This window comes from Schistocerca piceifrons, chromosome 3 (assembly GCF_021461385.2).
Source record: "Schistocerca piceifrons isolate TAMUIC-IGC-003096 chromosome 3, iqSchPice1.1, whole genome shotgun sequence".
NCBI classification, from domain to species: Eukaryota; Metazoa; Arthropoda; class Insecta; order Orthoptera; family Acrididae; genus Schistocerca; species Schistocerca piceifrons.
This window is the reverse complement of record NC_060140.1, coordinates 357,749,488-357,893,666: the sequence shown is the minus strand read 5'-3', so window position 1 is coordinate 357,893,666 and position 144,179 is coordinate 357,749,488. Positions and strand designations below refer to the sequence as shown.

The 144,179-nt window shown below is 43.0% G+C and overlaps 1 protein-coding gene across 1 annotated transcript; it reads left to right on the top strand.

Annotated features, from left to right (window-relative positions):
- Positions 1-75,408: 75,408 nt before the first annotated feature.
- Positions 75,409-130,634, top strand: LOC124788658. Its single transcript, XM_047255933.1, has 2 exons — positions 75,409-76,062; positions 130,467-130,634. Exons 1-2 carry the CDS (start codon positions 75,409-75,411, stop codon positions 130,632-130,634), a joined length of 822 nt encoding a protein of 273 aa, XP_047111889.1.
- Positions 130,635-144,179: the final 13,545 nt, after the last annotated feature.

Below are 144,179 nucleotides of genomic sequence, written 5' to 3'. Positions count from 1 at the left end.
CATTGGCGGCCGAAGACTTCCGGCATAAGAAGTCAGCCTCATTTTGCCAACGGCCTTGTCAAAGAGGGCGGAGGAGCGGATAGAGGTTCAGGGCACTCTCTTGTCCTAGGGGTGGGAAATTGCCCCTAAAGGCGAAGGAATCAGCAATGATCAACGACATGAGGATGCAGAAGGCAATGGAAACCACTGCATTAAAGACACGTAACGTGTATCCACAGGACATGTGGCCTGTAATTGAAGAAGTGTCATGATGATCTCTCCATTGGCAAAAGATTCCGGAATAGCCCCCCATTCGGATCTCCGGGAGGGGACTGCCAAGGGGGAGGTTACCATGAGAAAAAGAAAGGATAACATTCTACGAGTCGGGGCGTGGAATGTCAGAAGCTTGAACGTGGTAGGGAAACTAGAAAATCTGAAAAGGGAAATGCAAAGGCTCAATCTAGATATAGTAGGGGTCAGTGAAGTGAAGTGGAAGGAGACAAGGATTTCTGGTCAGATGAGTATCGGGTAATATCAACACAGCAGAAAATGGTATAACAGGTGTAGGATTCGTTATGAATAGGAAGGTAGGGCAGAGGGTGTCTGACTGTGAACAGTTCAGTGACGGGGTTGTTCTAATCAGAATCGACAGTAGACCAACACCAACAACGATAGTTCAGGTATACATGCCGACGTCGCAAGCTGAAGATGAACAGATAGAGAAAGTGTATGAGGATATTGAAAGGGTAATGCAGTATGTAGAGGGGGACGAAAATCTAATAGTCATGGGCGACTGGAATGCAGTTGTAGGGGAAGGAGTAGAAGAAAAGGCTACAGGAGAATATGGGCTTGGGACAAGGAATGAAAGAGGAGAAAGACTAATTGAGTTCTGTAACAAGTTTCAGCTAGTAACAGCGAATACCCCGTTCAAGAATCACAAGAGGAGGAGGTATACTTGGAAAAGGCCGGGAGATCCGGGAAGATTTCAATTAGATTACATCATGGTCAGACAGAGATTCCGAAATCAGATACTGGATTGTAAGGCGTACCCAGGAGCAGATATAGACTCAGATCACAATATAGTAATGATGAAGAGTAGGCTGAAGTTCAAGACATTAGTCAGGAAGAATCAATACGCAAAGAAGTGGGATAAGGAAGTGCTAAGGAATGACGAGATACGTTTGAAGTTCTCTAACGCTATAGATACAGCAATAAGGAATAGCGCAGTAGGCAGTACAGTTGAAGAGGAATGGACATCTCTAAAAAGGGCCATCACAGAAGTTGGGAAGGAAAACATATGTACAAAGAAGGTAGCTGCGAACAAACCATGGGCAACATAAGAAATACTTCAGTTGATTGATGAAAGGAGGAAGTACAAACATGTTACGGGAAAATCAGGAATACAGAAATACAAGTCGCTGAGGAATGAAATAAATAGGAAGTGCAGGGAAGCTAAGACGAAATGGCTGCAGGAAAAATGTGAAGACATCGAAAAAGATATGATTGTCGGAAGGACAGACTCAGCATACAGGAAACTCAAAACAACCTTTGGTGACATTAAAAGCAACGGTGGTAATATTAAGAGTGCAACGGGAATTCCACTGTTAAATGCAGAGGAGAGAGCAGATAGGTGGAAAGAATACATTGAAAGCCTCTATGAGGGTGAAGACTTGTCTGATATGATAGAAGAAGAAACAGTAGTCGATTTAGAAGAGATAGGGGATCCAGTATTAGAATCGGAATTTAAAAGAGCTTTGGAGGACTTATGGTCAAATAAGGAAGAAGGGATACATAACATTCCATCAGAATTTCTAAAATCATTGGGGGAAGTGGCAACAAAACGACTATTCACGTTGGTGTGTAGAATATATGAGTCTGGCGATATACCATCTGACTTTCGGAAAAGCATCATCCACACAATTCAGAAGACAGCAAGAGCTGACAAGTGCGAGAATTATCGCACAATCAGCTTAACAGCTCATGCATCGAAGCTGCTTACAAGATTAATATACAGAAGAATGGAAAAGAAAATTGAGATCAGTTTGGCTTTAGGAAAAGTAAAGGGACAAGAGAGGCAATTCTGACGTTACGGCTAATAATGGAAGCAAGGCTAAAGAAAAATCAAGACACTTTCATAGAATTTGTCGACCTGGAAAAAGCGTTCGACAATATAAAATGGTGCAAGCTGTTCGAGATTCAGAAAAAATTAGGGGTAAGCTATAGGGAGAGACGGGTCATATACAATATGTACAACAACCAAGAGGGAATAATAAGAGTGGACGATCAAGCACGAAGTGCTCGTATTAAGAAGGGTGTAAGACAAGACTGTAGCCTTTCGCCCCTACTCTTCAATCATTACATCGAGGAAGCAATGATGGATATAAAAGAAAGGTTCAGGAGTGGAATTAAAATACAAGGTGAAAGGATATCAATGATACGATTCGCTGATGACATTGCTACTCTGAATGAAAGTGAAGAAGAATTAAATGATCTGCTCAACGGAATGAACAGTCTAATGAGTACACAATATGGTTTGAGAGTAAATCGGAGAAAGACGAAGGTAATGAGAAGTAGTAGAAATGAGAACAGGGAGAAACTTAACATCAGGATTGATGGTCACGAAGTCAATGAAGTTAAGGAATTCTGCTACCTAGGCAGTAAAATAACCAATGACGGACGGAGCAAGGAGGACATCAAAAGCAGACTTGCTATGGCAAAAAAGGAATTTCTGGCCAAGAGAAGTGTACTAATATCAAATACCGGCCTTAATTTGAGGAAGAAATTTCTGAGGATGTACGTCTGGAGTACAGCACTGTATGGTAGTGAAACATGGACTGTGGGAAAACCGGAACAGAAGAGAGTCGGAGCATTTGAGATGTGGTGCTATAGACGAATGTTGAAAATTAGGTGGATTAATAAGGTAAGGAATGAGGAGGTTCTACGCAGAATCGGAGAGGAAAGGAATATGTGGAAACCACTGATAAGGAGAAGGGACAGGATGATAGGACATCTGCTAAGACATGAGGGAATGACTTCCATGGTACTAGAGGGAGCTGTAGAGGGCAAAAACTGTAGAGGAAGACAGAGATTGGAATACGTCAAGCAAATAATTGAGGACGTAGGTTGCAAGTGCTACTCTGAGATGATGAGGTTAGCACAGGAAAGGAATTTGTGGCGGGCCTCATCAAACCAGTCAGTAGACTGATGACCAAAAAAGTCTATAACGACAGCGATAAGCGTCTTCCAACTAAGATGATGTATGCTCCGAAATATTTTATTTGTATCAGTTTGCCTCCCTGGGTTCCACTGCACTTTAAATACATATTTGTAAATTCTGTAGCTAGTAACTTTCCATCTTGGCCAAGCAGTCATAAACTGTGAGCAGTGGTTAACTTCACCGTGGAAACGTCACAGGCGTTGGTGTGTTGTTTTTCAAGGTAGTGCCACTACAGACGATGCGGCAGGCATTTGCTATATATGAAACGCAAGCAGTTTGTAAACTGGTGAATAGCATACATAGCTCTTTCAAGTACTTCTACCGCCAGGAGAGTTCATGTCCGTCTAGTAGTTTCTTAGTGTAAATGCTGCGAGACAAATTTATTTGTCAGATAATACATGTTTAAATGTAAATTGTGCCGGCAGTTTTTATCTATCAGTGAAACAGACGGATAATAAATAGGGATTTATTTTAAAAGTTATTTATCCACGTTTCCAATACTGTCATACAGGATCCTTTCTTTCCGTTTTTCAAGCGAAAGTGGTATTCCTGCTTTTATGAAGTTCACGACTTCAGCTTCGCCACAGCATATAATGCCCCATTATATCTTGCAAGTGTCGTTATATTTGAAATTATTATGAGTCTAAAAGTAATGTTCACGAATTCAAATTTTTAGTAATTATTTGTAGCCTCTACCTGTAAAAACTATGAGACTAATAAATGCAAGATGAAACAAGTCTTCGCTAATACGTAACTTAAACACAACAGTATTTAACGTACATGTTTTTTATTGTATATAATAAATATATGTAAAGCAGTGATGCGCATTAACAGCAATGTTCGCGGACTGTTGAAACGCAATTAGAGCTTTCAGAGTGAAATTTAGACGCTGTCCAGATGTAAGGGCCTCCTGCTGAAGCAAATAAAGCTGTGATATATGGCACAATATTCACCTTTGAAGCCGCGTGTTTGATACATTTTATGGGTTCTTTTATTGAGAACTATCGTAAAATGTTTCACATCCCTCACCTCACGTGTTAGAAACTGCGTGATGCTGCATGTTTATTCCTGTTAGGTTACCACTAAGTGATTCTGTTAGTAGTGAATGCAAGGTACAGTGGAACATATTATTTAAGATCAAATTCATTTACGGTAACCAAATTCAGTTTCACCATTTCTGTAATTTCTTATTAGTGCTTAACTGCCTACATTGCATTAATCTGTGTAAATGGCGCAGCAGCAGCTGTAGAGACCAAACGTGAAGGATTGGCCACTACTACACAGTTTTAAAGGCAAGTTATTTACATCAACTGTAGTTAAGTTCGAAAAGTCTCATTTATTACTTGGTTCAAATGGTTCAAATGGCTCTGAGCACTTCTGAGGTCATCAGTCCCCTAGAACGTAGAACTACTTAAACCTAACTAAGCTCAGGACACATCCATGGCCAGGTAGGATTCGAACCTGCGACCGTAGCGGTCACGCGGTTCCAGACTGTAGCGCCTAGAACCGCTCGGCCACCCCGGCCGGCATTTCTTGTTGAAGATATGTCTGAATTATAACGTAGATCTATTATTTTTCGCCAACTGTATCTATATATTCGTCACATTATAAAGGCAACAGAGTAACAACACGAAATTTATTGAAATTTGTCGACGAGTTTCGAGGAATCACACCTAGCATTGGGATAAACTTTCTCTACACCATCTCTATTGGTGTCCGATTGGGCAATGTTAAAGCGTTTTGACAGAATGCAATATTTTTATGTTAATAACCAATCCCAGACAGCCAATAATATCGCTGAGAACATCTACTCTCTCGTAATCCCATACCCTACGCCCGCACAGACATTCAATAGCTTCAGTTCTCGTCTGTTGTTTCTAAATTTGGTAATACGTAAAGCATCTGTTCATTGCTTTACTTCATTTAATAAACGTTTCACTAACGGTTAATTTCATACACAGCTTAAAAGCTAAACAAAAAATGACTGTGAGCGCGTAAAAAAAATATGTATGTCAACGATGCCAACTTCTGTCAAACATTTTCATCAGAAACTCAAATATGTCACAGACAGCTCTCTCTCTCTCTCTCTCTCTCTCTCTCTCTCTCTCTCTCTCTCTCTCTGTGTGTGTGTGTGTATGTGTGTGTGTGTGTGTGTGTGTGTGTGTGTGTGTGTGTGTCGTACAGTCAAACGCGCCCACGTTTTCGATTCGTTCAAATTCCCACAAATGCAGAAATGTTAATTTGAATGTCTGTCTGATGTGCAATTAAAGAAAAGCCTTTACATCGTATCATCAAATGGTCATGTACAAGAACACTATGGACACAGCGAGATTATTGGATCATATACAGGAAAAATGATTATGCAATAATGTACGTCAAACCCAGAAATTTAAAAGCCATAATCTCACGTTGGTAGTCGATATATGCGAGATAAATTGGACGCCATGGCCACACACCGATCAGTCATTTCAAAAAAGCATGTGTCTCACTCACTTTAATCCATAGATAACTTGTTAAGTCTTTTCAGATATTTCTAGTGTTTCTATAGCGATGAATCAAGGACAATAAGAACTGAAGAAAAATTCAGTGGAAATTCCACCTTTTTTTTGTCCATTAATGTGTCGATGACACTAGTCCACAAACGTTGTTCAACAGTTTCGATCTAGAAAAAGTACTGGCATTTGCGAATGAATCGTGAAGGTTGGCCGAAGTAAAAAACAACTTACATGTAAACATTTTTTGTTTTAGAAAATGCTTTTGGCAGTATTGACTGCAATACACCCTTTAAAATGCTGAAGTTCTCTGTAATAAAATAAAGGAATAAAAGATTACTTACAACTTGTAAAGTGAGGCTGTTGTCAGTATTTCCAACTATTTAAAGTGCAGTCTACAAGTGATTTTATAGAGGACACCACGTATGAATCATCATTACATGCTTTTGCGTAACAATTTTTTTCTCAGTGAGTTATTTCGGCAGCTGAGAAGGAACCTTCACCAGTCTGTAATATATCTCCCATAATATTCAATCAGTTCATTACGACGACGTTGTTATTCTATGAAAGGCTTAAAGGATTTGGATGATGAGTTGAACGATATCTGATCGCCAGACCGTCTATGGCACGGTACTAGTAGCTCCCGGGGTCATTTTCCGTAGGTCGCGGTAACGCTCAGTTTGGCCAACCGAGGTTACTGCAGTAGCTTCAGGCCGTGCTCATGGTAATAACTGCTTGTTTCTCCAGCGCAACTGCAGTTGCAAGTCAAGAATACTAGACTGTCAACATAGTAGCTGATAGTATGCCCGTCAGGTAGCGCACGTTATGTTTTGTTTTTAGTGTGTATATTAGTCATTCGCTAACATTGTGAGTTCGATTTACGCAGTAAAGTTAAGCTAAGTTTGCTCTAATAAAAGCGTTTTCAAGCAAAAGGAAAAACTTATCACTTTCATTCGAATGAGAAACCGATTACTTCTTTAGCCAGGTAAAGGACACAAATATGTGTGTTTACTGCACTACGCCATTTTTTTATTTTGTATTTATATACTAGTTTTCGGGATGTGACTATACACTAATATAAACAGTGTAATGTCAGTCATGACACTACAAGCGTAAGGGCAACACAACACCCAGTTCCGGAGAAGACGAAACCTCTGACCCGGCCGGAAATCGAACCTGAGCCCCTTCTATTAGCAATCCGCCGCGCTGACGGCGCAGCTGCCGAGGCGGAAGTTGGGAAGAGAGGGAACTTCGATTATTACCTCAAAACCGTTCACTCGGGGCCTGAAAAGGATTTCCCACTGCGGCCTAAGGAAAGAAGAACTTAACTCCCAATAGTCAACTTTTTTAAAAACATTAGACAAGAACAGAGTAGAAACTGAGACGTCACTGCAAGTTTCAAGAACTATTGCACAGAATAAGAGACCATACGAAGACATTGAATGGATTAAGTGTGTTTTTTAGACCCTGCAGTTTCGTTATTTGATGATTTCAAAAAAAAAAAAAATTAACTAAAATCCATTTCATATTTACCAGAAATGTAAGTTTGTAGGCAATAAACAAATGTAAGATTTTTTTTACAATGTTTCCATTTCTGTCCTGTTTCTTTTGTTGTGTTTTGAGCTCACAAAAGGATTTTAAACCGATTCGGTAGCTTCACAAGTTTGGCAACCGTTACGGATGCTGTCGGGAAAAAGAGATTATTAAAAGTACATAAATAAGAGCTAGTTGATAGAATCTTGCGGATGCTATGGGAATCATATTATAAAGTCATATCCTGAATTTAATAGATGAATTTTGTTTCGGGAGCAAAATAATTAACGCTAGAAACGAAGATCATATAAACTATAGAATGAGAATAGCAAGAAAGAGCTTTTCTGATAAACTGCAGTTACGCTGCATTGAATTTAAATTTTAGTGTTAGAAAGTATTTCCTCATTGAAGAAGTGTGCAGTGTAGCCTTATATGGAAGAATTCTAAGGATCATAAACAGCATAGACGAAAAGAGAACAGACTTTTTGAATGTAGTGTTCAGAATAATGCTTAAAATTAAATCTCTATTGTTCCATTGTCGATAGGAGACAGCAGCCTATCAGATATTTACCAAATAAAAATAAGAGTAGCCAAACAGCGGTATTTTGTCAGAAGTTATTTTACTTAGAGGAGCAGTTTCGGCATCTCATTAATGCCATCTTCAAGCCCCTATGCACTCCATGTACAGAGCATCAGATACATCTATGCAAGCATAACTGGAACCATCAACATCTGGATTCCGTGAATTTTTGGTGGAGTGTGTACTTCGACGATTTGGCAGCAACTCAGTTCTTCAAAGTACACACTCCACAACAATTTCAAGGAATCCAGATATTGATGGCTCCAGTTATGCATGCATGCTCTTACAATTAACGAGGAGAACAGAGCAAGTGCGGTCACGCGATTTCCCACTAACTTCACTCAGAAGAAAAGTCAAAATAAGCAAACACATGTCTCGCCTTGTCAATAGACACAGCTTCTGATAAAATGGTGGTCAAAGTTTTTGCTGTAACTGATATGCCTTTTAGGACGCTGAGCGTTGGATTGAAGCGGTGGCACAGTGGGTAGAGTCGCAGCTTCGCACATTCGCGCCCAGTGTTCGAAACCCAATTCTTTTTTGTTAAATTTTATTTTATCTATCTTACCATGGTCATATAAAGTTAACACACAAATGTTTCATATCAAATTAGGGGATACAAGGACCTCATATTAACTGTAAAATTACAATTGGCTTTCACAATAAGTGTCATATATTTGTTATATAATAAATGACTGTATGATAGTTTCACGGGTTACAATCTTTTTAAATCCTTATTCTCTTATATTTTAATCTTATAATAACTCTTGCATTTCATTCTTATGTGCTTTCTTCAGGCAGATATAGTGCATTCCCTTGGATGATACTGGTCGCAGAAACATTCGCAACATAGAAATTTCGAACAGCATGAGCATTGGGCGAAGGCAGGTTCACATTTCTTCGTATGAATCTCACTTGGCAAAAAGACGTCGTTAACGCTGCTAAACATTCCACACGTTAGCACTTGTTTTGCGGGAAACGGATCATTTTTAATTTTTTAGTTGATGATGAATCAAGATAAATACAGTAATTTCATCGAAATCAGTTTCAAATAATTTTGTCATTGTTTAATTTTTTATTAATTCACTAAACAGACAATTAGTTGACGAATAAGGACAACGTTATTTAAAAATACACTGGAAAACATTCGGGTAGTAATCTACGGACATGGGTGGATAAAAAGAAATCGAACATTGAATCAAACTGTGAAGCTGTAGCACTAGCAACTGTGCAACCTTTTTGCTGGAAGAGATGGGGCCAAAGTGGGTAGGGTTGCAAGCCAAAGCCTGGCCACAATGTCCCTTTCCCTCACCCAGGAACCAAGGAAAGCATAGGGCACGTGGAGTCAATGAGACAAGTTTTATTTATATTTATTTGTTAATTTATTTTTTAATTTTTTTTATCACCGAGTATAGCAGGAAATCGATGCCGCTAAAAAGAATATTTCAATGATCAGAGAATAAACAGCACCAAAGGTGGAAAATGCGTGGATTAACTCCTCATTACAGTGACACACCAACTCCTGAACACTACAAACAAAATTAAGGAAAAACTGCTTGTTTTTGGGATTGTTTTGTTCATTAAGGAAGTGCCAAAGATTGAGGAAATTTTTCTCACCGTCAGAAAACAAACAGTGAACTGCTTGTCTACATATCACTTCTAGGACTTCGTCCTTGTTTGTGGGAAGTGTCCCGAGTCCGAAAAGAGGTGCAGGCGAAGAGGTATCTGATGTGCCGTAAGGGTAATTAAATGGCTCTGAGCACTATGGAACTTAACATCTGAGGTCATCAGTCCCATAGAACTTAGAACTACTTAAACCTAACGAACCTAAGGACATCACACACATCCATGCCCGAGGCAGGATTCGAACCTGCGACCGTAGCGGCAGCGCGATTCCAGATTGAAGCGCCTAGAACCGCTCGGCCACACCAACCGGCAAAGGTAATTAAAACGAGCATCTGTCACGCGAAGGACCAGACACATACCGCCGATACGCGCACCAAGCGATGCTCGCCTATGTCCTGAACATCACAGGCTGTGGGATGTCTGCAAGGTGAATCCCGTGAAGGCGTGAGAGGCACACTAGCTTCTCAATGACCGTAAGGTACCAAGCAGACTGGACGTCAGTGGCAAAATAAGGTGTGTATACCAATCGCCAGACGGCACCCCAGTCGACGTGGGGATATTTCCTTTCAACCATATTCGGTGACCTGGGCGGCTAAAGGAAGCCATAGATTGCCTTCGTCGACATCAAGGGCGTTGGTAGTATCGCTGTACGAATATAGCTCAGTTCGAGGACAAAATGGCGGAAGTAAAAGAAGGGCGCCGGGACGTCCGAAAACTGGATATGGCCGAGATAGAGGGTGGAGTAAGGGCCTCCAGCAACAGGCGGGTGAGGTTCATGGGACAATGACGCCGCAACACTGAGGGCTGACGGAGAGGGCTCTATCTTTGTCAACATGAACCGCTCCTGCACGGCGGGAGAGTGAGGGTCTCGTAACGAACTTTGAATAGCATGTCTTAGGTCGAATTATCACGCGCTAAAGGCACCCAGTTTTACTCGAAAACTTTGATCATCTTTGCTCAGAAACGATAGAGTATTTACGGCGAAGCCGAAATACGTGTTCAGTTATTTCGGTCGCTCTCCCACTGATCGAGGTTTCTGGAAAACAGGGTTATGCAATTTGCCGTGTTCTCCTTGTAAGTCGAATATGGGTGAAAAGACGTTTATGGCAAAACCCAGGAAATATCCAGAGTTGTAGTCAGACACTTAATTTTATAATAATTGGAAGTATGGGGTTATAAACTTGAAGAGGATGTACGTTTGAATTCAGTGAGCCAGATCGAATGGGTATTCTTTATAGCAGTCACACAGAGATGAAACGCCTTGCAAACGATAGGGTAGCTTGGAGAACTGTCCCAAATCAGTCTTCCGTCTGTGATCATGCAGCTACCGTTAATCCCGTCTAGTACGGGGTCTGCTGTAATTCCCATTTGACAATTTTATTTTATTTAACTTTGTAGCCGGATGTCCTACAGGTAATCGCAAGGAATTCGTGTGCGACACCTGTCCGTGAATTGTGTAAACTATGTTCTATGTATCAACGTCTTTTAACTGTCTGTGAATCGTATTTTCTGGAGTAGAAACTGGGGATCAGCCCAGCATTAGCCTAAACGAGAGAGGAAATCCACCTAATAACCACAACCAGGCTCGTCTGTGCATCAGCCACGGTCGTTTATCCGATACACGGCGAATTCGATACGGGTCTACACTATACGTAAAGATTTTTGAGTTAACACAAAAATAACAAAACACTTATGTTCATAAAAGATAAGAAGCACAGATAGAGGAAGGATGATGTAGTTTAGAGGAGTTAGTTATGTAAAGGTTATATTTCAAAACTCTTTAGATACATGCTAGTAAACGGACGATTACTTCACCATGCGTGTCCGTTAATTGGCAACACGAAATAACGTATGTATAGCTTGTCATATTCGACAAAAACGGTTGCAACGGTGTTCCCCCTATGAACAACTACAAAGATAAGCTATGATTATGTTCCACCGTCGAACATCTTTAACGTAATCGATAGATTCCAGCATCTGCCGTGTCTTTGACCCTAGTGCGAGCCACGTTCGTAGCATTCGAACTGATTGGGTATATTGTACACCAGAGTCGACTGCATTGACACCGCTCACGTAGAAAGCAAAATGTAGAACGGGTTTACAAAACGTCCTGTACATCATTTATCAAGCGCATGACATTAAAATCTGTTAATTAGTCTAAAGCTGAAATCACAGCTCTCATATTTTTTGCGATAATGAAATATGAAATAAAAGCTGTTAGCTATATAACAGGCTTACGCATACAGAAATTTGATAACCTTAATGAAAGCTGGACGGAGTGAAGATTTTGTTTCAAACCTGCAGGCGGTGACCGCTGACGAATAACAATTTCATTAGGCATGAAAGCTTTCATTATGCACTGCAGTTTTTGTAATTAATTCTTTTTGCACGTTCCTGTTCAGTTCATTTGATACAGTTGTATAGCTTATTCGGAAATGGCTAAATTTTGTTTGTTCTTTGTAACGCTTTGTGAAATAATGGCGACAGCAGACCCTCGTATCGGGGCTAAGTATGTCATTGATTCCTGCTCTCATATGATTATTTTCTTTATGATCTCCAGAGGAAACAGTAAAGTATGATTTACCATTTCAACTCGACGCTTAAAATATTCAAAAAATAAACGTTTTGAATGACAGAGAGTGAAGAATTTTCCTATATCTTCGTTCCCAATAGCAATACAAACCATTTCAATTCTTATTACTCAGCTAGTGGCGTTACAAGTAAATTCTTTAGTATGTCTCTCGGTATGCATGCATTAGAAGTATCTGCAGAACTCGTTAATCTTGTCAATATTTACTGAATTTTAGTATTATTTAATGAGGAACTTCGTTCATTGTTGAAATTAGCTGGCTAATATTTGGCACTGTAACCACAGTAGTCATAAATACTAAACCTCATTCGTCTTTTGATAGATAATACATTCAACGTCAGGTCTTGAAATTTTCTGGCTCTTTTTCTTTTTAATTTTTCTGTTATCTTTGCTACCTTCTCACAGCCGTTACTTCGATACAGAAGCGTTAAATTTTTATCTCTGTTTTCTTAGGTAGGCTTCCTCCTGGTAATTAGCTTCGGTTACTGAATCTCTCACTGTAATCAAATGCACATTATTACCAGACCAACTGATGTAGCGCAGGGATTGATCAATGAGAGGATACGGAACAAAAAGGTCTATTGAATTTATGTTTGAAAATGCTTGGTTTCCATGCTACAGACAGTTTATTCAATTATACTTTGTTACAGAGACTGCGGTCTAATACGCGTTGTAACATGCAGCCACAGTTACAGCTACTATCCTATTCGCACACTTTCCAAGAGAATGGTATTGTTCCCCATGTGTCATGCCCTAGCGCCCTCTCCTGTCATAATAATTGTTACTGTTGAGTCCGATTTACTTCTCTTGCCGACTAACCTTGTAGTGAATGTGATCCAGCATTGTACGCAATGGTTCTGCATCCGAAACGAGAGATTGCCGACATGGTGTTTACTTACGGAAAGGCAAATGGCAACGGGCGGCGGGCAACCAGATGTATCAGGAGACCTATCTCCGCCGGGAACAACCACAGAATTCAATGTTTACAACAGTATTTAGCTGTTTGTCTGCGACAGGGTTGTTTCGGGAAGCAGGAAATCATGAACGACGTACCCGAAATGTTCTGACTCCAGGCTTGGAGGAAAATGCGATTAACACTGCGGAAGGCGACCGGCGTGGCAGTGACAGACACTTGGCCCGTCAGTACTGGGCAAGCTACTCGAATACAGCGTGTGGAGGGCTTACTAGCGACAGACTTTCCACATGGGAGTAGTTTTGTCACTGGGTTCTTCACCAGGCACCCTCGATTCCGGTATTTGTGTCATCTATCCTATTCGCACACGAGGCTACCTTTACGCAGAGTAGTATCTTCAACTTTTATAACAGTCATCTGTGGGACAGTATGCAGAATTCCCGTGGTATGGTGAAAGCGAATCATCAGCACTGGTGCAGCTGGAATGTGTGGGCCGGGAAAGTTGGCGACCGTATTTTGGGACCATTCTTCCTTCCACATCGCCTAACAGACCAGACCTACGGCATTTTTTGCTGTTAACTTTGGCTCCCCTGCTGGAAGAAGTGCCTTTGGTGATTGGAAGGGTTAGGTGGCTGCTGCATGATGGCGCTCTAGTCCACTTCGCCGTAAACGTCGGGACACATCTCAGTCATGTCTTCCCTGGTCGACGGACCGGACGAGTGGATCCAGTTCACTCCCTACTCGTTCACTGGATCTCAACCCTTGCGATTTCTGGTTATGTGGTTCAAATGGTTCAAATGGCTCTGAGCACTATGCGACTTAACTTCTGAGGTCATCAGTCGCCTAGAACCTGAGAACTAATTAAACCTAACTAACCTAAGGACATCACACACATCCATGCCCGAGGCAGGATTCGAACCTGCGGCCGTGGCGGTCGCTCGTTTCCAGACTGTAGCGCCTAGAACCGCTCGGCCACTCCGGCCGTCTCTGGTCATGTGGCCATCTCAGAGGCATCGTGTGTGCAGAGTTCATTCTAGACGTGGGGACACTGGAACAGCGCATTCATTCTGCCTTCAACACTGTTCGGATGCAGCCTGGCCGATGTGAATGTGTGTGACAGAGCACGCTAAGGCGCGTGCACGCATGCGTCGAGCCAATTGGGAACCATTTTCAACACATACTGTAAATATGGCTGCATGGTACAGCTCGTATTAGACCGCAGTCTGTGTAACAATGTACGACTGAATAAATGGTCTCTAGCACGGAAACCATGCATTTCCGAACATGAAATCATTGGACCTTTTTCGTTCGTATCCTCTGATCGATCAATCCCTAGAGTTTGTACACGGTGGAAAAAAATCATTCTCTAGCTGTTATGAAAATCTAAGCCTGTACCACTTTATAATGAATGTCATGCTGTTGGATGAATTAACATTTACAAAAAAGAATCACATGACTGAGGACGTATCAGTCACAATACAATGTTGTTTTTTACAAACTGACTTAATTCGTGGTTGAAGTAACTATTGTTGTAAATGCGGAAGTCTCTACGTATATAGAAAGTAAGGGTTGTTGCATCAGAAATATGTCATATTATTATTTACGCATACTGAGACTAGCTTCTGCGTTGCAGAAGGCAACATTCATCTTAAGCCGTCGGCACGCGGGCCATACACTCTAACGTTGAGGGTTGAGCATGCCGGGTTTCCTGGAACAGCACGTTGGAAAGTCTTCCCAAACGTTCAGAGCAGTATCTAGCACGTCTGTTATTCTGAACGAGCGTTTTAACGTTGACCAATGAGACTGAAGAAGCCACCTCTGTCACAAGCGTGCCATTTGTGGACCTCGCACGCCATGTCTCTTCAATACAGAGTTGCAAGGAGCCACATTGGCTTTCAGGTGAAGTTCATACGTATATATGCCGTTTCTGAGCACCAGAAAATTTCGGATCTCTCGAAAATCCGTCGATAAACATATGATTCGTTGTAATAAATGACGGGAACATCATCTTGTGGTTGAAGAATTATTGTAACTTACGTATTACGAAGATATGCGGTTTCAAGGCAACGGAACATTGAGAATCCACCAAAAATCCATTATTCTTGGTACAATTTATTATTACTAAATGTAAGTTAGTACTATACCTACGATAAAACTTTCAGGAGGTAGTAACGTGTAAAGTAAAGACGTAAATCTTTCATGGTCGCTATAGCATCACGAGTAGTGTTATGTCCGGTAACTACTGATGTTGCGTCTCACTAGATCCAAATACCTTTTTTACAAACCTTCACGTTTTCTAATAGATTCTGATAATTTAATAAAAGTATGTTCTTTAATATTCGATGTTATATAAATATGAGTGGGCTCTTTCTGAGGCGTGACTTCGTTCAATCCGCTGCATCTGCGAGACAGCTTGCATTACTTCAGGAAGATATTTTGAAATTTGTTGTCTTAAATTTTGTTTTTGATACGTTGTAAAGAATCTACTTGTAAATAAGAACAGTGATAAAGTAAGAACGACCTGAGACTTCTACCAAAAATTGAATATGATGAAATTAAAACTTCCTGGCAGATCAAAACTGTGTGCCAGAACGAGACTCAAACTCGGGACCTTTGCCTTTCGCGGGTAAGGGTTCTACCAAATGAGCTACCCAAGCACGACTCACGCCCCGTCCTCACAGATTTACTTCTGCCAGTACCTTGCCCGCGAAAGGCAAAGGTCCCGAGTTCGAGTCTCGATCCGGCACACAGTTTTGATCTGCCAGGAAGTTTCATATCGGCGCACACTCCGCTGCAGAGTGAAAAATCTCATTCTGGATGATGAAATTATTTTGTTCTTAGGTGGAGAACTACTGTAAATTTGGATCGCGCTACTTGTAATGGAACCGAAGTATTTATTGACTGGACATAGTATTGTACTTTCGTTTTTACTTTATAACATGTTCATGGATATATAATCTTAAGTTTATACATACTCGAACAGAAAAAGTAGACTGGGATATGGAGAAGGGAGAAAAAATGCGTTTTAATACTGCTAACACAGGAATTTTACGTCTGTCCATTTCGTAAACAGTGTTAATTGCGATCCAGATACAGAAGACATCTGTCGCTGGAGTGTGGTGCGGTCGCGCATAGCACATTGAGGCACACGTACTGCATGAACACGTCGCATGAACATTCATGTAATTATCCAATGATTATGTTACCATGACAATCATAATTATGTTAATAGTTAACAATCACATCCGCTCATACTAAACACTATACGCTGCAGATAGGCATAAGTGTATTCTAAGAGGTACGTCTTCTGTAATGCCAATATCCTTGACGACTGGCATTTGCCCGATAGTAGTCACGCAGTGGGACATAAAACAGTAAACATCGTATTGGGCAGCATATTCCCATGCAGAGTGACGCATTCTAGGGTGACCCAGAAATCCTGTAACATTTGAAAATTTGATACGGAATGATGTAGACAGAGAGGTAAAATTTGACACACAGATTTGAAATAACACGGGGTTTTACTGAAACAAAAAAGGTGCACAGAATGATTAACAGATGGCGCTTCATATAACACAAAAGCATTAATTAGTGTAACAACTGATTTTTAGAAAAGACGATGATCTTAAGAACACTGTTCAATCCATCGACCGTTATTCCTCTACAATACCTGTAGTCGAGCACTGTAGAGTACGTCAGTGTATATGGTGAAGAATTCCCGTCGGACGCTGTCTTTTAGCACCCCAATGAGGTCGGGCATTGCAGCAGACTTGCCACGTCAGGTAACCTCATAACCAAAAATCACTCGGTTTGAAGTCTGGAGACTGGAGAGACCAAGCGTCACGGAAGTGGTGGCTCAGCACGCGATCCTGACCAAAAGATTTGCGCAAGAGATCTTTCAAACGTGTAGCAATATTGAGTGGAGCGCCATCTTGCATAAATGTTGTACTTTCCAGAAGGTGTTTATCAGGCAGGCTAGGGAAGATGCGTTTCCGTAACGTATCAGCGTACTCCGCACCCATCACGCTGACATTTGTAAAAGCAGCAACCCACAGGATCAGACCACGAATGATGGTAACTCCACACCACACCGTGACGTTTTCATAATGCAGAGCGGTTTCCATGACAGTTCTAGCATTTTCGATATCCAAGGTGTGCAGTGGTGGGTGTTGACAGCCGCTCGGCGTGTGAAGTAGGCTTCGTCGGTGCACAACACGTTAGACAACCGTTCATCATCTTTCCCTATTTTTTTGAAGTTCCCACACTGCAGATGGTGTCCGTGTCACAAAGTCAGTGGCTAACAGTGTATGATAGCGCTGGATTTTGTACGGATAGCATTGAAGGACACGCCTTAGCGCTCTCCAAACTGTAGTACGTACAATGCCGCTGCGATGTGCGACTTCACGAGCGCCGACTTCGATGTATGGAGATGAAGCCGATAAAGTCTGAGTTTCTTCCTGAACTGTCCAAGCAGACGTAGCACTTGTGTTTGGTCGCTCTGTACATGACCGATCGTCTAAAGTACCCTTGGCTTCGAACTTCGAGGTCGCGCGTGGTAGCTGCGCGGTCTAGGCGCCTTGTTACTGTTCGCGCGGCTCCCCCCCGTCGGAGGTTCGAGTGCCCCCTCGGGCATGGACGTGGGTGTTGTCCTTAGCGTAAGTTAGTTTAAGTTAAATTAAGTAGTGTGTAAGCCTAGGGACCGATGACCTCGGCAGTTTGGTCCCATAGGAACTTACCACAAATTTCCAAAATTTCGAACTTCGTGATCATGTTCCCACTTGTCAGAGGACCTTTCTCCGTTCGAATACCTTTCTTAGACGATGGGATCATAAAACTGCAGTAACGGATTCACCATTCCCGTAATAAAGCTTCATTAAAAGTATATTTTCTGGTAAAGTCAACATACCGTGATTGCTGGCGCTCCTGTCTCCCTCTGTCACTACAATTCATTTTATATATGATTCTGCAACGTGACTGACGTTTAGCTGTTCAGAGCCCTCTGTTGGCCGGTTTTTGGCTCTCGTTTGTGGTTTCAATAAAAATCCATGTGATATGAGGCATGTATGACAAGTTTTACCTCTCTGCCTATATTATTCCTTGAATTAGTGCACTTTCAAATGTTAACGGACATGCCATACGAGTACTAGCAAGCTGTAGAGCATCACATATTCAATAATTAATTTCTGCGTGACGTCCTTCTGTGTGTTTTAAGACAGAGAAACGCAAAGAGGCACCGGAGTCTCACAGGGGTATTTTCACGGGGGCAAGTATAAAATATATGGGTTTAATTTAAGAGGAATGTACACAGCCCTCCAGAACGTCTCTCTCTCATTGGCCTCTTCTCTGGAAGTCTCCGGTGACTACGAGACACCCGCCAACGACCGGTTCTCTGCGACAAAGACGCTCCGGGCATACAACATCGCGTGCTCCACTGCACTTCTGCTTGATTTAAAATGTTTTGATCTGACTTTAAGCGCCCACCACTGCCGACCGGAGCAATTTCGGTCTAAATAAACTTCTTAAACTCACGCGCTTCCAATCTAATTTTCCCTTCCGTGGTGTAAAAATAACGCTTTTCATATTAATAAGGTAGCCTGAGTGATTTCACTGTACAGTTAGACGCCGCTACGTGCTGTGATAAGGAGTTACGGAAGAAAGGTCCCCAGCTGTCAGCCGACACGCTACTAATGAGCAGGTTCTTTGCCGCCTAACCAGTATATTGTATTATCTGCCTGAACGTTCATTATTTTTCAGAAGTGGTCATTGTTTTTAATATTCTTTGAGTTGTTTATTAGACATAATATCACACTACGTAACAGTGATCTAGTAAAATATCATTATAAACAACGAACTGTGTGGTCGAAAAAAGGAAAGCTGCTTTAATCTGATTTCAAAGCAGAGCAGAACAAAAGGGAACGATAGATCAGAAAAATGTAACAGTGCATTTGGGATGTGTCTCATTTATGAAGGATACTATTGTTACAACTGAGAGGCTCAAACCGTCAATATTTGATCATTATGACTGATACCAGCAAAGTTTCTTCTAATATGTGAGAGACGTGACCACCGAATTCTGTGGCGTTCTTTTAAGTAAAGAACTGGTCAGTAACTGAAGGATGTCACCTACGAGCAACTCTAGTCGAAAGAAAGCTCAGAAATACGGCGAACTGTGTGACCGAATGAAACTCAACTGCAGTAATCATGGCAAACAGCAACAGGGCAAAGAATCTCAGAGCATGAGGTGCACACTATTGTAATAACAATCCCCGAGAGCTGCTTTTTATATTTTATTTGCTATGTCGGTTTCGACTGATGGCTCACTCCACAACGGTACCTAGATACAATCAAGCTACTGTCATCACATACATCTGTATTTATTATATGTAACAAGTTTACGCTCTTCTTTGATTCATATTCGATGGTAAATTTGGTGTAGTTGCGGATTTTATTCATTTGCTGGTAAAATTCGTTGTATATGAAAGTAGTTAATGATAATATTGTATATAATTTATCATATCACCCACTACCACATAAAACAGTGTATTTTCATGCTACGATGGGTCGTGGAGTTTCCTTTACTAAAGAAAATATGGGGAAAGAATTGGTTACAATTAAAATTCTACCGTTCTTTCTTCCACGACTAAAAGTCGAGCAAGTTAATGAAGGGGAACTTTTGCGGGATTTTGGAAAGTGCAAAAGAGATACTAGCAGAAGCTTAGAAGCGAAGTGACATAGAGGGAGGTGGGTGGGTGGGGGCTGTATGCTGTTCCTGGACAGCTTGGTTGATAAGAGCAACGCCTTCGTGAAAGCCAAGGTACTGGGCTCTAATTCCGATGCGAGAGAAGTTCTAATCTTCCCGTAAGAGTAAAAACAGCGTACACTCCTTTTCGGAGTGAAAGAGTCGTCCTCGTAATCAACTACGATAGGCGTTCAATAAGTAACGCAACACATATTTTGTTCTTCATAGATAGGTTGCTTTCATTTAGGATTCCTGTACAATATATTATTCCCTACACTTCTGGCTACAAAACCCTGTTTTTCAACGTAATCTCTGTTCAGTGAGACGGCCTTACGCCATCTTATCGGAAGGCCCTGTTTGCCGGCCTCGTATCACTCTAACGACCCGCATTCGGAAGGACGACGGTTCAATCCCGCGTCCGGCCATCCTGATTTAGGTTTTCCGTGATTTCCCTAAATCACTCCAGGCAAATGCCCGGATGGTTCCTCTGAAAGGGCACGGCCGACTTCCTTCCCCATCCTTCCCTAATCCGATGAGACCGATGACCACGCTGTCTGGTCTCCTTCCCCAAACCAACCAACCAACCAACTCTAACGACCGACGTCGGACCCAACGTCTTATTGCATCAACAACCTCCCCACCATCCATGTACTGCTTCCCATGGAATGCTTCCTTCATTGGGCCAAACAAATGGAAGTTGGAAGGTTTGAGATCCAGACTGAAGGGTGGACGAGGAAGGACAGTCCATTGAAGTTTTGTAGTCACCTCTCGGGTGCGCAGATTTGTGCGAGGCTCTACGTTATCATGGAGAAGGGGAACTTGGTTCGCATTTTTGTGGCTACGAACACGCTGAAGTCGTTTCTTCAATTTCCTGAGGGTAGTATAATACACTTTAGAGTTGATAGTTGCACCATACGGGAGTACATCAAACAGAAAAACCCCTTCAGTGTCCCAGAAGATCGTCGCCATGACTTTATCAGCTGAGAGCGCGACTTCGAACTTTTTCTTCGGAGGAGAGTTGGTGTGGCGCAACGCCAAGGATTGTTGTTTTGTATCCGGTCCGAAGTTATGAACCCATATTACATCGCCTGTGACCATGTTCGACTAAAAAGATTGTCTCGATCAGCCTCGTAACGCGCAAGCAATTCCGCAGAGATAGTCCTTCGTTGGTCTTTATGGTCTTCTGTTACCCAGCGAGGAACCCTGCAGGTACACTCCTTTGAACAAGCCAACTAGTGGACGAATGTCAGATCTACCAACAGAGACGTCCAGTTGTGTCGCACGCTGTTGGAGTCGTCTCTCACCTCGAATGTGAGTATCCACACGTTCCACCATTGCAGGAGTCACAGCTGTATGCGGTCAGCCGACACGCGAGAGATCAGACAGGTTGTTGCGCAACCTTGTTGCGGTGATGACACACGCCTCGCCCAACGACTCATCGTGCTTTTGTTCACTACCACGCCTCCGTAGACATCAGCAACAGCCTCTGAATATCAGCGATGCCCTGGTGTTCCGCTGAAAGAAACTTAATGGCAGCTCTCTACTTGGAACACATCTCCGTCACAGACAACACTTTGAAGGCTAATTACAGCGCCGCCATCTATTGGAAGTTCATGAAACTATAAGGTCTGAAGCAGAAATATTCCACCATATCCCACAACAAATTCCATATTTTTTCTGCCCAATTTGGAAATGAAAAAAAATTGTGTTTTAGAACTTAACGAACACCCCTCTTACACGTACCTATACATGTCTAATACCATTGACTGGATTATTTAGTTTACGGACGAGCGGAAACGTCAGGTGGCGTAAGAGGACGAAGAAGTTGGCGTGACGTTATCGACCTGTGTCTAAAGCGGGTCCGCAGCAGCTATAAGCAAGCAGTTGGTGTGTGTCTGGAGGAAACACGGGACTTGAGCCGGGCCCTCCGCCTGCGGCATGCAAGTCTGGGAATAATTAGACACGGTGCGGTGCGGTACGGCATGCGGCTGTGAGCTGGGGGACATTTAGTGGGGCGCGGCACGCACCGCGGGAGATGTAGCAGCGCTCAGCTGGCCCCCGCCTCGCATAGCATCGCGTGCCCTGCGGCTGCTAGGCTCTACAACCTTTTATGGCGCCGACCGGCGCGCCAGCCGAGCGGGCATTTTTTTAATTTAGCCGGCCGTGTAATCGTTAGCCCGACACGGCGCTCGCTATCCCTCTGCTACGCTTCAAACCATCCGCTGTCCTGCTCCCTCTCCCTCTACTTTGGCGTCTCGTTTCTTGTGGTCTGCGCTCCTGTTCTGCCTCTCCCACAATGTGCCGCGACATGGGTCCCTCATTTGGGTGCGTTCGTCAGTGTACGTCTCTCTCTCTGCCTGTCTGTCTTTGTGTGTGTGTGTGTGTGTGTGTGTGTGTGTGTGAGAGAGAGAGAGAGAGAGAGAGAGAGAGAGAGAGAGAGAGAGACAGCGCGAGTGAAAGAGAGAGTGAGAGTGAAAGAGAGAGAGTGAGTGTGAGAGAGAGAGAGAGAGAGAGAGAGAGAGAGAGAGAGAGAGAGAGAGAGGAGACGCAGAGGGAACAGAAACAAAGAGCGGGTATAATAAAGTACACGTTGTGCAAGCCAGTATGGCCGCAGACCACTGGCAGGGCTCTCTGAGTACATTTCCAGTTTTGTTACGCGTGTTGTGGGAGAACCGAGGACACAATCTTCTTCATACCTCTCTCCGTGAATATGAAAAAGTCATTTCAGAGCTGGAAATTATTGTTATTTGGGTTAATCCATATTAACTAATGGTTTAGATCAAATAACCATCATCTGAATATCATAAAATTATTAACAGCCCCAATGGGAATGTTTTTCTGCGCCGTCAAATAAAATACGGACCATCCTGCGTCACTGCCATCGTAGTAAAACGTATAGGTACCAGTGTTGGCACTACAAAATTGTTAAGGCTTTCGTGGCCACTTGTTGACAAACTGCCTATTGGCTTCTGTCTCGGGTTCTTCGGCTTACGTTCATCTGATGACCGAATCCTGGCTTGCCACACTGCAGCGAACGACCGTCGCAGGTAGCAAGAGGAGACCGCACCGGAAATGACCGCGAGGAAGCCCTCGGACGTTGGCGCGCCAGGTACATATAGTCTGCGGCTGCGAGCTCGGCTCCATTTCACCACCGGCAAAGGAGGGTGAAGCTTTGTCAATCCCAGCCACTCGTGCTGGCGAAACGTCAGTAAATTCATCAGATGAATGTCGGCCGAAGAAACGCGAAACAGAAGGCAATAGGCAGTTTGTCAGTGTTGGCACTGTATATAGACGTTGGCAGGACCTCCGCCTTCTCGGCTCGTGATATCGCTGATGATGATGACGTTCGGTTTGTGGAGTGGTCAACTTCGCGGTCATCAGCGCCCGTACAAAGTCCAAATTTTTACACAGTCCAATTTTAACACAGTCCAATCTAGCCTCTGTCACGAATGATGATGATATGATGACAACAACTCAAACACCAGTCCCCGAGCAGAGAAAGTCCCCAACCCGGCCGAGAATCGAACCCGGGACCCCGTGATCCAGAGTCAGCAACGCTAGCCACTAGATCACGAGCTGTGGACTATCGCTGGTGAGGGAGGTTGTTTAGCTGAGAATGACAAGGCGGAAGGGGGAGTCAGGAATTGTTGGTAGCTGATATAGCGTTGGAAGCGCGGTGAGCAGCTGGTTAGACATGTGATGCTAGAGCTGTGGGTTGCCTGTGTGTGGTGTGGCGGCCACTACTCCAGCGGGTCATGAAGAAGGAAGAGCATGAATGTAGATGATGTGGATCTGGCTGTGTTCTTACTACGTAACATCCTGAGAGGAGTAGTAATTAGCTATATCGAATTCACTGGGGAGAGTTTGGGCTGCGTGGAGTTCTGTCAGCTTTGCCTGCAGGAGGCATTATTTGCTAACTACTTTCGTAACTCAACTTAACTCGTGTTGTCTGACTGTTCAGTAAAACGCTGTTTGTAATTATCATAAGTTGTAGAAAAACTGAACTCATCTGACAATAACATACGTCATTTCAGTGAATTAATAACAGTCTGTTCCAGGTTATTGCAGTTGTGCGTTTAATTTTGAAGTTGCCATGTACTAAAGATCTGGGAAGCAGCGTGGCGTGACACAGTTTGCACTTAACCAAAGGAGCTACAGCTGGCAAATGCTTCAGTACCTGAAGAGTCTGGAACAGACCTGTATATTACAAAAGGCTCTGAGCATCTAAGAGCTAATACGATCATGATACTTGGCGAAGTTGGAATTTCATCTGTTGATCGGAAAAGGTAATTTGCTTTAATTTAGTTTTAGCTTCTGCGTTTTAAGTTGTGGCTATAATGATGTATAATATAAACAATTTGTTTTCTTAGTAAGCTACAATTAAAGATTACTGGCCACTTTTCTGCTTAGAATATGAGTATAATTGTGTTCTCTGTTAGTATCACGTTTGCTGGCGTTAACTGAACGAACATTTTGGGGAAGCTGTGTTAGTGGGAATTTACTACATACCGATAGAACCTTTTTGATTGGCAATTATAATCTTGAGCTCAGATTCTCATATAACCTTAACCCGTTTCAGAAAATTCATTACAACAGTGTGATGCAGTATTACGCACGGAATCGTAGACAAATATAACTGTCACTGGTAGCTGCACTTGGAAACCGAAGGCTGTAAAAGTAATTGTCTCATTAAAGTATTTCTGGTTACGGTGTCTGCATGGTATATTGTGTTTGAGTACATTTTCTTATTTCTGGTATAGCTGGACGCACTAGGGTAGTAATGATTTACTGTGCATCTTTTTAATTAAGTTTGCTTTCTTTTCTCTTAATATGACTCAGTGCTAAAAGTTTCTTTTAACTTGGACATCAAGTTTTTCTTTAGCGGGACTGAGCGCATGAAACTGATTGTGAACCAGAAATTTATGTCAATCTTAAAATTGGGAATTATTGTAATAAATGCTTTGTTAAAGGTGTAGTCCCAAGCTCAATCAGTTGCTCTAACCATTATCTTAACGGTCCAGTTATACTGCTACTTACGAGGGTTCTCCACAAAGTAATACACCTCATTTTTTTCTTCAACAATTCTTTGTTGAACGTAATGAGAATTACACAGACAAAGAATGGTGTTTTCCCAACACAGCATATTTTTCCACTTAATCTCCATCCCGTTCTATGGCCTTCCTCCAGCATGAAACAGCTGGTCCTGATGCGGAGCCAGTGCTTCACTGTGTGAACTTCCTTTGCTGATTGACCATTGTAGAGCCAACTACCGAGTCGTAGTGCGTCAGTCCTCGTGAATGACAACATACGCTCGATGCAACATGTCAGGTGTGACAGCCGTGGATGGTCTCCCCGACCGCTGCAAATCGTGGAGCTAAGCCGAACAGCGTTTTGATGACCTCACCCTCCGTGCCCATCCACTAACTGTTCTCTCCGCCACGCCACAGACTGCGCGGTCCCTCCCGCCGGAGGTTCGAGTCCTCCCTCGGGCATGGGTGTGGGTGTTGTTATTAGCATAGGTTAGTTTCAGTAGTGTGTAAGTCTAGGGATCGATGACCCCTGCAGTATGGTCCCTTAAGAACTCACACACATTTTTTTTTTTTTTTTTGTTCTTCTCTCGACAGCAGATGTTCCATGGACTTCGCACAAGCGTTTGTGAATATTCCGCACAGTTTCTTCCTCTTCAGTGAGAAATTCAATGACGGTACGTTATTTTTAACGTACACCACCTACAGACGCCATTTAGAAATTGTCCTACAGGTACGCTATCTGTCGGAAGTGATGGAAACTTGGCGAGCTCACTCAGGAGACTTCAAATAATACATACGCAACGTTTCGCATTCGTAGCATTGTTTTCGGGCGAGAAAAAAAAATGCGGTGCATGACTTTCTGGACAACCCTCGTATGATGCAGTCAACAGTAAAATGCATTGACGTAGTGCGCCGTGAAACTTAATTTGGCATCGTGGTTGCCGTTGCCATCGTTGCCGCCCAGCCGACCACGGCAGTGCTGCTCTGGAGCTCATGGTTTGGCCGAAGGACGTGGTTGTCGGTGTGTTACTGCAGCAGCGTCGCTGATGAGATTAGGCGTAGTGACGCGATATGGACGAGGTGAGTCAGCTGCATTGAATAATAACGACGTTATCAGGAGGACAACGCCACCTTCGTGGCGGCGGCAGACAAGCCTGCAGCACAATGTGGGGACAAGGAACGGCGCAGAGGCCAAGGTGGTCCGGATGTTGTGGTCAGTGAAGCGGGAAGATGCGGCGACTACAGCCTATGAAACTTCCAGAAACCACAGAGGCTATCGGGGTCCGAGCCACGGAGCGCCCATCCAATGGGACACTGTCCGGACTTATTACGGATGTAGCGTGGTGGTTTTAAGTTGTTGTCATGGATCACAATTGAACTTCCTTTGACCGAATCCTAGACCCTTGCGAAAAGGCAACCCCTTCGACATCCCTCGGATTCCACGTGCACAAAAGCAAGCGTTAGAGTATCAGAGTTGTGCCACTCTGGGGCTGCTCTATGACGACGTCCTTAGGGAAGGTTTGAATCGCCACACGGTGTCGGCAGTGTCAGAGGTGTCAAGAACGCCATCCTGTTGCCCATCAAACTGCGAACTGTCGTTATCGACAGCGAAATGTGGGTAAATGAACACCCTAAGGGAAGGGTGTGGTTTCATTGACGCCATTTATACAACCTACTGAGGCCTTTTCTTGTCGATTCTCAGCTGTGGTGAGTGTGAAATCTATTCCTCAGCCACCCGTAAGACGACCGTGTGATTACAACGCTGGGCGTCGCAGCTCTGACCTCCGTCCTACAGTCAACGTGAGAAGGTTTAAGATGTGATTAAGGGAGATGTGACAATCTTCTCAGCGTGAGGCGTCAACGGTGATGTTAGGCAGAACTGTGGCAAAATTTTGAGCCATCTTAACCGTGACATGAACTTATGAGCTCTCTCTTTCGTTCCGCATGTGCCATCACCTCAGTATTTCAAGCTCAGCCGAATCCGAGTATGGAGCCCGACGGCATCACGCTTTTGTACCATTACAGACGAACATTGAAGCTGTAGTTCAAGCTTCTGCATCGCAATGGGGAAAAACGATTATGTTTCGAGAAAGTGACTTTTTAATTCTTTTGTACAGTGTATTTGCTTAGCATTAGCTTTCTCATTCTTTTACTGTCTATCCGATGCCCATTTTTATATCATAAACATTTCTGGGCAAAACACTGCTGATTTCTTATTAAGTGCCTACCTTTCCTTTTGATGACCTTGTTCGTTTATTGCTATTTATGTTGTAAAATAAATGCTACTGTAAGCTTAATAAACATTTTACCCGTAAGGACTCCTGCCACAGTCTACGACATACATTACCAAATCCAATAATTAACATGCAGATTCCATGAAGATAAGAGGTAGTTGTTGTTGTCGTGGTCATCAGTCCAAAGGCTGCTTTGATGCAGCTCTTCACGCTTCTCTGTTGTTGTTGTTGTTGTGGTCTTCAGTCCTGAGACTGGTTTGATGCAGCTCTCCATGCTACTCTATCCTGTGCAAGCTTTTTCATCTCCCAGTACCTACTGCAACCTACATCCTTCTGAATCTGCTTAGTGTATTCATCTCTTGGTCTCCCTCTACGATTTTTACCCTCCACGCTGCCCTCCAATACTAAATTGGTGATCCCTTGATGCCTCAGAACATGTCCTACCAACCGATCCCTTCTTCTGGTCAAGTTGTGCCACAAACGTCTCTTCTCCCCAATCCTATTCAATACTTCCTCATTAGTTATGTGATCTACCCATCTAATCTTCAGCATTCTTCTGTAGCACCACATTTCGAAAGCTTCTATTCTCTTCTTGTCCAAACTATTTATCGTCCATGTTTCACTTCCATACATGGCTACACTCCATACGAATACTTTCAGAAATGACTTCCTGACACTTAAATCTATACTGGATGTTAACAAATTTCTCTTCTTCAGAAACGCTTTCCTTGCCATTGCCAGCCTACATTTTATATCCTCTCTACTTCGACCATCATCAGTTATTTTGCTCCCCAAATAGCAAAACTCCTTTACTACTTTAAGTGCCTCATTTCCTAATCTAATTCCCTCAGCATCACCCGAATTAATTAGACTACATTCCATTATCCTTGTTTTGCTTTTGTTGATGTTCATCTTATATCCTCCTTTCAAGACACTGTCCATTCCATTCAACTGCTCTTCCAAGTCCTTTGCTGTCTCTGACAGAATTACAATGTCATCGGCGAACCTCAAAGTTTTTATTTCTTCTCCATGAATTTTAATACCTACTCCGAATTTTTCTTTTGTTTCCTTTACTGCTTGCTCAATATACAGATTGAACAACATCGGGGAGAGGCTACAACCCTGTCTAACTCCCTTCCCAACCACTGCTTCCCTTTCATGTCCCTCGACTCTTATAACTGCCATCTGGTTTCTGTACAAATTGTAAATAGCCTTTCGCTCCCTGTATTTTACCCCTGCCACCTTTAGAATTTGAAAGAGAGTATTCCAGTCAACATTGTCAAAAGCTTTCTCTAAGTCTACAAATGCTAGAAACGTAGGTTTGCCTTTCCTTAATCTTTCTTCTAAGATAAGTCGTAAGGTCAGTATTGCCTCACGTGTTCCAGTGTTTCTACGGAATCCAAACTGATCTTCCCCGAGGTTGGCTTCTACTAGTTTTTCCATTCGTCTGTAAAGAATTCGTGTTAGTATTTTGCAGCTGTGACTTATTAAGCTGATAGTTCGGTAATTTTCACATCTGTCAACACCTGCTTTCTTTGGGATTGGAATTATTATATTCTTCTTGAAGTCTGAGGGTATTTCGCCTGTTTCATACATCTTGCTCACCAGATGGTAGAGTTTTGTCAGGACTGGCTCTCCCACGGCCGTCAGTAGTTCCAATGGAATATTGTCTACTCCGGGAGCCTTGTTTCGACTCAGGTCTTTCAGTGCTCTGTCAAACTCTTCACGCAGTATCATATCTCCCATTTCATCTTCATCTACATCCTCTTCCATTTCCATAATATTGTCCTCAAGTACATCGCCCTTGTATAGACCCTCTATATACTCCTTCCACCTTTCTGCTTTCCCTTCTTTGCTTAGAACTGGGTTTCCATCTGAGCTCTTGATATTCATACAAGTCGTTCTCTTATCTCCAAAGGTCTCTTTAATTTTCCTGTAGGCGGTATCTATCTTACCCCTAGTGAGATAGGCCTCTACATCCTTACATTTGTCCTCTAGCCATCCCTGCTTAGCCATTTTGCACTTCCTGTCGATCTCATTTTTGAGACGTTTGTATTCCTTTTTGCCTGTTTCACTTACTGCATTTTTATATTTTCTCCTTTCATCAATTAAATTCAATATTTCTTCTGTTACCCAAGGATTTCTACTAGCCCTCGTCTTTTTAGCTACTTGATTCTCTGCTGCCTTCACTACTTCATCCCTCAAAGCTCCCCATTCTTCTTCTACTGTATTTATTTCCCCCATTCCTGTCAATTGCTCCCTTATGCTCTCCCTGAATCTCTGTACAACCTCTGGTTCTTTTAGTTTATCCAGGTCCCATCTCCTTAAATTCCCACCTTTTTGCAGTTTCTTCAGTTTTAATCTACAGGTCATAACCAATAGATTGTGGTCAGAGTCCACATCTGCCCCTGGAAATGTCTTACAATTTAAAACCTGGTTCCTAAATCTCTGTCTTACCATTATATAATCTATCTGATACCTGTGCAAACCTCTTCGCCTCCGAATGACTACTGCAGCCCACATCCTTCTAAATCTGCTTACTGTATTCACCTCTTAGTCTCTCTCTCCACGATTTTTACCACCCACACTTCGCTCCAACACTAAACTGGTGATCACATGATGTCTCAGAATGTGTCCTACCAATAGAACCCTTTTCCTAGTCAGGTTGTGGCACAAATTTCTCTTCTCCCCAACTCTAATCAGTACTTCCTCATTAGTTACGTGATCTATCCATCTAATCTTGAGCATTCTTCTGTAGCACCACATTTCAAAAGCTTCTATTCTTTTCTTGTCTAAAGTGTTTATCGTCCATGTTTCACTCCATACAAATACATAAAGAAAGGACTTCCTGACTCTTAAATCTATACTCTATGTTAACCAGTTTCTCTTCTTCAGTAATTCTTTTCTTGCCATTATCAGTTTACATTTTATATCATCCCTACTTCGACCATAATCAGTTCCCAAATAGCAAAACTCATCTACTACTTTAAGTGTCGTTTCCTAATCTAATTCCCTCAGCATCACCTGATTTAATTCGACTACATTCCATTATCGTCAGTTTGCTTTTGTTGATATTCATCTTATATGCTCCGTTTAACTTGTCTTCCAAGTCCTTTGCTGTCCATGAATAATTACAATGTCATCAGCAAACCTCAAAGTTTTCATTTCTTCTCGCTGGAATTCAATTCCTACGCCAAATTATTCTTCTGTTTCCTTTAATGCTTATTCAATATACCGATTAAATAACATCGGGGATAGGCTACAACCCCGTTTCACTCCATTTTCAACCACTGCTTTCCTTACGTGGCCATCGACCCTGGTTTCTGTACTAATTGTAAATAGCCTTTTGCTCTCTGTATTTTACCTCTGCCACCTGAAAGAGAATGCCGGGATGGCCGAGCGGTTCTAGGCACTACAGTCTGGCACCTCACGAACGCTACGGTTGCAGGTTCGAATCCTGCCTCGGGCATGGATGTGTGTGATGTCCTTAGGTTGGTTACGTTTAAGTAGTTCTAAGTTTTAGGGGACTGATGACCTCAGAAGTTAAGTCCCATAGTGCTCAGAGCCATTTTTTTGAAGAGAATATTTCAGTCAACATTGTCAAAAGCTTCCTCTAAGTCTACAAATGCTACAAACGTAGGTTTGCCTTCTCTTAACCTATCTTCTATGAGAAGTAGTAGAGTCTCCACTGCGTCGCGTGTTCCTACATTTCTCCAGAATCCAAACTGATCTTCCTCAAGGTCACCATCTACCAGTTTTTCCATTCTTCTGCAAAGGATTCGTGCTGGTATTTTGCAACAGTGACTTATTAAACTGAGAGTTCGGAAATTTTCACATCTGTCAGCGCCTGCTTTCTTTGACACTGGAATTACTGTATTCTTCTTTATATCTGAAGGTATCACCAGCTGGAAGAGTTTTGTCATTGCTGGCTCTCCCAAGGCTATCAGTAGCTCTAAGGGAATGTTGTCTACTCCCTGGGCCTTGTTTTGAATTTCATTGCTCTGTCAAATACCATATCTCCCTTCTCACCTTCATCTACACCCTCTTCCATTTCCATGAAACTGCCCTCAAGTACATCTACCTCGTACAGACCCTCTATATTACTCCGTCCACCTTTCTTCTTTCCCTTCTTTGCTGAGGACTGGTTTTCCATCTGAGCTCTTGATATTCATACATGTGGCTCTCTTTTCCCGTAAGGTCTCTTTAAATTTCCTGTAGGCAGCATCTATCTTACCCTTATTTTCTTGTCGTCTTAGAATAAAATTGTTCATATCAGACGTAGGAGAGTGTTGTGTTTAGTGTAGAGTGGCCAGCCTAAATCCGCGTGCATATTTATTTACAGCATTTCTGGCAAGCCAGCAGCAGAAACCCGGTTCCGAAGTCTCTGTCTTACCATTATGTAATCAATCTGAAACCTTCCGCTGTGTCCATGTCTCTTCCTCGTATATCCGGTAAAGGCCAGCAAGAAGATAATGATTTACAATATCAAACGGTGTAAGAATATGAAGACGTCTTCGTAATTTATTTTAAATATGTGAAAGTAATAAAGGGTAGCTGAGAGCGCTAATGCGCTGCTTCCTGGACTCGGGTAGGCGCGCCGGCCCCGGATCGAATCTGCTAGGCGGATTGACGACGAAATCCGGTATGCCGGATAGGCTGGATCTTGTTTTTACTCGGTTTTCCACATCCCGATAGGTGAATACCGGGCTGTTCCCCACGTTCCGCCTCAGTTCCACGACTCGCAGACATTTGAAACACGTTCGCACTATTTCATGGCTTACACTAGGCGCAGAGAGCTGGGGTACACTAATTCCGTCCCGTGGGAGCGGGGGGGGGGGGGGGGGGGAGGGGGGGGAAATCGGGGTGGCGACAGAAGGGGCATCCGGTCGCCCTCTGCCACTAACATTACAAAATCTGCAGTAACAAGGCCGACCCAGCGCTGAAGCGGGACCAAGGCCCAGAGGAAATGAAATGATGTAAAAGGAATAAAGAACAAAAATATTATCGCTTACACATGCGTGCTAGAAGTTTTCATGACATGTTAAAACGAAAATCATCGATCTAGCACTTTCAACCAGGTTTCTATTCGTAATACAGACGAGTAATAAAGATAGTTTCAAGCTCTTGTGCGCATGCGCTGGGAGAAAGTGCGCTGATAGCTAGCCTAGCGTCGTTTGCTAGAGTGCGAGGAATACGGGAGGAAATCAGTGGGCCCGCTCGGGTAATTAAGAACGAAGTCAGTGCATGGTGCTGTGCGTCGCGTGCCACGGGGTCCTACAGGAGCGCGCGCCGCTCTCGTGCCTCCTTGCGCTTTCTTTCCCAATTTAGGGGCCGCAGCGTCTAATCGTTAACCCTACGCCTACGCGGTGCCCTGCCACCCCCCTGCCCTCACCCAGGCCTCTGCAGCAACGCACCTTGCGTCAGTAACACTGTCCTCCTCCTCCCGCCACAGTGGAGGCTTCTGTCGCTACCGTGCATTATTCACAGAGCTGTGAACCAGCCTTCTTCGTCCAGAGGCAAGCTCTCCATTTTAGCAGCTCCTTTTGTGTCACCTGTTTTCGGACTGGTATGATATATCCCGCCATGACTTCCTCTCCAGTGGCAACGTCTTCATCTAAGAAATGGTTCAAGGACATCACACACATCCATGCCTGAGGAGCCGGCCGGAGTGGCCGTGCGGTTCTAGGCGCTACAGTCGCAGGTTCGAATCCTGCCTCGGGCATGGATGTGTGTGATGTCATTAGGTTAGTTAGGTTTAATTAGTTCTAAGTTCTAGGCGACTGATGACCTCAGCAGTTAAGTCGCATAGTGCTCAGAGCCATTTAAACCATTTTTTGAAGTAATTGTTCTGCAAAAAATTTCTGCCAGTAACAGCAAATACGCTATTCAGGAAACACAGGATGATGACGGAGAATGTACAGAACGGCTCCGGATAAAGGAGAGGATTTTATTTGTATTAAAAATCATGGTCAGAATTTCCGAAATCAGGTACTACAGCCTCAGACTTACGCAGAAGCAGATATGGATTCGAATCCTAGTTTAGTAACGATGAAGAGTAGACTGAAGTTTAAGACAGTCGTCTAGAATTATCAACATGAGACATGTTGAAGCACTGAGGAACGATGAGATGGACTTGAGGTATTCTAAGACTGTAGATACTGCGATAATGAATATCACGACTGGCAGTTCAGTTGAAACGGAATGGACATCTCTTCGAAGGGCATTCACAGGCCTATAAGGGGCATTCAAATGAAACCCGGTCACTAGTGTAAAGCAACGTTAACGATTTTCTTAACTCAAAAATGTAGTTATACACAGTACACATACTCAAAAATAGTCTCCAAAACTGTTGACACATTTATCCCATTGCGACACTAGCTTTCGATTCAATCCTTGAAGAAGCTCGTACGCTGGTGTCGAATCCAGGCCTGGACCCAGTCACTTGCTTCGTCGTCCGTTGCGAATCGATGTCCGCGAATAGCTTGTTTTAACTAAAGCAAGCTTTAGCTGTTGCAAGAATAAAGCATTCACTTCCGCAACCATTTCCGGTGTGATGACACGATGGCCCTGTCCATACGAGCATCGTCTTCCAGACTCGCGCCCCTCAAGAAATCGTTTGCGCCATTCCACAACACTTGGACGTCTCTGATTGTACTCACAGAACACAGCCTTCGTCCATCGACACATTTCACGGCCCCTAACTCCCTCCACCGCCAAAAATCCAATCACTCCTCGTTGTTCCTGCTTACTCACCTGCATGTTCAGTAGTGGACGATAACTTGTGTGACCACCTTCTTTCCGGCGTGAAACCACACTGACGCTATGCAGCATCAAACGGTGCACACGCGTCAGTCTCTCTACCAATAGATGGCGCCACCATACCCGCAGTTACGTGGTGCACCTTACGTGTAAGGCAAAGGTAGACGCACTGACTAGGTTTCATTTGAATGAACCTCATACAAGGAACGTAACTGATAAGAGACGATGAGCGAGGGAAGATATACTGCAGTTATTGCTAGGCGGAAGCTGGAAGTACAAAAATGTTCTGAGGAGGACAGAAATACAGCAATATAAGTCACTGAGGAATGAAATAAATAGAAATTGCAGGGAAGACAAAGCAAAATAGCTGCAGGATAAATGTGAGGAAATCGAAAAAGAAATGATCATCGGAATGACTGATTCGGCATAGAGAAAAGTCAGAATAGCCTTCGGTAAAATTAAATGGCAGGGTGGCAACATTAATAGTATAATTGAAAGACGGGGGAAGGGGGGGGGGTTCCTTTGATAACCTGATAAAAGAAGAAGTGGGAGTCAATATCGAAGAAGTACGTGATCCAGCACTTGAGTCAGTTTAACGCAGATTTAGAAAACTTGGCATTAAATAAGGAAGAAGGCACACATGATATTCCTTAGGAATTTCCAGACTAGTTGAGGGAAATGGAAACCGAATGATTATTCAAAACGATATCTATGAGACTGACGACGTAGCATAGACTTCCTCAAGGATATCATCCACACAGTCCCTAATTTAGGATGAAAGTCAGGGATGCAGTCTTTCTCCCCTTACTGTTTAATCTACACATCGAGGAAGCAAATTGATGAGTGCGATTAAAATTTTGGGTGAAAAGAGATCAGTGATACGATTCGCTGTTAACGTGCGATCATCAGTGAAAGTGAAGATGAATTACGGGACGTGTTGATTGAATTGGACAATCAAATGAGCACTGAAGGTGGATTGAGAGTAAAACAAAGAAAGACGAAAGTAGTAGTAACACAAATGGGATTAGCTATAAACTTGAAAGACTTCTACTTCTTTTTGAGCTAAACTGAGCACATAATTAACAAGACTTGTTGAAATTGCCTAGAAAATATTCCTCTTTTTACATAAACTATTGACCCAAGTGTGGGTATTAATACGATCTGACTTCGATTTAATTGATACGTACAGGAGTTGGAAGTGCTTTCACAGTTCAACGAAAAGTATAAGTAGTGCTTGACATATATTTAACTGAATGCAACATTATAATCTCACTTAATTTTCTGGAAAATTCTGAAAGTGTCTTCGTGTCCTCCGCTATAGAAAGGAAAGAAATAATTTAACGTCTCGTCGACGATCCGGGCACTGGAGACAAAGCACAGGGTTGGAAAGTATGGGCAAGCATTCGGCCGTGCCTTTTGCAAAGGAACCACCCCGGCGTTTGCCAGGAACAATTTATTGAAATCATATTGTTTATGTGAAAAATGCCGTTACACAACGGTTCGGCGTCCAGGCTGAAATTGACGTCCGCCTATAGCTCCCTGGTTAAGTAAGTTCAGACACCAGACCTCTATAGAAGCTTGCCAAGTACAGTACTGTGATATTCAAACAAAACTTCACGATGTGGATAGCATTGCTTGCTTATTTATAAACGTTAAAGATTAATAGTGCATTTCAAATTGAATCCACAACCCGTACAAAACTGCCCAGTGAGGACTTTTTTGCCTGAATTGGTTGTACTAATTAGACAAAAGTCGTGGGGAAGCAAGCTCTTACCGGACTGTCTAATGTAACGATTTCTGTCCTTCGGCCAAGGTGAAGACAGCGGAGCATGGCGGTAGCCACAAATAGAGCGCAAAAAGAGGTTGTATTAATTATCTAAAATTAAATACTGTTGCAAAAATTGACAGGATTATGTATATTTCGTGTCTCAGCATGATCTGGTAAATAATTTATTAAAAAATCCCGTTTTTCCGAAATTATAATAGTGCTTAATATTAAACTTAGAAAATTGTACTTTTGGAATGAGATTCAGTTGGTTATAAAAACATCCTGTAGAGGTTTACATGAAGCTACCTGTTTTATTTCTTGAAATATTCTACAATTTTCGAAATCTCAAAGCCGCAAAATATTGAAGTTAAAAACATATGGTAGAATTTTCAAGATGCGACTTCTTTATCTATTGAATTATTAAGTAAAAACCAGTTTTCGTGCTAAAAACTGGAAACACGAGTTAGATAAATTACTTTACTAAATAAGATACAGAGCTAAAATGACAGGACTGTATTTGCTTTAAGTAATAATGAAACTGTACCAATTTTCACCATTATATTGTAATTCAACAAAGCCACAGAATATAGAAATGGGACAGTTCAGAGGCCACTATCTCGGTTCTATTTGAATAATTCTGGAGGTTAAACCTTAAAGTTGTTAACTTTATATAAAAAAGAGTGTAGATTTACTTAGAGAAAAATTAGAATCGTTGTAGGCCTTCAGTTACAAACGATGTAAATAATTGTGTAGTCAAGAAGGGTGCGAGGTGAGCGCTGCTGTCGATACTGCAAGCAATTTTGGAGCGTTCCCTTCGCCATCCGCACCAAAATTATATAAAGACTGGGGTGTCTGCACTTCAGAAACTATTCCATCGTCATTAGTCATACAGAATATTTTCGTTCTGCTACAGAATATGCAGTACTTCTTCCAGTGCCCATATCCGCTCAAGGCATGGACAGCGTTAATGACTACTGACATGAGTGTTTATTTTTTTTTATCAGATGTTACACATGTATATCTTGTGAAACTATGTAAAATTAAACTTACATTAATAATTTAAGTGGACAGCCCGTGTTTCGTTTTCGATTTTCTGTTTCGTGTGCGGGCCATTATATTATACAAAATCGCGTGGCAAGTGTCAAGATTATTCTCCACTTTCATGGAGACCTATGAACTTCACGTAATTAGGAACAAAAAGTAGAAATCGTCTCTGAACTGTGTCAAGTGCTGAGAACGATAGAACGACGTTTAATGATTTTACAAACTAATTCTTGCACGTGTGAAGTTTTGTTTGAATATACTGCTACGTTAAACGGCAGTAGACTTTTGTTATCGTCGTGGTTCCTGAAATCATCTGCCTTATTCTTAGAGATAGCATTTTATGTCAGTTTCAGCGAGCTGAAGGACGGACCTGTGGTCTGAATGCTGTGGACTGTACATTATCCATCACTTTCTGGCTGTTCGCACAAATAGTTTTCAGGTCATTGTAAATTGCTATGTATTCGAAAATCTCACAAGTACGCCAAACACAAAATTAATAACTAAGTATAACTTTTACCCGACACCTCGCAACGTCTACGTGTCATAAGGTATCAGGCTGATTTCAGCCACAGAAGGCCATTCTCAGATGACCAGTACAAGTACATTTATAAAGACTACACACATAATGTCCTCATTTAAAGTGCATCTGCATGTAAAGAAACAGTTCAGAAATAATTTTCGGTCATATTAATGACTTTCATAAGTTATTATCTTGATCGGTAGTCTTAAACTAGAGGAAGTTGTTAGATGCAGTTTAGTAGAGACAGCTGTCTCCAATCGCGTACGGGATAACGCGGATTGCTAATACTGTATGTCTATGTCCCTTGGATGATTGGTCGGTTGATTTGGGGGGAGGGGACCAAACAGCGACGTCTTCGGTCCCATCGGATCAAGGAAGGATGGAGAAGAAATTCGGACGTGCCCTGAAGCAATTTAGGGAAATCACGGAAAACCTAAATCAGAATGGCCGGACGCGGGATTGAACCGTCGTCCTCCAGAATGCAAGTCCAGTGTGCTAACCACTGCCCTACCTTGCTCGGTCCTTCGATGATTATTTCAAGTTTAATCAGTAGGCACATTTTCATTTTGCGGCAAGAAGTTGTCAACGCGGAAAGTTACCAGACTGAATTGGAGTACACAGCGGTGATTTCATCAAACAACCGCTATCATGAAAAAAATCTTAAATATCTGCCATAGGCTCTCTATCCCGAGAATCGCGGGAGTTGTCTGATGCGTGATGACCATCGTAGAAGAGTCCGGAGGCGGGCAGGCGCCAGTGCACGACTGAGCCAATGATAACATGAAATTCCAAATCCACTCACTACAGGGCTACGTTTATTCAGCAAAAACGAATGCTGGATAAAATTTCTCAAGAAAAAAATGAATTAAGTATTTATGTAAAATGTTACAGTGTACCACAGTACGGAGCAGAGTTTAACACATACCAGTGTTCAGTATAACAAACATGAAGAACTACATTCATGTTGGCTTGATTTGTATTATATAACATATTTTCAAAACAAGCTCGAATTAAATTCTATACAATGTTAATATTTGAAACTTTCGAAATTCATAATTTCAATATTTTTAATGCTATTTGTCGAACATTAAAACTTTTCGTACTGACATCAAATTTAAGGCATCCAAGGTGCCTTTAGGTTTTTCCAGTTCATACAGGTTTTGGTGAAACTATTACCACATATCTTCTGAGAGGAATGTTGTATCAGTTGTATGAGATTCATATAGATCTTAAGGCAATGAAACTCATCCGCGAAGAAAGTAGCATACAACGCGTTTGCTCTACCGATTATTAGGTATTGTTCATGTATATGAGTTGTGCTGTACACCAAATTAAACTGTTACACTATGCCCCATAGGAAGTTTTATGAGACTTCATAAGTTTCCAGAATAGTCCATAACGATTAGTAATTATCAGACGGTCGTGCCCCTCGTAAATATTTGAAGAACGTCGTGGTTGCCAACAAGAGCTGCTGGAAAAAGATTTTTTGTTTAACAATCAGTTTTGGTTCACGGAACGTCAACAGGTTCATAAAAGCATTTAAAAACCATATTTGGCGATATAAAACCATTGTCCTCAGATAACAAAATCCATGAATTCGTCACTGTTGTCATATAGTAATACAAACTAAGTCTCCAGTCATAAACTATACTAGACAGTTTACTCGTTTGTGCTGCATCAACCAATCCTTTCGATTTGGTTAATTTCTGATGGCATGCACACCCACCTGCGAATCAAGGTCCAGACGTCAAACCGGTAATCAGTATTCCAAAATGAGGAGGTCGTTTGCGAATGCCATTGCTGTACATGCAGGCCTCTGTCGAGCATCGCAGGATATTTCAAACTGACGGTCATGGATGCCACCATACCATCTGTTTTGGAAATGAAATGCTTTTATTATTTTCACGTAGTTATAAGGCTATAGACAATTGCAAATCGTACGTTTCCAAGTTCTTTTCCCACGTTTGAGTAAGAAATAATACACTGCGCGGTGTTGGACTACACAAGGTGCTCAGAAAACAATCTGAAAAGTTTTTAAGGGTAGTGCATTGTAGACGTGTAGACTGTGGTGAGAAGAAGGAAAAAAATTGATTACTTGCGTCGTTTTCGAATTATTTGGCATTGAAGTTGGTCAATCAGGACGTTGCAAATACTAATTCAAGAAAAGAGAAACAAATTTGCGTGGAAACCGTTTTCTGGCATACCGTGTATCTACAATTTAATGAAATATCAGTTTCAGTGGGAGGATGGGAACATTAGAGTGGAATGAATGCGTAGCAGGAAGGTTTCAGGTGCGGTAAACAACATGTATCCTTTGCCTAGCAGCAGTGCGGACAGCGTTAATGCTGTTGGCTTCACCGACAGCCCCCTACGTGGGCAGCTCTCGTCATTCTCCATTAATTATCTGCACATACGAGGCGTGTCCGCGAGCCATGTTTGGCGTAATGAGCGCTCACGGGCGCCGCGGTGTGTCCGCTTGCTTTCTACCTCCACACGCGTAGCCTGTGTGCTAATTTTGTACGTGTACATGTACCAGACGACCGGACGTCCAGTATATAGGTTTCGTACATTTCGCTGGCAGGCATTCACTAGATAAAACGTTAATACAGCTAAATAGATGGCGTTCGCGTCGATGGTACCTGCTGAAGTATACAAGCTCTGCAAACCGGTATTAAATTAGTAATAGTGGAAACTTTTCAGTGCACGTTACGTTTAAATCCATCCGTGGATGGAACGTGTAGCAGATGATTGCTTCTATACCTCCATGAAGCAGCTAAAATACCTCTTTACCACCTTTACTAGATCGTTGTATGCAGGTAGAGCTTGCAAAATCTCCTCGCTGTACTAAACGAATGCACAATTTTCTCAGTTTAGCTGCGATTCCGTAGAAAGTGGTACAGATGATGTATAGGCGATGCAACTGGTCACGTCTTCTCATCTGAGACGGTGCTAGTTAGGCTAACTCTTTCGTGAATTATCTTACTGAATCGGCGCGAAGAATTTCGTTCTACCTGTTTCTCCTGAATCTCTTGTAGATGTTGTCCCTCGAAGCAGCTCTTGTATGTATTTAATTCTTCAGAAGATGGAAGCGTGCTACGTGTGGTCATAAGTGGACATGCAGACAGATAATTTATTTGAAATAAGTTCGCCGGCCGTTGTGGCCGAGCGGTTCTAGGCACTTCAGTCTGGGGGACTGATGACCTCAGATGTTAAGTCCCACAGCGCTTAGAGCCATTTTTTTAAGTAAGTTCCGCAATGATTTCACAAAAGATTAAGAAGTAACTGCATTCAAAGAGCATGGTTAAGCCGACTATCACATAAGAGGAGTCTCCGACTACATCCTATCGCCAACAGGCTATCGGCACGCGATCGAAATCTCTTGCTTACATCGTAAAACTATGTAGCACTTAACTGGTGTAATGAGTAGTGTTACTGTAGTATTAAAACTTTAATTGCTTGTGGTCTCCTCCCAGTATCTGCCACGTCAAAAATGGATTTTAATAATTAGCATTTAATAAAGAAAATTCTGATTTTTGTGGTTCCCCTAAGTATTGACTGCCAAACAAGATACCCTGTCAGGGCTCGCGTACTCCTCCCCACTCCCATGATTCAATGCCACCCCATATGGACCACTCGTCCAAATTACCTTCGTTGGTTACCATCTTCCTATTCGCTGCCATCGTAATATGTAGTGCGGAATAGTTCAGCGCATAGCTTCTGCTATCTGCCGATATCTAGTAAATGTGAAATTAATAAAACAAAATACACTCCAAAACAGGAAGAAATTCACAAGATTCGGTCTTATTCTGAAGTGAAATACCTGGGCCTTACAACTCGCCCTTGAGGAAGTGAGGGGTTTCTTCGTGTCTTTGGAAGTGATATGAAGTGCAGCACGATGACGTAATGTTAATCAGTCTCGGTTGCAACGACTGTGCCACCATGTTGTCAACTCGCAGAAATTTGTTGAGACACTCGAGAGAGTGTCATTCAGTGTACCGGAAACCAACACACAGTGGTCGGTACTTGAACGCCAATAGTTTCCACCACCCTGTACACAAGAAAGCGGTCCTGAACACGTTGATTCATAGAGCCAAGATTATCTCTGACGACAACCACCTACAGTCTGAATTGCAGAACTTAAAACGTGTTTTCGGGGATAATGGATACAGCAAAAGAGACATCGTTAACGCTTTCAAGGGCCGCCGACGAAAGACACCTGGTGTATCAATGAATATGCCAAACGGAGTGCATTCCTGCCATACTGTGGAGCAATTAGCAGGGCAGAAACATGGACTAAGACCAGTGTTCCGGCCCGCCCCCAAGATAAAAGGTATGTTGCGCCCTGTTAAAGACGACATTGCTCATCGAGTGTCCCCTGTGAATGTGGCAGCATGTATATCGGACAAACAATTCACGCGGTTGTGGAACGTTGTACTGAGCATAAGCGCCTTATAAAACAAAGGGAGCTTGACAAGTCGGTCATAGCGGAGCATTGCCTAGAAAACGGACATAAAATAAAGTTCGAAAATACAAAAGCGTTGGATCATGCATCTTCACATTGGCACTCCGTTATAGAGGAAGCGGTGAAGATTCGTTTGAACAACAACATTTTCAACAGAGACCAGGGGTACACACTCAGCAGGGCATGGGGGCGGGCGTTGGACATCGAAAGAAAGCAGAGACTGATGCACGATGCGGGAGCGGCAGTTTCAAACGTGGCGCCTGCCCCTGGCGCCACCTGACGTCACCGGTGCTGCCACGAGCAACAGCTCCGCTAGCTGCCCGGGTCGATTTACGCCCGCGCCACACATTGGGTTTATCTGATTGGCTGCTGATGATGTCATCATGCCTATATAAGCGAGAAACCGTAGCAGAACCGGCAGTCAGTGAACTCCTGACGGCGATGCCGGAGATGGTTATCGAAAGGTCGGGGATTTTATTCGAATTGATGCGGCTTGAACACCAAGAACGTTTTATTCAGACCTCATCTGCCAGAATCCCCGTTCCCGACTTCAATTCCTGTTTCTGTAACAAGTGGCACCCAAAGAACCTATACTATTACCGTACCATGTTGCTTTGGAACACCAGGACTCAGTCTTCGCTTTTGCTGGTGTCCTGGGGCAGACAACACACAGCGTTAACGTACTCATTATCCCATACAGAGGGGGTAAAATAATTTCCGGGAGAATCACATACATTTCCCAAAAGAAATTACAGGTTGTGGTTTTCACCGGTCATCTTCAGATCATAACAAGGAGGCAGCTGTCCACTCCCAGACACTGAGTAAACCCAATAGTGAATCCCTGCGACGAACTCCGGAGTAGTACAGTGAAATGGGAACCGACCCGTTACGTTCGGATTATCGGTAAGATAATGAGCCTACAACATAGCGAAGAATCTTCTGTGGTGACTAGAAGAGCTCGATCAAGGATTCAAATAGAGTTACCGTCATATGAAGAGCTGCATCCAGAAGGACCCGACTGATCCACTACCGGCCGCTGTGGCCGAGCGGTTTTAGGCGCTTCAGTCCGGAACCGCGCTGCTGCTACACTCGCAGCTTCGAATCCGGCATCGGGCATGGATGTGTGTGGTGTACTTAGGTCAGTTAGATTTGAGTAGTTTCTAAGTGTAGGGGACTGATGACCTCAGATGTTATGTCCCATAGTGCTCAGAGTCATTTGAACCATTTGAACTGATCCGCTGCATACTGGGTGCATATGTTGCACATATTCAGTTGTGACAATGACTACTTGTGCATGGTGGCCATGGTGGCTACGTGCGCGGGGAGTGTGAGTGGGGTCACGACGTCATGCCCATTGATTGATGGCAGAGCGTTCCAAACGGCCACCCCCGGTCAGTGTAACAACACTTGCACTACGCCCGGACGACACGTTCCACATCTGGTTGATCTGCGAGGAGATCGGCTTCAAAATGCTACGTGGTCCTGTCGTCATATTCCGTGCCCACTCAATGTTCTATTTTAACATATTTAAACAGGACAACGCTCGTCCAAATACCATTTCCGCCTCCTCAGAGTGCGGCTATGGACACTTGCCATGGACATCCGCATTCCCCGATCTCTCCGCGATCGAGATTGTGTGATATTAAGTATTCCATCAGGACTTCACCTCCACCCATAAATCTGTGGGAACTGTGCATTCAGATGCAAATGGTATGAGATGGAGTATCATAGAACTACATTGAGGCCTGTAAAATTACATGCCGCGACGTCTGGACGATTGTATTCAAGACCGTAGGGGCCCGACGGAAAGTTAGGTCCGATAGAACGCGAAATGGAAACAACCTTTAAAATATTTTTTTTTTTATTTGCAACAGTTAGCAACACCATCCAGCTACTTCTCTACATAGTCGCCTCTCCGACAGTGACATTTGTCATAACCGTCTACTACCTTTTCACTATCCTCGTCATAGAAGGCAGCCGCCTGTACTTTCCTCTAATTCTCTAAGCTATTCTACAGCTCGTTGTCTGTGCCAAAATGTTGTCTTCATAGCCAACGGTTCATGCAAGCAGAGATTGTACTCAGGAGAGTAAATTATGGGCCGTATTGTGGGTGATCACTTCCTATCGAAAACGCTGCTGGAGCATCTTCATTGCCCCTGTTGAGTGCGGCCGAGAATTGACATGAAGGGCACTCATGATAATTATATTATGTGGGCTGCATGACATCAGGCCAGATGTCTCACCAGGTCCTCATACTTGGTGGAAGACACAATTTTCTAGGCGTCTTTACGTGGTCATTGTGTGCTCAGAACCGAAAAGAGCGGCATGATGCGATCGACGAGTGTACAGAGACACTGCCCAACAGATCTGTTCAAAGCTTCATCGGATTTTCACTGTGGTTTCCATTTCGCGCCCTATTGGGCGTTACGTTCCTAACATCCCTCGCTATGATGTACGTTTTGTGGCTGTATAGTGAAATAATTGTTGGCCCTTCACGGCTTATAGTGTAATCTTTTACTATGTGTGTCTGCCTGTTTTCCAACAATGATCGCAGTCCGCCTTGTCCTGGGTAGCTATCTTTTATGACAATCAGTGTATAGCCCCTCGACTGGAATTAAGTGGGCTCTTACTCTTACTTTTGCCGACAGCTGTCCTTCTCAAAGCAGCTCCCAAGAACCACTGAAATCTTGTGCATAAAACTACACCAGATCTGCAGGCCGTGTAAAAGGGAGAAGGTCTCGCCACAGATTTGCTTGACGCAACGCATGAATGTTGGCAAACCTGAGCGGGAACGACTGGCCCGCATCCTGCAGCTTTCACGTGGTGTAAGGTCTTAGGAAATTTGTTGTTTGGCTATGTCTGTATAAAGTGCAGACAGTCTTTAAGCTTCATCAGTGTGTAGTATGATGAGCCAGATCATTATGACCTCATGCTGGTCCACCTTTTGAAGGAAATACAGCAGCGATTCTGAGCTGCATGTGTTCTGCAAGTCCTTGATATATTTCCAGATGTTTATGGTACCAGAGCTTTGGTAGCATGGCGCTGGTGCCCAATAGCATTACATATGTGTCCCATCGCGCTCATAGAGGGTGAACTGGTTGGCCAAGATATCAATGTGAGTTTACTATCAGGCATTTCAAATCACTGTAGTACGATTTTACCCTGTGACGCGGCATGTTATCCCGTTGGGAAATGTAATTGCCTTTGGGGAAAATGTCAAGCATAACGGGATGCTGCTGGTTTGCAATAATGTTCACGTGGGCCACAGCTGTAATGATGCCTTCGCTTAGTACCATATGTACCACAGAAAAACAGGTGAACGTCTCTCATGGTATAATACTGCTCCCACTGGTTTGTGTCACTGGCGCGGTGCAAATTTAGTCATTCACGTGGATGACAGCATATCCGGTAGACCTGGTTTAAAAAGGTCCATCTGACGAGACAAAATGTTTTATTCGAGCCACAGTCAAATCTCGATGACCCTGCTACAGCAGCCATAATTGACGATGTCGTTGGATCAACATAGGAACACGTAGATTTGAACTAAAGACCTCTCGGTCCGCAGCTGTTCACGCTATCCACGAGACCACGGCGCTCCTCGCCTCAGATTGCCCTTAATATTGCCTATCTTACACATGGACGACCCAGTTTGTATATTTTGCTTATTTTTTCATAGTTCCACACAATTTCTTCCTGTTTTCTCGATTGATCTGTGTTCAGTTTTTCAAGGCCTATCCACTGTGCCAACTTATAACTAAATCTGAGGGGGGTGCGATGGGGATGTTCCCTTGTAAGTAGGAGTAAGTCTTGCGTTGGGTTGTGACTCAGCGTAAGCGCGACTAATCTCGCTTGCATAAATTAAAGCAATAATGCCCTCTTTCCATCACTGTGCAGACGTCCACATTATTTAATAGGGATTTTGACGTTAAGTTCCAGTTGGGTGCCTCCTTAATGAGTGCATGCAAACAGTACTCTTGATTGACAGTCACCGGTAGTATTCGGAGAATTTTACAAGGAAAGTAGCACCGAAGCCATCACCCAGAAAATATGCGAAGCTCCATGGAGGCAAAGAGCCTATCAGTCAGTGGCGCCTGGTTGGAATCCGTCGCGCGAGCCATCAAGTAGACTTACTGTGTCATGATGGACACGACTCCATTCCGCGGCTGCTACCTACGTAACTCTGAATTTCCCTGCGGTCACGCCGAGTGCCGTCTCGGTGCTAGAGGGCGCACGACAACTGCACCGTGGGGGAGCGAGACTTTCAGAAATGGAACGTTTGTTGGCATCGAGCTGAAACGATCAACAGTGCATAGGCAGCCCGCCGTGGTCGTTGCTGGCAGGGAACAACGGCTTCACCCCTACTGACACTTGAAAGTCTTATCGGATGTTGAAGGGCCCTTCTGTGCAGGGCATCAAAAGGGCTCCTGATGCAACTGCCAGCAACCAAGGAGGAACCTGAAGAAGGCTACATTTTCCTTTCAAATAAGTGCTGAAGGAAGCCTCCATGTCAATAATTTTATGAATTGAGATTCAGCCTCTGAAGAATGAAATTATCGGAACCAAATATTCGACATCTTGCTATTTTTAAGTATATGCTATACTTGCTTATTTAAATTCAACTTTTAGAGTGTTTTTCGGTAAACTGGCCATTCTGCGTAATTACTGAATTGTTCTTGCTCTAGTGCCTGTTGTGTCTCAAACAAATTCAGATTTTAAAATTTTTTGATAAAGTGGTCATTCGGCCTTATCATTAAGTTAAATTTCTAAATTCCTTGTTAAGGTGGCTGCTGGGCCTAAACATTGAAGTCAAACTGCTTTTTGTGACAGTGCCTGTCGCGTGTGCTTAGAAATTAAATTTTTAAAATTTTTGGTAAGTTGCTACTTTTGATGTGTTTTTTCACAGTGATCATGGGAGGTGATTAAGTTTTGTCCTAATTTATTTGTTTTAAAGTTGTTAAGAAAATAACCCACTTAATGAATCAGACCTTTCACTCTCCTGTCACTCTGTTGTTCTTGTCACTCATACACTCCTGGAAATGGAAAAAAGAACACATTGACACCGGTGTGTCAGACCCACCATACTTGCTCCGGACACTGCGAGAGGGCTGTACAAGCAATGATCACACGCACGGCACAGCGGACACACCAGGAACCGCGGTGTTGGCCGTCGAATGGCGCTAGCTGCGCAGCATTTGTGCACCGCCGCCGTCAGTGTCAGCCAGTTTGCCGTGGCATACGGAGCTCCATCGCAGTCTTTAACACTGGTAGCATGCCGCGACAGCGTGGACGTGAGCCGTATGTGCAGTTGACGGACTTTGAGCGAGGGCGTATAGTGGGCATGCGGGAGGCCGGGTGGACGTACCGCCGAATTGCTCAACACGTGGGGCGTGAGGTCTCCACAGTACATCGATGTGGTCGCCAGTGGTCGGCGGAAGGTGCACGTGCCCGTCGACCTGGGACCGGACCGCAGCGACGCACGGATGCACGCCAAGTCCGTAGGATACTACGCAGTGGCGTAGGGGACCGCACCGCCACTTCCCAGCAAATTAGGGACACTGTTGCTCCTGGGGTATCGGCGAGGACCATTCGCAACCGTCTCCATGAAGCTGGGCTACGGTCCCGCACACCGTTAGGCCGTCTTCCGCTCACGCCCCAACATCGTGCAGCCCGCCTCCAGTGGTGCCGCGACAGGCGTGAATGGAGGGACGAATGGAGACGTGTCGTCTTCAGCGATGAGAGTCGCTTCTGCCTTGGTGCCAATGATGGTCGTATGCGTGTTTGGCGCCGTGCAGGTGAGCGCCACAATCAGGACTGCATACGACCGAGGCACACAGAGCCAACACCCGGCATCATGGTGTGGGGAGCGATCTCCTACACTGGCCGTACACCACTGGTGATCGTCGAGGGGACACTGAATAGTGCACGGTACATCCAAACCGTCATCGAACCCATCGTTCTACCATTCCTAGACCGGCAAGGGAACCTGCTGTTCCAACAGGACAATGCACGTCCGCATGTATCCCGTGCCACCCAACGTGCTCTAGAAGGTGTAAGTCAGCTACCCTGGCCAGCAAAATCTCCGGATCTGTCCCCCATTGAGCATGTTTGGGACTGGATGAAGCGTCGTCTCACGCGGTCTGCACGTCCACCACGAACGCTGGTCCAACTGAGGCGCCAGGTGGAAATGGCATGGCAAGCCGTTCCACAGGACTACATCCAGCATCTCTACGATCGTCTCCATGGGAGAATAGCAGCCTGCATTGCTGCGAAAGGTGGATATACACTGTACTAGTGCCGACATTGTGTATGCTCTGTTGCCTGTGTCTATGTGCCTGTGGTTCTGTCAGTGTGATCATGTGATGTATCTGACCCCAGGAATGTGTCAATAAAGTTTCCCCTTCCTGGGACAATGAATTCACGGTGTTCTTATTTCAATTTCCAGGAGTGTATTATACTGGCTTCGCCATGACTTATCAGCACCACACTGAGTTATGTCTAGCTAGTCTACTTTGTAGTGTGGGTTGGAAATGACGATTTCTCTCATTTTAGCAGGCATTTGATGTTGACACGCCGTCAATACGGCGTCAGAAAACATCGTTCTCGTGAAACCCAATTAGCTCCTTACTCTCATGAAGCAATGAGTGGTATCGACAGGCAAACTCAAATTGAATCCGTATTTCCAGATTTTCGAAATGCTTTTGACGCCGTTCCTCGCAAACGGCATTCAATCAAATTGTATGCTTACGAACTACTGTCTCAGTTGTGCGACTGAATTAATGATTTCCTGTTTGAAAGGTCGCTGTTCATAATAACTGACGTAAAGATGCCGAGTAAAACAGAAATGACATCTAGCGTTCCCAAGGAAGTGTTACAGGAACTCTGCTGTTTCTAATCGGTTCAAACGAGCTAGAAGAAAATCTGACCAGCCATCTTACAGTGTTCGCAGGTTATGCTATGATTTACCGCCTTGTTATGTCAACATATGACCAATAGGAACTGCATAATGACTTACACGCGACATCTGTATAGTGCGAGGACTGGCATCTATCTGTATATAAAGAAAAGTTTGAGGTCATCGACATGCGTACTAAAAAAATCTGTTAAATTTTGGTTACCCATATAAATCATAGCCGGCCGTTGTGGCCGAGCGGTTCTAGGCGCTACAGTCTGGAACCGAGCGACCGCTACGGTCGCAAGTTCGAATCCTGCCTCGGGCATGGATGTGTGTGACGTCCTTAGGTTAGTTAGGTTTAAGTAGTTCTAGGTCTAGGGGACTGATGACCTCAGAAATTAAGTCCATAGTGCTCAGAGCCATTTGAACCATTCTTTTATAAATCATAAAAATTTGAAGGCCTTCAGTTCAATTAAATATCTATGAATTACAATTCCAAAAACTTAAATCGGAAAGTTCACATAGATAGTGTTGTGGGAAAGGCGAACCGGAGAGTGTCTCTTATTGGCAGATCTCATAGAAGAAGCAACAGGTCTACTAAAGAGACTGCCTACATTGTGTTTATTCGTCCTCTGCTAGAGTATGGCCTACTTACCAAGTTGGTCTGACAGAGTATACCGAAAAAGTTCCGAGAAGCACAGCTCGTTTCGTACTATTACGGAATAGAGGAGAACGTGTCACGAATATGATACGAGAGCTGGGATCACAATCATTAAAACACAGGCGTTTTTCATTGTGGAGAGATCTTTTCATTAAATTTCAATCTCCAGCATTCTCCTCTGAATGCGAAAATATTTTGTTGAAGGCCACCTGCAAAGCGTGAAATGATCATTGTAGAGAAAAGGGGGAAATCAGAGTTCTCACTGAAAGATTAAAGTGTTCGTTCTTCCCGCGAGCTGTTCGAGATTGGGACTGTTTGGAAATAAAGTGAAAGTGTTTCGATGAAATCTCCGCCATGAACTTAAATGTGAACTGCAGAATAGTTGTGTAGATGCAGCTGTAGATGCAGATGTTGTAATAACGTGACCTGAATGTGAAGATTCTGATACTCTGGAACACAGTAATACACATTTGACTTACAACAGGCGTATAAGAGTTGTACCTTAGTACAAAGAAATGTAGCGTTTACTGTGTACGGTCCACTAGCAACGTTTGGCGGAAACAGCGCCTGGGTAATAACTGGGAGGCTGGCAATGCGTCCTCCCCGGTCTGTGCGGATGGTGGCTGCAGAGAGAGGAGGGGGCGGCGACGTCGCTTCGTGACAGCAGCGTCGCCGTGCCGCTGTTATCTCTCACGCTCCACCAATCAGCAGCGAAGCGCCTGCTAATACCGCCCCGGGGGGGGCTGCCTGTTCCACTCAGAAGTGTCGTCGCGCTCCCGCAGACGTCCGTAAAGCGCGACCTCGTTCCCCAAGCTGACACTCTCTTCCTACGAGACCGTATTATGAATGCGACTAGAAGAACTCCCGGTAATGCGATCTGTCGAAGAACATAAATCACAGAAACGCTTTGAGCAGCAATGGCATTATCAGACTCCCGACGACTCTGCTTCGATTTCCAGCAGTAGATGTGTTTTGGGGAAAGCAAACAATGCTACGTGTGACGTATAATTCTATATATATATATATATATATATATATATATACATTTTCGGTGCCTACAGGGTCACGTTCTTTCAGTGTCACACAAATTTTTATTTTTAAAGGGGATCACTTAAGACTATTTCCATGGGTTCGCCCCTCAAATTTCTCCCTCATATCACAAAATTGTCGTCTGATGTAGTACAAACTGAAAAAATAAATTCCTTTTAAAGCACAGTTTCGTATATAATTTATATTCAAAACCTTACACCTGTGCCACAGAACAAATCCTACATCGAGAATACTTTACACAAGTTTAAGGGAAAAAATGCTTCCGATGATAATTACAGTAGTTAAAGAACATCAAAATATGAACAGGCTGAAATGAACAAACAGTACATGAGACAATGTTAATCAATTCAACTGTAGAAAGCTAAGGAGCACATTATTAGCAAAATGAGAAATATGCAAAAGTGAAATGCCAAAATGAGACTTCTCAATTGGGAGTAAATCAAAACAGAATGCCTGAAAGAGAGCACAATAACATGAGCAATAAACGAATAAGAGCTAAGCAACTAAGCAAATAAGAGATAAGGCAAAAATGAGATGCCAACAAAATGAGAGCTGGCCGAACTCCGTCGGCACTTATATACGGTTGCGCTCGTGGCGGCACCTCGCGGCCCGTATGCAACACGCGCGCCTGCGATCGCAATGCACTCTTAGCGCTCGCGGCGGCGTCTAGCGGCCCGTACGCAAGTTGAGCGATTGCTGTCGCAGGTCAACCCTTAATCTATGATGTTACAGACGGTAATACGTCGCTCATAAATAAGCCTAATGCACATTCTTAATCGGGTGGGGGGGGGGCGGCCAGGAATTCGGCTCACAAACCGTGCCCTAGCTCGCGTGCCAGAGCATTCAGCATGGTTGCATACTTCTCCACCACCACAGCACACTGTTTGAGTGGTAGGAGGAGGAAAGGTGGAAGCTGCAGACACGCCATATTTAGATGACAGTGCAGTTGCACTGCGTTTACTTTGTATCATATTTCGCATTTCTCAACCACATAGATCACAAACGAAATACATTTTGAGCGTTATTTAACAACTTTGGCAAGTTGGAGATGCACTGAAGAGACAATAAAATTCTTATCTGGTACAGTCTGTTGGCGCACGTACAGGAGCAGACAATTTCACAGATTTTCGCACTTTGTTTGTCACATCATCATTATATTTCGTAATCGAACAAAGGTCTTTTGCACACATGTGTTGATCGAAAAATAGTAGCACTTTTGGGACCACTGCGATATGGAAACTCCACCTGATGGGAACAATGTAGATGTCCTGCACAATTCTAACGTAAATGGTTTTGTCTCTAAAATGGGAATTACACAGTATATCAGTCAGGTACATCTGCACATGCAGTGAAGCGCGTTCAGCCGGAATGTCAGATGGTCTTGGAAACAGCTCACAAAACAGATGTAAGATGCAGTGTCCTCAAATCGTTTAGAAAACTATGCTTGTAATTCTTTCAAGGCTACTATTAATTCTTCACAGCTCCCATTTTCTTTAAAGCCAGTAAGTTTAGGGAACTGGACTCACGTTTCCAGAACATTTTCACTCTGAAGCGGAGTTTACGCTTATATGAAACTTCCTGGTAGATTAAAACTGTGTGCCGGACCGACACTCGAACTCGGGACCTTTGCCTTTCGCAGGCAAGTGCTCTACCATCTGAGTTACGCAAGCACGACTCATGCCTCGTCCTCACAGCTTTACTCCCGCCATTACCCTATCTCCTACCTTTCAAACTTCACGGAATCTCTCCTACGAATCTTGCAGAACTCGCACTCCTGGAAGAAAGGGTACTGCTGTGACCTGGCTTAGCCACAGCCTGGGGGTTGTTTCCAGAATGAGATTTTCACTCTGCAGCGTAGTGCTAGTTCTGCAAGGTTCGCAGGAGAGCTTCTGTGAAGTTTGGAAGGTAGGAGACAGGGTACTGGCGGAAGTAAAGCTGTGAGGACGGGGCGTGAGTCGTGCTTGGGTACTCAGATGTTAGAGCACTTGCCCGCGAAAGGCAAAGGTCTTGAGTTAGAGTCTCGGTTCGGCACACAGTTTTAATCTGCCAGGGAGTTTCGTTTGAACTCACGTTGTTTCTCACCTTGCAATGTGGGCGGTGTACAGTCAAGTCTATTTAAAATACGAGGTCTAGAATCTATTCGGGGTTAATTTTTCGTTTCTACTTTCCTTTTTCCTTCATAAACTCGACAACAGCGGGTTTCAAATCGAAAAATCGTTCCAGGGGTACCCCTTGACTTAAACAGCTTACTTCGCAGTAATATGTAAAGGCTGCATCGAAAACTATTGCAACTGACATTGGATAGTGCATTTGACTTATGAAATTTTACTATTTGTTCACCAATTGCTTCATGTGCTCCGTGCTTGCAAAGTTAGCTCCATGTACTTCTTGATGCACAGAACCATGAATCCTGTCTGTCGATCGTTTTAATATTTTGTTCTTTCATTGTCAACTAACCCTTTAAATTCTTCCTGAATGGTATTCTGATGCCATTTCATACCAAATCTGCAGTACCTATCGCTATGAAACTGTGTAGCAGATGTCTAGGATTCTCATTCCTCTTTTCTGTCATTCCCATTCGATTTTCAAGTCTTGTGACGATAGAAAGCTACGCTGCCTCCTTATCTGCAAACGGCCACTGGACCTGTGAATCTCCTTCATGCAATGAACAAACAGCGGAGAGTAAACAATGCTGACACCAAGACTCTGCCGAAGGGAAGAGAGTTGTGCTGACCGAAAAATTTCACACTGCAATACGCAATGAAATATTACACTTTTACGGGTACTTCCGAGGAGGACAGAGTAAAGCCGAATTATAGGTCAGGCCTTAGTCTGCACGCGGCCCGCATGCCCTGCATGCGTGCAGTCTGGCACACCATGTCTGGCACACCATCGCCAGTCCTGACCTAGGCGGAGCGGCCTGGTGACAGGTAGAGGTTATAGCACGGCACGCATTGTAAGCTAGGTACCAACTGATCGCCAGTGGGAATCCCCAATAGCGCTGGAACACAGACTACATGCCCACTGAGCGAGTTAAGATAGCCCCAGTGACTTATAACAAAGTGTAAAAATTGTAATATTCGCTAAAAATACTTAAGATAGTTTACATACTTGCTACGAGAAAACTAAAGGCAGCTTATGATTTGTATCAGGGAGACGAGCTAATTATGAGCACGTGAAATGCACATATGACATGTTGTTTGAAAGCTCTTGGCATGAGCAATGAGGATAGCAAGTCACTTTTATTATTGAACAAATTAGTAAATAAATATTTTTTGAATAATATGCGTGAATTTCCCTAAACCAATATTGCCCCACAAGAAGAAAATCCATTAATACTAGTATGATAATCCTAGTCTATGACCCCATTGATTACTATATTTAGCTATAATTCCACATTATATTGTTTTTAAAGTTGATGTATTAAGTAGCGTAAAGCTGTACTACCAATGTATGTAAAGTTGATGTTTTGACTGCTTAGGCTGTAGTGCCGGATGTGGCGAATAAATCTCTTAAAGTTCCTTATTATTATGAGATGGTTCAATATTTTATGATGAGGTCGCAAACTGGTCGACAAATTAGCTATGTGATGTAAAATGTATTCATGTGAAGTTCAACTTTCTCGAAGAATGGTGATGTTGTAAGACATTATATTGAATAACAGGGCAGTCACGTGTCCATGGCTTTAAATAAACGTGCAGAGCAATGTCCTTTGCCGGACTTTTGTCGTGTAGTTTCCAGTTTGGTTAGATCTCGTGTCTGGTTGTGCGGCCAGATCGCTGCTGGAGATTCAGACTGAGTTAGCGGGGTAGAGGATATTTGTTGAATGAGAGTTGAATTCAGTAGGGACTTATAAATTTAAAGTTGATTTTCAGTAACTCATTCGTTGCACCAACGTGACTTTATCGTGATTTAACTGTTTGTAAGAATCTGTGAACTTCAGTTATTTGGCCGCATTATTACAATTTGATTTAATTGTGTGACAAACGTATATGATCCTTCTACTTGTTTTTCGTAAATTAAAGCACAGAGTCATGCATGTATTCTGCACACGCTATAGTCTGTAAATGCTATGCTTACACTGTGGAGCTAGAGTGAAACTGTTATTTAGTTAATTTATCAGTTTGATATGAGGCCACCATTCACATATATAAGTGTGCTTATTATCAACAAACGTATCGTCAACTCATTATCCTATGGGACCATTCTCATATATATATATATATATATATATATATATATATATATATATACACTTTATTTTTATTATTTAATTCTGTTTTCTGTCGGCATTGTCGACAATAGTAAAGCGCTTCAGGATTGTTTAATACAGGCACTTAGATGTAAGCTTAAATGTGAAAGTATAAAACTAACCTCTATTGATTCAGCAAGCCGTTCTGGAACATTTGGTTCTACATTGCCCGCAGTAAGCTATTCCTCCAGGTGCTATTGCGTTGTGTCATTCTGCCAAACAGCCATTCGCAATAAAAACAGACCTCGCCAGTCAAATAACAACGCCTATCAAATGGTTCAAATGGCTCTGAGCACTATGGGACTTAACATCTGAGGTCATCAGTCCCCTAGAACTTAGAACTACTTAAACCTAACTCACCTAAGGACATCACACACACCCATGCCTGAGGCAGGATTCGAACCTGCGACCGTAGCCGTCGCTCGGTTCCAGACTGCAGCGCCTAGAACCGCACAGCCATCCCGGCCGGCAACGCCTATCCATTTTAAGATTTCAATTCTATTGAATTACTGCGTTGGGCTTGAAATAATGAAAAAACACGGGTCAGCTAATGCTTCTAATTTTGACACTACAACATATTTAAGAATTGTAAGCATATTTAACAATCACGCATATTACAGTAGACATAATTACTAAATTATGGTTAAATTCGGTGGGATAAGTAATGCTGAGCAATTGAAACAATCAGTAAAAGCAGATGATTAATCAAATGGGGAAAACTGAGTCTTACAGATACAACACTGCAGGATGATGGAAAAGTTCAGAGAGCATATCAAGTCGATGACAGTCGTAAATTATTTGTAGATGATACTGTAGTTGCTTCGAGATCGATACCAAGCAAATTAAAACAATGAGCACAGATAAGACAGATAATTCACAGTTGATTTACCCAATTGCCAACTCTATGAGAGAAACAATATAAAGTGGAGTTTACCGATCTCTCAGAGGATCATCATACGTGAGCGTAAAACATGACACGCAGTTCTACAGCAAAAGTGTCAGCAACATAGCTTTGTAGTTCTGCGCATGTAAAGTGCGACTCCCATAAAGTATGGAAGAACCTGTGCTGTTTTCCAGTCAAGCAGAATGTTCAGTTTTCCCTGCGACCTATGTGACCCTTGCTTTCCACATATTCGATGTACTGTAATAAGCCGTAACATTAGCACCACCTATATAATAGTTCGTTGGTCCACCTCTGGAATGCAGTACAGCAGCAATGGCCTGTTTGGACATGTCTGTGTAAAGTTTTTTATACAAGATGTCTACACAGGTCAAGTAAGTCCCTTACATTTCGGGCAGGCAATTCGTGTGCGCTGGTCTGACAACCAGTAGCGACCCAGATCTGTGCCATCAGGTTCAGATCTGCCGATCTGGCGGCCAAGACATCACATAAAGTCATTGCCACGCTCCTCAAACCACTGAAGCATATTTCTGGCCTTACGAACCGAATATGTTGCTGTAAGTGGCCACTGCCATCTGTGAAGACTTCAAGAATGAAGTAACGTAGGCGCTCATCTAGTCCACAGTTATGGTACCTTTGACCAGTACCACAGGTACAGTGGAGGCTCACGTGCATGTCATCCGTAGCACAACATGTGACGTTACGCGTTTCTAGACGAGCTAATCGGCAGCCTAAAGTTACTGCTACAAGGTAAGATGAATTTGATGTATGGCTCAACGCTGGCGGGACAGGGGCTAAGAGTGGGCTGCAGCAGCTGCTCCAGGTCATCCCAGGATGACGACTGGATATGGGTAAATCCCATAAGAAGGATGCTGGAAAAGATCGCTGGATTAGCAGAATGCGGAATGACCAGCAATGGCGGACTCTGAGACAAGTTGAAAAATTGCGTCTTACTGCTCTGTGAGAGTCTATAATAGTTTACAGTAAAGTATTAAATACAAATCTGAATACATTAGCGATTCCAGAAAAATAAAGTGTATCCAATGACACAGCAGCAGTATCAGTATCTTTTAAACAACAACAATTAATGAAACTACCTTGCAGATTAAAACTGTGCGCCGGACCGAGACTCGAACTCGGGACATTTGCCTTTCGCGGGCAGTTCTCTACCAACTTTTTTTTTTTTTTTTTCTATTTGCTTCCGGAAGCACCTGTTACCGCTGGCGTGCAGAATGTCAAGCGAACCATCCTCGATGTTCAATCCGACCCACAACCTTTGACCGAGATGTGGTAGATAAAAAGAAAAAAAAAAGGATGCAGTTGGACGCGAACAGGCGACTATAAGTCTAGAATGCATGACGATTACCACCTTTTTCTTTTTTTTCTTTTTTTTTTAGCTTCTTACAGGCGTTGACATACGTCATCGGGGACAGATGAAAATGTGTGCCCCAACCGGGACTCGAACCCGGGATCTCCTGCTTACATGGCAGACGCTCTATCCAGCTTTTTGTTTTTTTTAAATGCTCTACCAACTTTTTTCTGTTTTTTTCGTTTTTTTTGTTTTTTTTCTTTTTTTGTTTGTATCCAATGTCAGGCTTACCACCTTTGCTGACATACATGTTGTTGTACTATCGCATGAATAGTGTCTACAAAGTCCATATGTTGACAAATAGTGGCTAATTAGAAAATTAATTAATTAAGGAAATGAATAAAACTGAAAATGCCCAAATGAAAGGCATGAAGACATTGCGGATAGTACAAATACAAAAGAAACATGCTCCTGTAGCAATGAAATGAAATTCGTGTCGGGGGCGACACCTGCTCACGACCCGACGTTCGATAGAGCAAGAGAGCCATCTATCGACTCGTTCTCCAGACGTTGGTGTAAGACTGGGTCGTCTTCTCGAAATTAACTAAGGGTCCGTAAGTGTGATCGATGTCTATCTCGGCTTCTTCGTCTATCTCATCTCTCACCCGTCACACCCCATCTGGCCGGCGGGTCGGTAAATGTAAGTCGCAAGTAATTAGCGAAGTCTTGCCTATATTTCTTATGCTGTTGCAGCTTCGTGTGTCCATCCAGGAGAAAATGCCAAAAATCAATTTTGTCCTTTACCGATTCGTTATACACGTAGCCCACCGCCATTCCCCGCACCCATGTCACTGCATTGGTTTTTTGGACCGGGAAATAAGATTCTTGGGGGGAAAAAAAGTGTGTCTGATGAAATTGTGTGAGGGGCGGAGCGTAACAGGAACGCCAATATCTGTTGTGCCAAGTGCCACACTGGAGCCGTCCCACTACATGCTAAACGATGTTCATCAGTGTCCACTGTTGCGCAGCCTAAACATAGTGGAGTGTCTGCCAAATGAATCGCGTGCCGCCGTTGATTTGTTGCGAACTTCCTATTTATCACCACATACCATGTTGAGCGTACCGACGTTGGGAGGTATACGTTCCGTATAACGCGCCATATCTGTCGCCAGTTCTTGTCTGGGTACTTCTTTTCCAGGTTATTCCTGGGGCACCGGCGCAGTAAGAGTTGGTATACGTCTCGCGTCGTCGGTAGTCGTGTTGTTGGGAAGGAATCTCTGACATAGCTAAGCTCCAAAAAAAAAGACTTGAAATGTGACAGCTTCGGTGAAATATGGCCCACATCGACTGGGGGCAGCATTGAAGTGGGCGCTAGTACATCGGCCAACGCACCCGAGATATTGCGAAATTGACCGCGCCACTGTTGGAAAATCGTACTGACGAATAACGCCCGTGCCTTTTCATATACGTTCACAAGACCAAGTCCACCCTCTCCAGGTGGTAGCGTAAGCGTTGTGTATCGGATCTTAAACAGGTGTCCCACACTCACGTAGGTTCCGAAAGTTGCTTGTATCCGTGATGCTATTGTGCGCGTTAAAGGCAGGACATGCGCTACGTGAGTGAGTCTCGGTGCTAGGTATACGTTAACATAGGTCACCCTCTGAATCATATCCAACGCTCTTAATTTCTGTAACAGCACCATTGTCCGCATCAGCTTCAATATGCGTCGGTAGTTATCCGCCTCTGTCCGCTGCACATCCGTGTGGAACGTAATACCTAGGCATTTTATGGTCTTAACGAAGATGAGCGGGCCTTCCTCCCCCGGTTGTAATCCTCGACCGACATACACGCAGCGTGATTTTTGTAGATTAAGAACGCTTCCTGCCGCCATCCCGTATCGCTGTATCCATGCCAACGCCGTACGTACTTCTTCGCCTGTCCGTGCCACCAGCATCACACCGTCAGCATAAGCGCGGCAATGAAAGGTCAGTTGTGGCAACGGCACTCCCTCCAACCGTCTTTGGAGACCATATAGACAGGGTTCCAAAGCCATTGCATACAAAAATATCGAAAGGGGGCAACCTTGACGAACTGACCTTGAAATAACAATGTAGTCAGTGCCCCGCCCATTCACCGAGACCTTTGATCGTACGCCGTGTAACAGTCGCATGATCACTAGGATGAAGGCCTGTGGGATTCCCAATCTGCCCATCACCGCATGCAAAAAGGTATGATCAACTCTGTCGAACGCATGATAGAAGTCAACAGCGACGAGTGCCCCACGCACTCGGCATGCCGCTGCTAATGCGATGATATCTCGGTAGTCACTGAACGCCGTATGTACGTTGCTCTTACCGCCGAGGCAAGTTTGATCTATGAGGAGTCTATCAGAAAGTGAAGACCGCAGGCGAGCCCCAAGGATGCGCGCGAAAATCTTATAGTCGCAGTTCAAGAGAGTGAGTGGTCTATAATCTCCTGGATTTCTGCCACCGCTTGGTTTGGGTATTGGGATGATTATACCCTCCGTGAATTTGGCAGGAATCCCAGTCTGCGGTAACAGGAGTTCGTTGTACATCTGAATCCAGGTCCGTCCCATGAGGTATGCAAAGGCGCGGTAAAATTCAATTGGGAAGCCGTCCTGTCCTGGGGACTTGTTCGGAGCCCCCCTGGCAATTGCGTCTGTCAGCTCGTCCTCTGTTATCGCTGTGATGAAAGTCTCGGCATCCAGTGGTGGTCCTCTATCGGGCATTTCCGAGATGACATCATGTAGTGTCTCGTGGTTCACATGTACAGGTCCATATAACTGGCGGAAATAGTCGGTAAACACATGCGCAATATCACGCTGGTGCACAACTTGCTGGCCAGTTTCAGAGATTAGTTCCCTGATCAATGTCCTGCGTCGTCGTTGGCGTTCACGTACCACGTGATGCATGGAGGGGGTTTCGGCAGCAACTGTGTCCGCCAATCCCGCCCGGACCATTATACCTTCCATTCTTAGTCTCGTCAGCTGTAATAACTTGGCTTTTATCCTGCGCATGGCCGTGTGCCTTTCCGGCGATGGTTGTTGGGTCATCAGCTCCCTCAGGGCTGTAAAATAAAAATCAGCCGTTGTGCGGTTCCACTGCGATTTGTCCTGCCCGTATCGTATCAATGTTCTCCGTAACGTTGGTTTTGCGCATTTAATCCACCACTGGAGAACCGAGGTGGATGTTCGTTGGCGGCGAACGCCGGTCTCCCAGGCCGCCTCTATCGACCGGTGACATTCAGTGTCACGTAAAAGTGCACAATTCATTTTCCAGTGACCTTTACTCCGCCATATCTTCTGACGCGTTAGTGAAATCGTACAGACGTACGCCATATGATCCGTAAAAGCCGCTGGCCAGATTTCGGCATCCAGTATCGTCGTCCGTAGAGCTCGTGTCACATACACTCTATCAAGTCTACTCGCCGAGTCTCCCGTGACAAACGTATAACCCGGTCTGTCACCATGCTGCAGTTCCCAGGTATCCAGAAGCGCCATTTCGGTAATCATCGCACGCAGTTCCATGCATGGCACATAATGAGGTACTTGGTCCTTTTTGTCGACGACACAATTAAAGTCGCCGCCCACTATATAGTTATTAAAGCGTCCAGCGAGCAACGGTGCTATCTCTTCGGTGTAAAAAGTCGCCCTTTCTCTTCGTTTTGTGGAGCCAGATGGTGCGTATAAATTGATGAAACGAACGGCGCCGACAGTGATCGCTATGCCGCGTGCCGAAGGGAGAGACCTGACGTCCTCCACTCCTATTCCTTCCCTGGTGAGAATCGCCACACCGCATCCACTTTCATCGTGCACTGAATAATGTGCCTCGTAACCGTAGAACTCTGGCGGCGATGTGAAACGCACTTGTTGTAGGAGTACAATATCCACGTCCGCAGCGCGTAACATATCTTTCAGCATTTGAATTTTAAGCGGTGTCCGTATGCCATTAATGTTTATCGTGGCAATGCGGTACGCCTGGCTTGTGTTCATCAGTTGTAGGGCGGTGTCATTAAGCGTCCATCTGCACCCCCGGCGCTCCTCAACACACTAAGTTGGTCAACATTTCCCGACCCCTCCCGGCCTCTGGCCAGAACTGTCCTCAATCGTCGCGTTCGTATTTTCATCCTGTTCCTGTTGGTCCATTTCTTGCGCCCAGTCTCCCAGCATATTTCCGGAACTGGTCGAAGGATGGGAGGTAACGTTGTCATCGCTCTGATGTTGGACAGTTGTCATCTCCACTTCCGCCTTCCGGTCACCAGAAGGAGAGTTCAAGTTATCGTCGCTGTGTAGTTCCTGCATCGTCATCTCGGTATCTGTTGAATCCACTGGTCTCAGGTCGATACTGTCGTTGTCGTCCACTGTCCCCTCGGGACTATGGCTATCGTCAGCAGAAGTCAGTCGACGCTTCTTTCTTCTCTTCGGCGAACGCTGTTTCCGTTGCCTTGCTTCCGCATCGGCTGTTGGGGTTGCGTATCCTCCGTCTTGGGCCTGGCCTATCACGCTCTCGATGGAAGCACTGGCAGCCACCACGGATGAGACTGGAGCGGTCGTCAGCTGCATCTCTTGCGTGGTGTCCTGTGTCTGCTGTGGTGGAACCGGTGGTCGGAGTTCCAGTCCGTTGGTGTCCATGTTCTCTATAGGGGGCAGCTGCTGGTGCCCATCGGAAGTCTCCCTCACGTCGCCTCTCAGGGCTTCCACAAAGGTCAACGGTAAGACAGTCGTCGGTTGTGGCGCCTGAACGTCATCCCGTGGAGTTTGCACTAAACGTCGCTGGAGGCATTCCGAGCGGACGTGACCTCCTTTCCCGCACCCCGAGCAAGTGCGAGGTTGCCCATCATAGATTATAATCGCTCGACAACCTCCTATGTACAAATAAGAGGGGACGTGCTTGCTCAGTTCTATCCGTATTTGTCTCACCCCATTTAAAACGGGGTTCGTGGTAAAACTCGTCCATTTTTCGGCTACATGGGATAGAACTGTACCGTATGATCGAAAGGCGTCGGTAACAAGTTCAGACGGGACCTCAAACGGAAGTTCGAAGACTCGTATAGTGCTTATCCCCATTCCCGCGTGATCGACTGTAACCGACCAACATTCCCGTCGGCATGACAGAAACGATACCCGTTCGGTGATCGTTGTAGAAGTCTTTCGCAAGCAGCCTCGTCAACAAGCTTGACATAGACGACGCTTGAAACGAGCGATAAATTGATTCCCACAATTTCCTGTGGATCGATTTTGACCTCTTCTCTGAAGAAACGTTCAATCTCGTGTGCCTTTGGTCGTGTATAGTCTTTCGCAAAACTGAACTTCAAAGTCGTTTTTCTGTACGAGTGTGCCATCTCGTTCTAGACTCACAACACCGCACACGCGAAGCTGCTCCGGCGTAAACAAACAGGCGCGCGCACCACAGCGCGGCCGGCAGGCAACACGGTCCGCACTGTGTCACTGCCGAAGGCAGACTGCCAACTGAGCTACCGAAGCACAACTCACGCACGGTCTCACAGCTTTACTTCTGCCAGTAGCTCGTCTCCTACCTTCCAAACTTTACAGAAGCTCTCCTGCGAACCTTGCAGAACTAGCACTCCTGAAAGAAAGGATATTGCGGAGGCATGGCTTAGCCACAGCCTGGTAGAGCGATTGCCCGTGAAAGGCAAAGGTCCTGAGTTCGAGTCTCGGTCCGGCACACGGTTTCAATGTGCCAGGAAGTTTCATATCAGCGCACACTCCGCTGCAGAGTGAAAATCTCATTCTGGGAACAACAGTTAATAATTGACAGTGACCAAATATTTCCACAATGAACCTCTGAATCAACAACCTTCAATTGATTGGTGCAATTTCGACTTACAAAATCTCTGTTGTTAGTACTGCACTATAGCTATCATTACTAAAAGTTACGTATTTGCATCTGTTTCATTTCTTAGTTTATTGAAGTTTTTATATCTTGTCATTATGCAAATGTTTGTCACAAGATCGTATCGTCCACAGTTACACACCAAATGAACACAGCATGAATACAAATGTTTGTTGGTGTTGAGACAGCAACTAGCCACAAATTTATTTGAATAACTTATATTTTGTCATACTTGCGTATTTATTTAATGTACAGCTTATTTTGTGAGTAACGTTCTTTAAAAGTTTTCTGCAAGAGCTATAAAAAGCTATGCTAATTTAAAAATTGCGTGTGTTAACGGACACCACAATTGAAAAGAGAACCAAAAGGCCAAGAAGGCCTAAATAATTGTTTAAACAATATCTGACGACAATCTGCTATCTATATCATGAGCAATCTTGAGCAAGAATGCTAGCTTACATATTTATGGTCTAATTATTACTTATATTTATTGCAAATGATCCAAGTGTAACTGAATATTCATGACTTTTCTTTTTTTGAATATTGTTGTAATATATCAGTGTAACCCTCGAAGAGGTCAACATGAATCAAATCAGTTCTGTAGAGCTTAAGGGCGATGACCTTCAGCAGATGGAGAAACAGACAGTTGCAGAACGCTACGGGAGTCAAGTGGAGACTGAGACTTTCCATGTGACGAGTTCAAGGGAGCGATTCTGGACAATTTACGTAGAGTTCTGGAAGGAGGAAGGCCTGCCTATGGTAATGGGTTCGATTCCGTCGTCATAGTTGATTAATTCCAGGTGGTGAATTGTCGCTATTGTACTTTAACTTCTGAAGGAGCCTTATATTTCGAAAGGTCTTATGTGCTCCACAGTAGGACTCTTAACTTTCACTGCTTGGTTTATGGAACTGAGAATAGGCAGAGTATGAGTTATTATTCAATGGATGGCATGAGTTAAATTTTAAATAATCACACTGAATTCCGAACTGTTTTGGGCTGATGAATATTTCGTGATTACGAAGTGGACTTTGTTTCCGCTTATCTTTAATGATTATTTAGTTTGGGGATCTTGCTACCATTATCGTAATCCCTTCAACGTAACTTCACTGCATTTGATAAAGTAATTCCTGTCTGTATTTTGATTATCATAGGTCAACTTCCCGTTTATTTGAGATGTCCTTTCTTGAATAAACAGTATTCAGCATAATAGTGTCGTCAACGTCAATTGCAGCCATTAGAATAGAACGGTTTTTATTACATTACTCATTTATTTTTTAGTTTATATGTGCGTGAATTTTACTAATTCGCAATCCTAGCCAACGAGTAGACTATTTGGCTGCAGGATCAAAGCTACAGGTTTTTATTTGCAGTGAGTTAGCTTTGAGGAAAGAAAGACGTGCATGGTTCGATCCTACGACTACATCGAGCTATATTTTCTTTAAACAAAGCCATGCAAAGCCAAAATACATACAGTACGAGTAATAGCACATGAAGACGCAGCTGGTTTTCTCGTACGGGATGCTGTTTGAAGGCGCAACTGCACTTACGTGTTAACAGCGACTATTAGATACCGTCGCAAACAGTGCCCTCATCTGTGCTTATTCCTGTTGGATGACGACGTATATGGACACGTTAATCGATCTGGTATAACTGTAAACGTGATTCACCTGACCAATCGACAAACTGCCACTGGTTCACGGTCTAGTCACAATGATTTTGAGTCCCCTGCAATGTTGATTGATACTGTTGTTCAGTCAACATGGGAACACGGAGTCCATGCCCAGTAATGTGCGCTGAACGGAATGTCCCGAACACATGTGTGTTCCTTGATGGAACATGGATGTCGAACACATTGTCGCCTCCTTCAACCACTTTCCATAAACCGTCCGAACTTAGCACGCTAAGATTCAACATGCTTCGCAGTGATGCCCGTTCTACACCAGGCACTGGGCCATTCCTTTTCGAAGTGGCTTATGTAATTGGATGACCCCATTTGCAACCCGTATCGTTTCTAGAATAACTTTACATTCTTCTCTTTTTAGATTATATACGTCTAATTTGCTAGCCGCGTCAGTGCCAGTAATACAACGAGGTGGCGTTCAATCTTGTGGTGGACAGCAGTCGTAATGTTCTGGCTTCTTAGTGTGCGAGAAAACTTGTAACCCTTCTTCACTTACGGCCATCTGCAGTGTATTTCATTGCAAGCTCACTTTCGTCATGATATCATATGAGCAATTGGATGAAAGTGAGAGCTATTTTGAGAGCAACTTCAGTGCATGACAGTAACACTGACAACACCAACTAGAATTCGGAATGTAAATGTATCTTCAAAATTTCAATCAACTCTGCCCGACAGAATGCTCTTCGTTGGCCAATACCAGCAGCTTTCAAACCTAAACATTTAATTTTATAGCTTTAAAATGATCTGTACTACGAAGAAGTATCTTATTAGTGGCTCCAGATGTGTGCCATATCTGTACACGAATCATGTTCTTTGGCACATAGAATCAGCAGCCGATGTAAATAAATGTAACCGCCATCTCGTATTTTGTTTATGCATGAATCAGCATGGATCGTAAAAGGGAATCAGACCACTCTGTTATAATATGTAAAGGACAGCTTTTCATGGAGCAAGTCCATTTTATAGAACTCATATGCAATGTCAAATCTTTTGTAAACTATATAATTACAAAAACGTTGTTCTACTTTAGGACAGAAATAAAGCTTTTCAAACATCAACACTACCATCTGATGATGAGCTCAATAACAGTATAGTAATATCATTTCTAAAAAATTTGTGATTTGTTACAGTATTTCCAACAGCGTAATTTACGAAAACGGCTGTCGTCTTCTTCAACCGTAAAGGATAAATAAAGACACAGGTATTTCAGCTTTCATTTTATCTTCTTCCGTTTCGATTTCACTATAATGGGCGAGTATATAGGGCGTTAACTTGGGTACAATTTATTATTTCCCAGGATTTTTGTCAATCAGCAGGTAAGATTTTGCTATAGCATTGATGGCATTGATCATTTTTATTTTGACTTTACTCAGCTTGAATTTGTCAGCAAGATTTCGATTACGCTTGTTGCACAGCTCTCTCTACCTTCGTGGTAAATTTCTAATATTTTCGTTGAACCATGGCGATGTTTTCTCATACTTCACTCTCGACTACGAAACAAATTCACTTATTGTATCGCCTAACAACATACTCGTATCTCAAGTGGCTTTCAACCATTTTCTTGTCTGCCTTGTATCATTTGTTCACGTTACTTGATTATGATATTTATAATCACTTCTGGAGTTGAGTGAGGTATAAAGGAAAAATAAATGTTCCGCAGAAGCTAACCTTTTAGGTTCTTATTTTCCAAACTAACTACTGTGCAGCTTACGACGACTTCTTGTGTGTAGATGTAAACGTGAATTTGAAGGAGCAGTCGGCTGCTGTCAGCACTAACTCAAAATAACTCTGAATAATGGAAGATATCATTAGGAAATATTGGTGTTACCTTGGTATTTTAAGCCGCCCTGTTTCGCGTTTCAAACATGACTCATCATAGCGCCTCGCCTCATTTGTTTACAGAAATGTCGGCCGACTCTGACAATGTGATGCGACCCACACATGTTTTCTGGCGCCGACAATGGCAGCGTTGGCGCTGTCATTAGGCGCGGACATATCGTTTGGTAAACACGAGCCTTAATTAAAACCGGAGCGAGCACCAGGGCAGCCCGGATGGCTTGCGCACCAGCACCTGCTGTCTGGAGAGCCGCTGACAGTGAGTATGCGAAACGTGGCCCACAGTGCCGACAACTCTTTCAGCAGTGCTGTTAGCAAGAATTTAACATACTGTTTGGTCTGAGCTGATATAACTGAACGATGAAGTTATTCAATTCCTGGCACTATAGTCGTTCGTCTGATTATATACGAGTGGTGTCACATAACCTTTTTACAGTATTTATACCTTATCCACTTGTTCATTTAAGTAAGACCTCACTATAATGACTTTGGCTGGTGACAAAAACTGTAGTGAGGAACGCCATGTTTCTTACTTAACAGAAGTCAGCTTGTTGGATGGAGCAAGTTACCATTCGTCAGGTGAGTTGATATAACTTTGTTTTTCCAATTTTGTTCCACCTCTCGCAAGTGTATAAAGAAGGCATAGTATAATATACACAATACTGCATCATCTTTATGTCAGACTGTAAACAGATATGAACTGTACAATTACTCAGTGCGCAGAGTGCATTCCATTAGTCAGCTTGGAACACAAAAGCGGACAGTGTGTAACAGCACAACACAGTACTTAATAATTTTACATTGTCTTTTCGCATTTTGATAGTAATTCAGATAATTAATATACATATTTTGTCATTTTATTGTTATTACCAATTATTTGAAATACTGAAACTAAAAATTACTGCTATTCATTTTTAAAAACGTTGTAAAAATGTAGTGAACACGTTGGTAAAGTCAGAGCAATTGCTATGCATAATAACCATTGAGTATGTATTCCTATTTAGTAGCATAATCTACTCCACGTGTTCTCAGTATCAAACCGGGCTAGTCGCGTGGTTTTCGGACGATGCTACTTGCCTTCAATTTAAGGTAGCAGCGAAAATGGAGTTTAAACTTATCCGCCATATTTTTTAGACCTTTCTGCACGTCTGAGTTTTAGAAACAGCTGTGCTACAGAGCTGTCGTTGCTATGGATGTAAACAGAAGTATGTGAAATCAGTACCACTTACTTTTGATAGGTATGTACAAAAATGCAGAATTGTAAATTACATATTGAGGTGAGTAACTTTTTATGTTGAAAAATGCCGAGACACGATATTGTAGAGATTATTTTTGCGATTTTATGGCCATGTGTTTACGAGACAAGTGCCGGAAATTTTGTGTTTGAGTAAACTGCCTGTCAGTGTATAGATATTGATGCAATGTGCATATGCAGATAAAATTTATACATGACAATCTGATTAATTTTCCCCTATTTACGCATCTTTTAAAATCCTTTTGTGTATCTAAGTATTTCTGCTCGAGACAATTTCCCACTCAGTGTCATTGTAACGTAATTAATTTGAACAGATTCAACAATATGAATCCGTGCAGTTGAAAACCTAAAGATATTATGCTGGCTGTCATTTATTATACTACTCCAAAATTAGAGCATTGATTCAGTAATTTTTATTTTTTTGTGCATAATGTATGATTTTACTTTTCTCATGAGATGGAGAAAAATTTTGTAGGTATTTTACTTGGCTATAAAAACAGAGGTTTAAATAAAGAACAATTGAAAACAATAACGGACAAGCAGGTGGTGCATATTGCTTGCCGCATTTACTGTAACAGATTCATATTTCCAAATTAGTCTTTTCGTTAACCTTCTCGCCGTCTACAGTGTCATTGTAACGTAATTAATTAGAACAGAGCTTCGAAAATATGAGTAAGTGCCACAGAAAAAGTAAAAAAAAATATTGTTGGCTCCCCTTCTTATCCTGTTACCGAAAGAACGTAAATAAATTGGAATCTGAATTAAGATACTGTGGCGGAAAAGAACGATACCACTGCTCTTCAAATCTTTAAACCAACTTCTGTTCTTGGTGTCAAATTTTTAAGGTGTCTGTAAAACGCTTATAAGGAGTTTCACGGTACTTCTGAAGGTGATTTATCTGTAACAGCGAAATTATAATACTCAGAATACGCTAAGTGCTGTACTTGCTAACATGCGTTCCCAAAATCACCTAACTTGAGCTGCAGGAGATCTTGCGAACAGAATTCTGGTTCTACGCAATTTTCTGCAACAAATCATCACGCCGTGCTTGCAGCAACTCACATCAAAGTAAGGCGGCACCATTTCAGAAGTTTAGAAATGTAAAAGACGTTCCAGCGTATTACAATTAGCAACTCAACATTATGGTTGTTCTGTTAACTATAAATTTTGTCAGCGACAATATTTATACCAGGTCATCGCTACGAACAGTAGAATCTTATTCCTGTCACTAATATGACCGAGTGACTAATGTCTGGCAAGGCTTACATTTTAAATTCATGAAAGAGCTAGACAGCAAATCTTAAATTCTGTTAGCTCAGTGAAAAAATGAAGCTTTTTAACTTAACTGACAGTGTCGAAAGGGATATATTACTTACGAAAGGGATCATTTGTATACTGAAGTAAACAAATATATGAGTGTTTTATTACAGACAGTAGAAAAGTCCGCCGGCTGGAGTGGCCGTGCGGTTCTAGCACTGCAGTCTGGAGCCGAGCGACTCAATAGAGGAAAGTCCACTGGACCTGACGGGATACCAATTCGATTCTACGCAGAGTACGCGAAAGAACTTGCCCCCCTTCTAACAGCCATGTACCGCAAGTCTCTAGAGGAACGGAGGGTTACAAATGATTGGAAAAGAGCACAGATAGTCCCAGTCTTCAAGAAGGGTCGTCGAGCAGATGCGCAAAACTATAGACCTATATCTCTTACGTCGATCTCTTGTAGAATTTTAGAACATGTTTTTTGCTCGCGTATCATGTCGTTTCTGGAAACCCAAAATCTACTATGTAGGAATCAACATGGATTCCGGAAACAGCGTTCGTGTGAGACCCAACTCGCCTTATTTGTTCATGAGACCCAGAAAATATTAGATACAGGCTCCCAGGTAGATGCTATTTTTCTTGACTTCCGGAAGGCGTTCGATACAGTTCCGCACTGTCGCCTGATAAACAAAGTAAGAGCCTACGGAATATCAGACCAGCTGTGTGGCTGGATTGAAGAGTTTTTAGCAAACAGAACACAGCATGTTGTTATCAATGGAGAGACGTCTTCAGACGTTAAAGTAACCTCTGGCGTGCCACAGGGGAGTGTTATGGGACCATTGCTTTTCACAATATATATAAATGACTTAGTAGATAGTGTCGGAAGTTCCATGCGGCTTTTCGCGGATGATGCTGTAGTATACAGAGAAGTTGCAGCATTAGAAAATTGTAGCGAAATGCAGGAAGATCTGCAGCGGATAGGCACTTGGTGCAGGGAGTGGCAACTGACCCTTAACATAGACAAATGTAATGTATTGCGAATACATAGAAAGAAGGATCCTTTATTGTATGATTATATGATAGCGGAACAAACACTGGTAGCAGTTACTTCTGTAAAATATCTGGGAGTATGCGTGCGGAACGATTTGAAGTGGAATGATCATATAAAATTAATTGCTGGTAAGGCGGGTACCAGGTTGAGATTCATTGGGAGAGTGCTTAGAAAATGTAGTCCATCAACAAAGGAGGTGGCTTACAAAACACTCGTTCGACCTATACTTGAGTATTGCTAATCGGTGTGGGATCCGTACCAGATCGGTCTGACGGAGGAGATAGAGAAGATCCAAAGAAGAGCGGCGCGTTTCGTCACAGGGTTATTTGGTAACCGTGATAGCGTTACGGAGATGTTTAATAAACTCAAGTGGCAGACTCTGCAAGAGAGGCGCTCTGCATCGCGGTGTAGCTTGCTCGCCAGGTTTCGAGAGGGTGCGTTTCTGGATGAGGTATCGAATATATTGCTTCCCCATACTTATACCCCCCGAGGAGATCACGAATGTAAAATTAGAGAGATTAGAGCGTGCACGGAGGCTTTCAGACAGTCGTTCTTCCCGCGAACCCTACGCGACTGGAACAGGAAAGGGAGGTAATGACAGTGGCACGTAAAGTGCCCTCCGCCACACACCGTTGGGTGGCTTGCGGAGTATCAATGTAGATGTAGATGTAGACCGCTACGGTCGCAGGTTCGAATCCTGTCTCGGGCATGGATGTGTGTGATTAAAGTATTTTCATCGCCTTTTGCAGAAAGACATTTATTAAACATTTGAATCAATTATTTCAACAGTGTTATGTAACTTGATGTATTTAACTCTAAGTTGTGTGATTCTTGGCTTTTGTACTTTCGGCGTTGCTTGTTTCCATTTCTGTTGATTGTGATGTGTTCAGTGTTTATTTCGTTTCTGGTAATGACATTTGTTTATTGAGATTTCACTGACCAGTGAAATTTAAACGCCATATACAAGATGGCGGAGTAATGTGTTTCAATCACTACCATGCTACGTTTCAGAATTTATAAATGTCTATTGGTTTTGAATTATTAGAGAGTGTACAAGATCATGATAATTAACTTTCAAAAATTTTATAACATCTTGTTTACAGTAATTTCAGAACTCATTACATAAATTCACATTAAGGTGAACATAATCAGTTTCGTTACTTCTGGTCAAACACGAGCTGGCGACAATATTAATTCATAAAACGATATCACTTTCGGTTCAAAACGAATAAATTCTCAGTAGGCACTCTAAATCAATTTACTCAAATACACATTTTTCGGGTTTCTATTGCAATCGGTTTAATGTATTTTGATGGCATAATAACTTTTAGTGATACGCTTATTCTCACCCTTCTGATGTCAGATGTTTTTGAATAAATGGCTTTCTTGAAAATTACGGAACATTAAGGTATCCATACCATCTAGTTTGATGTGGAAGACAACCAGTTATGTAATTCAGTTCTTTTTATTAACCAATGACCGGTATCAGAACCCATTGTCCAATCATAGAAACAGAAAAATTTAATAAAAAGATGTGAATTTCTCAATCTTTGCTGTTTTTTACATCAAACTGGTTAACACACGTTGCTGACCTGTTATGAATCCCGCGTGCTGGAAATCCAAAAAACATATTATTTAGTTACTGGAGAGTGTGGATGAGTTACAAGTGCACTGAAATTTCATTACTGTATAAAAAGTAGGCAACTGTGTACAAATGTTTAATTTCCAAATTGTTAGCTTACATTTATGACTACTGCCAGTTCCTTTTCGTTCTGCTACACAATATTCAGTGTTGCGGAACGGTTCGATGCCATGTAGGCTGCTTTAATAATTTTATACCGGTATGTTGAATTTATGTTATGTCAGTTATTTACGTTGACAGTTTGGTAACCATATTAATCAAACATTGTGCGTTAGTAGTCAGATGGTCGAATTGAAGTCATTTATCCTTTGAATTGATATAAAGATTAACTGAACTTTGTCCACCGAAAAAGGACCGACCGACCGCCATGTCATCCTCCACTAAGCAGCTCATCAGCTGGCATCAGGAGGCGGAGTGCACCTATTTCCAGTTCTCCAGCAAGGATTTCCTAGCAGTACCGGAAATCGTAACCAGGTCACATAGCACTGACCACTCAGCGATGATGGCGGACTTCATATAAAAGTTGCCCGACCCTAAATTTTTCCATGGAAATTTGCTAAAAAATAGATGGTTATTATCGGATCTTGACGATAAGTAAGTATCACTTTCTTTAAAGATTTCCGTTAGATAGTCAGAATCATTGTGCACATTCTTCCTTTTCTGTTAACAGCTTACAAAAGGGAAAATTGTAGTAGAATTTTAAACAGAATGGTAGACCTGTTGATATCTGATGTGTGCACACCTAAATTGAAACCTGTAAGTTGTGTTCAGAATAACAGTAATAAGCAGACTGTATCTTTTCCCTTGCTTGGCATTCACATGTGGAAGCTTTTGATTTCGAAAACCGTCGTTTGAAGGAAGCTTGTGACAAGCAACCTAATGAATTAATTTAGGAAGGATCATCTGCAGTAAGTATGCAGCATCAGTTTTATTAGAATTCAAAAACAAGTTAGACGTTGAACCTCTATCTGAGACATGGTTAGCGATCATGAAGCTGTTAAATTAAAGGTTAACAGGGGCCAAAAAGCTATGAAATTACTTGTATTTGATAACAATGTGACCATTATCATATATTTAAAAGACGACCTGAGACTTTTGTGCACTTCCGGTATATGCTTGACTGTTGCGGTTAACACCGGAAGACGTTGCAAAATACGGTCGAGATCGATACTTACGAAGTTAAATAAGAACCACCTTAGTTTAACGGAACGATTTGAAGAATTTTGCGAAAACAGAGACTAATACACCCACGATACAAAAACACACCAAGAAACTGATACAGTAAAATTAATCACAGAACCTGCATAGGTAAGGAGGACTACGTGTGAAGCTTACAATAACTTCCATAGCCGTATCCTGGCGAAAAATTTATTAGACGGTCCTACGACCGGATCAACACCTTCTATTCGTTTTTCTTGTTGACTGATGAAATCAGACAAACATCAGTAATATTTAATTCCGAATTCAGAAATGCGTTTACGTATGAGGTCGACCCTATCGTAAAATTGTTTGACTGCCGCACACACGAATGAGATATACTGATATAAACATCCAGTTGAAAGAGAGTTAAGACTACTCAAAATGAAGAAGCCACCAGGCACTGACGGCATCTCACTATAGATTTCACATTGAATACGATGTTGAAAAATCCCATTCTTACATCGCAGGTATCGATAATGTGTTGGGTAGTGAGTAGTCTGCCGTTAATTCATAAAAATGCAGGTCAGTCACATTTGCAAAAAAGAGTAAAATCGAATCTCACAGTGCGATAACGCTGAGATCCGCCTGTTGAAGAATCCTAGATGTAGAATGCACTTACATCAGGGTGGAACACTCGCATATCTCTCAATTGGAATAGCACAGTATCTCAAATGAAATTTTTGGAAGCTCCTGTTACTGCATCATCATGGTGGACAAGACCTTTTCCATTGAATTGTATTTGACGTGGTTCACTGAAAATGGAAATTACGGAGAAAATATTTAAGTAATTGCCTGTTGACCTACTTAATATTTGTGTACAAAGTGAAGAAGAACGTTTTCATAAACTCCTGAGCTGCCTGAGGTCTTTGAGTCACGTGTGGCTTCAGCCAATGTCTAGCGAGGGCGTCGTCGCTACTCATGGTTTGCTTGTTTTGAAGGAAAACAAGGCATTCTGCTTCTGTGTATTCCATTTGGGCTGCTATGGAGGGAGAGGTGTGTTTAACTCGCGAGTGCTATGGTGCGGCAACGTATGTCGAGAGAAAGAGATGGAGCCATGTTTCAAAGCAGCAATGGACTTGCATTGATGAAGTGATTATAACAAGCACCAGCATTTACAGATTGTTTCTATGCACCTGTTCTGTAACATAAGGTCTTTCTTTGCTTCAGGGCCTGGTGAGCCACAGTAGAACACCGTGGTTGCTTAGGTAAGGTTATGGGATGAGTATAAAGTGGCGCTCAAGGTTACGATCGATGAGGAACAGATCCTGTTTTGTCTACATGTCGTTTCCGATTGGCGAACTGTTTTAGCAAGCCGATTTTGCATTCACCAAACACGTTTTACGTTGTCTGTGCCTTTTAAAATGCATGTTAACAAACTGGTCTTTGTTTGACTGCATTGGAAGTAGTAGGAGTTTTGAGTATCATTAATCGATTTGAACTAAGTAAGGCTTTTGTAATTTTAGAACACAATAATAATTACAAATTTAATCTAATTCTCATATTTATTCCAGATTTCCATCTTTCATAAGTTTAATTAAATGAAGTACTAATTTTATTATGGGCCCAGGAAATGACCTGGGGGGGTCTCTGCAGACATCATGAGACTCTGGCATAAAATGGGGGTGATACGCGATTACAAGAACTCAGCAAGAGAGTTCTCACAGCCTCTGTCACCTCAATTCTCCAACTTCCTACCTACACGTGGTGCCCCTGTTAAGCCGAGCAACTCAGCGGAAGGTTGGGTAACCAACCCCAGCGGGAAACTGAGTCGGTGAGCACATAGGAGTTGGAGGACAGTGGAAGGCAACGGGAAACCACCACTGAACTATCACAAGAAAACCCCATGGCTTCGCTCAGCTCAAAATGTTCCGGAGGTTCACGTTCCCCGATCGGATCTCCGGGGGGAACCAGGTTGAGAGGAGCTTCACGAAGAGTAAGATGGTGCAAAGAGAAGCACTGCATAGGAACATGGAATGTAAGATCCATGTATCAAGGAAAACTAGACATAGTGAAAAGAGAAATGGAGAAAATTAACATCGACATATTGGGAATAAGTGAAATGAGGTGGACTGGCATGGGAGAATTTGCTTCGGATGGCCATATGGTGTATTATTCTGGGCACAATAACAACAGAAGTAATGGAGTAGCCTTCATAGTTAGTGATAAAGTGAGAAAAGCTGTGATGGGATGCAAATATAAAAATGATAGAATGATGTCCATCAGATTTCAAGGTCAGCCCCTCAACATCACAGTAATTCAAGTTTATGCACCAACAACCGATGCTGAAAAGGAAATTATTGACCAGTTCTATGGAGATTTACAAGAATTACTACTGTCAACACCAAAAAAGGATATCGTCTTCATAGTTGGAGACTGGAATGCAAAAGTGGGAAATGAAGCTGTAGAAGGTATAACAGGGAAATATGGTCTTGGTACAACAAATGAAGCTAGACAGAGACTCTTAGAATTCTGCCAATAAAATTCATTGATAATTACTAATACACTGTTTCAACTAGCAAAACGACGCCTATATACCTGGACTTCGCCAGATGGCCAACACCGGAACCAAATTGATTACATACTTTGTAATCAGAGGTGGAAGAGCGCGGTTCAGTCAGTTACGACAAGACCTGGGGCTGACTGCGGATCAGATCATGAGCTCCTGTTTGCAAAATTTCGGCCGAAACTTCAGAATGTAGCAAAAAGTATCCCAACTTGCAGATCCGACCTTAACTCTATACCCTCCGACTATGCTGTAGAGGTACAAAACAGATTTAACGTATTACAGCTGGAGGACAAAAGCTCGCAAGAGATGTGGACAGAAGTAGCTAATACTGTCAAGGAGGCCGCAGAGAAACACATTCCCAAGAAAAGGAACAGTAAGAAGGCTAGATGGCTATCAGTTGAGGCACTGCAAGTTGCAGAAGAACGAAGGAAAGCAAAAATCAAGGGAGATAGATCAGCTATGTTTGAATTAAATAAAGATCTTCAGAAATTAGCTAGAAGAGATAAAAATATATTCTTTAATGAACAGTGCAAGGAAGTTGAAGATAGTAACATAATGGGGAAGACAAGAGATCTTTATAAGAAAATTAGAGAAATTAAAGGAAAATTCCAGGCAAAAATTGGAATGATAAAAGATAGAAACGGGAAAGATCTGAGTGAAGCAGAGGATGATAAGGAAAGATGGGCAGAATATGTAGAAGACCTATACAAGAAAGAACTGCATCATGACAGGGCTCCTACTGCTGATGTTAATGTTAATTTAGAACTAGAGCCAGATATTTTGGAGAGCGAAATCCAGTGGGCCCTTGAAAATATGGCTGATAACAAAACTAGTGGACAGGATGAAATACCAGCAGAATTGTTTAAAGTCACTGGAAAGGATGCAGTGAAAGTGCTGCACTCAATATGTCAAAAAATATGGATTACGCAGCAGTGGCCAGAAGACTGGAAAAGATCAGTATTCATCCCCATTCCAAAGAAGAAAAGTTCTAAAGAATGCTCAGATTACCGAACAATCGCACTTATTTCACATGCTAGCAAAGTTATGCTGAAAATCTTACAAAATAGACTTCGCCAATATCTAGTTCGAGAGCTGCCAGAAGAACAAATTGCTAACATCCGGTGGATTATGGAAAAAGCGAGAGAATTCCAGAAAGATGTGTACCTCTGCTTTACTGACTACGCCAAAGCCTTTGACTGCGTCGATCACAACAAATCATGGAACGTACTGAAAAACATGGGTGTACCAGATCATCTCATTCATCTGATACGGAGTTTATACCTTGACCAAGAAGCCACAGTGAGAACTATGTATGGAGCAACGAAATGGATAAAGATTCAGAAAGGGGTCCGGCAAGGTTGCATACTGTCACCGTACTTATTCAATCTGTATGCAGAACATGTCATGAGGAATGCGAGGCTAGATGAAGGAGAAACAGGAATTAAAATAGCTGGAATAAATGTAAACAACCTCAGGTACGCGGATGATACGATCCTGTTGGCAGAAAGTGAAGAAGAATTGAGAACACTCTTACTGAAGGTGAAAGACGAAAGTGAAAAGGCTGGTCTTATGCTGAATGTGAAGAAAACGAAAATTATGGCAACTACACCTACCAATTCATGGTATATAGCGGGAGAAACCATGGAGGTAGTGACCACATTCAGTTATCTCGGTTCCCAGATCTCTGCTGACGGTGACTGCAGCCATGAAATCCGGAGACGCTTGTTGCTCGGTAGACAGGCGATGTCAAACCTTGACAAGGTTATAAGGTCCAGAGATATAACACTAGCAACAAAGATCCATATTGTGAGGGCTATGGTCTTTCCAGTTGTGATGTATGGATGTGAGACCTGGACCATTAGAAAGGCTGAACGGCGAAGAATTGACTCCTTCGAACTGTGGTGTTGGAGGAAACTTCTTAGAGTTCCATGGACTGCAAAGAGAACCAACAGATCAATATTGAAGCAAATTAAACCAGATTTCTCCCTGGAAGGTCTAATCTTAAAACAAAAGCTGACCTACTTTGGACACACAATGCGAAGGCATGCCTCGCTGGAAAAAACATTAATGCTGGGGAAGATTGAAGGAACTAGAAGAAGAGGACGTCAGAGGATGAGATGGATCGATGGCATCACAGAAGCAATGTGTTCCAACCTGGAAGGTCTACGGGAGAAAGTGCAAGACAGGAAAAAGTGGCGTGATTTGGTTCATGGGGTCACGAAGAGTCGGAACCGACTAAACGAATAGAGAGAGAGAGAGAGAGAGAATTTTATTATACGGTAGAAGCGAGCACCCATGAGGCGTAGTTCAACGCCTATGTGAAAGCAATTAAATATTCTCGTGCTTAATCCAAATCACTTTTTCTGTCAAAACCATATCTGTTCCTTCACAAAGAACTATTTGAAGTCACAGACAGTAAGTTACCTCGATTACTTCGACAAGGAGACTATTAATTTATTTACTGGGTTTGTGAAACTGTGGTGTCGAAAGGTGATTTCAGCGAAATACAACAGCATACACGAAAGGGTGAGTTTTGGTCTCTGTGTTGCTTGCTAGGCACATATGAAATATTGGTAGAAGGATTCAAGTTCGACTGAGCAATGTGAGGGTTGAGCAACAGGCAATACTACAGTATTTAGATATCAAACAAAATGTTACGTCGTGATACATAGGTACTCATATAAGTTTTTGCGGAAGCGTAACTGAGAACTGTCAGATTGCATTTTCTTTATTTAAGCCTTATTCATTTTTGAAGGAAGCATAACCTGTATGTAGAACTTAATGACCAAGAACTGTTGCAGTTCAGATCTAAGTAATATCCATTCACTGTACAGACACCATGCTGTGTGTGTGTGTGTGTGTGTGTGTGTGTGTGTGCGTGTGCGTGTACGTGAGTGCGTTTGAAGAGCTCGTGAATGTCGGCACACATGTAGGACCAGTTTTACGCTTTAACGGACGTGGGTGTCAGCACTTCTGAAATTTTGTGTAAATTTTGTTGCAAACCACTAAGTGCTCTCATTCTAAAATACTGGATAATTGAAAGTTGGGTGTTAGCGTATGGTGGACTAACACCCACTCCTTTGACAGGTAGGCGGTCCTCAGCCCAACAACGATTCTTTCCAGACAGTAAGTGATATGTTTACCAATTTTGGTTGAAATCGGTGCAGTGAGTTAGGAGGAGTTGTGTAACGTAGATACATACATATATTTTTACAATACCTAAGTATATATTCTTTTCATCAACTTATGAGATTACGTAAAGGAGCCCTGCACCCACTTATATCGATTTTCGTTGGTTGTCGAACATCTCTGGCCTTGTAGCTCTTTCACTGGATTTCATTGCAAGTCAGGCTCTCTGCGAGGACTTGTCTTTCTGGATGTTCCGATTGGTAAGAGTGTAATAGGTCTGTTGAGAGTTTGCTAATTGCGTTTCTGGAATTTATACGCACTCTGTATGCCTCAAATGGTAAAGGACGATTTTGACTCGCTCGTTATTCGTGCGGTGTTTGGTCAGAGTAGCTGTGCGCAGGAAGATGTGTTGTTTTGTCATTGCTTCTGGCAGCGAGGAGCACGAGAGTTCTATCGCTAGATGAGTAGCGAGACAAGCGCCGAGCAGAGGACTCGTGGCAACGTAGACGTAAAGTGCATCTGTGTTTAAGTAAAATTATTTGTGTTGAATATTAGGTAACAGAGAAAAAAGATTCGATTAGTGATTTAGAATGAAATGACGTGTAACGAGATGAGAAAAGCGTATGAAGGTCCCCCATAGTTTGGAACCATTGTTGAATGAGACGTCCATAACTGGGAGCTTTAGATCTGTCATTACAGATTGTGTAATTTTTACTGTAAGGCAGGGCCTATTTTTCATGTTTATCAATTATTTTGTCTGACATTTGTCAGACTAAAGTTTGTTATAAATGTTGTCCATTGTCAGTGTTAATGAGTGCGTTAACATGAATTCCATACAATTCATAATAACTCAGATAATTTGATAACAGTTTGTTACAGGAATATTTCACTTAAAAGCATTGTCCACATCCTCTATCCACTCATTTTTATCAAAATATTGTTTACTTGTTGTCTGGAGCATTGCATAGTTAAAAATGTTCATCAGATGCGCAGAGAGCAGCAAGCACCGCGTTTTCAAGCAATTACATTACGGGATAAGATAGTTTCATTTCAGCGTCAATTTGCAACGGAAATTATCAACTGGGACCATTTCATAAACAACATTATTAGGCAGATAATTGAAGGACAGGGAACACTTTGTTTAATTAAAGAGATTAATAGTAAAGTTCACGATTTAATAAGTTTGCATATTTTTAGAAAGATTAAAAAACAGGGCAAAATTCCTGTTGTATTCTCGTAGGCAGATGTATTTGGTTTCCCTTGCAGTTGTAAATGCACATAGGTACCCAAAACAAAACAGCAGGAAAGTTACAACCAACCATTCAAGCCAGTACGATGTCAAAATCAAATGAAAATGAATTTTAAACGAAATCCCCGTTCTTTTACCTAGTCCTTTGTCACAGAGATTAGTTTTAGGGTAATCGTATACGACTCTGTGTAGCTTTTCCTAGTGGCCGTTATTTGGGCCTGTTTTGTTAATGTGGATCAACATCCGTAATAATAGGAACATGCTCGAGTTAGTCTTAAAACAGTGTCTTTTTCGCAGTTAATTAATGAAGCTGTTATAAAACATTTGTATCACAAATTCTCTGTTAACTTGAGAATGCTCATAGGTTAAACAGACACGGTTTCTTTTGCCTAACATCTGCAAAGCCAAGGACAAAGAACCGTGCAACATCTGTAGTTTATTTCTGTTACATGATTTTAATGTGTGTCATATGTGTATTTTACAGATGTGCTGCATCAAGCAACTGTGTGATGCATGGCGTGAGCTCAAGCCGTTAGTCTTACGTTGTCTAACAGATTTACTTTTAACTCCCTCTCAATTCCGGTCTAAGTAGGTGTCTCAAATGCATCTGCCTTTTTCCACTTCCGTGATTTATTGGCTTAGGACTTGGGAACTTCGCAATCATTGATTTTCTTACCGAATTTAAGATTTTGAGAGTCGACTGTTTCCGGAAGCTTAAAATTTTCCTTAAGTGTTTAAAGCGTCATTCAAATTGTAGTGCCGCAATCCAGTCTTTTAGTAAAAGTAACAATAAGTGACTAAAAAGCTGCTGTGAAATGCTGCATGAGCAGCCACAGACTGGTAGCTGCAATGTGGCGACATTTGGGTCAGAATGACACGGACCTAGGGGATTGCAAGACGAGGCTAGCTGCATTCAGTGTAAAACTATACCACGCAGCGGTAAGAACTGTAGCAGATGGGTCAATATCAGTCAATATACCAGGGCAATTCTCTCGTCATGGGCGACATGAATCGGTGCTCCGTCTTGGCGAGACAAATGCGTCTCAAGGCGACATAAATATGTCTGAGTTTGGAGGCAGAGGCAGTCCTTTTGCCGTAGTCTAGCAGCACGATCACAAACGCAGGGCCACGCCAAACAGCGAGACGACAAGGGATTGTTAGCAGCAGCCATGGGTTCGAGACTGGGCTCCGCCATCGGTTTCAGCCCTGAATCGTCACAGTAATCAGCCATCGGCGCCTGCTGCCGCCTGCACTGAGTCCCCCGCAGAACTAAGTGCCTCAGTGCGAGCCGCCGACCGACTCCTGCCAGACGGTAGCGGGTTGATTTGCCGTGCACAGCAGTCTGCACGTGCCAACACAGGGATTCCGTGCGGGGTTGAGGGGTACATGGCGGAATGGGAAGACCAGTAAGATACCGAACAAACGAGGAATCAGAACATCCCCGAAGAAAGAGAAACAACATCAAACTAAGAAAAAATACAATGTGCGGGAACTTCTAAATGAAGAAGATGTAAAAGAACTAATAAAAGCACTGAAGAACAAGAAAGCAGCAGGACCCGATAATATATAGAATGAATATATAAAAGATGCGAAAGAGGCCCTCCAACAAGTGTGGATCAAACTATTTAACAAATGCCTGGAATTTGGAAGAATTCCGACACAATGGAGACACTCGACAATAAAAGTTCTCTACAAAGGTAGGGGAGACCCAATGGACCCAAACAAGTACAGAGGCATAGCCCTGGAAAATAGTTCAAGATGTTTTCAAAGATAACTACACAAAAATCAAAGCCTTTGTGGACAGTCATCTCCCACAACGACAAATGGGTTTCAGATCTGGAAGATCAACAGTTATGGCAGTGAGGCTTCTTCTAAAGCCGACCGGGGTGGCCGAGCGGTTCAGGGCGCTACAGTCTGAAACCGCGCGACCGCTACGGTCGCAGGTTCGAATCCTGCCTCGGGCATGGATGTTTGTGATGTCCTTAGGTTAGTTAGGTTTAAGTAGTTCTAAGTTTAGGGGACTGATGACCTCAGAAGTTAAGTCCCATAATGCTCAGAGCCATTTGAACCATTTGAGCTTCTTCTAAACAACATCGACGAAGCGCTACAAAAGAAACAAATGCTCTACACAGTGTTCATAAACTTTACCAAAGCCTTGGACCTGCTGGAAATAGACCTCATAGTCCGAAAACTGGAAAACATAATGGGAGAAGACAGCGTATGGGCAAGAATAATCAAGTCAATCCTCAAATACAACTTAATCACAATATCAGACAACCTCTCTTTTTCGAACCCCATTCCGTAATCTAACGGAGTCTTATAGGGTGACCCAATGAGCCCTTTGCTGTACATCCTTGCCACTGAAAAAGTACTCCGAATTGGAGAAAATGAAGGAGATGTATATGTATATGCATACGCTGACGGCATAGCCGTAGGTTCAACAGATAAACAGAAGCTGCAGAAAATCATTGAGAAAATAGACAAATGGTGCAGTGAACACAAACTATACATAAACATAACAAAGACAGAACTGGTGATTTTCAGAAAAGGTAGCAAATCACCTAAAATGCGGAAATCAACATCAGAGGAAAAAAAATAAAAGTCACATCAGACTTTAAATACCTGGGGGTGACATTGCAACAAACAGCCAAATGCTTCACAAAACACACAACAGAACGTGCAGCCCAAGTAATAATAGCAATACAGGACAACAAAAACATCTGCCTACTCTAGAAACAGCCACGAAATTATTCAATGCAAAAATCTTGCTAATCCTGGCCTAGGGGATGGAGGTTATATAGTACCACCTGACAGCAAAAAAAATCTAGAAACACTAGAAAAGGTGAAATCAACCTATCTAAAAAAAGCACTAGCTCTCTCAACAAGATCTAGACTAGTGTACTTGCTAGAGAGGAAGAGATTCCTAATTGAAGACATCAAACTTCGATATATGATGCCACACACCAGGGCTTCCAGAAAGCAACTGAAGATCATGGAGAACAAACGAGAAAAAGTATGGCCGGAGTTCTGTGGCACCGAAGCAATGACGAACCGCTCAAGGACAGCACCAAACTTCGAGCTGCGAGGAATGTCGTAACTAGACTTTCTATTCACGGCTTTCATCATCTAATTTGCAAAAACAAAACTTATCACGACCCAACCACAACATGTGTATGTGAACTGTCTAACGCAGCCAGTGAACGATATCACATAGAACTGTGTAGTAAAAGAGTGAAATCTATAAACGAATATGCAAAAATCTAAATTGTAAATGTAAAATGTTAAGCAAAGTAACTGTATATGGCTATTTGGCTGCAGTTTTATTAAACAGAAAAAAAACTAAGTGTCTCAGCGTGAGCCGCCGACCGACTCTTGCCAGACCGCAGCAGGTTGATTTTCCGTGTACAGCAGTCTGCACGCGCCGCCACATGGAATCCGTGCGGGGTTGACGGGTCGTTGCAGGCGCCATTGCTGACAGATAAGTGGTGTCTGCTACTGCCGTGAAGTCCGTACCGTACAAAGACCGCTGCCCATCCACGGTCCTGCCCGTCAGTAACGAAGGGCACCTACGCAATATCCTCCTATCAGAAGCAACTGCCCGTATACCAGCGCTGGCCAGGGTCAACAGAGTGAAGTATGTTCTGTCTAACTGAACCGCGGCAAAGCTTGTACGGAAGATGAATAAAGTATTCTTTACTCTCAGCAGTGTTTCCACTGGCTCCTGCAGCCTGCCACTGGGGCTAACTATTCACGTCTGCCAAAAATAAAAATTAAAAAAAAGATTCTGAAATATTCAAAGGCAACAATTTGACTTTTTTGGGATTAAAAAGCACTGTGTCAAATAACTGCAGACTTTTGCAACTTAATCGTTTATTATTTGGATGATTTATTCCCGCTGAGGCAAAATGAAGGTGTAAAAGACTTGTATTTTGTATACTCAGCACTTTAGCACTTCTAGATCCATGCTCTGTGCCATTTCGGTAAGAATATGTTCGGAAATGAGAGTGGTTTGCGAAATAGCAGCCGGCCGCTGTGACCGAGCGGTTCTAGGTGCTTCAGTCCGGAACCGCGCTGGTGCTACGGTCGCAGGTTCGAATCCTCCCTCGGGCATGGACGTGTGTGATGTCCTTAGGTTAGTTAGGTTTAAGTAGTTCTAAGTCTAGGGGACTGATGACCTCAGATGTTGAATCCCATAATACTTAGAACCATTTGAACCATTTGAAATAGTACATCACTGACACGTGTCATGCAGAAGTGCAGAAGAGGTTATACGACTAGGTATTACGTTGCAGCAAGAGTATAATACGACTCTCCCAACCTTAATCCTCATATGCACTGAGAGCCAGTGCTAAAATACAGGGAGAAGCACGTCGAGAGCGAAACGTCAGTTCGCGATATTTCGCCCGAGAGCCCAGCGGGAGCAAGCAGCAAGGTAAACGCGGTTCAGCGGCGAGCGGACACGCGACCCTCGGAAGCCCGTCGGCTATTTCAATAAACCGCGGGCGTCGCACGCAACCAGATACGGCACTTCAAAGAGTCCGGGGGCCGCCGCCGCCGCCATGTAACTGGCCTCCGGGGACGCCGCGTGCTGGAAATGCCACGTCGCCCCCACACGGCGCTCGCCCCCGGCACTAAAGTGGCCGCGACATTTCCGCCGGACGTCAGGGATCAACCCTCGTCGCTGTCGTCACAGAAGCCGAACCGCACTTGTCATTTGCCACTAATGACCATTCGACAGGATTTCAAACAATGTCTACTACGCACCAGGATTTACATCTCTTCAAACTGCGATATCAGCGACACGAGGCTTTCAGTTTCAATACGCTATCTTAGCAGTTTCGTAGATTAATATAAGGAACGTTAAAAAAGTTTCCACTCGAAGGCTGTAAGGTCCAGAGTTGGTATGCCACTCTGGCAATATAGCCTTAGTATTTAGGCAATCATCCCATCGACGCACCACGATGAAGATACCCGTTTCGTAATACACAGTGTACTGCTGTGTTAAGATGTCCGTAACTGACTGCTGCATATCCTCGTGAGATAAGGATCGTCGACCCATCACAGTCTTTCTTAAAGGAGCGAAAGCGTGATAACAGCATGGTGAGGTATCGGAACTACAGGACGGGTGCTCGAGTGTCTCCCTCTTGTCTGTATTGTATGAGACTGGCCTTCGAGATCGACCGGCGTCTTATGCCGCATGCCGACCAGTACTGAACTTGACGCACCATTCCACAACGGTGGTTTTCGACAGACATGCTGCCTCATACTCATTATCCACTCTCAGGTGGATGTATACCGGTGTCTGTCCTTCAGCAGCCAAGAAAAGGAGGGTAGACCGGAAGATAAGTTCTGTTTCGCAATAAAAAAGGAATAGAGTACACATAAAGAAAGCAATTTATTTCATAAAAATGTATAACATTTACACTGCCTTTCAACATAGTCCACGTAGTTTAACCATACATTTCTGAGCGGATGGTCAGCACGTAAATATTCCTAGAAGATCGTGTGTCCCGTCAGTTACGACGGCCTGGTGAGAAATTTCGCCTGATGTCACGCAGCCCACATAACGTAAGTGTCCTGCAGTTTCTTCTTCAAGACAACTATCGGCCGCCGTCTAGAGGGGCAATGAACATGCTCCTGCAGCGTTTCAGATGAGAAGTGTGGGATCTGCCCCTGAGTTTCATCTCTGTTCACGCTAGCTTTGAAAACATTTTGGCATAATCAGCGACCCGTAGAACAGCATACGGTATTGGCAGAAACCCAATGACGAGAGTTTTGGAAAGTTTGCACAAGGCTGCAACAAATGTCCAAGTCGGAGCGGGTACCATGTAGAGAAGCAGGGGAGCGGTGTATCTAATTCTTGCAAATAATTTTGATTTTCACAGTGGTTTCCATTTTGCAACCGATTGGGCCTTACTTTCCAAATGCTCGTAATAGCACATTGGTCCTGTCTGGATACATTTTGTAATAACTTCGTCGTACTTCACGTTACCGCATTTACTGCACGCATGTCGGAAAGACACGAATGCCACATTTATCTCTTGTCTACATGTCGGTGCATATACACCCTCAGAGGAGTCGGTCTACACCGCATTTTCGCTGCAACAACGCCCTTGAAATGGAAACTTTTTGTTCGCCCCTTATATATAGCAAGCGAAAAACCACGGCTCTGCGTTCCACCCCTGATGGGCCAATAGGGACCGACCGACTGCCATATTATCCTACGCAAATGGCTGAGAACGTGGAAACTTTGAGTGAATTTTGACTTACACATCGAAACTAAAACGTTGCGCTTGTCAGTAGCCTTAAGTTGCCGTTTCACGCAGTTCCCAGTTGACCTCTGCATGATGAAGATCGTCTGCACCTTTTTTCATGTAGAAGATATCGTTTTCTGAAATCGGACGAATATTTTTTAGCAGTCACCGTGCCTGGTTGTGGTGCGGAGGACCCGGGTTCGTTTCCTGATACTACCATGGAATTTTTATTGGTGATACTTCTGGATCGGGGTGCACTCAGCCTTAAAGACGCGAACTGAGGAGCTGCTGGAATTAGAAATAGTGTTTCGAAGTCGATGAAAACCGATAACAGCCGATCAGCGGTGCGCTGATACTACGCCCGTCCATTTCACATCCGATGACGCCATTAGCAGAACATGAAATCTCTGTCGGTTGTTCCCCAATGGCCACATGGGATATCGATAATACAGCAACAAAAGGCAGAGTACGTTTTCCGTTTCAACACGTGCAATTCAGTTACATTGTGTGGCATGGTTTTCTTCACAATGTGCTGCCACAGTGCCAGATTGTCTGTACGGGTGTATGGATTGCGCACCATTGGCCTCCGAGGTCTCCTGATATCGCAAAATCTAGTTTTTCTTCTGGAAAGACTTGTGAAAGACTTCCTCTGTGTGACTCCCCTTCTGATAGCCATGGGTGAATAGCAACTCCACAAAATTACAGCAGTATAAATAGTGATTGCAGCTATACTTCAAAATGTGTGGACTAGTTTGACAAACTTCTCGATTTTTAGGCTTACGTGTAAATTTCTCATTTCCTGTAGAAGATATAGTCTCCTCTAACATGCAGCGCGCTGGCGTACCAAACAGGACGACGAACTAGACCCAAAACAGAATTCAGTGCGACGGTTTCTTTGTCGTTCTGATGCACTGGCCGTCTGAGTTCCTGTTTAGGCAGTTTTTCACACTTGTCAGAACAAACATACGGCTAGTTCCTCACATTGTCAGCTCTGATCCTTGACGAAATGTTGATGTGGTATTCCGACTTCGTATGAACCCCACCACCAATAGAAGACTTTGCTTTTGGTCGTCAATTTTCTGACTGGTTTCATGTGGCCCACTATGAATTTTATTCTTGTGTAAAACTCTTCACCTCAGAGTACCCCTTGTACCCTACACCCTCAGTTATTCGTTGGATGTATTATAATCTCTGAGCTCCCCTACTGTTGTTACCCTCTATATCCGTGGCACTGGTACACATTCTTGCTTAAGTTCACGGACACGACGGCGAATCAAGTCAGAGCTATAGCGTTTATGACGTTAATGTTTATGGGGTAACGTACGGACATGAGTGGTACTCCTTTCCCGAAACGCCGACCCTGTTTAAGATGCGGTATATATTGGAACGGTGGAATCAGTCATGCGGAGGTATGCGAATTCCTCTTCAGCACGGTGCTATCAACTCATTTGCCGATGATCAAGTACTAATAGCACAAAGTAGACAAGATGTCAAATTTATGGTAAGGAAGTTAAGTGAAGGAGGATGAGCAAAACAGTATATTTAACAATGGCAGGAGATGGATGGGATGTAGTACGGGCGCAAGGAACTACTAAGGCTGCTAAGAAGTTTAAATACTTGGAATCGATTATCCATTCCTCGGGAAGTTGTGAACCAAATGTGGATCCCAGGATCTAGCAGGTAATAAGAACATTTAAAATGCTAAACGGAGTTCTGTGGAGCGGGGCAGTATCAAAAGTGGACAGAGCGGAGAAGAAATGAGGAAACTACGAGTGATGAAGGATATGGATTAACCGATCATGGGAAGAACTGAGAGCAGATCTCTTGATTGTAGGGCCGTGTAGAGCAAATGGAGCAAGGAGGATGGCCAAAAGCTACCCTGAAATGGTCGCCGCCAGGAAGGGGAACCATGGGCGGTCGAGATTAACGAGGAAAGTGAGAGTAATTAAAATGGTGACGAAGAGAGAGCTGAAAGAGGAAAACTGCGACGATCGTGAAATTTTGGCGAATGGGAACAAAAGCCAAGAGCTGAAGACTGGGGAAGCCCTTAGAAGAGAATAGTGAATCAGTGGATCACCTTGTCATGTCATAGGATAATAATCGTGGAACAAAGAATGATCAATTGTCGCTGATGAAAGTCAGTTTTAACGCTAAGACACAGCAGCTTAAGCAGATTAAGTTCAAGTTGTCTACGGTTTCAGCATGAATATAACTAATGGGAAGAAAGTGATTTCCAGTTAACGTGAGACAGTACTTAGTTTGGAAACATAAAACTGTCTGTTATCTCCTGTAGCTGCTAAAGATAGAAGCATTTGTTTCGACACAGGTTCTCTTCGAAATACTTCTCACTGCAACTCGATATTTAGATGCTTAGACACGGTTGTTCCATTTTATAAAATCTCACTCTACATGATTGACGTTTTTATTTGCATGTACCGTATCTCTTGAAAATGGAAACTTCGAAACTGGTGGCGACATAAAATCAAAATTGCTTTTATATCGACTGAGGTGACTCCAACTCTGCCGGGTTTTAATGGATGGCACAAACTTTCCCGTTGCACACAGCATGAAGAAACTGTTTATGTTCTATGGATGTCATTCAGTTAAAACTTTTCTCATCTTGCTTTTGCCATTGATGTCACGTTACAATTTTCGTTACTGACAACAAGTGTTTGTAAAAGCATTTTTGAAAGCGTAATTGGTTCTACAAGGCTATAGCACCGTTTTCCATGAGAATATGAGAGGAGACATGGATGTAATCAGTGACGGCCTCTCCTCCAGAGTAGGAAAGAGATGCAAAAGTGTAAATTAACTTATGATTTGTTAAGGAATCACAAACAGCGCAAAAAGCTGGCTGAAGTCAGAGATAACGAGGAAAAAATATTTTGAGATATCGAAGACCGACATCTAATGAAGCACGCTTCCCTGAAACCAGATTAAAAATTGATGAGAAAAACTTCCTTCAATATAAGAAGTCGAGTTAAGAAAGTTCTCGCCCCAGCCCGTTCCGTAGCTTATCTCGAAAAGAGTGTCATTTCCTCTGGGCGCCGAAATGTAAAAACTCAATATCTGGCTTGTGCACGATAATTGACAACAACTATCAGAACAAGACTGAGATTTCAGACATGATGTAAGACTTATTGGAAGCCATCATGCTTTCGACTGAGTTTATGTCATTCTCGTTTCCTATCTTGTTACAACGTTCGCAAATCTACATACGCGTACCTGCCAATATTCTGATTCATACACAGTGTGATCTCCGTCTAACTCTGTTTTTTCTCCATGTACACAATATCTTCGACAACCTGCTAGTCATACAGATGAATAACCGACTCATTTTTCCCTTGTGGTTTTCTTCAGGAGAAAATTAACTACTCCCGATGTTTCTACAGATGACTTAATAAGTTGTTGTCCAAAGATTTCTTGTTCATGTCCTAATTCTTCAGAGCAAGTAGACACAAATTGGCAAGTAAGTAAGTGTGAAAGCGTGCTGTATAAGAGTTGGTTAACACTCAAGATAACTATCTTCAATAGAGTATTAAATCTGTAAGCCTCTTGAGTAGCAATTGTTTAATATGTTGTTAAACTGTTTGGTTTTGAGTAAGTATGTGGATAAACTTTTTCTTCGCTTTACTTCTTCGACTCACACGTGCTACAGATAAACGCATCCATGAGAAACGTCTGATGCTCCTATCATTATTGCCCAGTATCTTCCATTCAACTGTGTCTGCACACTCTAGCAACTGAACACTTATTTAGTAAGCCCCTTTTGGAACATTGTTCCTGGTAAACAGTCATCAAAAATTACAATCAAAGTGTTGAAATAAAAACAATCTAGCGACGATAAACATTACTGTATTTACCGTTGCTGTACAACGACCTGCTACTAGTCACACTCTCCAGCCATCATTATGTAGTTGTAATGTTCTGATGACGATCGTACCAGGATCGAAACCGGTCACCTGGTTAATACATTTTAAATTTTAGTAGCTTACGTGCGAAACTATAATACTTTTATTTAAAAACTTTTACTTGTCTAGTAGTGTGTATGACTACTTTCGTCCAGACGACAGAGGCGAGACGTCATGGAATTTCAGTAGGTACTGAAAGCGATGGACAGCTATTGTAATGTATGAACGTTTGAGCGTTCTCATGCTCACGGATAGTGGTAGGATCTGGATAGAGGGTGCAACTCTAAATTCGGAACCATTACCGTCACAATAGTTTTATGCTAACTGATGCTCAATTGGTTTCTTTCTCCTTGTGAAACTCAATTATCTTTCGTGTATGTATAGTTTGGTTTATCCAAAATTTTACGCGATCCTCACTTCCAATACGATACACCGCACCATACTTGTCTCGTTAGTTAATCGATTAAATATGTACTTCTTTCAGTTCCGGTTTTACTACTGCTATAAATATTACCAGAATACATCAAAGTGGCTGTCTCTCTTGTTAAGTCCGTATATCTCATAGTTTACTGTGTTTTAAATGCCGGCCGTGGTGGCCAAGCGGTTAAAGGCGCTACAGTCTGGAACCGCGCGGCCGCTACGGTCGCAGGTTCGAATCCTGCCTCGGGCATGGATGTGTGTGATGTCCTTAGGTTAGTTAGGTTTAAGTAGTTCTAAGTTCTAGGGGACTGATGACCTTAGAAGTTAAGTCCCATAGTGCTCAGAGTCATTTGAACCATTTTTTTGTGTTTTAAATGATTTACTTCTCACTTCTGTCGTCGGAGAATTTGACTGACTAAATAACTAAATTATGGACGCAAGAAAGATATGAGCTCACATGGAGGCTTACCAACAATTGTTTTTCCCGCGAACCATTAGCGACTGGATCAGGAAAATGCCCCCGCTACACACCATAAGGTAACTTGGTGAGTATAAATGACATAACGTCCATGATGGACTGTGATTTGAATACAGCGACTGATTATGATATTAAAAATACAATTGTGTTAATCTGTCTTTTATCGATTCAAACGGATGCAGATAACATAGATCAACATATAAGAAAGAAATTCTGCCGGCCGGAGTGGCCGTGCGGTTCTAGGCGCTACAGTCTGGAACCGCGAGACCGCTACGGTCGCAGGTTCGAATCCTGCCTCGGAAATGGATGTGTGTGTTGTCCTTACGTTAGTTAGGTTTAAGTAGTTCGAAATTATAGGGGACTGATGACCTCAGAAGTTGAGTCCCATAGTGCTCAGAGCCATTTGAACCAAAGAAATTCTGTCGTACTCTGGCGAAGCTTACTAACTTCCCTCATGTTCTCAGTATGTACAAACGATTTACCAAATAAGCACAGGTTGTCCACTGACGAAGCTACAGCCAGAAGAAGATAATCGTCACCGCATGATCCCAAGGAAATTCAGAACGAATTATCAATTATATTCACATTATGTATAAAGTGCCAATCCCTTTTAATACAGATGAACGACGGCTAAGTTTCAAGACTAGGTGGTGAATTTTGAACGGACCAGTCGCAACGCTGCAGTATTCGATTAACTCCCTATTGACAACTGACACTAATCAATCTCGTTATTTAATACTTGTTATAGTTTAACTCATTCTGTACTTGAATCGTAGTGAATTAATTTGTCGTAATTTGACTGTGACGTAATTATTTCAAGTTCACGTCACTGCACTTCATAGCATTACATTTCCTTTGTGTTAGACACTCTTACATGTTGTTCCAGGTGGTACATTACTCCAGTGCAGTAAAATATGATCAGAAGTTACCGATCATACTCACATGCGAGTATCGTGAAATTTCCAATTCATGATGTCGTAGGCGATTAGGATGTTGCAACTTAGTTAGCATGATGAAATTCATGCCTTGTTCAGTCTGCAACGATCATGCATACAAGAACATGTGATACCAAGAACATTATCCAATCTGATAATCATTTCGGTTATATTCTTCCACGTCTAACTGTAGGACTAACTGTACGATACTTCAGATCACATAGTTATAAACTCAGATGGGTAAACAACAGTGTTGCTGATTAGTGTACTTCGTCAATTACTGAACAAGTGCTTTTGTAATTTTTATCATAGGTACTCATGCGCGTCAAAATTTTAAACGCATACCACAATAAGTGCCCTCTCTCGGTGAAACTGTCTGCCCTAGTGCTTCCACACCCTCATCACGCTAGTTCACAGACTAAGTACTGATAGTATGCCGCGTTCGCATCGACCACCTCTTCATAATTATGCTGTACAGATGGAGGTGATATTTTAATTTTAACTACTGACGACGCCTTTGGAACGATTGTTTTAAGCATCTCAACTGCAGGATGTGAATCTAGTAAGTGACTAAAAGTCTTTGTGCTTATAATACTTTGCTAATTCTCATGGTTACTTAAAGCTATAAGTGTTTGTTTTTTCTCTTCTATCACAGTTATGTTGCTAAGTTTTTTGCTAATGAAAGTGTCTTACTGTTCAGGTGTATTTTTGCTTCTGATGAAGGTATATTTAGATATACCGAAACCTGTGGTCAAGAATTTCAGTAAATCTTTATCCTGCAACTGTTTGGCTGTTATCATTTACCGTGAAGTTTTATTTTATTTTAATGTTAATAAAATCTTCTTAATCGTTCGGACGCATCATATTCCTCTTAGAACTACTTCGGTACTCTTCATTTCATTCTCTCTACTGAGAAATATTTAAACAACTCGCTAATGTTAAGTATGAGCGTCAACATTCGCGTCCGTTTGCACTCTTATTCGTGAGAATACCAGTTGCCGCGTCGCGCGGAGTGAGAGAAATGCTCACGCACCATGCGGCCACGACAGCACGAGGGAAGCGCCATCTGTGAATTACGGGGGCGCCAGGTTTGACACGGTGTCGTCCAATAGCAGCAGCGGTGCGTAGGCGTTGTGTTACGCCGAACATGCCTCCGTAAGACCACCTGCAGTGCGAGGAATGTTACATCTTTGCATGGGTACGCGAAATGTTTAGTGCGTCACAACGAAGTGAATGTTTTCGGGAAGTTCATTTTACGAAGGCACTACCTATCTTATTACGACAAAGACTATGGAAACGGAGAATGTAAAGGACTTGAGTGTGTACAAGAGGTTTTAAAGCTGATAAGGAGTCTCTCTAACAGGAGGAAGAAGAGAAAGACAAAACAAATGAGGGTGCTATTTTGTTGAGCTATTAAGTTTCACTACTTTTAGAAAAGTTCTTGTTTCGTTTCACGGACAGTGATTTAAAAGAATACTTGGTATCAGGAGATGCATATTTTCGGCCACTTTCCGTAGAATAGCTTCGCTTACAAGGAGAGATGCCAAGGGCTGTATGAAATTTTTTTTTGTTTCATTTTTTCTTTATATCATTTGTTTTCAAATCTTAATATTCTTGACTATGAATTTAATTTTTTTATTTATAATAATATTAAATTATTTGAAAATTCCGAGATTCCGGTTAAAAAACAAAGGACCAAATATTCTGTTACATTGACTGTGTTGATGTTGTGGTCTTCAGTCCTGAGACTAGTTTCATGCAGCTCTCCATGCTACCCTATCCTTCATCTCCCAGTACTCACTGCAACCCACATCCTTCTGAAGCTGCTTAGTGTATTCATCTCTTGATCTCCCTCCACGATTTTTACCCTCCACGCTGCCCTCCAATGCTAAATTTGTGATCCCTTGATGCCTCAGAACATGTCCTTTTAACCGGTCCCTTCTTTTTGTCAAGTTGTGCCACATACTCCTCTTCTCCCCAATTCTATTCAATGCTTCATCATTAGTTATGTGATCTACCCGTCTAATCTTCATCATTCTTCTGTAGCACCACATTTCGAAAGCTTCTATTCTCTTGCTGTCCAAACTATTTATCGTCCATGTTTCACTTCCGTACATGGTTACACTCCATACAAATTCTTTCAGAAACAAGTTCCTGACATTTAAATCTATACTCGATGTTAACAAATTTCTCTTCTTTAGAAACGCTTTCCCTGCCATTGCCAGTCTACATTTTATATCTTCTCTTCTTCGACCATCATCAGTTATTTTGCTCCCCAAATTGCAAAACTCCTTTACTACTTTAAGCGTCTCATTTCCTAATCTAATACCCTCAGCATCACCCGATTTAATTCGACTACATTCCATTATCCTCGTTTTGCTTTTGTTGATGTTCATCTTATATCCTCCTTTCAAGACAGTGTCCATTCCGTTCAACTGCTCTTCCAAGTCCTTTGTTGTCTCTGATAGAATTACAATGACATCGGCGAACCTCAAAGTTTTTATTTCTTCTCCATGGATTTTAATACCTACTCCGAATTTTTGTTTTGTTTCCTTTACTGTTTGCTCAATATACAGATTGAATAACATCGGTGAGAGACTACAACCCTGTCTTACTCCCTTCCCAACCACAGCTTCCCTTTCATACCCCTCGACCCTTATAACTGCCATCTGGTTTCTGTACAAATTTTAAATAGCCTTTCGCTCCCTGTATTTTACCCCTGCCTCCTTTAGAATTTGAAAGAGAGTATTCCAGTCAACATTGTCAAAAGCTTTCTCTAAGTCTACAAATGCTAGAAACGTAGGTTTGCCTTTCCTTAATCTTTCTTCTAAGATAAGTCGTAAGGTCAGTATTGCCTCACGTGTTCCAATATTTCTACGGAATCCAAACTGATCTTCCCCGAGGTCGGCTTCTACAAGTTTTTCCATGCGTCTGTAAAGAATTCGCGTTAGTATTTTGCAGCTGTAACTTATTAAACTGATGGTTCGATAATTTTCACATCTTTCAACACCTGCTTTTTATTATATTCTTCTTGAAGTCTGAGGGTATTTCGCCTGTCTCATACATCTTGCTCACCAGATGGTAGAGTTTTGTCAGGACTGGCTCTCCCAAGGCCATCAGTAGTTCTAATGGAATGTTGTCTACCCCCGGGGCCTAGTTTCGACTCAGGTCTTTCAGTGCTCTATCAAATTCTTCACGCAGTATCGTATCTCCCAATTCATCTCCATCTATATCCTCTTCCATTTCCATAATATTGTCCTCAAGTACATCGCCCTTGTATAGACCTTCTATATACTCCTTCCACCTTTCTGCTTTCCCTTCTTTGCTTAGAACTGGGTTTCCATCTGAGCTCTTCATATTCATACAAGTGGTTCTCTTTTCTCCAAAGGTCTCTTTAATTTTCCTGTAGTCAGTATCTACCTTACCCCTAGTGAGATAAGCCTCTACATCCTTACATTTGTCCTCTAGCCATCCCTGCTTAGCCATTTTGCTCTTCCTGTCGATCTCATTTTTGAGACGTCTGTATTCCTTTTTGCCTGCTTCATTTACTGCATTTTTATATTTTCTCCTTTCGTCAATTAAGTTCAATATTTCTTCTGTTACCCAAGGAGTTCTACTAGCCGTCGACTTTGTACCTACTTGATCCTCTGCTGCCTTCACTACTTCATCCCTCAGAGCTACCCATTCTTCTTCTACTGTACTTCTTTCCACCATTCCTGTCAACTGCTCCCTTATGCTCTCCCTGAAACTCTGTACATCCTCTGGTTCTTTCAGTTTATCCAGGTCCCATCTCCTTAAATTCCCACCTCTTTGCAGTTTCTTCAGTTTTAATCTACAGTTCATAACCAATAGATTGTGGTCAGAGTCCACATCTGCCTCTGGAAATGTCTTACAATTTAAAATCTGGTTCCTAAATCTATGTCTTACCATTAAATAATCTATCTGATACCTTCTACTATCTCCAGGATTCTTCCATGTATACAACCTTCTTTCATGATTCTTGAACCAAGCGTTAGCTATGATTAAGTTATGCTATGTGCAAAACTCTACCAGGCGGCTTCCTCTTTCATTTCTTACCCCCAGTCCATATTCACCTACTACGTTTCCTTCTCTCCCTTTTTGTTACTGCCGAATTCCAGTCATGCATGACTATTAAATATTCGTCTCCGTTCACTACCTGAATAATTTCTTTTATCTCATCATACATTTCATCAATTTCTTCATCATCTGCAGAGCTAGTTGGCATATAATCTTGTACTACTGTAGTAGGCTTCATGTCTGTCTTGGCCACAATAATGCGTTCACTATGCTGTTTGTAGTAGCTTACCCGCACTCCTATTTTTTTTATTGATTATTAAACCTACTCCTGGACAACCCCTATTTGATTTTGTGTTTATAACCCTGTATTCACCTGACCAAAAGTCTTGTTCCTCCTGCCACCGAACTTCACTAATTCCCACTATATCTAACTTTAACCTATCCATTTCCGTTTTTAAATTTTCTAACCTACCTGCCCGGTTAAGGGATCTGACATTCCACGCTCCGATCCGTAGAACGCCAGTTTTCTTTTTCCTGATAACGACGTCCTCTTGAGTAGTCCCCGCCCGGAGATCCGAATGGGTGACTATTTTACCTCAGGAATATTTTACCCAAGAGGACGCCATCATCATTTATCCATACAGTAAAGCTGCATGCCCTCGGGAAATATTACGGCCGTAGTTTCCCCTTGCTTTCAGCCGCTCGCAGTACCAGCACAGCGAGGCCGTTTTGGTTGATGCTGCAAGGCCAGGTCAGTCAATCATCCAGACTGTTGCCCCTGAAACTACTGAAAAGGCTGCTGCCCCTCTTCAGGAACCACACGTTTGTCTGGCCTCTCAACAGATACCCCTCCGTTGTGGTTGCATCTACGGTACGGTCATCTGTATCGCTGAGGCACGCAAGCCTCGCCACCAACGGCAAGGTCTATGGTTCATGGGAAAAGGATTGACTGTGTATTGGTGTGAAATATGTATCTTCCGTTATTAGATGTGCATTTTTTTGCATGGTAATCGTCACACAGATATATAAAACATAACCTAAGTACCTATTGCACTATGGCAAAACAACACAGATGAAGATTTAAGTGAAAGAATGATTCACAAGTACAACGAAATTCAAACAAAATGAGAAATAGATATAATAAATGCAATGATGCGGACGTAAAAATAAGGTGAAGAAACAAAAGAAATTAAATTGAAATTAATACACCAAATTAATTAAAAACTCACGAACAAACATATCAAGTGGAAAAAAGATGATAAGAAAAAAAGAGTGCAAATGAAGAAGTCGATATTAGGAATAAAATTATGTGACAAGAAATAGAAATAAAATATTACATTTAAAACAAGTAAATGAATAAAAATGATAATCAGAGTCATTTCGATATAGATTTAATAATAAATAAAGTGTACTGAACCTGGTAAGATTTGAATCCACACCGCCTGCATGTGAAACTATTGTCGTGTCCAATATACCACACAAAAAAGCTGTTTGCAGAAATATTTTTAATGCTACTGACTGTCACACAAAATTCAGAATTTGTTTCGTCAACTACTCGCAAATGAGGGCCCACTGGGGTGAATGGCTGCAGGGTGTGATACCTGGATCTTGACCTGTGTCACCGTATATTTGGTTTAAAACGAATTTCTGGGTGCCTCTCCTTGTTAGTGTCGTTATCAAACTCGACAATCATGCGTCCATATTTGTAAAATTTGTTGTATACTCCTTAGCGCACTGTCAAAATGCAGATATCAGGCGCACAGCTGGACGTGACATTTTTAACAATACTGAATAAAATGTACAAAATATAAGTCTGTCACGGAATTTATTAGCTTTTGTCTATAGATGAAGCGCCAATTTTTAGTGGAACTGAATGGGAAAAATGAAGAATCTTCCACGACCGAAATCGTCCTCATCTGCAGCTTGAGCTACCTCAAGGAAACAACCCTCAGACCGCAAGTACCAAGGAGGCCTAAGAGGTGAGCCTATATCACAGGATCTAAAAAAAAAAAAAAGAATTCTATAAAATTTTGTTATGTAAAATTATGATAAACTGAATGTTTTCAATTTGAAACCCGATGCTATTCTCTCATTTGTCCATTCCTTTTTTTCTCAGCGATTATTGTTAGTGTCAAGTATATTATGCGGCCAAAAATATTCGTTTCCTTCCATTGTGACCCAGGCAAGCTAAAGGGTTGGAAACTCTGAAGTAACTGAACGGCAATACGAAATTAAATTTCTCCAAGTATTTCCCTCAGGGTCGATTTACTGGTTTACCCAAGTCTCCACGCGGCTCCCCACGCAATTCCCTGTCATGATGGAGAGAATTCAGCACTCGCCATTCGTTGGTCTCTCCTCGCCACCCGCTCGCTATGCGGGATTGTTGTGGAGCCCTGCTCTAGAGTAACCTTCCGCCGTCGGATGAATAGATTAAGGAGTGTGTTTTTCAGTCACAAGATAGAAGACTTCTTCCGGCAGTGTACGAAGTGGTTTGTGTGATTGTTGCAAACAATATATCGTCGAAACTGGAAGAACGGTAAAGTAACATGTTAAAGAACACGAGTGCTTCAAACGTTATAAGACAAAATGTAAAATCATCCGTTGCGCAACACCAAGAAGAATGTGACCAGGTTATGGATTTTAAGAACATACGCATGCTAGCCAGAGAAAGTAATATTTTTAGACGATATGTTGGTGAAGCAGTCCAAATAACGAAGAATGAACATAATTTCAATAAACATGACAGCTACAGGCTTCCATCTATAGGGTTACCGTCTGTCACGGAAGTAAGCGCCCAACCATGGTGAACGAGGTACATAAACAAGTACCACGAAACAACCGAGGCGACACAATAACACTGATACAGTGTCGGAAAAAATCGCAGCACCAAAATTAATTGATGCAGAGTAATAATGAGATTTCGGAAGTACTTTTGACTAGGTAGCATATTTAAGTGATTAACATTGCAAGATCATATGTTAATGTAAACGCGACGTATGCCTTTGCAAATGTGAAATGGGGCTACATAAATAACCGGCGTAACCTCCGGAATGTTGAATACAAGAATGCAAACGTCCATGCACTGTACTGTAAAGGTGCCCGACGGTAGTTTGTGGGATGGAGTTCCATACCTGTTGCACTTCGTCGGTCGATACAGCAACGGTTAATGCTGTTTGTGGATGACGCTGGAGTTGCCGTCCGATGATATACCATATGTGCTCGACTGTAGACAGATCTGGTGACACTCTGTAGAGCTTGTTGGGTTGAAACAGGGGTATGTGGGCGAACGTTATCCTGTTGGAAAACACCTCAAGGAATGTTGTTCGTGAATGGCACCACAAGAGGTCGACTCACCAGACTGGCGCACAGATTTTCAGTCCGGGAGCCAGAGATAACCACGAGAGTGTTCCTGCTATCATACGGTATCGCATCCCAGGCTATATCCAGTGTAGGTCCAGAGCACCTAGCATGCAGAAAGGTTGGTTGCAGGCCCTCAGTTGTCCTCCTCCTAACCAACATACGGCCATCACTGGCACCGAGGCAGAAGCAGCTTTTACCAGAAAACACAACAGACCGCCAACTTGCCCTCCAATGAGCTTTCGCTTGATACCATTGAATCCGCAATTTTCCACGGCTTGGGGTCAATGGAATGCACGTTACAAGTCTTCTGGCTCGGAGCTGTCCTTGCAGCAAGCAATTTGTAACAGTTTGTCCTGTTACTGTGATGCCACCTATTGTCCAAATTGCTGTTGCAGATGCACTACGATGCGCGAGAGGCATACGCCGAACACAATGGCCTTCCCTCTCGGTAGTACCACGTGACCTATCGGAGACTGGTCTTTTTCGACCGTACATTCTCGTGACCACCACTGCCAGCCATCATGTACAGTGGCTACATTCCTACTGAGTCTTCCTGCAACATCGCAGAAGGAAAATTCAGCTTCTCGTAGTCCTATTACACTATCTCGTTCAAACCCAATGTGGTGCTGGTATCGGCGTCTTTATAGTCTTAAAGGCATCTTGATATTATTCAACTTAACATTCAAATCTCAAAGGTGACTTACGCTCACGCCCGTTATAGCATGTTGTTGTGCACATAGTTCTGCTTAGTCATCGCGTACACAACTTTCCCACTAGAGCGTGCCCCGTTAAGCACAACAGCGCAGGTGCAGCGCTCGTCCGTCTCCGCACCACGAGATGGCGCTGCCTTAGAGACGGACCAAATTCTGCTTCCGCCGATCCGCGTATTAATATGTAACGCAGCCAATGAGATTGCTGCTAACGTACAACCTTTTCTCCTCGCGGATCACACTCGCGCAGTAATACCTGAATGCACGAGGTATTATAACAAGTGTACAGACCTCGGATTAGTCAGTCTCATTAGTCTGCACCAGTCTGCATTTGTCTGTACCAGTCTGCATCAGTCTGTACCAGTCTATAGTCAAGTTTCAGTCTGCGACTAATAAGATTACCATATTCCTGTACATAGCCATGAAGATAAATGTATAGACACTTTGTCAAGTATCAGAGATATGTGAGAATAAGATTAACGTACCAAGACCAAAGGAACTTCAGATTGTCAATTGTAAATAGCATTGAGAATCAAGTTACTTAATGTTTATGCTTGTTATTATTTTAATAAATGTGTGTGAAAATTAATCAAGTTCTTTTTAAAGTTGGTCACCGTCAATCTGCTACTCTAAGTGTGCAAGTGGCAATGCTATCTTCTGCCGTTAGGGCAGAAGATAAACACGCCACGATAAGACCACGAGACATATTGCTGACACTCGCCTACTTCGTTAGAGCGACAAGTCAAATAATCTGATGGTGTGTGTACCGAAGGTCTTACAGTACGCACACCACACATGTATTAACAGAAAACCTGATTTGCATCCTCATAGTGGCACTGTTAGTGCTACTCTTATGCGACTGGCACGAAATTTGAAAAGACATCACCTTTCAGATATAGGAAAGCGTGCGCCAACTTTTATTTATGTTGCACATCCTCTTCTTGGTGTTTTTATCAGTGTATTTTGGATTCCGCTTCTCTGTTAGTATTTGCTTTCAGTATTTACCAATGGCCGTGTTCCATTAGTAGCAGCGGGAAAAGTATTTCCCGGTAAGTCCACATTTCCTAAAGAGTGCGGTAAAATAGCATCTTATGACGGCGACATTTTCTGTAGACACTGTTCGGCCACTCAGGGATACCAGTGGATCCCTGAAGAAGATGCCAGCCGAGGATCGAAATGTCGAACAGTGAAGAATTTCAAGAGGAACAGGACGCAGCCTAACGCTTCAGATTCTTTTCAGTACACCAAGGAATTAATGACATTAAATGCCAGTGGTCATTGATTTAAATCAATGGGGAAAGTTGAAAAGTTGTGGTGGACTAGGATTCGAACCTGGGTCTCCTGCCTGCTAAGTAGATACACTGACCATTGCGCCATCCGGAAACAGTGGTCAGTGTACCAGCACGGAATACATTAGCACGTCTCCCGTCAACCCCAAATTCTCAACTTATCCACACAATACCGATACAGTGTCCCTTGTTCACTATCTTCATTAGCAGCGGCATGTTGCTGATTCCTATGAGGGTTCGCGCGTGGTGTGCATCCACAATGAAGGCTTCATTGGCCGTCGTCGTCCGAATAATATGTGTGGTATCTGTTCATTCGGATGTCCGGAGGATAATGCCATAGACTACTGTATGTAAGCGTTTTGATACTGTTCCCACTAATAGACAGTGACATACCGTATAGGTATGTGTGTCTAATTTATTACCACTAAGCGGGACAAGTCGTCCGACTGTTGATGCTTAATGCTACTCCTCTAAGCTGGGAATATAAAATGAAGCCAGCCCAATTTCAAGTTGTCACAGTACAGCAGAGGTTGAAAATACCGCTTCAGTTGTAAATTACTTTATTTTCACACGACCGGTCTCGGACTGTTATAAGCCCATCCTCAGGTATCGTAGCTGTGCTGTGGTCCCCGAGCACCGCGTGTTCCTGTCGTGTGAAAATAATGTAATTTACAACCGATGCGGTATTTTCAACCTCTGCTATAATGCTCAGTTGCGGATGTTCTTCCAACAGGATTGTTCGTCGTTACATTATATTTGCACTCTCAAAATTATTTCGTGGAATTTGCCGCCTACTTTCCTAGGGAGACAGAGGTATGGGCGAACATTGGCGTTCATGAGTACGTCGCTCCTTTACCTACGAGCCAGCGCGATGCTAGTCCGCAGGCTCTACTGCTGTACTCTATTATAGCGGGCCACATTAGTGCGCGTCGTGCTACAGACTACATGGGCAGCACTATTCATTCCGCTGCGTCGCCATCTCAGTGGCCGAACACGGTTGCCGCGAATGTAAATTTGTCTTATTATTCAAATGTAAGCGATGTGTGTCCGGTGGAGCGGCCATGTTCCACTGCGTGGCTTGTCAGAAGCATCGACCAGCACCCGCCTGAGCTGCAAGCTGCTCTTTGTGTCCGCTACCTGTGCACTGCGCAGGCATTCAGCCTCCGACTCCTCGTCTAGGAGCTGCTGCAAACACGCCTGAGACGGAGGGGGCAGGAGAGGGAGGGAGAGAGAGAGAGAGAGAGAGAGAGAGAGAGAGAGAGAGAAAGAGAGAGAGAGAACCGGGGGGGGGGGGGGGCTGTAGAGAGACGGAGAGAGAGAGAGATGACTGGGACTTCGGTGCTCAGAATTTAACAGTTAAAGCGTTCGTCGTACAAATAACTGCTTGCTGGTTACCCCTTTCGGACGATAAACCTAACTTCATCCTGCTGTACACCAACATGATCGATAGCAGGGGTTTCCATGTTTTCAGTCTCTTTTTATTGTTTCTTCTAGCCCCGAAAAACGTATTGTGCTGTGACAAGTTCATTTTAAGAGGCACTATAGGTCCTGATTTCATAACGCAGGTACTGGAAGTTAAGGTTCTGATTTAATAACGCGATTACACTCGTAATTGTGGTGTAGCTGAACTCTCAGGGGCCAAGATGTCTTTCCTCTATCCACTTAATGAGCTTATTTTTTAGCTTATCACGTCGAAACGAATCAGCTCTGCACTTCTGAATCAGTCACCGGTTAGTCTTCACAAACGTAATTCGAAGAGACCAACTAGGGTGATTTTCTGTAGCTCTATGGCTTCGTTTTGCACCTAATCACGAAGTCTTAAGTACCACTACTAAGCGAAGAATCTAGAGAGATTCTTAAGGCCCATAGCATCGACTACAGGACGCAGAGAATCATTTAACGGAACTTCAAGAAAGACAAACATGTGATAAAATGCTGAGTACCATCTGCCACGTACCACACAGTCATTTGCAATCGAAACAGATGCAGAATAATGAAGCACCAGATAGTTTGATTCTTAATTTAACAACGCGGCTACACTCGTCGTAATTATGATACCACGAATGTCTCTGGCGTCAAGATGTCCTCGCTCCATTCAGTACATGAGTTTAGCATTGAACTTACCAAGTCGACACGGTACAGCTCTGTAGTCCAGTAGGAGTCACAGGCTAACTTTAGCGACGTAATCCCGTCAGATCAACATGTCGGTCAGAGGCAAAAAGAAGCCACAGATATTACACACAAATCAGCCCAAGCTGCTGTAGACCCCCTTGCTTAGTAAGCTTGCAACTGCCGGCGACTTTGACATCACAGAGATAAATGACTGGGAAAGCCCCCAAGCTCGCTAACTCCAGCAATTAGAGGAAGTATGGAGGCGGAGTTTAGCAAGATAAATTTTCCTATGTATAGCACGACAATGAAGCAATGGGCTAATTCTATGCTGGCGATAAACCATCTGCTAAAAAGTCCAAAACAGTCTCATGACAGCACAGTATTTTCTTCAGACGTTTGAACGAAATACACATAACACACAACAGGCCTTCTTTACTAAGACATGTGATCTATTCTAACTGACACTTGAATTATTGATCAACATGCGCCACCGTAACATTAGCAAAATTTCATTAATATAAATACAGTAGTTGTGTTAGTCCACACATTCTTTGTCACCGTTCGTGAACAATGTGTGAATGTAGTTTTAAAAACGCTGATAATCGTATTTTAGGGTCATATACTTGACATTACGAAGATGTGATCACCACACTGCAAAGGTACATGATTAAGCTACTTGCCAAAAGGGATTCTCTTTAGTTCTCATGTGGATGACTTCACACTTTTCATTATTTAGAGTCAACTGTCTTTTTTGTTTTGTTTGGAACCATACAGACATCTTGTCTAAATCATTTTGCAGTTCGTTATGATCAGCTGATGACTTCCAAAATCTAAATGACAGCATAGCATTATCTTCAAACAATCTAGGAGGGCTGCTCAATGCGCAGGACTCTGGATCATGGGGCCCAGGTTCAATTCACGGCTTGGTCGGGAATTTTACCAGGACGGGGACTGGGTGTTTTTGTTGTCGTCATCATCTCATCATCATTCAGGAAGTGCCGAGACTGCAAATGGAAATGATTGCAACTTGTACGAGCGCTGATGACCACGATGTTGAGCGCCCCACAAACCAACATTATCAGGGCTGTTCAGATTGCAGAGGGCCCACAACACTCCCTTGGGGAACGTAAGATTTTACTCGATGATTTTCCGATAGTTATTACTAACTGTGACGTTTCTGACAGGAAATCACGAATGCAGTGACGCAAGTGAAACCATACTGCATCGGCATGCCATTTAATTAGAAGTCGCTTGTGAGGAAAGGTGTCAAAAGCTTTCTGGAAATTTGAAAATGTGGGATCAAATTGACGTCCCCGTACATAGCATTCATTACTTCGTGTGAGTAAATACTAGTTGTATTTCACAACAACGTTATTTTCTGAATTCGTGTTGGCTATTTGTGAATAAATCGTTTTCTTCCAGGTGATGCATTATGTTCGAGCACAGCATATGTTTCATAATTGTAATGCAAATCGACGTTAGTGAGATAAGTCTGTAATTCAGTGGATTAGGCCCTACTTCTCTTTCCTTTTTTGGGTATTTGGTGGGGATTAGCCGAGATGTCTAGGGCGCTGCAGTCATGGACTGTGCGGATGGTCCCGGCGACCTTAGCAGTTAAGATTTCACACACATTTGAACATTTTTTGGTATTTGGTGACTTGTGCAACTTTCCAGTCTTTGGGTTTAAATGGCTCTTAGCACTATGGAACTTAAGTTCTGAGGTCATAAGTCCCCTAGGCCTTATAACTACTTAAACCTAACTAACCCAAGGGCATCACAAACATCCATGCCCGAGGCAGGATTCGAACCTGCGACCGTAGCGGTCGCGCGGTTCCAGACTGTAGCGCCCAGCCTTTGGGTATGGATCTTACGACGAGCGCGCGGGGTTGTTTATGATTGCTAAGTATGGAGGTACTGTATCAGCATACTCTGAAAGGAACCTGACTAGTATACAATCTGCACGGGAAACCTTACCGACCTCAAGTGCTTTAAGCTGCTTGACTACACCGAAAATATCTACCTCTAAGCTACTCATGTTGGTAGTTGTCCTTGATTGAAATTCTGGAAAATTTATCTCGTCTTTATCTGTGAAGGAAGCTGGGAAAATCGTTTTTCGTAATTGTGCTTTAGTATCACTGTCGTCAAAAACATCACGGTTACCATCGTGCAGTGAAGGTATTGATTGCCTCCACCCTATCACTCCCTGCTCCTCCCTTGTACACCGTTACAGGACAGTTTCGATATTAATAGTCAGCTGCAAAGAACTTCTTTACATGTAAGTGGAAGACACTTAGTTACTCGTAAGTTAAGACGTATGAAGGAAGCACAGTGGGTATGAGGGGTCGGTTATTTGTGTGTCGCGGTCTCCGTGGAAAGAGACGCGTGGCTATTAAGATTCCTGGCGGCTGTCGATACGCGGAGGCGTTTCATTAAGGAATTGGCCCGGGCTTGCTCTCCGCCAGTGCGAGTCGTCATTACGACGACGGTCGCGCGCTACTGGTCGCGGCGCCTTTACGAGCGGCTGCGCTGGCGCCAGATGAAGATAAACGCGCCCGCTAATGGCGGCGCTAAAGCTGGCGCGCCGCGATTAGCCACCGCCCGCACGTACGAGACTGCCGGCTACTCGCACTATCACCGTTCACTGAGTTTCTTCTCTTGCTTCTTCTTTGGACTACTCTAAGTTTCCGTTCGTCTTACACTACTGGCCATTAAAATTGCTACACCACGGAGATGACGTGCTACAGACGCGAAATTTAGCCGACAGGAAGAAGATGTTGTGATATGTAAATGATTAGCTTTCCAGAGCATTAACACAAGGTTGGCACCGGTGGTGACACCTACAACGTGCTGACGTGAGGAAAGTTTACAACCGATTTCTCATACACAAACAGCAGCTGTCCGGCGTTGCCTGATGAAGCGTTGTTGTGATGCCTCGTGTAAGGAGGAGAAATGCGTACCAGCACGTTTCCGACTTTGATAAAGGTCGGATTGTAGCCTATCGCGATTGCGGTTTATCGTATCGCGAAATTGCTGCTCGCGTTGGTCGAGATCCAATGACTGTTAGCAGAATATGGAATCGGTGGATTCGGGAGGGTAATACGAAACGCCGTGCTGGATCCCAACGGCCTCGTGTCACTAGCAGTCGAGATGACAGGCATCTTATCCGCATGGCTCTAACGGATCGTGCAGCCACGTCTCGATCACTGAGTCAACAGATGGGCACGTTTGCAAGACAACAACCATCTGCACGAACAGTTCGACGACGTTTGCAGCAGCATGGACTATCAGCTCGGGGACAATGGCTGCTGTTACGATTGAAGCTGCATCACAGACAGGACAGCATACGATGGTGTATTCAACGACGAACCTGGGTGCACGAATGGCAAAATGTCATTTCGCATGATTCCAGGTTCTGTTTACAGCATCATGATGGTTGCATCCGTGTTTAGCGACATCGCAGTGAACGCACATTGGAAGCGTGTATTCGTCATCGCCATGCTGGTGTATTACCCGGCGTGATGCTATGGGGTGCCACTGGTTACACGTCTCGGTCACCTCTTGTTCGCATTGACAGTGGACGTTACATTGCAGATGTGTTACGACCCGTGGCTCTACCCTTCATTCGATCCCATGCACGAGCGCATGTTGCAGGTCCTGTACGGGCCCTTCTGGATACAGAAAATGATCGACTGCTGCCCTGGCCAGCACATTCTCCAGATCTCTCACTAATTGAAAACGTCTGTACAATGGTGGCTGAGCAACTGGCTCGTCACAATACGCCAGTCACTACTCTTGATGAACTGTGGTATCGTGTTGAAGCTGCATGGGTAGCTGTACCTGTACACGCCATCCAAGCTCTGTTTGACTCAATGCCCAGGCGCACCAAGGCCGTTATTACGGCCAGAGGTAGTTGTTCTGGGTACTGATTTCTCAGGATCTATGCACCCAAACTGCGTGAAAATGTAATCACATGTCAGTTCTAGTATAATATATTTGTTCAATGAATACCCGTTCATCATCTGCATTTCTTCTTGCTGTAGCAATTTTAATGGGCAGTATGTATTGTGCTATTTTGCAGTGCCTGTGTTTCTCGACGTACTGTGCAGTGTCCTTCAGACATACATGACTTCTGAAGGAATAGATTTTGCTACGATCTATGGCTGCATGAAATAGTAGAAATGTATTCGCAATTACGATTGGACTTCAGCTGCATAATTCACTGGTGACATATTAAAATCAGAATGTATTTGTTTTCAAATAACTTTTCTGCTACCAATCACGATATTCTTTTATTCATGTTTTACACGAACGTTTCGGGAAATGATTCCCATCTTCATGTGTGGTTTCTCTTTGTACTATCGCATCTTTTTCGTAACGGTTTCAATGTGTGAGGTTCAGCTTTGTTTTGTTGACTTTATTGCAATATATAAAAAAAGTCCAATTTTTAGTTGGTTACTGATTGTTATATGTACTTAGCTACGAAATTTGGAGGAACTTGTACTAAACAGTTTTATTATGGTTGACTAATGAAGAGCGTCATACACGTTGAACAACATACACAACACACATAACTTACATAACGAAAAAGTTATAAGGATGTTTGTGGATTTAATTAACAGAGATAATGTTGCTGGTCCTCCAGTTACATCTAAACACATCTTTGTAACTGTTTGTATGTGTAAGTTATCCTCGTTGTATACTGTGGACTGAAAGTTGCGTTGATGTTTAACGTGTGTGAGACTCTGTATAAATCTACCATTAGAAAATTTTAAGTACAAGTCCTTCCAAATTTCGCAACAAATCGAAAAAATTGCCTAAATGTGGCATAGTGAAAAGAGAAAACACACTTGAAAATGGTACTCGTTTTCCGAAAGACGTTGCGTAAAATATGAATAACACAGTCGCAGGCCTTAAAAAAAAGTCAGACTAACATTTGAAGTGTAATCGCATTCGCAGTTGCTTATACGTTTCTTCTGTTTCATACAGCTATAGATCGTAGCAGTAGCTGTTCCAGCTGACTCGCATACATATCTGAAGGACTTAAAAAACTACACCGTAAAACAAAGACACCAACTAACTGTATTACACGGCTAGGGAGGCCGCAACAATAATAAGCAAATCTCTCCCTACACAGGAATCAGATCAACTGTACGAGTGCAGGAAGTCGACACACTGTGACTTATGCAGACTTTGATCTGTCCTGTAGGCGTACACGGACAGCCAACGTTGTTAAGGCGGCCGCTCAAGTACAGTGGGAAATCTGGGTTCGAATCCCAGTCGGGCATAAATTTTCGTATGTTACGAATAAATTCTGCAACTGAAGTCTAATCGTACTGGCAATTTCGAATACACTACTTCTTTATATTGACATTCCTTCCACTGCTTGAATGTCATATTTAGTGATTTTCCCTAGTTTATCACTTTTACGGCGATTTTCATGATTATCGTGATCATAATATGGACTACGATGACGATAAGGATGACTTGGTTGAAAGTAGGAAAGTACAATATCGTTAGCCTCAGAACATTGAAAATGTAAAGAAAACGCCGACACAACCTTATATGTAAGGAACCTGGGTACAATAAATTATTAATTGGAAGAATAAAAGAATAAATCACAGACAACGAGAGGCGACCTGACACAATACGTCCAATATAATAAGAATACGCTGTTAATTGTACACGTGTTGAATCACAGAAAATCATTTTATTTTCAGTCATAAAAATGCCTTTAAAAATTAAAGCAATTACAAGAATTACAGGAAAGAAGCTTTACCTCCGACTGCAGTTAGATGTTCTTAGTTTTAATTTGCCATTTTTCGATTACGAGGATTCGAACCTCATCAACAGATATGTATGAAATCCTCAAAGTCAAGACAGCAAACAAATTTTATTGTAGAAATTATAGCATTTCATGGTGACGGATTGACACAGCAACCTTATTATAATCTGACTCTTATTACTATCAAATCGTGTTCCGATTACTAGTTTCAGCTACACATGAGCCATCTTCAGTAATAAAAGATAAAATTGCACGTAAAACCACAGTAATGTCCGACAGCGTAAGGGAACCAAAATTACAGATCTAGGATACAAAACGGCATATAAAAATACAGCAATGTACAACACCATGTAATTTTTTTTAAACATACATAACATAAAAAACAGTTTTCGTTAGTGTAACTGCCATGACTGCTTAACACATTTTACATTTTATGACCTTCGTTCTAGTGGACTGTATATGAAAGATAGGTCAGATTACTGCACCTGTATATTCAGTATGTATGTGGTTACCCAATTTTTTTGACAATGTGTTAAGCCATTACGGCAGCTACATTAATCAAGTAATTTTTTATGGTATAGATCGCGTAGATTTTTTTTTATTATGTGCTGTAATTTTGGTTCCCATATGCTGATGGGCATAGCTGTATTTTTTTGTCATCATTCTTCTGATTGATTTGATGCGGCCGCCACGAATTCCTCTCCTGTGCCATTTTATTCATCTCAAAATACCTCTTGCGATCCAAGTCCCCAATTATTTGCTACATGTACTACAATGTCTATCTTCCTCTACAGTCGCTAACAATGTTCAATACTGACTAAAAGATCTTTGCGCGAATGTTGGCGGCAAGGCTCAAGACTTTGATAGCCAAGACATTACCACCAGGCAACGTTTGTCTAGGGGTTCGGAGCAATATCCATTCTATCCTAGGCAAATATCGTGACATCATTTCCCTGACGGAAGCTTGTTGCATGCGAGCGACGTTCGTATCAGTGGATTTATATCGTGCCTTTGACAGAATGAACCATGATACCCTTGACTCGACCATGCGACGCATGGCAATCACTCAGGATTTTATTGCCATCCTCTTGCTCCTCCTTCGCTGCTCTCCTTCGACGGTGAGAGTCAATGGCAGGCATCCGCAGCTCGTGGTCGTGCGGTAGCGTTCTCGCTTCCCGCGCCCGGGTTCCCGGGTTCGATTCAAGGCGGGTCAGGGATTTTCTCTGCCTCGTGATGACTGGGTGTTGTGTGATGTCCTTAGGTTAGTTAGGTTTAAGTAGTTCTGAGTTCTAGGGGACTGATGACCATAGATGTTAAGTCCCATAGTACTCAGAGCCATTTGAACCATTCAATGGCAGGGAGGTAGGAACGATTCCGGTTTGCAGTTCACTTAGGCAATGATGTCCCTTGTCGATGATGCTGTTTGCAATAGCGCTCGAACCAGAAATGCACTCTCTGAAGACGGACTCGTACAGGTGCCCGACTCCGTGCGAGTTCCTTCATGTGTCGTGCATATGCCGACGACTTGATGATACTCGTCCGGTCGGAGAACGAAGTACGTAACGTGGTTGCTCTTCTTACTATGTACGGAGTAGCAGAGCGTAGCAGGGTCAGCATGAATAAAACCAAGATTATACACATCAAACGAGGGCTGGCTGCTCTGCACAGTCAGTTTAAGTCGTTGGATATCTTGCGATGCTTAGGAGTATTGTTCACCCGATGGCTACGGCAATCAGCGGCGACGAGCTACTGACGTCTGCTTCAGCACGTCCGACTGCACATACGCAACAATTCCCTCCGAACCCACGACCTGCTCCAGAGGGTGGAATACACTGATGTTCATCTGGCCTCGCGACTGCCGCACCCGGAACAGGTACTGCCAATGCCACATGGTATAGCCGATTAATGGCGGCCTTTGGATACTATGTCAGCCAAGGGATGTTGTTTGAGGTCAAATACGAGACTTTAACTCTCCCACACCATTCTGGAGGACTTAATCTCACGAATGTGCGGAACAAGACCTAGCTCTTACCTGCGAGGGACGCTAAGGACTTGGAACCAATGGCAACACGCCATAACGTCAGCGATCCTGGACGTACGTCTTCCCCCGTCCTTTGAACCGCCGGTGGCGGTAGGCACAATTTCGCCTTCTTTTTATCACGTGGCGCGATTCTTTGTTGATTTTAGTTATGATCAGTTACAGATACCTTCCAAAAGGATCCCCTCTACCCGTGAGATATACCGATACCTGAGGCGTCATCATGGCAGCAATGTTTTCGAACTTAAACACCCAATTAAGGATTGGCGACAGATTTGGCGAGCTGTCCTACGTCTTTCCTCGCCCGGCAGCGAGATCGTCTTGGTATACATTAATCAATCGCGAGATAGTCAGCCGCCAACGATTGTACGACATTTACGTGGTAGACTTCCCGCTCTGCCTTATACAGGGTGTTACAAAAAGGTACGGCCAAACTTTCAGGAAACATTCCTCACACACAAAGAAAGAAAATATGATATGTGGACATGTGTCCGGAAACGCTTTCTTTCCATGTTAGAGCTCATTTTACTATCTCTCTTCAAATCACATTAATCATGGAATGGAAACACACAGCAACAGAACGTAGAAGCGTGACTTCAAACACTTTGTTACAGGAAATGTTCAAAATGTCCTCCGTTAGCGAGGATACATGCATCCACCTTCCGTCGCATGGAATCCCTGATGCGTTGATGCAGCCCTGGAGAATGGCGTATTGTATCACAGCCGTCCACAATTCGAGCACGAAGAGTCTCTATATTTGGTACCGTAGACAAGAGCTTTCAAATGCCCCCATAAATGAAAGTCAAGAGGGTTGAGGTTAGGAGAGCGTGGAGGCCATGGAATTGGTCCGCCTCTACCAATCCATCGGTCACCGAATCTGTTGTTGAGAAGCGTACGAACACTTCGACTGAAATGTGCAGGAGCTCCATCGTGCATGAACGACATGTTATGTCGTACTTGTAAAGGCACATGTTCTAGCAGCACAGGTAGAGTATCCCGTATGAAATCATGATAACGTGCTCCATTGAGCGTAGGTGGAAGAACATGGGGCCCAATCAAGACATCACTAACAATGCCTGCCCAAACGTTCCCAGAAAATCTGTGTTGATGACGTGATTGCACAATTGCGTGCGGATTCTCGTCAGCCCACACATGTTGATTGTGAAAATTTACAATTTGATCACCTTGGAATGAAGCCTCATCCGTAAAGAGAACATTGGCACTAAAATGAGGATTAACACATTGTTGGATGAACCATTCCCAGAAGTGCAGCCGTGGAGGCCAATCAGCTGCTGATAGTGCCTGCATACGTTGTACATGGTACGGAAACAACTGGTTCTCCCGTACCACTCTCCACACAGTGACGTGGTCAACGTTATCTTGTACAGCATCAACTTCTCTGACGCTGACATTAGGGTTATCGTCAACTGCACTATGAATTGCCTCGTCCATTGCAGATGTCGTTCTAGGTCTTCCCCAGTCACGAGTCATAGGCTGGAATGTTCCGTGCTCTCTAAGAAGCCGATCAATTGCTTCGAACGTCTTCCTGTCGGGACATCTTCGTTCTGGAAATCTATCTCGATACAAACGTACCGCGCCACGGCTATTGCCCCGTGCTAATCCATACATGAAATGGATATCTGCCAACTCCGGATTTGTAAACACTGCACTGACTGCAAAACCACGTTCGTGATGAACACTAACCTGTTGATGCTACGTACTGATGTGCTTAATGCTAGTACTGTTGAGCAATGAGTCCCATGTCAACACAAGCACCGAAGTCAACATTACCTTCCTTCAATTGGGCCAACTGGCGGTGAATCGAGGAAGTACAGTACATACTGACGAAACTAAAATGAGGTCTAACATGGAAATTAAGCGTTTCCGGACACATGTCCACATAAAATCTTTTCTTTATTTGTGTGTGAGGAATGTTTCCTGAAAGTTTGGCCGTACCTTTTTGTAACACCCTGTATGTGGCACGCAGGACACAGACGAACATTCTCTGCAGTGCGGTGAGGCAAAGGATGTTTGGCGGCTGACGCAACGCATCATCCCACTCCTACGACGCACCGATGACTCCACGATCACGACGGACGCTTTATTTTTCCCAGACGCTGTGTTTTTTCCCTCACAGAAAATGTCGGCCATCCGCTGGACTGGAGGACACGCATAGCACTACGTACTCTCGCTGACCGTAATATCGGGCATGGACTATTGGCCCTATCTACGAGAACAACACGAAATCATCCGACGCCACTTTAAATACAAAACGCACGATGCGAACTTTATAGGCAGCATGTTTTATGACTCCCCCAAAACGGTAGGGAGTCCCAGGTTTACGAAGTTTCGCGGGATAGGATATTAGTCCCAGTGTAGTGACGAGGATGTCACTCCGGCCCTATATTTCTTTCCTCTATTTTTCATATGTGTTCTTTTCCTGGGATATTAAAATTAAATAAATAAAAAATAAAGGAAAAGAATTACATAATTGTACAATGTTTCCTTCCCCCCTGCCTCTCCCTTATCCTGACAGGAGACGGGGACACAGTAACCAGGCCTCCAAGCACGAACCCTGCCCACCCTGCCCTTGAACTATACAATTTTCTTAAAAAAGTGGTAAATATGTAAAAAAAATAAAAAGAAAAAAACAAAAAAAGGGTCTTGTGTCAAGTCCCTAGGGGGAAAACACTGATTTTCAATTTTTATATTGCTCACTGTGCAGATAAACTGAAATAATGCTCAATGCACAGTACTTATTAATATTTTATAACAGGAAAAGAAAAATATGGATAGCATTTAAATTTCCAAGAAAGGGCTGAGAGGCTTAAACAAGTTCGAGTATAAAACTGGATCCTTTCGTTATTCTACATTGTATTAGTTCATGTGCTACGGTTGTACTCATCGTGAAACAGGGCAAGCAAAAATTTCCTCGACATCTTTCACACGTCATAAACGCTACATTTTTAAGTGCTTGTTTTAAAGTATCTATAGAAAAACAAATTTGGTTTACAGTCATCAGAGGTTCTGCCTCATTGTACATATTCCAGAAAACCGTGCGTAACGCTGCTGGAATGTCAAACTGAAATTAATGATAGAAAGCTACGACAGATGTCTCAGTCTGAGCGGGACTATGTAGAGAAGTATCTGGAAGCTAACCGTTGCAAATACAGCAGATATTATTTTCAAAAATGGCTTTGAGCACTATGGGACCCAACATCTGAGGTCACCAGTCCCATAGACTTAGAACTACTTAAACCTAACTAACCTAAGGACATCACACACATCCATGCCCGAGGCAGGATTCGAACCTGCGACCGTACCGGTCGCGCGGTTCCGACTGAAGCGCCTAGAACCGCTTGGCCACCCCGGCAGGCACTTATTATTTTCACTGTGGTTTCCATTTCGCTACCGATCGGACTTTACTTCCCTAATAGCCGTAATTAACTAAGAAGCACCTGATTTAACTCGACTAAATTCTGCTATCTTTATAGAATAAAAGTTTTCATATTTGTGCAGGAAATTATGACTATTAACAAATGACGAGCAAAGGCTCGAAAAGAAGTTAAGGAAAAACCAGATATTGTTCCCAGAATTGACTGACCGCAGTTTTAATTCACCACTGACAGAGAGTAGCTTGATAAGTTCTGTCTATGTAAATTTTAAAATAAATGACGTCTTCGGCGAAAGATTGACAGCCTCCGGGAACGATTCAAGTCTTCCGCAATCACGTCTCGTTCCTTCTGCAACAAGGCTCTCGACAGACCATAAAAACTTCAATGGCGGACGCGCGCAAATCCCACTTATAAAACTTTCATTTCGCATCGCCCACCCTCCCCCGCCGACCGCAGCACGCTCGCCCACCGATAGGGGCGCAGATAGCATCCGGGGGATACCTAGTAAAACAGGGCGCCGCGGAAGATATTTCTAATAGCAAGACCGCATTTATGACCGCGGCGGGGCGAGTCCCGGGGAATAGCCCTGCCTTCCTTCCCGCCCCATCTGCAGCCCTTCTATCGAGATTTATCGGACCTCGTCGGCTTCCTCCGTGGCCCTCCTCCACCTCTGCACCCCCCCCCCCCCTCCACCTCCTCCTCGTTCTGGAGGGCAGACCCTCCTGCGAGCCTTCGGACCCGGGAGTCGGACCTGTAATACAGTTTTATACCGATACCGATCTGTGTGGAAATTGGACGGCCAGATTCTGGCTCGTAAACATTCATTAGACGGCGCAGGCGATGGTGGAGGGTGTGGGGTTGGAGGCGGTTATGCGGTCGGTGGGCAAAGGGGTGAGCTGGGTGGGGTGGCAGAGGGGGGGGGGGGGGGAAGAATGCTACCTCGTCTGCCGGTGGGAGGCACGGCCAGCTAACGCAGGAACACCTGCGAGCCCTCTTCGCATTCCCAGCGACCTTCCGGAAGGGCTTATTCACGCTATGCTTTCAGCCCGAACGATTCGTGTTAACATACCATCTTACAATACCGAAACCACCTCACGCGAACCACTCTCCAGAAACGCAGTACTGTCCTCCACGTCCAGAGATTCCTTGGATCTGATCCCCCTCTGTGCCCTAGTTTCTCTTGTTGTTGTGTCGCTTACGTGAGAAACATCTGAGCTTCTGGAGAGGTGTTTTAACATGTACCTCTTGTACACTGTGTTGAAAGAATTCACCTTACGACAGTGAAAGAAACAGTGGAAGGGACCATACGAATCGGTAGAATATGCACTAACTGACTAAAAAGGTGAACTCTTACATGCATAGTAGAGACGACATGAAACCTTAAGGTCGGAAAGGGATGTGATGTTACTTCATAAATTACAAAATTGTGCGAATTTAAAAAGAGTTTACGTATGATAATGTAACCAGTTTGGTACCGATGCATGCAGCGATTCGATTGGCATGGGTATCAAAGCCAGCCAGCCTCTGTGGACGAGCGGTTCTAGGAGCTTCAGTTCGGAGCCGCGCTGCTGCTTCGGCCGCAGGTTCGAATCCTGCCTCGGACATGGATGTGTGTGATGTCCTTAGGTTAGTTAGGTTTAAGTAGTTCTAAGTCTAGCGGACTGACGACCTCAGATGTTAAGTCCCATAGCGCTTAGAGCCATTTGAATCAATCAAAGCTATCGTACCCTCTCCTCAGCCAAGAAGGCAAAAAAATTTCGTAACTGGTCCCTTATATACTGGATACTGACAGTGGGGCGGAGTTGATGTCTGAGGTAATACAACACTTGTTGATTTGAGAATATGGTTGTGCCTCAACATAATGCTGACAGTTCGTAGAGACATGTGCGATGTAGGGACGAGCAATGTCCTGTTGAAAAATGGCACCACGATATTATAACACGGAGGTAGGACACGTGTGCAAGTAGTATGCTCCTGAATTACCATTGTGCCGTTAGAATTCCATCAATCACTACCAGCTATGATTGAAGTCATAATCCATGACTCCCCACACCATGACGTCAGGATTAACACTGCTGTCCCTCTCCACAATGCTCTAACAGGCCTCGTATCAACACCAAACACAAACAATGCTAATGCACTCCGAGGCCCGTTGCACCTATAAAAGAGAACTGCATTAGCTGTGTTACTTTTAAGTATCTGGTAATAAATTGTTGTTACGTAAGTTGTATAAACCTGCAATGTATGTTTCCAGGAATGCAGTTAAATTAAAAAATATATTATATTCTTTTGGCAAATTGTAATGTAATTGTAATTTCAGTTTACATACCGTAAAATATTTTCGACCGCTGAGCTGTATATGGGAGAGATATTCATAAATCCAATAACGTTTTTGTTCCCCTATTCTTCTTTTCCTTCAGTCTCGAGATATCTTCTCCTGGATGTAGGCCTCTTTGAAAGATTTTCATGTCGCTCTTTTCTGGGCAGTCTAGATCCAGTTTTCCCGCATATAGTTGGATCTCATCTTTCCATCTCGCCAGAGGACGTTCGAACCTTTCCTCTGACATTCTCGGACCTCACTGCATGAATGCTGAGACTCATTTGAAGTTGTTCCTGGCCACGTGACATGCCCAACGCTACTTCAGTCCCGCTATCTGCTCGAGATTGTCGTAGATACTCGTTCTTTTCCTTATCTCTTCGTTCTTGATCCTGTTGCTGATTCACTCTCCAAGCACTGATCACTGACAGGGCTCATTAATTTGGTCTTTTTAAGCCTGCGACTTGGGAAGCATATCTGAGTTCTTGGATCACTGTTGACAATTGGTTTGTCTCTCTTATAAAGAGAATGATCTGCAAAACGAATATGGTTGATACGTTTACCATCTATGTTGAAACCTTTCTGTCGGCAGGATAGGCAGTTGACACATCCACCAGAGCCAAAATTAATAATCACTTAGCTGATACTACGTACACTTGTCTGGCGATTTTTCTCACGGAAGCCTTTACAGTAATACACAGTTCCTTAAATTTTACGAGTAAAGTCGTAGTCTCCTAAATATAAAGGAATAAGCTGTAGTAGCTGCTGGCTCTGTTTAACGCCCTCAGCACTGCCAAGGTTTCGATCGTGTCGAGCGGTTTCTCATAGTCTTATGAAGGCCACGTGATGTGGGATATGATCCTCCCTACATTTCGCTATTAATGTACTTACTGCTTGAATATAGTCAGTTGAACTGAAACCTTTTCTGAATCCCGCCCTTTCGAATGGCTGATAAAAGTCAAATGTTTGATTCAAGTAGTTGTCAAAATTTCTACTCACAGTTTGTAAAAGATAATAAGGCCTGTAATTCTCGATAATCGCGTTATGAATGACTTATGCATTTTGCCATCACTCTGGAATCTTCCCTCCCTCTAGAAATTCGCTTAATAGAATTAGGAGTGCTTCTTCAACTGCTTATCTTACAGTTTTAAGCATCTCGCTTGTAGTCTGGTCTCCTCTTGGAGCCTTACAATTCTTGAGTTTTTTCAGGGGTGTCTGCATTTCTTATTCATTGATAGCTTCCAGTTCTTCCGCTGCCACATTCATTACAGATTTTCATGATCCATTATGCAAGCTTTGGCTCGTCACTGTAGAGCGGCCGATAAAAGGCCTCGGAAATTGTTATAATTTTGTCTCTTGCAGTAAGAACTTCTCTTCTGCCAGTCTGAATTTTGTGGATGATCAGATTGCCTTTTGCTTGTCTGTAATGAAGGACCCACGTATTCACATTGTTTTCGTCTTGTGGATCACGGGTGTTTTGCATACTCTAATCTCTTCTGATAAACTTCTTTGCGTTTCTGTTGAGGTTTTTGTATTGTCCGAGTCTCTGTAAGTGTTTCTCCTTTCTTCTATAAGCTATTCTGTTTCATGGCTAAATTCCGGATTTTTCCGTTTTTGGAGTGCACTCACTGCCTTTACTGTAGTTCAAATACTACTGGTAATTTCTGTCGATAGTTCCCTCATTCTACTCCTCTCAACTTTTCTTCTGGTAATTGCTTGCCTATTCATTGAATGAATTCCTTCCTTCTCTCTTCTCATTTTCTGTAGCTCTGGTCTTCCTTTCCATTATACGTTTTCTCTCGAGTCGAGTCTTAACATGAATTCTGGCTCTAACCTACGATCGCTTCCTGTATTGAACCGATTTAGACTGACACATCTAAACACATTCGTTTGTTCGAGTGTTAAGACGTGGTCTCTGTTTCATAGTTAACCGTACCATCAGGGCTTCTCCAGGTCCACGTCCTTTCCGGATTTTACTTGTAAAATTTGTTCATACAGTAAAACGTTCTTTACTAAAATTATGAATCATCATTTCACCTCTCTGGTTTATCGTTCCAGGTCCAAAGTTACCAACGACGGGAAGCTCTTCTGGAGACGTCACTCCAACCTTGTGAATAAAATCACTGGTTGTTAAGGAAAGTGTGATTTTTCTGAAATTTTTGCTGTTGTCAGATCTTCAGAGAACTGCTACAGCTCTTCAGCTGTTGAGGTGGAAGTGGCTGCGAAGGCATAAATGATGTGAAGGCTAATCTTAGTATTCACCTAAAGGGTCACTTAGATCACTCTGCCTAAAATGGACAGGGTCTTGGTGGCGAGTTATTTTTCCCCATTGTGAATTAGCAGAGCTAAACCGCCATTGTGTGAATTAAGTTATTCTGAAATAGGAGATGTTTGGAGTTGAAGAAAGTAGTCCCTTCGCCTCTCACTCTCGTCTCACTAATTCCGATTACGTCCTATTTGACATTCTTCAATTCGTTTTCGAAGCATGCTAAATGTTCTACAACTCTCATGGTAAGAATATTATACGCTGCAACGCAGAAAGTTTTATTCAAGTTGTTTCTAATTTCTTATTTTTTAATTTGCTGTTTAAATTTATCTGTCAAATTTTTGCTCCTCCTCTCCCCCCCCCCCTCCCCCCCAAGAATCAGACAGACATTACAATGCGGGATTCTGAGGCATGCTTGTTTTAGAGTTCAACGTTTTCATTTAGGGAAGATCTGGCCCACGTTTCCTCATGCTGGATGCTGGCATACTAGTCCACTGCAGGTTGTGAGAGTAGATGTGCAGGGAGAGCATTGGGGGGGGGGATGAGTTATATCAGTATAGGACAAGAGTATGATCATTAGTGGCGTCATGGACGCAGTGCCCTTCAAAGACTAAAAGTGAGGCACAAAAGCTAATAGTGAATCTGATATTGTTTATTGTTTGCATTCAAACTTTTTCATCTACAAACTTAAACTTGATAGCAAGCGTAGAAAAGGAAATTGTGGATATAGTGGTTCAAACAGAAAAAGGTGGACCACTGATGTACTGCGGCAGCAAAATCGTAGCACTTCTCTACATCGATTTATGAAGTGACAACCCTGGGGATGGACCATGGGCCAAAGCTAAATTATAGTTTACAATGAAAATTATAAAAAATCGAGACTTCACATACCAGCTGCATATCACTATCCTTATTATAACATTTGAAATCATTTGACAGTTGTTCTAGCGTAGTTAGAGACAGAGTAACGGACCACACGCGTGGCTGAGGCATACGATGGTTCACAAAGAGAGCTACTTAAAATTATGAAAATTCACAAGGAAATTGAATGTCATCATTCTTATTATAACACACGCAAACATTTTATAACCATTCTACATTGGTAGGGGACATAATACCAAATATGCGGATTACAAAGAAAACTAGTTAAAATTAAGATGGTCCACACGCATATCGACACGAAATACAGTATATTATAACCTGTGCAGTTGTCAACAACCTCAACGTGATCACTAGCGAAATCTACAATTAGGAGACAAACTATACTTCAAGCGGTTCTGCATGTACTAAGGTGAGCTGCACAATGCATGCGGAAACGATGGTTCGACCACACAGTCCAGTTACCATCTTTGATCAGCGTTGCCTACCCAGAAGTTTGAGTTGGCAATGCTGCAATTAACTATAACAAACTACCAAACACTCTGACTGCGCTGGAGCGAGTTTTGAACTGATCTCATCTACTCGTTTACTCATTCATAGAAAATGGATGAAAGGAAGCGGAGCTAAGCAAGGACAGAACACAAATAAATAAATAGGGAATGGTGCTTATTCCTGCTCCAGAGGCTCTATGTTGAACTGCCAGAGTACGAAGTCGAGATTTGCACAAAGCCAGTCTACTACAGCGAAACTCTCGCTTAGCAGTAATGAAAGAGTTTTATCCCAACTCTTTCAATGTTTCATAATAGAAATGAAAGTTCAGGATGACCAGCTGGTCATATTAAGCTTCTACACTAACGCTTGTGAAAATTGCAACACCCTGTAAGGATAGCCAGAATAAATTCAAATTCGTGAGGTGAGTACAACAGTGAGCTAGAAAATTAATCATCGAGATTGCTGGAATATGTACACGAGAAAAGAGCAGCAGACCTTGTTACCTGGCAAGTCGGTATTATGTCAGGCTCAAAACACGATTAGCTGCCGACAGAAATGGAAATGTGACTTCTAACGTCAGCGTGCTTTTGTCGACGTCAGCCGCTGCAGTACCAACATACGAATTCGGAGGTAAACAACACTCGCTTTCTGGGAAACCGATGGTGGTGTACTAGATGATGTGGGTATGAAGAACCAGAGAATACTAAAACACTCATTTTTGTCACAGTACGTGGTCATCGCCGTCTGACGTAATGTGATCCTCAGCGCTGGCTTACAGTCTGAGCGTAAACTGATGAGCGGCCGGCCTGGTAGTCTAACGGTGGAGGGCGTGCCTAAAACTGAGTTGTCGCGGGTTCGAGTCCCTGCTGTACCACGGAACGACGCGTTGTTCAGATTTCACCTTCGATAAGTTAGGTGGATTAAGGACCTATAAGTCACCGACACTGCGTTCAATTGAAAAGCTTGCTCTCGACCATTGAGCAACACGAAATTATTATTTTTATAACTGAAGAGTGAGCAGCGCTTGTGTTCATGTAAGCGGTCTTTCCAGAAGGGAAGAACGCTACAACTGCCGTCTAGCAGTGTAGTAGAACGTGCAGTGATATATGTAGAGTACTCTCGTATTCGATTTCTTCGTAAGTTTTATGGGTTACTAATTTCTGTATTCCGTACTGTGTTAACGTATTTAATCAGAAATAAAGAGTCCCTGACCATGTCTGTACACTGTCTCGCTACTGATTTAAAAGGCGTGATACTGAAGGAGTGATCTAACTTTGTGAAGCAGCTTGTAGATGCTCCTTGTGGCGAAGTGGGGTAGACAGATTGGAGATCCACTTGATCGCTGTTCAATTTATAGACCGACTATAACACTGATGCACTAGAAAAGGTATGTACCTATCTCTGTGGACGGTTCGACGGAATGAATGTCACTGTGCTGCCATCAGTTCCATAAACACGTCGTAATAGTCACATGGACGCTGGTGTTGGCGAGCTGAATGCGATTATTTGGTGTCCTACAATGAAAGAAGTGAATCAGGTGAAAGGGAATGCAGACGTTTAAAAATGAAATTGAAAGAACGTGCAAAATAGTTAAGCGAGGATGATTATAGCACTAACGTAAGGCTTTAGAAGCATGCAGAACTACGGGAAAGACAGATGCCACCAGTAGGAAAATTGGAGACCTTTGGAGAAAAGAGGAGCAATTGTTTGATATCAAGAGCTGGAATACCATACCATTCTGAGCAAAGAATGGAAAAGATGGAAGGAATATATCGAGGGTTTACATAAAATAAGGGAAACAACTGTTGTAATAAAGAGGAAGCAGATGAATATGGAACTGGAGATTTGAAACTGGGAGAGGATTTGGCAAAGCACTTAAAGAACAAAGTGGTCACAAGGCACCTGTAATAGACCACACTTTCTCTCAGAATCATTCGGATCCTTGGAAGGGCAAACCATGAAAAAATTATTTCACCTGGTTGCAAAATAATGACACGAATTATTTTCAGAAGAATAGAAGAACAGGTAGAAGCCAACCTCGTGGAAGGTCAGTCTGGGTTCAGCAGAAATGGATACGCGAGGAAATGCTGACCCTGCGACTTCTCATAGAATATAGGTTAAGGAAAGGCAAACCTAAGTGTATAGCATTTGTAGATTTAGAGAAAGTTTCTGACGGAGTTGACTAGACTACAATCTTTGAAATTCCGAAGGATAACAGGAATGAAATACAGGGAGCGAAAGGTTATCTGCAACTTGCACAGATACAAGTTTGCAGATATAAGAATCGAAGCCACAGTGGAGAAAGGATTGAGGCAGGGTTGAAGCCTGTCCCCCACGTTATTGGATCTGTACATCGAGCAAGTAGTAATGAAAACCAAGGAGAAATTCAGTAAGAGAATTAATCAGGAAGAGGAAATAAAAACTTTAAGATTTGCCAATAACTTGTAATTCTGTCAGAGACGGCAAAGGTTTTGGAAGAATAATTGAACGGAATGGATAGTTCTTATGAAAACTTCTGACATGAACATCAACAAAAGTAAAACAAGGGTAATGGAGTGTAATCGAATGAAATCGGACAATGCTGTTGGAAAGAGATTAGAAAAAGGAAACATTATAAGTAGTCGATGAGTTTTGCTACATGGCGTGCAAAATAACTGTTGAGGGACCGAAGAACACAGGAAGCAATATACGGACTGGCAATATTACGGAAAGCATTGCTGGAAAAGTGGAATTTAGTGAAGTCTAAAATCAACAAGATGTTATGAAATCTTTTCTGAAGATAATTGTATGGAGTTTATCCTTATACGGAAGTGAAATGTGGACGATAAATGGTTGAGTCAAGGAGACAACAGAAGCTTCTGAAACGTGGTGCAACAGAAGAAAGCTGAAGATTGGATGGGTACATCTAATGCTAAATGAGGTGGTGCTGAATCGAAGTTGGGCGAAAAGATATTTATGGCAGAATTTGACTGAAAGAAGCGATCAGTTGATAGGATACGTTCTGTGGCTTCAAGGACTTGTCATTATGGTAATGGACGGAAGTTTGGAAGAGTAAAAATTGTACAGCGAGACCAAGAATTGAATACATTAAGCAGGTTCAAATGGATATGTGTTGCAGGAGCTATACAGAGGTGTAGAGGCTGCACAAGACAGAATAGCATGGAGGGCTGCGTCAGACCGATCTTTGGACTGAAACCCAACAACAAAAACAGCAACAGTCAACAATGGTGACTGCACACTCGATGAATGCTACCACGATGGCTACAGGACACTTGATTGCGCAGTTGAAAGGCTTAGAGGACAAACAAGGTCTAGAGACTCACTGATGCAATTTTCTCTCCCTAACTCGACGTTAGGTAACCTGGGCGGGAACCGTTATATCTAGAAGGATTTATTAGAGCCTGAGTTACTAACACTGCTTCAGCCATCAGGACAGCATGACTATGCCAGAAATAGGGGAATTGATAAACTATGTGATGTGAGATGAAAACTTGACAGTTTTAGATGAATGGAACGCAACTGTAAGGGAAAGTACGGAAGGTTATGTACTTATTGACGGGGGGGGGGGGGGGGGATGGGGGGGGGGTAAAGGAAAGTAGGCTTCTTTTATACCGATTTAAAGAAGTAGTTTTGGAGAACATCATCTGTCAAATTAAAATAAGACGAAAAGTGTATCTAGAGGCAGCGATCTTCGCTGCTAATGTAAGTATATAACCCAATTTATTTTTTATGTTTCAGCTTCTGCCATAATCAGTTGATCACGATATCACAACTGATACAATTTATTTCATCATGGTACACAGGTTGGTAGGCAGGTGTTTGTAGTCTTGTGTTAACTGCAACCACCTGCAACCCACACGTAGTACTATGGCGAGATACGATGCATCAAATTCGATGGCTATAAACGGCGAAACTATCTATATGAGAAACAATAAAAAGTAAATAAAATAAAAGATGAAAAAATTACGATTTAGACTGAAAACCTCTTACAAAATTAACATAGAAGAGGGCATAATTGAGAAAAAACAACAATTTATACAGGGCGGTATCAGCTGCACTACAACACAGTTCAAGAAGCATTAAGTCACACTCTGGATTGTAAAGCATAGACCGGTGCTTGAATGGACTATAATTTAGCAGTGATGACAGTAGGTTGGGATAAAAAGTATAGTAGCTACCTAAAAACGTAAAAATTAGCACAAGAAATGAAAAGACGAACAGCCTTAAAGCTGTCGGAGGGCCGGTGCCTTATAATAAAGGCCTGCATCACAAGAGGCGAGTAATGCGCTCGTCTTTTACAAACTGAAGCACGTAGTCCTGCTTCCCTCGCCTTTGCGTTCTTCTGACGTATCACTCCGTGTTCACCACGGTTTCTCTAGTAACCAAAGTAGTGAAGTCACACACAAATGTCGTCGAAGCAGCTCCCTAGGAATGCTTTCTGTCTATCTTTGATTACATGCCACAGTGTTTAGAGGTGTTAATGATAGACAGTATGTGAGGTCACCATAGCAGAGATTGTGTGCGTTACTGTTTTGTTATGTAAAAAAATTTTTGTCTGTGGCGTACTTCAGTTACATTTAGCCTACGGGGGTTTTATTTTTCACCAAAGTTAGTATATTAAATTCAGTTACCAGAATACTTAGCACAAAATAAAGACTGACCAATGAAAGAAACACAAAATATTCTAAAATAACAGCATCTAAGACTCAGAACTACTCTTTTATAATTATATTCTGTGCTTCTTGTCATTTCTGTAGTCTTTCCTTTACTTTCAATTTTGTCAAAAGTCTTCTGTGAGTTATCTAACGTCATATGGTCTCACATGGCCCCACCGAACAGTGCCATCGAACAGATCCATTAACCAGATAACCATTAAACCAAAAAGACTTTACAGTTTAAACCGTAATTTTTACGAAAAATTGTCACTCAAGACGGTGACAGTAAATAACGCAAAAGAGCTGTTTGGTAAACGAACAAATTCATTTGACCTACACTAAAGTAGATTTAACCGAGAAAGTAGAGTCAGCTTTCCGAAAGTAAGCTTCTGCAGCACAGAGCGACGTGGTAGTCATGGCCTTTAGGGAGACAGAAAAACTGACATTAATAAAAACGCTGTGCTCGTTAGAAATTTAGTGATGAGTGTAAGAATGAAATGAGAAGAAATAATATGGAAAATACTTCTCAGATCTAGCTATCTAGTGAACTGTTGCATCATTTCGTATTCTATTGAGGGATTCTGTAAATTAAATTAATAGAGACAGAAAAGGTGCTGATAGTACAAACATGTAAGAAACAGTGGAAAGTGAGGGGGGGGGGGGGGGGGGAGGAGAGAGCGGCGTCGGCTGGTGATGCATATGACGTTAGAAGTGTAAGAGTGGTCGTTTCAAGTTAGTACAGCGATTGTACGATTGCTTTGGTGCCGAGAGTTCAAGCACTGTGTCGGTTACAGGAAGCCATACGGCAGAACAGGAAGCGAACGGTGAACCGGTTACGCTCCTAGGTGGAACGAAGGCGCGAGACGGAAGCGCATGGCTTCCTCTACAGTTCCGAAAACGATACCGCTGCACCGTGTCAAACGATCGCTTCGGCAGTTACGCCGGGTGCAGCCAAACAATGCTTCCAGCTTCAAAGGGCGTCCTATACGTACAGGAGTTTTCTGTTCTTTGCGCCATTCACTTCATCCTCGGAATGGCATAATGGCACCTCTGCCGTGGAAGTGGGGTTTACCAAGAGAAACTCTTCAAGGAAGTCACTTATTGGGCTGTAAACCGTATGTGTTTTTGCCAAGAAGTACAATAACTCAGAAAAAATACCCCGCACTTAGCATACCGAATTTACGTGCTCTTGCCTCTCAGATAAAAAAAAATCTAGAGACACTTTTACAAATGAACCTCTGCTTCTACAGAGGGAGTGACAATCTATCAATTTCTTCTGGCTTTGAAATCACGCCATAAATTTCGACGAACGCAGTTGACTTACCTGCTGTTACAACAATCTTTCCAGCCTTCGTGTCTAGCCTACTGAAGGAAGCCTGTCAATCAATATTTGATTCCTAGTAAACAGTGACACCGCAATTCCATCGAAATATTTTACAGTATTGCGATTTCCTCGCTTGGGTAATAAGGCTGTAATTACGCATCATCGGCTGAATTACGAGCCCATTTCATCCACTACCGAAATAGTCATCTTCGTCGCTGACCGGACTCTAAAACAGACCCATACACCACCAGATATATTACAACCGATGCAGAAACTTAGAGATGGTAAATGTCTAAGCGCAGCGTTCTCGTGCTTCAGAGCAGTTTTTTTTTATTTGGTGAGACTAAGTTCTTCAGACGTATTTTACATATAAATAGGACAATATTATATTATTACACGTGACGTCTCTTTTGCAGTTGCCGTAACAAGTGCTTTCACAGCAACCTGTGGCTAAATTTCTTTTTCCAAAGAGGTTAATCTACCCCTCCGTAGCCCTTCAGAAAAGCGTGCGCCAACCCCACTTTAAAAGAGATAGGTTCTATTTCACGGGGAATGCTTTGTAACGATGTCTACCGACGGGGAAGAAAGCTGTTCCTCGCTAAACAAATTTATTCGCAGCAAAATACAATTTTTTTTGTGCGGCGCAGGAAAAAATAGCGTTCGCCCGACGACGATACTATCGTCTGAGAGGCAAATGACCTGCAATATCCGAGACAGCGTGCTCCGTACATCGTGCGGCGATAATGAGAACCTGAGGAGACTACTCAGTCATGCGCAATCTTTCAAGTGTTTATCGGAGCTTTGTATCCTCTATCTTACTTTCCTGTCTGACTGAAAAAGTTGTCTGATACCTGTATTTTCCACTCAGCGATGATAAGTAATTGGCAAACTCTAAGTAAACACAACACATCTGTCTTAGAAGTCGGCGAAGACAATAACTTAATAGAGGATCAATTTGGATTTGGAACAGAAAGGGAACAAGAGAGAGTGATGATGATATTGAAACAAAAAAAGTAACGGAAGTAAAGAGGGAGGTGTATGTGTGATTCGTAGCACGCAAAAATAAATTTGATCGAGAAGAAATGAAAATATTATTGAAATAATTACAGTAGATTGGAAGGACAGGAAACTTAAGACACAGAGAAAGTTAAAGAAACTGATGCAACAGCTGTTATTAGAGGTGTGACATATGGTTGCTGCATGCATTCAGCCCTCTGCAATATTTAATATCACCGATTTGTGGATGAAATCTTGAATAATATAAGCAGAAGGAAGGCCTTAGAAGGTAGAAAGGAAGTTATTAACTACACAGGCTATCAGGAGGTCCTATCAGTAAGCGAAAAAAATTGAGAAAATTGTTGACATAAGAAGGAGAAAAAAGTATCCAAGGGAAAAGTAATGAAGGGAGTCAATACGCACAACCCAGAAAATACAAATCACAATTCCTTCACTTACTTAGGAAGCATGCGTACTCCAGCTGCAAGCTGTACCGCAACAGTAAAATCAGGACAGAACAAGAAGAGGAAGCATATAGAAAAATGTAAGTACTCCGACAGCTATAGCAATAGGAATTGATGTAAGAAAATGATTTGCAAAATTTTTTATTTATAATGTAAGTACATATGGCCTACAAGGTTGAAGAGGATGAACAAAGAAAGCAGAGAAACATGTGGAAGGCCTTGTAATATGGCTGTGGAAACGGACGGAAACGGATGGGGTGAAGAATAGTGAAGTTCTCAAAACAGTAAAGATTACATGAACTCCTCTGAACTACATCAGAAAGAAAGAAACGCTCTGGGTTGAACAATTTTTAAGGAAAAACTGTCTGAGGGAAAGAAAAGTTAGAGAGAGAGAGAGAGAGAGAGAGAGAGAGAGAGAGAGAGAGAGAGAGAAAGAGAGAGAGAGAGAGAGAACGTTGGTGAGGATGCTAACATACCTGAGGAAGGGAATATTCTTTAGAAACATTGTGGACGACAAAGATAGATGTGCAAATGTTGTCGTTGATTTTCAAACGATTTTTATCAAAGCATTTCGAAACTTAATTCCTGTGAGACTCTTTAATGATACCTGGGAGAACGCAAGTCAACTGTAATGAGGAGAAGGCGTAATTAAAAATTTAAAATTAGAGCACTTCAACCAGAGTGTATCCTCGCCGGTCTCTAACATCGAAATCGAGATGAACGCACCGGCTTCGCCCATGCCGAGTTACCTGGTTTCGCGTCCGCACACGGGCGACGTACGTGGACTTTGCTTCAGCTGGCAATACCCTCAGACATCGTAAGCTAATGTGCGCATGCTTTCCTCGTCCAGTTATGTTGATATTTCCGAAGTTTTCTGATCACCGACATTACTTTCTTACAGAGTTAATCGCTTCCTCTAGGTTTCCCTCAAGTTTGTTATTGTGACTTTGTACACGGTTGGATGTTCTTGGCTTACACGTCTTGGGTTAATCTCGGTTCTTCTTCTCGAATGTGTGTACTGTTTTGGCCGCGACCACTCGGCCCTTGAAGCCACTCGCTGCTTCTCAGAAACCGAATCGTTGAACCCACATACCCGCGTAGTGCGTTACTAAAATGATAGATCTAAGGAAAAGTTTATGTAATTAAGAATAACGTAAACTAATGAGTAATCAGTATTGTTTGAAAGCTATTTTTGCACCCCCACCCAGGAACCACTTTGATGAGAACTAAACTTTATAATGTAAAATTCGTTGTCGATCACCTGTATTGGGGGTGTATGATGTTATTATTGCCTCTCATGACGTCGATGTTAATACTGGGCGTTATGCTCTAACCTTCTCTCTATGTTTAAAACTTTGTGTTGCCTGTAGAGTTTTTTAAACTTCCTGACAGATTGAAACAGCATACCACATCCCGTCTCGAACCAGATACGTTGCCTTCTACGGACATAACATGCACTTTTTTTTTTTAAAAAAAAGAAAGAAGTTTGTTCAGTCTCTTAACGGGTGCTATGACACTCAATATACACCACGGGAGGTATTGTCTAAGGGTCTAAACCACTGACAAGAAAACCAAAATGGAGCAATATAACGCAGTCATCAGACAGAAACAAAAACATGGAACTTCGTGGCGGATTACAACTCTGTGGTGGCTGAGGCTGGAACTCGGAACCTTCGCCTTCCACGGGAAAGTGCTCATATCAACGCACTCGCTGCCGTAGGGTGAAAATTAAGCTCTCCAATCCAATTTAATTCGACGAAAACTTTCAGGTTTCAAATCCTCTTTTCCGTTAATTGATTGCCCCAGATAAACGTATTCTGTAACACTGTTTAGTACGTTGCAGTTCAGTGTTACTTGTACTGCATCTACCCACTTGTTATGTATAAGCTTAGTTTTCAAAATGGTTCAAATGGCTCTGAGCACTATGGGACTTAACATCTATGGTCATCAGTCCCCTAGAACTTAGAACTACTTAAACCTAACTAACCTAAGGACATCACACAACACCCAGTCATCACGAGGCAGAGGAAATCCCTGACACCAACGGGAATCGAACCCGGGAACCCGGGCGCGGGAAGCGAGACGCTACCGCGCGACCACGAGCTGCGGACTATAACCTTAGTTTTACAGTGATTTATTTTAAGTCCAACTTCCTGACAACGATCTGTTAAGTCTTTTATAGAGGACTACATTTCCATCTTACTCTTAGCAAGGACCACTATATCGTCAGATAACCTCAGGTTCGTGAGCCTTTTACCATTTATCCTTATTCGTCTGTTGATCCAAATAAGTTTGGACATAGCCATGTTGAGAACTGCTATAAATAACTTCGGGGATATAGGATCTCCCTGCTTTACTCCTTTTCCAATCGGAAATTCGCACTTCTTTTTTCCTATGTTGATAGATGCTACGGATGTGTCATAAATGTTGCACAATATGTTTATATATTTTGTTTCCACTCCTTGCTCGGCACTGCTTGTATGACTGCAGTGTGACTGACAGAATCAAAGGCTTTTGCGAAGTCAATGAAGGCTACGCATAGTGGCATTTCATACTCATTGGATCGACTAATTACCTCACGCATTGTGTTTATATGGTCAATTGTACCCGTAAAATTACAGACCAGTATCCTTAACACAATTATTATTATGATGTTAAGGATACTGGACTGTAATTTTACGGGTTCGTTCTTTGGATTATTTATGTGTAGGAGTGACCTGCGCTTTTTTTTCCTGTCACTTGCGACTTTGTGGTGAGAGATTCGCGAGAAATGGAAGCTAAGTTAGGAGCCAATGCCGTAGAGTAGCCTACTATTTCCAAAACTTTAGCGGGATGCTATCCGGACTTGGGGACGTACGTATTTTCAGTTCTTTCAGTTGCTTACCCATGCGAGGGATACATAGGCCCGCGACTATACTCGTTATTTCGAGGTAGTGCCGAAATTGTTCCTTCTCCTTCTTTTCGCGGCCTGCCTCTTGCTCAAGAGACATGTACATGATGACTGGGATAGACCCTCACGTACAGCAGCTTTGGGAACCACCGGTCTACGGCTCTGCTCTATAACAATATAACCAGGTACTTCGGCACGGAAGTTGATTATACGTTGTTTGTTCCTCGCAGCTTGTCTGCATTACTCCAGACGACCTAGTGCAGCCACGCCTCTTTAGAGTGCTGACACATGTAGGGCGCCCGGGCCACGAGGAGCTGACGGCTCGCGGGCTGGCTGCGGCACTGCCGGCGCTCTGCTGGAGTCTGGCGCTGCGGCCGCACTTCCGGCGCGCTGAATAATTGAGGCGGGGCCCGGCCTGCCTCGCCGGGCCTGGAGCGGTCTGGAGCGCACCGCCGCTATCGGCCGCCGCACGCCACGGCACGCCGGGCCGGGCCTCGCCGTGGCGGCGCTTCCTTCCTTCCGGCCAGCGCTCGTCCTTCCGCCCAGACCTCCCCCCCCCCCCCAACCCCCCCAATCCCGGCGCCACACGCCGCCAACAGCAGCGGCGGTCAAAGGTCCCCCGCCGTCGCCCGGGACCGTTCTCGCTGGACATCCACCGCTCACTAACGCGTCCTCCAGGGTTGTCCACAAGAGTGAACTGACCGAATGCGTCCATGTACTTCTTCAGTACGTACATGCGTAATAAATAACCGTAAGTATACGACTGTGTTCCGTAAATGACCGCACGGTTGTGGCGGATCATACGTGGCAGCTATTGAGGCCGGTTTATGGTATGCTCTGGCAGTGGGTCAGTCCCTGGTCTGAATCCGGCGAGGTACGAACTGGCCGCACCAGCGTGTTTACAGGGTGACAGTTACTGAACTATTTGAAAAAAAAAAAAAACTACTGCGTGCATACACTTTATCCAACATGTAAACGTCGTTAAAGGTATTCGCATTTATGTTATGATCGATACGCCTTCCATCACTGGCGGTGATGTGTTCAGATCTGGAGACTATGTCGGCCAATCGAGGTCTAGGCCAGTGGCCTCTCGGTACCCCAGAGCCAGATTGCGGCCCCCCAAGTGTTCATCTAGGACATCTAAAACTCTCTTCCTTCGATGGGGTCGAGCTCCGACCTCCATGAACCACATCATGTCGAAATCAGGGTCACTTTGGATAATGGTGATCAAATCATCTTCCAAAACCCTCACCTACCTTACTGTAGTTACCGTGCCATCAAGGAATATCGCATCGATTATTCTGTGACTCGTTGAGGGCGAGGAGACTTCTCGATAGCGAAATGCGGATTCTCAATGCCCCAAACGCGCCAAATTAGCTTATTGACGAGCCCAGCCAAGCAAATGGGCTTTGTCGCTAAACCTATCCATGCATGCGCATACTAATACCAATCGTGCCCCGTGATCAACCGTGCAGTTTTGACGTCCTAACCGAAAACGTTCAGAAGTTATGACGATTTTATTTCATACAGTTCAATAATTGCCTTTACTTGCATTTCTCTAATAGCTGTTTATCCTCAGCCCGTCCTTCCGTCTGCAGCGGACTTGTTTACTCGCCGTATTTTCGACCTGAAGAAACGGAACGACAGGCCACAACTGTCGACCAACCAATGCGTGTAGCTCAACCCACCACGTTACGAGACACCAGCTCCTATTCAGCAGAGGTCAGCCTCCTTGATGTCGATGCCATTCCTAACTATAGCATTGAACACGGATTTATTGAGACCATGGAAAATGGAACACACCGGCGCAGGAACTCAACGACGATGATGGTCCGACGATGAAGCTTGTGCTATGGAGCAATCGAAAGGTCATCATAAATCTGTCTTGCCGCCCCGTGACTCCAACCCTCGCAAACGGCTGCTGGAGACTGTAGGAACGTCCAATCATCCCCAACCCTTTATTCTGCAACATCTCACGGCGGGGATTTACCAGTGACTCAATAGGAAACCCGCTCGCCGTCACAGAAACCTGTGACTGCCACTGCTTCACATCATCTGAAGAAAGTTTCGCCAGTTACCATCTATTCTACTGAAAAGATACCTTGAATTAAATACGGCCTTGAAGGCACTGTTAGACAGCTTCCCCAAGGCTGTATGTCAAGGCGACAAGGTCAAGTATCTTCTGCACCCTTCACTGACAAACGGAAAGTCATCGCCTTTTTTCAACAACATCAAATTGACTTCTTCACACACCAGCATCCTGACGAAATTGGGCTGAAAGTTGCCTTGAAGGGTCTTGCGGCGCATTCAGTAGACGTCTTGACGAGCTACTGTTAACCAACACGAAAACGGACCCGTCCTAGGACTTACGACTTCATCCCATTTACGTTATTTTCTTTCCGTTAGATAAGACTAACGACCGAATTTGCAATCTTCAATATGTACTTGACACTAGCGCGTGAGTCGAAGATTATATGCGGAAAGAGGGGCCCCCCCTCAGTGTAAACGTTGCCAGCTCTTTGAGCATACGTCGAATTAGTACCACCTCACAACACGGTGTGTGAAGTGTGCAGGTTACCATCATTCTCGGGATGCACATTTCCAAGGTCACAGAAGAAAAAATGCCGTAATTGTGAACAAGACCACCCTGCCTCGTGTAGAAGGTGCCCAGCCTACCAATGACGTGCTGTGGCCTGGTCACGGCCTCTTCAGCTCAATACTTTCGTCAGGCCGTCGTCCCAGGACGCCTACCAATTCTCTTATGTCTGTTCACAGTCACTTCATTCGCAGCCTCCGCAAAAACTCCCACAACGTCAACATCAGTAGCTATCCCTGTTCAAGTCTCAGTGTCGATGGCAGACATAGGCGCAAGCAGCGATTCCTGAACGTCACCAGCCTCAATCTACCTATTATTTTGCCTTTTTTATGTTGCCTATTGCACTTGCTCTTGCTGTTGTTTATGGTCCAACAAAAAGCTACGCGCATCCTGTCCCTCATTAAGGTCTTCTTCAGGCGTTTGTTGTGCCTTAACTAGTCCGTTTGGCCAGAGTACTACTTACCTTCCTTTTCCTTAACTATGCTCTCCTTGCGATGTCGATGTGCTGTTAATTTATGAATCTGGAAACGACCCACTGAATGCCCAGCCCCCCCTCCCCCCCTGAAAGTGCTGAAATACAGAGAAAATTTCCTGTTACCTAGCACCCTAGTAGAAGAGAACGCTTACGACAGTAAGACACCAGTCACACTACACTACACTACACACACACATACACACACACACGGGGTTTTGTCTAGGTAGGTCAGTACTTTCTCAGTCCATGTAGACTCCAGTCGAAGTGGCACTGGCAACAGTCACCAGACCGCGTCGCCACCGTTTCCTGATAATGTTGGCCAATAACTTGGAGACAGTTAATCCGATCTCCAATTTACGACAACATGAATGTCTCGGTTATTCTGTGCTTAGAAATAAGTGGTGGTGGCGGCGGCGGTAAGTTCCTATGGGACCAAACGAAATAAGTCGCGCACTATGGCCTTTCCCATTAACACGAAGTCGAATGCATGTGAACGAGTGATAGACCAACCTGTCTCGAGAAGAACGTGGCGAATAGCATGCACTCTTCACTCAGTTACTAGAACAACCAGAAAGGCTTACGAATTATGGGACGAAGAGAAAGAATTTCTAATGTTGATCATTTTGAGCTCCACAGCAAAATGAAATAATTAATGAGAACCACTGCAGATGTATTGACAGACATTCATTGCGTCAAATTGGTTTCGTTCGTTAAGTTAGCAAACTGTGCCCCTATCTTGATTTAAGACGTCATTTTATGTAACATTGGTAGAAATATCTCGTAAAGACTATCATATAGATATTCTGCTGATTGCCTAGCAGAATAAGGCGAGCACTAAAGACATGTAACAACTCTTGTTGTGTGCACTGAGTTACACAAGACAACTAGATTCTTAAATCGTGATATTGACACTACACAGCAACATGATGATGTTTTGAGGAACAAAAGCGATCATGACACAATGAATTGTATCAACACATCTGTGGAGATACGTTTCATTACATGCTCATGATGACATGGAAATGCAACCAGACTTCAGGAAATTTATTTCAGATACGAGAGGTTACTCGTAAGCACATGCGACTTTAATTTATTCATTCTATTTAGAACTTGTTTAAAAAACTAATGTTGCTCTATTATCAGTTACGATTCTAATTGAGTACTACTCAGCATAGTATCTGACACTAAGCATGGTGAAGTAATAAAATCGCAGAATATCGGGATTTAACTAATTTTGCTAGCAGATCATCTGCATCATTATATTTATGCAATTAATTTTAGCGAATAATTTCAGTTATTAATTTCTTTGTGTGTGGATCCACGGCCTCGACGTAATTTTTGGATGATAAAGCAGTCCTGTTAAACATCTACTATAGGCTGACAGTTTCTTTATGCTACTCTATCCTGTGCAAGCCTCTTCATCTCCGAGTAAGTACTAGAACCTACATCCTTCTGAATCTGCTTAGTGTCTTCATCTCTTGGTCTCCCTCTACGACTTTTACTCTCAGCACTTCCCTCCAGTAATAAGTTGGTGATCCCTCCTTCTAGTCAAGTAGTGCCACAAATTCCTCTTCTCCCCAATTTTATTCAGTACCTCCTCATTAGTTACGTCATCCACCCATCTAATCATCAACACTCTTCTGTAGCATCACATTTCGTAAGCTTGTATTCACTTTTTGTCTAAGCCGTTTATCGTCCATGTTTCACATCCATATATGCCTACATTACATACAAATACTTTCACGATCGACTACCAAACACTTAAATCTATACTCGATGTTAAATTTCACTTCTTCGGAAACGCTTCCCTTGCCAACTCCAATCTACATTTTATGTCCTCTCTATTTCGACCATTCTCAGCTATTTTGCCACGCAAGTACCGAAACTCATCTTTTCCTAATTTAATTCCCTCAGCATCACCTGATTTAATTAGACTACATTCCATTATCCTCGTTTTGCTTTTGTTGATGTTCATTTTACATCCTCCTTTCAAGACACTGTCCATTCAGTTCAACTGTTCTTCCAAGTCCTTAGCTGCTCTGACAGAATTACAATGTCATCGGTAAACCTCAAAGTTATTATTTCTTCTTCTTGGATTTGAATTCTTATTCCAAATTTTTCGATGGTTTACTTTACTGCTTGCTCAATGTACAGACTGAATGACATCAGGGACTGACTACAACACTGTCTCAATCCCTTCTCAACCATTGCATCCCTTTCGTGCCCCTCGGATCATATAACTGTCATCTGATTTCCGTACAAACTGTAAGCAGCCTTTGGCTCCCTGTATTTTAGGCCTGCCACCTTCTGAATTTGAAAGAGAGTATTCCAGTCAACACTGTCAAAAGTTTTCTCTGTTTTTGTTGTTGTGGCTTTCATTCCAGAGACTGGTTTGATGCAGCTCTCCATGCTACTCTATTCTGTGCAAGCTTCTTCATCTCCCAGTACCTACTGCAGCCTACATCCTTCTGAATCTGCTTAGTGTATTCATCTCTTGGTCTCCACCAACGATTTTTACCCCCCACGCTGCCCCCCAATACTAAATTGGTGATACTTCGATGCCTCAGAACATGTCCTACCATCCGATGCCTTCTTCTAGCCAAGTTGTGCCACAAATTTCTCTTCTCCCCAATTTTGTTCAATACCTCGTCATTAGTTATGTGATCTACCCATCTAACCTTCAGCATTCTCCTGTAGCACCACATTTCGAATGCTTGTATTCTCTTTCTGTCCAAACTAATTATCGTCCACGTTTCACTTCCATACATGGCTACACTCCATACAAATACTTTCAGAAACGACTTCCTGACACTTAAATCTTTACTCGATGTTAACAAATTTCTCTTCTTCAGAAACGCTTTCCTTGCCATTGCCAGTCTACATTTTATATCCTCTCTACTTCGAGCATCATCAGTTATTTTGCTCCCCAAATAGCAAAACTCCTTTACTACTTTAAGTATCTCATTTCCTAATCTGATTCACTCAGCATCACCCGATTTAATTCGTCTACACTCCATTATTTCCCTAAGTCTACAAATACTAGAGACGTAGATTTGCCTTAGCGTTAGTATTGCTTCGCGTGTTCCTACATTTCTACGGAATCCAACCTGATCTTCCCAGAGGTCAGCTTCTATCAGGTTTTCCATTCGTCTGTAAAGAATTCCTGTTAATATTTTGCAGCGGTGATATATTAATTTGATAGTTCGATAATCTTCACACCTGTTACCACCTGCTTTGCTTGGAACTGGAATTACTATATTCTTCTTGTCCACCAGATGGAAGAGTTTTGTCATGGCTGGCTCTCCAAAGGCTGTCAGTAGTACTAACAGAATGTTGTCTACTCCTGGGGCCTTGTTTCTGTTTAGAGCTTTCAATGCTCTTCCAAATTTTTCACGCAATATCATATTCCCATCTCATCTTCATCTACGTCCTCTTCCATTTCCATAACACTGCCCTCTAGTACCTACTGTTGGAGGTTCGAGTCGTCTCTCGGGCATGGCTGTGTGTGTGTGTTGTCCTTAGTGTAGTTAAGTTTAATGTAGAGAAAATAGTGTGAAAGGTTAGGGACCGATGACCTCAGCAATTTGGCCTCAAAGAACTTACCACAGATTTCCAAATTTGTTCTCAAGTACATTTCCGTTGTATAGAACCTCTACGCACCCCTTCCACCTTTCGCATTTCCCTTCTTTGATTAGGATTGGTTTACCATCTAAGCTCTTGATATTCATACATGTAGTTCTCTTTCTCCAAAGGTTTCTTTAATTTTTCTGTAGGCGGCATCTATCTTACTCCTTGTGATATACGCTTCTACATCCTTAAATTTGTCCTCTAGCTATCTAACTATTCCCGCTTAGCCGTTATGCATTTCCTGTCGGTCTCATTTTTGTAACGTTTGTATTCCTTTTCGCCTGCTTCATTTACTGCAATTTTATATTTTCTCCTTTCATCAATTAAATTCAATATTTCCTGTGTTACCCAAGGATTTCTACAAGCCCTCATCATTTCACCTAATTGATCATTCGCTGCCTCACTATTTCATCTCTCAAACCTACCCATTCTTCTTCTACTGTATTCCTTTCCCCTGATCTTGTCAATCGATCACTATTGCTCCCTCTGAAACTCTCTACAACTTCTAGTTCTTTACGTTTATCCAGGTCCCATCTCCTTAAATTCTTACTTTTCTGTAGTTTTTTTAGTTTTAATTTACAGTTCATCACCAATAAATTGTGGTCAGAATCCACATCTGCCCCTGGAAATGTCTTACTACTTAAAACCTGGTTCCTAAATATCTGTCTTACCATTATATAGTCAATCTGGAACCTGCCGGTGTCTCCAGGTGCCTTCCATGCATACAAAATTGTTTCGTGAGTCTCAAACCAAGTATTAGGGATGATGTTTTGTGCAAAATTCTACCACGCGACTTACTCTTTCGTTCCTTCTCCCCAATCCATACTCATCTATTACTTTTCCTTCTCTTCCTTTCCCTACTGTCGAATTCCTGTCCTCCATGACTATTTGAACATTCTTCGCTATCTGTGGAGATAGTTGGCATATAAAATTGTACTACTGTGGTAGGCACGGTCTTCGCGTCTATCTTGGCTACAATAATGCGTTCACTATGCTGTTCGTAGTAGCTTATCCGCGTTCCTAATTTTTAATTCATTATTAAACTTACTCTTGTATTACAGTTACTTGATTCGCTGAGGCACGCAAGCCTGCCCACCAAGCAACATCCATGGTTAATGGGAATGAGTGAGGAAGGGGTGGGGGACAGTTTCTTCATACAAGATGAAATAAAGATCATCATGTATTATATTATATTGCTGGTTAATTTCGACCTGTGGCCATTCTCAAATGCATTTGAGCTGGTGATGTATGTCATATTAAATATTATTTAGTGCTATGTCTCTCTCTTCCTAGATAACATTGAACAGTTAATAGCATTAAATGAAAGTCTGAAACGGTTTCAACATTCACGAATTTTAACAATACTGCATCGTAAAAAAATAGTTGCCAAGATATATCTATCAGCATGCCATAAACTATTCCCTTCTAATATTAAAATTATAGGATACAACCCACGTGTTGTTTGTGGGACGCAATGACATATTGTAATGACTGAGGCTATTGACAGATACAGTAAGGTGTGTGTTTACTACAATGTACGACATAGATTACTAACTGGGGTCGTTTGAGATGCATCACTACCCATGATGCAGTAAGGGTTTTTTTTCTTTTTTTTCTTTTTATTTTTTTGTACTCGACTTCATTTCCCTCAAAATGGAGTATACACATTACAATTACACGACAAAGTTAATTTAGAAATATATCCACATTCTTTAATCCAAATACGTAATATACCATCATGGCTTAAATTACAATGATGTCTAGTGCTAATACACAGTGGTTTACCAACAGCAACAGCTGAAGAAAGGACACTGATCCAATCAGCTGACCCACATCTGCAATGCGTAGCTTCGAGAGAAGCTGTAATCACAGTGACACTGACATCATGGGGTTCCACTGATAGACGACATCGGCCAAAAATGGTTGATCATTTCAAATCAGCACGTCAGTATATCCGCACCATTAGTGTAATCGATCTCAACTCCTGATTGTATAGACTTCAGGTGACGGTCAGTGGAATTCAGATCTCCAGAATGAGATTTTCACTCTGTATCGGAGTGTGCGGTGATATGAAACTTCCTGGCAGATTAAAACTGTGTGCCGCACCGGGACTCGAAATCGGGACCTTCGCCTTTCGCGGGCAAGTGCTCTACCAAGGTTCGCAGAAAATATTCCGTGAAGTTTGGAAGGTAGTAGACGAGGTAATGGCCGAACTGAAGCTTTGGGGACGGGTCATGAGTCGTGCTTGGGTAGCTCAGATGTTGGAACATTAGCCCGCAAAAGGCGAAGGTCTCGAGTTCGAGTCTCGGTCTGGCACACAGTTTTAATCTGCCAGGAAGTTTCGCATTCAAATCTGTTTTCTTTCTTCACGTGTTGATAAACTATTATGTATTCGTACTAAATTTGCTTATAAATTAAGACATGATTATATGTTTTGTATTTGGATCAAAGAACGTGAAGATACTGCTAAATGTACTTTACGATTGAGTTAGTTTTAAACTACCAGTACATAAATGAGGACACACAGTGTCTGAGAACGGACCGTTTTTAAACTATGAAACTGATTCGTACAGTGTCTGAGAACGTGACAGTAGTTTCTATAATGGCTGTTATTGTAGTTGATTAACATATTATTTCAAATTTGACACTTACATTTATACGTGCTCGCAGTTAGAAGTATCACTTCTGCTGCTAAATGACTGGATATATTAAGACATGTTGGCACTTACAGCACTTGAGAATGATCTACAAGGCTGAGCTCAGTCATGTGAAATTAAAGAAAGTAAATACGGCTAAACAACAGCTGGGGCAGAACCATTACCGCTATATCTCATTTCGATACCATCCCACTGCCGTTCTACAGTTGGTGTGCAACTGCAAGCTTCTGTCCAACGCTGACAGAGATCATGTGGGATCTGGCGGACCCAATGATGAACGTCTGCTGAGCCAAACCTCCTGCAGCCCTGCACTTAGATCATCCCCCGTTGGCGGCAGCAACTCACCCCACCTTAGCTCGGAGACACATCGCCACGTGGTGCTGCGCAGACCCCATCCGGTCGCAGCTCCAACACCATAGTTTGTGCTTCATCCATGTTGGCAATGAGACAACTGGCCTCTGTTCCTTGTTGCACCATTTGTAATGAGTCTTCGTACATTTGAAGAAATACACATAAATCTTCTGTTTGGTGTATTAACTTGTTCGTTAATCTCTTCTGCTAGTGTCCAGCTTTCTTAAGATGACAGTTGCCGCACCACTCTGTAACCCAGGTCTCCTTAGCGTTGTGTCGAAGTCGTACACAGCAGTTACAGTGTCATTCAGTAGATATAGACCTGTGGTGAGCTGCATGAACAAAATGACCGAACCAAGGAAAGGCTCCCAGAAACCTTGGTCCTTTGTCAGTAAACTGATGGGAGGTTTAACTTATGTCAGATATACAGTGCCAGTGTAAAATGTTTAATTAAAGATTACAATTAAATTATACTACCCACAAGGCACACGATAGGGAGTAAGCTTACGTTATCAATTGTGCCAACCAAGAGTACAATGTACTGTGTGTGTGTGTGTGTGTGTGTGTGTGTGTGTGTGTGTGTGTGTCAGAAAGAGAGAGAGAGAGAGAGAGAAATCACGCTGATTTAAGCTGATAAGCCATAATTAATGACCACTGACCACCGCGAAATTGGATCCCGCCTGGTGGCGTAGCCGGCACATGGCGCGATGACTAAAGTATGTAAGCGAAGCAGACGCGAACTGTGGATCACCCTGGCGAAGATATGGTCTGCAAATACTGAAATCCACTGAGATAAGCCAATTTGGCAAAGGGCAGGTTATCATTACGAAGAGCCTGTGAACGAATAACGGCGAGCTCGTCGAAAGTTCACATGCTGCTGCCGTGAGCATATACGGAAAGACGTAGAACGACAGTGAAACTACCACTAGGTGCTAAATGGTTAGTCGTCCACGACTTTTCACAGACGTTGCGAGGCTTGTCTGCTCTATGAAGTAGGACAGATGGTGATCCGTGGCATCTCTGCCGAAAAAGAACAATGGTGATTTACGTGCAAGTGTTTCGGAGCGCACCGTTCACTGTACACTGTTGAACATGGAGCTCCACAGCAGACCTCCCCTACGCGTTCACATGTTGGCACTACGACATCGTCAATTAGACTACAGTGGACATGGCACCATTGGGATTCGACTGTCAATCAATGGAAACGTGCCGGCTCTTCGGCTGAATCCATTTTTTTTTTAAGCTATGGGAGACATACTCGTACACTTGGACGCTGGCAGCTGGGAGCCACCTGCATCCCTTCAAGCGTAATATCTTCCCCGATTCCCCGACAGCTTATTTCAACAGTATAATTGTCGGTGTCTCAGAGCCAGAACAGTGCTACAGTGGTTTGAGAAAAATTGTAGTGAACTCCCGTTGATGCCTCAGCGACAAAATTCTTCTGATGTAAATTTTATGGAACTCATCTGGGTTGCTATCGGGCGTCATCACCACGTCTGCAAATCAGCGGCCCGCTATTTACGCAAATTACATGACCTGTGACATCTAATGCCACATATCTTCACAAACCTACCATCTAACTGTCGGACCCATGATACGCAGAGTCAGTGACGTATTTCATTCCAAAGACGGACAAACATGCTATTAAGGAGGAGGGCACAATGTTTTGGCTCATCGGGTTATTTATTTATTTTTCCGAGGACGTCACACTTTGCCAGGGGTGCACGAATTCTGGCCACCAGCATCTGGGAGGGAGACTTCCCGAGGCGCGACGTAACGGAAGGAACGTCTCCAACGCTTTTGCATTTCGTAGGAGGCACTTTTTCCGAAATGGCTCGCAGTGTTTTGTAGCAGACTCGGTGACACGTCAGAGGTGGTAGTATCGGGGAAGTGGTCCCTTTTGGTGCTCGCAGACCCGGCAGGTATGTAGACAGGTGGGACGTCCAGCGGCGATCGCCGGCCAGCCTTCGTGGCACAGCAGCGGGCCCGCCTGGTCGAGATAACGTCGCCTGTGACAGCACGCCGCTCACTGCGCGACGTGGCGAAAAAAGAAAGAAAAAAATATGTCGTGTGGGAGAGTGGACAGCGGGGGCGTGGCGGAAACAACGGAGGTGCGAGAATCAGGGGGAGCGCCTGCACTTCTATACTGTGAGACAGAATTATCACCTGGAACTAGTAGTGCTGTTACTAACTTGACACAGCAGACGACTCAAATCGTCTCGACATATCGAGAGAGAGTGGATCTACAAGGTGTTTCGAAAGCATCCTTCCAATTCAACATACTTAAAAAAATTGGCATACAGGGTGATTCCGCTGTCCCTACCAATTCGTTTTATGCAGCCTGAGCTATATCTTTCGTAAAAGGTTCAGAGGTAATATACGGGAAAGTTGTTACTTCCACATTTCCTATTTTGATAGGTCCTGTTAATTTCGTTGTTTCTGATGGTGAAACGTACGCCAATAGGCAACGTTTCTGAACCATTTACGAATTTCATTTAGCATCAGCTAGTTGCTAACTTCCAGGTAATGAACACGGTTCTGTTAGGTCATTATCAAATATGTTCTCATTGCTAAAGGAGTTAACAAAGTTATTTTACTCGTGTTTCACTGATAAATATAATTTTTTCGGGCTGAGTAAAGGCAGCATGAAGGAGATACCTTATCCCCTATAAGACACTTATGTAGGAAATCAAAATCGGTAAAATTACAGATCACGCTCGAATCTACACTCACCGATACTGCAGAAATAATTGCTTGACCATGCTGTGAGGGGGGAGGGGGGGGGGGCAGAGAGGGATGGTCAGGGATTCCGGGATTCAGGGATGCAATCACATGCAGTTATGTGGACAAAATTTCACTAAGATACAGCATTCGTAAGTCAAAGAAAATAATGAAATGATTGACGCGATATTAAATAAACTAAGGGTCATCGTGAGGCTAAAAATAAAAATGAAACTTGACCGAAACTACATATTCTCCATTTTCGGTTCAGATCAATCACTCAAGAGAAAAAGCACTTACCGAACCAACCTCAAGATCGGAGTCAGCGCCAGTGACCATAAACTTTGCTTATCTCTCTTGCTAGCATCCTCGTGAAAAATGATGCGCCTGGCCTGACTTTGGCCAATCAGAGCTCATGACTTCTTGTAATCCAATGACATGAGAGGAGACAATCGTCACCGTTCCCGCTCCAAAGAGAAAATTCGAAATAACTGGCCAGGCGTCTCTACAGACGAAAAGGGAAACTTACTTCCCACCCGCGGGTTAGGTGTTGCACTCTCCTCTGCGCATAAAATTTAAATGCACCGACACATCGCCGGCCGCTGTGGATGAGCGGTTCTAGGCGCTTCAGTCCGGAACCGGGCTGCTGCTACGGTCGCAGGTTCTAATCCTGCCTCGGGCATGGCTGTGTGTGATGTCCTTAGGTTAGTTAGGTTTAAGTAGTTCTAAGTCTAGGGGACTGATCACCTCAGATGTTAAGTCCCATACTGCTTAGAGCCATTTGAACCATTTTTGAACCGACACATCACCCCAGCAAACAAGAGGATTGCAATTTAAAGTGGCCGCCACCAGACAGGGTGTCAAGCCATCGCCACCCGTGGCGTAAGAGGTGACTGCTCTCAGGAGTTCCTCAGCCTAGAAAATTTGCTACGTACCTGGGTAAGCACTCTCATGAAAGAAATAAGAGGGACTGCCCACTGACAACGATCAGCAAGACATCGACTCTCCATAGTGTGAGAGTCAGTTTTATTCAGGAGACATTCCTCTCTGCATAGCAGAACTTACGTTACTTTAGGAAAAATTAAATAACTACTCATACATTGCCTCTACGTGGAGTGGCCGGCCGGTGTGGCCGAGCGGTTCTAGGCGCTTCAGTCTGGGACCGCGCTACCGCTGCGGTCGCAGGTTCGAATCCTGCCTCGGGCATGGATGTGTGTGATGTCCTTAGGCTAGCTAGGTTTAAGTAGTTCTAAGTTCTAGGGTACTGATGACCTCAGCTGTTAAGTCCCATAGTGCTCAAAGCCATTTGAACCATTTTTCTACATGGAGTGCATGTACCGTAATTAATGGAAGAAGGCAGAACATGAAAAGTGCAAATATTTCTGTTACTCTTCTAAGTTACTACACTCATACTTTTCATCACAGCGGCGAAAATAAGCACCTCAAGGAACGAGTAAGCCAGACTACTGGATGATATTTTTCAAGTCTTGAATGATGATGTATAGTCAACGAGGTC

Bases quoted from the DNA above. Each gene is read 5' to 3' on its own strand.
- LOC124788658 (XM_047255933.1), top strand. From the start codon at position 75,409: ATGGGGAAGACAAGAGATCTTTATAAGAAAATTAGAGAAATTAAAGGA. The intron at 76,063-130,466 runs AACAAATCATGG...TGTTCCTCGCAG, and splicing joins CCTTTGACTGCGTCGATCAC to CTTGTCTGCATTACTCCAGA.